The 144,179-nt window shown below is 39.9% G+C and overlaps 1 long non-coding RNA gene across 1 annotated transcript; it reads left to right on the top strand.

The window, feature by feature from the left end:
- Positions 1 to 43,563: 43,563 nt before the first annotated feature.
- On the top strand, positions 43,564 to 129,368 carry LOC134398913 (uncharacterized). The gene is made up of 4 exons (XR_010025464.1): positions 43,564 to 43,820; positions 45,379 to 45,488; positions 107,002 to 107,169; positions 129,047 to 129,368. It is a non-coding gene; the product is annotated as an uncharacterized LOC134398913 (long non-coding RNA).
- Positions 129,369 to 144,179: the final 14,811 nt, after the last annotated feature.

Genomic DNA, 144,179 nt, shown 5'->3' with positions numbered 1-144,179 from the left:
GAAGGGGCGGGGCGGGGCGGTGTGAGGTGGGGTGGAGTGGGAGAGCAAACAAGCAAAAGGAGATTTCACTAGTACAGTGGTGATACCACAAACACACATGAAAAGGACTATTAGCTTGACCCACTAATAAAAAGGAGGTGTGATGGAGCCCTTTGATTGCAAATACAGTTTTTTTACATAGTCGTGAAAGTCCTGGTGAGTCTAGCATGCCTCCACTCGGAGGCTGAGTTTCAGTCCACAACACTATGGAGTTCCTCTTGGAGACATTTGGTTGAACATGTATAAAATGGATCTATGACACATTCTCCTGGCCGGTGAAAGTTAGCTGTGTGAAACTGCATCCTCTACTGGCTAGAGTAACCAATATATCCTTAATGCAGCCTTCCCCAACCTGGTGCCCTCCTTCTGTTTTGGACTGCAATTCCCAGGTTTCCTGATCATTCCCCATGCTGGTTGCGGCTGATGGTAGTTGAAGTCCAAAACATCTGGAGGGCACCAGGCTGAGGGAGGCTGCTTAATTGAAGGCAAGATGCCAGATGACCTCAAGTTGCTGCACACCTGCTCAAATTAATAAATCTGGGAGTGGTTGCTCTGGAGTTTCAGCACACCTGCATCATATCAATGTCTGGATCCTGGCCAGCCTGGCTGTTGCTCTGAGAAGGGCAGGAAAGCTCCATTTTGGACTCTCATTAATGAATTTCACCTCGAGATTTACGGGGGCCCAATTGCATCCTCTCGAGTGGATTAGATTTTGCTGTGGCTTTTGATATCATTGACCAGGAGATATTTGTGACACATTATCTACTGGATATGGTTGATTGGATCTTGAATGGATCTTGAATTATTCTGTTCATTCCTGACAGGGAGGTCTCAGGGAGTTATGAGCAGGAGTGTGGAAGGGGGAAAATGTAATGCCTTTGTTTTTGTTATTCAAAAGAGCATATCTCTTGTTATTCAGTCAGAGAAATCACAATTGTTTCATTATTTATTTGTTAATATATTTGTCTCATTACATTACATTACAGGTTAGCTGTGTTGTTGTTTTTTTCTTTCTATTTAATTTTTGCTATCTATCTATTTATTTATTTTTGCTGTTGCCTGGGGCAATGGCAGCAGGGCTGATTCGGGCAACCATTCCCAGCAGTTGCCATCCCGCACCCACTCAAGAATGATCTAGATGTTGCATCATCCTGAGACTTTGGGGTGGAATGGCACTTGCTGGGAGCAGTTATCAAATCAACTCTACTGCTGGCAGATGCAGGCCAGCCTCCCCACAGCGCAAAGGCACAAATGGGTATCAACAGGAGTACCAAAAACTTACTCCTAATGTTTAACATTAGGGACTTTTGTTGAGAATGGCTAGTCTGCACTGAGTAGGAAACGCTTTCCAGGGTTTCAGACAGTAGTCAACCCTTTCTGAAGATACTGGGAACTGAATTTGGGGCCTTGCGCATGCAGTAGCTCTACTATTGAGCTACAAGCCTCCTCTGAAATAGTACAAACAGATCTTCACTTTTAAAGCTGGTGTCAAGAACCACCAGGAGTAGCTCTGAAGGGATTGGGTAAGTGCAGGAACGCAGGGCAGGGGGTGGGCTTGACCAGCGGAATGGCTGTCGGCGCTGTGGTTTTTCCTGGCGGGATAGGCTATGCTCCCTCCTGCCTTCTAGCTTTAGCGTTTTCACCCACAGCAGCGATGCTACAGGGTTTTGATTGAATCACTTACCAATGCAGCACTGTATAGACACCCCCTAGGCAAGACTGAAGTAATGATGACCAGTAATTATTGTGACTAGAAAGGCTGGGACATAGGTAATGGGTGGCAGGTTCATAGATCTAGGCCTCTTATGGATTCATTACCACAGTTGTCCAGGGGGCTGTCTAAAAGGCATCTTTGTCCCACAGTGGCTCCGAATTGGCACTGCATCAATTATATGACGCAGCCACTGATTTGCTGCCACCATTGGGCAAAGAAATGATGCTGCACAGTGGAAAAGTCAGGGACTTACCCCCACTTTTCCTGCTGGAGCAAGGTCAGCACGGTTCTTCCATTGTCTGTTCTCATTCCGTCACTTCACCAGGGTGTGTTCCCGGCAGAAGATCACTTCCCATTGGTCGCCGGAAACCAGGGGAGGGGCGGGCCTGGCAAGCCCCCTCCCTGCACTGCCTCCCTTCATCTAGATAACTCACCGCCACCCCGCAGTAGTGATACCATGGGGCTTGGTGGCAGAGCAGTGCCAACTTGGCACCATGAAGGCAGGGCCCAGGTTAGAGTCACTCCTATATTCACATTAAGTGACATTTACATTTCAGTAGACATTCCATACATTTAAAGTGTAATGGAGAAAATAAATAAATGTATTCATTTACTGAATTCCTATAAGTTGCACCGATCAACATATGTTCTTACAGAACCAAGAGTGGTTGACAAGGATAGGCATGGGCAGGCATCTGCTGAGGGCCCACACCTCAGCAGGGGCACAATGGCAAGAGCCCCATGAAGTTGCCCCTTGTCTTCACCATTGCAACCTGTTAATTCACCTTCCTCTCATTCTGGCCCAGACAATGGTCATAGTGAGAGGGAGGAGGAGGAGACGCCACTGCCTACTTGCTCACTGGATTTCTGCCTGCCAAGCAAGAAATGGGAGCAATAAGGAGATCGAGGAGGAGGTGGAGGAGCAAGAGCAGCTGGTGACAATGGCGGGGAGAAGGTAGAGGGAGGGCCCCCACTGAGAGTGTCTTGCCCAAGGTGCTTCAAAACCCTGGAGCCAGAACAAAGAATAAAATACAATGCGGAAATGCAGACTACAATCATCAAAATGAACATAGCAATTCTCATGTAGCAAGGGTATCTAAACTCAGGCCATAGCTAGACCTAAGGTTTATCCCTGGATCGTCCAGGGGTCAAACCTGTTCCTCTAGGTGACACACAGGGGATCCAGTGCTCAGGCAGGGGTGGACCCTGGATGATCCCAGGATAAACCTTAGGTCTAGCTGTGGCCTCAGTTGCCATGTGCCAAGGAAGACTAGAGCTGGGGCAGTGGTGTGAACATAGATCAGTGACTCCCATCTTAACCAAGCCAGCCCCAATCTGACAAATGATTTGTTCAGATTCTTCCTGGGTTGACTTAAAAAAAAATCTAGCCATCTCCCTCCCTTCCTTATACTGGGGAAAGCCACACCAGTGGTCGTAATATATTGTTAGTTTCTGCTACTCATTGCTTAAGTTTAGAACCTGCCATTTCAAATCTTTCTTCCCCCCCCACACCATCTAGTTATTACTTTCAATGTTCCATTATTTTCTCTCTCTCTCCCCCCCCCCCCCAACTTTTCAGGAACATTGGCAGAAGAGGCATGATGCAATGCTTCCTTTTAAATGCTGTTCTGGCCTCTTGGTCCTTTTTCTGAAGAAATAATCACACTTGATTTGAAAGCAGCATATGTTTCCCAGGGCTTGCATGTTCCTGGGATAATAGCTAACAACACTGTTCAGTCCATCTTCATTGAAAATGTTTTTGCTAGAGGACATGTGGAGAACATTTTCCAAATGTTCAATATTGCCTCTTGTTTCTACAGTCTAAAATTTGTTGTCTTTCCTGGGGATAGGACAGTTCACAGTTTCTCCAGGAAGTTGGCAGCCAAATATAACAGAGTGGGAGAGCGGACTGGTTCGTGCATGCTTGGTTTCTTTTTAAACTGCTCTTCTGAAAAGTTTACCTTAGAAACCATGCTTGATAGGTTTTTACAAACACAATTGAATGGAAAAAAAACACAGCAGTACTTTTTAACCCCCATTTATTTTCAACAAATCCAAGACCTTAAAAATACATTCTTTGTTCCCACCCTTAATATGTATTGCAACTGATTTTAAAAGACTAGTACATAAAGTGCATTATCTAAGCACAAGTGTTACTTATCTGCTATTGGAAGGCCCTATTCCTGCTAATTCCAGCCCACTTTTTTTGGTTATGTTATATTATTTTTATTATGTTGTACTTTGTATTTTTGTGAATTGTTGTAAACTGCCCAGAGAGCTTAGGCTATGGGGCAGTAAAGAAATGAGATGATGATGATGACGACGAAGACGAAGGAGAAGAAGTGTGAAGGTGGAACAGAATGCCTGCTACTCAACATTATGTTCTATGTCTGGTTTGTTAACCCTGTGCTGGATTAAGAAGAGCTCTGCTGGATCAGACCAAAGACCTCGATAATCTCTAACATCCTTTAGCCCACCAGGTGCTTATGGGGATCCCACAAGCAGGGCTGGCATTCAGAGACATGGGGGGGGGGGATCTACACTATGGCTTTAATGCGCTTTAAAGCACTTTTAAAACGTTTTGAAAACTGTATATGCAGTGTGTCCTGGGCCCCAACAGTTGTCAAAACTGTTATAAAGCGCTTTAAAGCAGTAGTGTAGATCCTGCCCTGGTGCCTTTGTACCTGGAGGAAGTCATCATAATAGTGGCCATTGATAGCTTTATCTCTATGAATTTGTCTAATCCCTTTTAAAGCCATCGAAGTTGGTGGCCATCACCATGTTCTGTGGTAGCAAATTCCATAGTTTAGCATTGCCCAGTGTGAAGAAGTACTTCTATTAGTTCTTGAAACTCCCACCATTCAATTTCATTGTACGACCTGGGTTCTAGTATTATGTGAGAGGGAGAAAAACCCCTCTGTCTACACTTTCCCCACATTCCAAGGCTTATGGGAGAAGTGTCTGTGCTGCTGATTGGTTGGAGTTCACTCAGCCTTGGATTAACCTTTAAGCAATATAAGCACGTGCTTAGGGCACCAAGGGAAGGGGGCACCATAGCTGTAGCCATCTAATTTTAAGGTGTTCCAGGTTAAAAATCGTTTTCAATAAATTTTTGCATTTGCATTTTTCCCTTATAACAGTTTTGTTAAAAATGCATAAAACAGTGATGAAAATTTGTATTTTTTTCTGTCGCCCTAGTTATAAGTAAGTAATTGGCTTATATTGTTTGCTGCTATTTAGGGTTAAATAAATATAATAAAAACAGTTTATATTTAATATAGTTGTGTGTTCTGGTGTGGGGGATGGCCTTGAAGAAAACTGAGTTTTTAGTGTCTTATTTCACCTTCAGCACTTACTGAGTCTTAATGTCTTGCCGGCTAAGCAATGGAAGGGCCAAGGGGGCACCGTTATTGGGCTGTGCTTAGGGCATCAGCTGGCCTTAATCTGGTCCAGAGTTCACTGATGATCCATTGCAGTGGTTTCAATTGGGGGCTGTAGGTGACAACCAGTGGTGTACTTCTCGGTCTGTCATCTTTCCTGGGTTTCCGTATCAAACATTTTGCAGGAGATTTGTGAAGAAGATGTCGAACTAGTCATGTGATTGTGTGTCACTACTCATCCAGCTCATTACCCAGCCCACATTGTCTGTGTCATAGCTTGGCCCACTTTAGCTGCTTTGCAGGGGCATGGTGAACAAGGGTTGAGGAATGAGCCAGTTAGCTGGTCAAACAATCCCATACCAAGCATTGAACTCTGCCGACACCTGTCCAACCCACTTTTCAAAACATCAGCCGGGCAAATGAGCTGTGCTGCAAATCAGTTTGGTGCAATGCTGAGGGGGTAAGTTGTTTTAGATACTGACACTATTGCTGTTGCGTAAACACACACGATGTAGGGGGGATTATGTCATTAATTATGCACTACCACTTCTGAAATCAACAGAAGCTTTTAAAAAATTGACTCCAGTCTGTTACAACAAAGGCCTTATGCTTAGAGATATGTGATTTAGATATTTGGAACACTGCACATAAGGCACCAATACTTAATCTTTTTCTGTAATCCACATGGGAAAGAATTAGGAAGTTCCACTGTTTATATGTATCAAAAAAGGTACTCAATTCATTGTGAAGACACATCCAGACATGCCATTTTTGGCACAATTTGCTACAGGAGAATTACACAAGAATGTACTACAATCTGTGTTTGCATTCTGTGATCTGTCACTTCACATTGTTCCACTTATGAGTTTTTTGTGGGGGGAAAAAGTTTGTAGATATACTTCTTCTGCAATTGGTCTGGTCAGAAGTGTCACACAGCTCCTCTTTCCTGCCATTGTCTTACCTGTCTCCCTTCAATTAAGGGTCAGGGTACACTCTATGCATGTTTAGACAGGGGAAAAAATCCTACAACTCCCAGCATCCCCCAGCCAGCTATGCTAACTGGGTCATCCTGGGAGGTGTAGGTTTTTTTCTGTTTAAGTATGCATAGGATTGAACCATAAAGCTTAAAAAACTTAATAGTGAATCTCTGGGCTCATCTACACCAAGCAGGATATTCCACTATGAAAGTGGTATGAAAGAGGTATATGAAAGGCAGGAGCCGCACTACTGCTTTATAGCGGTATTGAAGTGTACTGACAACTGTTGGGGCCCATTGACACATAGCATATAATGCTTTCATGCCACTTTCATAATGTTATATCCTGCTTGGTGTAGAGGCGGGCCCTAACAGTTGTCAGTGCACTTCATGACCACTATAAAGCAGTAGTATAGATCCTGCAGTGCACTTCAATACTGCTATAAAGCAGTAATGTGGCTCCTGCCTTTTATAAACTGTTTTCATACCATTTTCATAGTGAAATATACTGCTTGGTGTAGATGAGGCCCTGTGCTACTGCATGCACAGACTCAATGAAGAGCAAAACCTGCAGTTTATATAACATGGGAAGAAGAACTCTTGGGTTGCATGATTGTGGTATAAAAACAATTTCCTGATCAGTAAGAAGTTCCAGAGTAGCCCTTTACAGAATTCAAAGAATCAGATATGATGCCTAGTGTAAAAAAGGCAAAGATACAGATATCTTACAAATATACAGGTATAAGCAAATCCACAGGCATAATTCATCCCCAAACATATATCTCTTCGATATTCTAGAAATTGCTTTTGTGAGTCAGAAACTTCTCAGTAACCTATCTCAGCCATCTCAAAACCCAGTTTTGTCTCCTGGTCATATCACACTACATAAACATTCAGCTCCCACCTGGGCAGATGTGTTGCAACCCAAACTCTAGTATTCTGGAATAGCAACTGCCCATCAAAGATCATTAATTGGGTCACAATGCTTCCCATTGCCTGCCAGAAAACTCCAGTGAGAGTATGGAACAATCAGTTTATTCAAGGAACAAACATGCTTACAACAATATCTTTTAAGAATACTTTCACAAAACTTGGAAATGCACCTCGAGGTATCTGGTCTAGGCAGCCCAAGCTGCAACCCTGCATGCTTATTGGGTGCTCCTGTAAATAATTTACCTTCCTTGAAGCACGTCGATTAGTAGATATGATACAAAGAGCTCTTCACCTCATTGCTCCAGGTTACCAGGGGGCTGCCTAGATGCTCTGAAAGTCCTGTGATGTGTGTGTGGTGCTACTGCGTCAGTTATACAATGCAGCAGCCACCTCACAGTCATCGGGAGACTTTCCTGCGAAGCTGTGAGTTAAAAAAGGCTGGGACTTGCCCTGACTTTTTCTCCAGAGCGGTGCATCTGTCATCTAATCTTGCTCCAGTGTCGTGGCAGAGATGTTCCTGGATGGATGGTGTCCCCTGATTGGTTTTGTCCTCCTGGGCAGAGGGTGGACCCAGCAAGCCAAATGGCTTCTGGTAAGCCTGCCCCCTACCTCTGCGTCGGGATTAGCCACCACCACCACACAGCAGAGAAAGCGCGGTGGGTTCCTCCAAGCAGTGGCATCTCAGCACCATCAGGTTGCGAGGAGAGCACATAATCAATTTAGGAATGAACAAAAGGTGTAAAGTTGTGTTTCACATTGTAATTTACAACACTATGCTGTGCTTGACTTAACAAGAGGTATCAGAGTATTAAAGTAATAAACATGACTTCTTCTATTATATGGAGTATTCATTTCAGTTATTCAATGCTGGTGTAAATTGACCTGGTCCCCTGTAATTTGGGCAAAAAGTACAGGTTAAGGTCAAACACTATCACAAGGAAATATGATACTGATATATCTGAGAAATGTTCCCAGTATCCTGTTTTCTACCGTATTCTTTTCACCAAAGCATGCTAATGGAATGCCCCTTTGTTTGGGACCTACCTTTTGGTGCCAAACCCTTAACAAAAATAATAATCCTGTGAACACTTTTACTTCCTGCTGCATTGTTTGAACACACACACTGTTGGAAGGCTGGCTGGCCACCTACGAAACCTTTGCAGCAAGGTGGACTCCAGGTCATTATCCCAAAAGCCCTAAGGACCAAATATACATTATGTGTAAGAGTTGTGATTGGGTCGCCTGATTTTGAAATATAACTGTAGACGAAGGTTGGAGTCAATCCAACCTTCCCGCAAGGTAGGCCCCGGACCAAACGTCCTGTCATCCCCGGGCCCCCCTCGTCCTAGCCCTCTTCCCAACCGGGACGAGCCAGAGATTCCTGGAATAAAAACACACACACTCAGCTAAGGGCCAAAACAAGTTTAATACCATTCAGCTAAAACTAACACGTAAGGTTTTGGCCAGAGGTAGCAGTAAATGGGGAAGAGGGGAAGAAGAGGACGGGAAGGGAGGGGAATCAAAGGAAGGACCACAAAGGATAATGTACTAGAAGCCAAGGCTCCATCTAAAACCTTCAAACACACAACCCACCCCCAGCCATAAACCTGCAGGTGAGAGGCCCAATCTGACCTTGGAGTCTAGGCGTCGAGAGTTCCACACTCCCACCCCCACTTAACATACCATCATAGCTACACAACACATACCAGAACAGATACAGAACAGAAAGAATAATACAATTAAAGAGCCAGTACAGCCCGCAAGCCAGCAAGGCCCCATGTCCTTCACAGTAACCATGTTGTGGGGGTGGCATTATCACTTTGTTAAACACTCCCTTCCCCAGCAACAATTAGCAGCACATTTCATTTTTAAGAACCAACACTGGATGATCTTATATAATGTGCAGTATGGTATGCACCTGTGATTTTGACCTCTGTTTCTTTAGCGTGGCAAGTGCTAGTCTCTTTCACGATCGTAGCCATACCGCGGGACTCTTTTTTCACTTGTTTGCTCTCCCGTTATTGCGCCTACCCTGCCCCAGCCTGCCCCTTCTCCTTCCCCCTCCACTTCATTGGATCTTGTCGGGTGATGGACGTGGGAGCCTCTCCGCCACCCCCCATCCTCTGGCTTTGTCTAGCATTTTACCAATTCAATGTTTAATCGGCTGGGCGCCGTTTCTGCAGGCAAGGAGGATGGGGTTGGAGCAGCAAAAGCCCATTCGACTGGATCAGTTCATTCGACATGGTGTGCTGGAGGAGGGGAACTGCCCCACCCTCTTTCATCAGAAAGCACACATTCAAAGCACACATCCCCAACAAAAGAAAAAACGTGAGGACGGCAATACACGGGGGTGGAAGGGTGCTTTAATTCCTCATGGCAGAAATAAACCAGATTTTGCCTGCTCCAAAATAAGATGGAAAAGGGAGGGGAAGAGATGAGATGAGTGCAGGACAGGGACAACGTCATGTGAATACCACATTGCAAAAGCCCAAACCAGGCATGACGAGAGTGCAATAAAATGCTGGTGCGACGGAGCTCACAGAATCAGAAACTGCAGGTTATCACACTTCCCATCTTAGGTGGAAAATCTGAAGTTAATGTTGCTAGGCTGATGATGTACAGCAGCTCAAAACTGACCTTCTTTGCCATGTGAAAAAAAACAAAAACAAAAACTAATATTCAGGCTCAGGGTGGGGAGGGGACTAGAAATAAAAGAATAAAGCATAACAGCACTTGGATCTTGGGCATTCAGACTATAGGGTAATTGGCGTTTAGATTTTAACGGCATTGTTCTGTTTTCTAGTTGCCCTGGGCAACAGTTTCTCTTCAGCGTTAGCAAGTATTTGTTTCAAATTGTCACACATTTTGAAAAATCAGATGCTCATACTATCTTTTGGCTTGATTTCTAATGGATTGAAGTGCTGCATCATAAAAGTGAAGAGCTCATAGTCTGATGATTGTGAGAGATAGCCAAAATCAACCAGTTTGTTGATTGTTACCTCTCTGTTTTAAAATGTTTTTAACCAAGAAGTTTTGCATTTTCTGGTTGTTGTTTTTAACATTTTAACTGTGCGTGTTTTGTATTTTAAATGTTTATGCTGTAAACTGCTTCAAGATGTCTTTTTAGATATAGTCAAGCGGGTCGATAAAATAAAACCATGGGAGCTGAGAAGGTTAACCTCTGTGAGTATGAGCAGGTAACATGGATCAAGGAGCTGAGGAGGCACCAAAAACATCACATTACATTGTAATCATTTGTAACTAAGCACAGACTCACCCATTCACATTTGCAAAGCACAACCCGAAATGGCGTGGGGGGTGGGGATTTGCATCTGAGAAAAGATACAAGTGACTGGAGGGCTGCTGGCCCAAGACAAGGGCAATGGGATAGCAACCTCTACCACACCCAAAGGCAACAGGCTAGGTTAGTCCTCCAGCTGTGTCCTCCAAGAGAGGGGAATGGCTCAGGGGGTCAGGTGGAACAACCAGGGGGTTGCCACTATTGCCCCCAGCATTTGCTGCCCGAGGCAGTTGCGTTACTCTGCCTCATGATAGAGCTAGCCCTGAAACTCCCTCTCCAATAGGTTTTGACTTTGCCTGTGTTAGTATTAGGTCCAGCCCAAGATGTTTTGCTGCCTGAGGCAAAGGACAACATGCTCCCCCCTCCATGTTCAGAACCTAACCAGGCTGGCAGTTGAATCTTACTTTAAATGTGGTGACAGTGCAGCATCCTCCACCACATGTGGGGGCAGCAGGGTAGCTTGGGGGGGGCATAGGGTAGGGCAAGTGGCACACACAGCTGTGCCCTTCATCACCTTGCTACCACTCTCCATTTCCCAAGATCTGCTGCCTAGGGGGACTGCTTCTCTTTGCCTAATGATAGTGCTGCCCCTGAATTTTCCTCATAAATTCAGCACTGAAGAATGGGTTTCACCCAGGAAGAGACTGGAAGGGGAAGGGTTAAGTTTTCTCTCCTGTCCCTTCTCCAGTGCAAACTGCTCCCTCCCAAGGGCATTTTGTAACGGAAAAGGGGGCAGTCAGGCCTTCATGACATGAAGCTGCAGTATCACCAGCATGGTTTGACCCTTAGTGCACCATCACAGTGTTTTGCTGAGTTTTAATAGATTTTCACTGGCAGTGAATGAACTCAAAAGGGCACTCTTTTGTAAAAATGCAAATTACATAACAAAACAATGTGATTTTAAATGAATTGCAACATTAAATGTAATTTAATTTAGCACTCACATTTAACTAAAAATGTCTAGAATTCAGGGAGAGGCAGCATGGTGCCCAAGGGCACCCATGTGTCCCCTGCATACCTTTATTTTAATTAACACATTTTCTCACCAGCAATTAAGATCACTGTGAAGTAGGTCTTCTGTTGGTGCTGGAAACTGTGGATTCAAAGGAGTGTTTAGTGTGTTTGGGCTCACCCCTCCCCTCTGCCATGTACTCAGTCTTTTGGATTAGTTCTCAGTTGTGAATAGCCATGCCTCCCATGGCAGCCATTTTGTGATGGCGCCCAGGACAGTTTGTCAAATTGCCAAAGGCATCCATGGATCCAAAAAGGTTGTCTAATGCTGAGGTAGAGCCTTGTGGAAACCCATAGCAGCATAGCATAGTATTTTACTTGTCCTTTGCCATGCGTCCCTTGGCAGCCATTTGTGGTGGTGCCCAGGACAGTTTCTCAATAGCAAAATGTGCCCATGGCCCCAAACATTTGCCTATTCCTGGTCTAGATTTCCGAAGAAATCATTGTATACCCACTATGGCAAAGCTACTAGGAATTTTACATTTTCTGCATTCTGTGCCTCCTTCAGTTCTTTCACCCTTGGATGCTTACCTTTGTTTTTCTCCCACCAAAACTCCATTCTCTGCTGAACCTTTAGAGCTTATGAAGTTCTATTATTATTATTATTATTATTATTATTATTATTATTATTATTATTATTATTATTATTTATTATTATTATTATTATTACTATTATTTTAAAAATCATCTTATCTATTAGCTCTTACAGTGTGCACAAATACCCTGTCTTTCATTGTAGAATCATCTCTCTGGCAGCCTGTAGCCTCCTTGGCTTCCCACAATTCAGTGCCTGGGGAAGGCACTTCCTCTCATAGGCAATTCTTCTCATAGGAATTTTCAGATCAGGAAGTGCAGGCAGCTTGGGAGGTTACAGAGCAATGGAGAAATATGTAATAGAAAGAAAGCACACTCAGAGCACCCTGGGCCACCTTCCAGTGATGAAGCTCAACTCCCCCCCACAAATAAATGTAAAACAAGCTATAAAACTTCCAGAAAATGAGGCAGAAAACTGGAAGTCTCTTTAAGAAAGGAAGAAGGAAGCAGGGGAGAAAACATTCAGGAAATTGGAAGACAGATTTTGGCAGAGCACCTCTTCCCTGGAACTGGATACAACACTGCCCCCATCACACCTGCATTGTGGAAGATACAAAATGGGGGCTAGGCTGCCAACACAATTGATGCAGTTGCCACTTCTCCTCCAGAGAAATTTGGTGAAATTGTTCCCCCAGTTTCTCTGCTCATAAAAAGGGTGGAGAATTTTGAGCAGCCATTTAAACACACTTCTGATAATAATTGACTTCCTTTTCATCAGTTGCTTTTATTTATCTATCTATCTATCTATCTATCTATCTATCTATCTATCTATCTATCTATCACATTGTTATACTGCCCATCAGCCGAAGCTCTCTGGGAAGTCCTGTTGATATATCTTTCTTCTGATGCTGTGATTCTAATTCTTGTTGTGGGGGTGGTTTGTCCTCATTTTGATCAGGTGTACTCTACTTTGTCTGAAGTGTATGATCCCCCTTTTTTAAAATTCCAAACTATCGTTCTCTGAAACAATGGTTGTAGCAATAACAGTAGCTGAAGAATGCCTGGCAAAAAGACTAGTTAACTTAACGCATTTTGCAGCAGCATGTTACGTTGCTGTATGCTTCCTTTTCATATTTTCTGTAGCATTTGGCATTGTGTGCACACCTCACCTGAGGTTGCCAGTCTACAGATTTCATCAGATACAAGTGGGCCTGGAGATTCTTGTTTGCACTCTTATTGGCTCTTGTGTCCCACTAAATCCTTCCCGGTTGGCCTTTAGGACTTTGTTTATTAAAGGAACTGGGATTGTGCCCTTGGTTCCCAGTCATCAAGCATCCAAGCCTTCCTTTTTGCCCCACTTCCTGCTAATAGCACAAGTTTTCCTTTCTCCCTGGCTTCTTGTTTCTTCAACCCCACATCACCAACACCCATTGTTTTCTATGGTCCTTGCTTCTCAGACCACTACCTACTTTGTCCCCTTTCCTTTGCCCCATTTCCACCCTGCCTCTTGAACAGCCTTTCCAGCATTCCTATAGCATACCAACTCTCACTGACTTTAAATATTGTGAGGTTACTTCCGAGCTGACTTTCTCATTATTTCTTTCTTGCCTCAGTTCCCTGCTTCCTCTGTCCTTTTCCTCAAGCCTAATTCTTCACTTATCCTTTCTTCAGGTTCCTCTTTCTCATGCTGTTGCTTACTCTGCATTTTTCCTCCAGCTTCTATGCCCACAGGCTCGTTGTAATCCTCATTCTTCCCCTGTGTGAGGTTTTAATATTAGCCAAAATGACAATTTACCCTCCCCCCACAGAAGCTGGACTGCAAACTGTTATGGTCAATGAACAATTGAACATGCCATGTCACCACAGCATTTCATCCAATCACTGTCAAAGGCTTCACCACCTCAAGTACAATATGATATAGATAATCTATGCTTATGATTCATATGTTGAGAATGGATGGCATAGACAGTTTTTGTTATGTGTGATTAATGTGACGCTAATTGAAAAATGTTAGCTTAAACTGAACTCATGTTTATAATCAGCATCCATCTTTAGAGACTGGTTTTGACTTTACATTTATCCTGTTTCTGGTGAATGCTTTGTGATGTGATGTGTGTGTGTGTGTGTGTGTGTGCGCGTGCGCGTGCACATGTGCGTGAGTTCATATGTTCCCACAGTTTTTGTCAGGAAATTCATATCACTTTGTTTTCTCATATGAACCATTTGTGATTACTGCACATGCAGTTATATAAGGAAGATTTGTGCTGCCTCATTCACAGGATTTTACAGGGCATCCAGACTGCATTCAGTTTGTAACCCTCCCAGGTTTTCCCACCACTTCCTTTCTCTTACCAGGAAAACCCTCTTGAGGAAAAGACAGAATAACTGTGTGTGTTTTGATTCACTGCATCTAGGAGCCCTCCATATGGAATCAGCTTTATATTCAAGCTATTGATGTTCTTATTGGTTTATATAAAATATTTTGATATTGTGTCATTTTACCTATTATTCTGTGCTATATTTTCATTGTGGCATTTCATTATTCAGATTTCTTCCTAGGGAGCTATCAGCAATGATTGTAAGTTCCTGTTTTTTCAGGCTAGTTTGTAATTCAGAAGGTAACAGGTGCATTAGAAATTAAATTCACTGGAAAAAAGCCAGTGTCTGCTTGGCTATAATATGATAACTTGCTAGAATTCAGTTAGCCATTCAAATAGTCCAAATGTATGTATTTTAGAAGTGCACTCATTATGACCAAAACAGTTTACAATGCATCTTACCTTTATTGATTTAAAAGAAAGGGAGCAAATCCATTATTACCCCCTCGCATGCTATGGGCCTGGCACTTGCCAAGTTAATTTGATTCTTCCTTCCTCTTAAAAACAAAGAAACAATGCCTTGTATGACACTTCTTTACTTCATTTCATGACATCCAAAGTAGTACCATTCACTAGGACAGCCTTTCCAGCCAGATAGCCCTCCAGTTCTGGTTACCACATCTAAAAAAGGATATTGTAGAGTTGGAAAAAGTGCAGAAAAGGGTAATTAAAATGATCAAGGAGCTGGAACAACTCCCCTGTGAGGAAAGGTTACAACATCTGTTATGCACGGTGTGGAGAAGGTGAATAGGGAGGCATTTTTCTCCCTCATAAAATTAGAACCTGGGGTCATCCCATGAAGCTGATTGGTGGGAACTTCAGGATAGATCAAAGGAAGTACTTCTTCACACAGTACATAGTTAAACTATGGAATTCACTTTCACAAGATATAGTGATGGCCACCCATTTGAATGGCTTTAAAAGGGGATTAAACAAAGGCTATCAATGGCTACTAATCCTGATGATTATATGCTACCTTCAGTATCAGGGGTAGAATGCCTATTTACAACAGTTGCTGGGGACACATGAGCGGGAGGTACTCTTTTGTTCTCATGTCTTGCTTGTGGGTTTCCCATGGGCATCTCTTTGGCCATGGTGTGAACAGAATGCTGGATAAGATGGAACCTTCTTATGTTCAGATGTATTGGAGTGCAACTCACATCCTCCTCCAGTCAGCATGGCCATTGAACATGCTTTCTGGGGATGATGGGAGCTGTTGTCCAACACATCAGGAGTCCTGTCTGGTTGGGGGAGGCTGAACTAGAACTTCCTTCCTTCTTGGGTCTCTCTGTGTTTCACAGAGCTCTCAACGCAGAGCTGATTGTTACCATGGCTGCAGTAAGTCACCAGAACTTTTTACACAGCAGAATTTTCAGGATACAATATAATCATGCAATCATTCCAAGTAAATAAGAATGTTACTTTTCTACCAACTGTCTTGATTTAATGTTTTCTCATTGCAAGGGGATTATGATCTTGACCATAACTTCTGGGAGTTTGTCAATGGAACTCCAGCCCTGTGACATTGCACAATGTCTGCTTCAAGTGCATTAGATATGGAAATGGATAAAGCTTCCACAGCCATTATTGAGCAGGGAGAGAAATAAAAAGACTTGCCATCAGGCCACAGAATATGGCCTGATAGTAGAATATGTTCCCATAATCTTATTGACAGCTAAAGGAATACCTTGGGTGGAGTTTCCAAGGTCCATTTCAGACTGGCACCACTGTGGTAAACATATAGAGTGGTAGTGTGCAGTTCCAAGGACAGATTGCAACATGCAGGGCTGCTGTGATGTGGTCCATGGTAGCTAAATACAGCCATATGAGAATCCCCTGGATCTCTTTATGCTTTCAGAGAATGAAGTTAGGGGGCCCTGCCAAATGAACAGGGAGGAAGGGCCTTTCTCTTCCCTATAAGCAGAATGATGCTTACTGAATAACAAAAACAAAGGAGACTTTGTGAGACAAATAGAGACCGGGGCGGGCGGGATTGTACTGAATGTCTTTACTTGGGATCTCTTTTACTGGCCTTCTTTCTCTGGCTGGTCCTGGCTTAAATGTTGGTGTCTTCTCACGTCTCCCTGATATGGCAGCTAGGCTGCTGGGGAGGTCCTTGAGAAGACATTGCAACCTTCTGCCTCTTCCTAATCTGCTCTGTCTGGAAGAACTTCTCCCAGCAGTGGGAAAATAAGAGCACACTGGTTATTTGAAAGAGAAAGTGTTGCCACTTCTTTATGACAGCCCCAACTTTCCCTGGTCACTTTGGCTTCCATGACTGGCTCTAACCTCCAAGTTATTTAAGGAGGCCCAGGTTCTGGTCTACTCTATCCTGTTTCCCTGTTGTGTCCATTATCTCTGTGCAGAGAAAAAACAGATGTCATCTTGTCTGCAAAAAAATGCTAAGATATAGTGACTGTAACTCTTAGTGACTTTCATAGCTGAGTGGGGATTTGAATCCAGGTCTCCCTAGTCCTAGCCTGGCGCTTTAACCACTGCACCACACTGGATGTTGAATCCTTTAGACCAAATAATTCAACACTCATTCAGCCTGTTTCTAGAATAAAGCCGAGATCCTGTGCTGCTAATAAAGTGTCCAAGAACATATTTGCTGCAGTTAGCAATAGTTCCATGGAAGAATACCATAGGAACAGGGAAGAATGAATTCCTAACCATAGCAAGCACAGCAATACCTTGATTCTGATAGGCGGAATGATGATTATACACTTCTTCAAGCATGCGTGGGTTGGAAACTGTCTTTGTTATACACAAGTGTGGCATTAATGCTTCCACATGCATGTGACTAATTATAAGGAAGGTGTAGAGATCTTATAATGAAGGTGAAATCAAACTTGTAGATAAACTCCTGCAAAAGAAGTGGAAGTAGAAGGGAGGATTTCCCCTCAAAACATATAAAGTGTCTGGAAGGGAGACTAAACAAATGGAAATGCATATCAAATATCATCGTTTTTGTTGACGTGACAGGTATTTCCCAATGCACTAACAAATGGGGTTGGTTAATCTAAAAATGGTCATTCACTGGTTTTAGAGGGGATAGAGCAAACTGATGAAGTAGGAAGACAATGTAAAGATCTCACTGGCTCTGAAGGCTGCTGCTGCTGCTGCTGCTGCTGCTGGGGTTGGTGGTCTATTTGCAAGTGGGACTTCCATGCCAGGGCTAGTGCCAGGTTTGAGGGCCCAGTGGGAAATGGTGGGTGGCTTCAGCATTGGGTGTTTTGCTTCACAGCGTGCCCACTGCACTAATAAAAATGGATACTGTCTTTAGCCTCCATCGGCCTTCTGGGGTCCACCATGTCCCATCATGTCAGATGCTTGTGCTAGCCTCCTCCATACCGATGCTGAGACACTACCACCTGAACCCCAGAAGTGTTGCAATGTAGGACTGGACCATTAGGTTACAATCCTGTATATAGTTAAATATATTAAACCTATGGAAGCAACTGAATTAAACACTGGGTTGAAGCCTCCAAGAAAAGGCAAATGTACGGATGCGTAAGGCAGTTACCTGTGTGCTACCTCCAGTAGCAGAGACCATGAGACGATATACACCAGTTGCTGGGGAACATGGGAGGGAGGGTGCTGTTGCACCTGTCTTGCTTGGTGTCCGGGTCGACCACTGGTTGGCCACTGTGTGAACAGTGTGCTGGACTAGATAGACCCTTGTTATGATCCAGCCTGGCTCTTCTTTGGCCTTAGCTAGACTTAAGGATTATCCCAGGCAAATGGAGGGGTCGACCCTGCCTGCTCCCAGAATCTCCTGTGTGTCATTTGAATGCACAGGGATGATCCTGGGATATAGGCCTGGTCTAGCCATGGCCTTACGTTCTGATGTCCACTGACTGAAGAGAAATCCAGCTACTTGACATACATGCCCCTTTTTGTGTTGCTTGTTATGTTTAATTTATTTTATTTCGAGAGAAAATCCAGTCAAATTTAGAGGACAGTTTGAAGCAGAAGGAGGGATGAGGGTGAGATGAGGCTAAGAGGGAACTGATGGGGAGGAAGATGGAGATATACACAAAAATAACATCATCATTGTTTTGCACTTTGTGTGTGAATTAAAAACCTTAATGAAGTGCTAATAATAACAAGAAACAAAGACTTTATGCTATGAAGATAATTGTTAGAGGATATCCTAACTATATAGGTATAAATAAATAAATAAATAAATAAATAGTTCTTTGAGGCAAATGATGAATTACTTCTACAAAGTACATAATTAAATAAGTACGTGTCTATTTCCAGGAATGCTTTTTGTATAAAAAGAAAACAGCAATACTAAGGAATCAATTACACTCTTCTGGAGTAGTTTACTTGGAGATGGTAATCCTAGTAAGGTATTTTTCCCATCATAAAATTTTATGATATACTACACAAATAAGAACTCACTCCCATTTTTAAAAAGCAAAAGAGCTCCCAATTGCATAGCAATTATTTCGGATTACTTTCTGGGCTCTCATTCAGTGCAATGCATATCTCCCCCCACCCCTTTTCTTCCAAAAGTGTTCAATGTGTACTTGTCTGAATTTTGTTGGAGATGACTCATAAAGGCTATAGAAAAAAAAATACTGATTAGTAAAATCAACTTGTAGTACTCAGCATGGGGCTTGAAGTGGGCTGCTGCTCAATTGCTTTCTTGCTAATCAATTCTCTTCAGTCAACTGAATGTCAGAGAAGTTCTGTAAATAAATGCGAGTTTAAGAGGGTTCTTCATTGAGCTGTTGCCACTGCATTACTTACAACTCTGCCATAAAATCAGCGTGAATCTTAACAAGTATCACTGACACCTTGGACAAATGCCTTTTCATTTCCATTCGATGGCCGTTGCTGAGAAAACAAACAAACAAACAGAAAGAGCAAGTGTAACACAAGAGGCTCTTCTGACAGAACGATTATGACCATGCGTGCATGTGTATGTTTCATGTGATGCTTTATTGAAAACCGGCAGAGGTATGCATATTAGTAGTACTGATGCAGTCTCTTTGTAGTTCCTTAGCCATATCTTGCATTTTGCCTCTTGTAGCTTCATCACCCCAGGGTTAAACTGTGCAATCGCTGCGAATTGTGTGCAAAGGACTCCGAAGTTTTCCAGTTTATAATCTGCTTTGACTGTGAAATACTCCCATGCATCCTGCTTTAATTGTGCTTTAAAGCCAAAAGACCCGACCTATTTTGTTAGCTGTTTAGGAGTGAATCATTTGTTGTTTTCCGAGCGGCCACTGGGGGCTCAGGAGGAGGATTTGATATATTTAAAGTACAAATTAAACAAATGCTTACATCTGTGTAAGTTTTAAAGATAAAGACATCAAAATTGGCACAGTAATAGATATTAAGGAGAGCTTTAAGCATACCAAATTTGAAACGGATTGGGTGATCTGTTGATCTTTTATAATATTTTTACATTTCCCCCCTTAAACCCTTTTCCTGGTATGCATAGGATCTTAGGCGCGCTGCTGCCCGGGGTGTGATTTAGCTAACGACAATAACAACAACGATGACAGCTTTATGCTACAGGGATAATTTGAGGGAAAACAGATACATGGGATGAAACCTTTTGTTATTTATTTGTTGGTCCACGTGAGGTCCGGAGATGTTAATAATACCTGGAAATGTGTATATGGATTGGGACCTTGTTAGAGATCACATACTTGCTGCACACATCATTCATTGAAGCTTCCATTCATCCCAGTTTTAAAAAGGGGCTAAGTAACAATGTTAGGTTAACCAGAAGATTTTGATGCTCTAAAATGATTGGGGGAATAAATTTCACTTTCCAGAACTGAATAGAGAATGCATTGCAAGTAATTTGCATGGATATACTCACCAACATATAAATTCAAGGTGGAAAACAGGATCCAAATGCTGTGTTAGAAATAAAAGTTATTTTTGTGCTGCTGGAGTTTCTTAGGTATAAAATTGGATGCTCTGGGCTTGATCCAGCCCCTTGTAAAAAGTCTGTTGTTCCCCTTACCAGGGGTTACTCTTGGCATTATCACAATGGTGAATCAATCTAATCTGTCAGGCATTAGAAAGAACACAAACAATGTTCAAGGTAATAAAATAGAAAGTCTCACTAAAAATGAAATGGTAAGTCAGAAAGGGGGAAACATGAAAAACAATGGAGCCCTTCAACAGTGTCATTTGCTTCTATGATATATTTGGGGGCTGAAAATGAATGACTTGAAAAACTGCCCTTTTTTGGTAAGAAACCCCTGTAACTGAGACACAACCATTTTTTTTACTTTACTTGTGTAAAGAAACTCACAGTGCAACCCTATCCATCAGTTTTCCCTAACTTCATGCCCTCCAGATGTGTTGGATTGCAACTTCTATCATTTCCATCAAGGAATTCCCTTGCTGGGAATTATGGGAGTTGTACTCTAACACATCTGGAGGGTGTCAGGCTAGGGGAGGCTGATGTAGATGTTCATTTGAAAGTCAAGCTCATGGGGTTCAATGGAACTCCCTCAGTTTGTTCTCTCAAATTCAAGAAAATGCTGAACCCTGCAATTAAAAATTAACCATTGACATGAAACCTTTCCTCTAAAGTGTGTCTATTAGACCAACAAAACCAAAACAAAACACCTAAACCTGCCCATGAATGTGTAAGAAGTATACTATAGCTGGGAAGAAAGTATTGTCTGAAACCTGTTCATTAACCTAAAAAGTTAATGAAACTAGTAATTGTACATTCTGTTAGGACAATGGGCTTGGATTAATTAGCATTCAGATATTTATTGGAAGTGTTTTCTTCATACAACTAATTCAGTGATTTTTTTTTTAAAAAAAGATGTTTACTTTCTCAATGACATAATATGACAGGAAGAGGCTTTGGTAATGTTTTCAGAAGCGTTGTTGTAAAGGAAACTTTTTGCTTTCTAAGAAATCTGTGTTAACATGTTGTAAACAAAGCAAATGTGGACCTACTGTTTTGGGTTGTGTTTGCCTTTGTGGCTGGTAATGCTTGGAACGAGGCATCATTTCCTGGAACAATAAGCTTAATAATGAAGGAATTTCTGGTATTGATTTATTCATCGGCTAAGTTTCGGACTTGGCTGAGTCACTTAATAGAGGACTCCTCAATCTTTTGGGGTCAATGGGCATGTTTGGAAAGGACCCATGAGAGTGTCATGGGTGTTTTCACAAAATGGCTTCCATGGGGAGGGTTGCTAATTCATAAAATGGCTGCCATGAGGGGCATGGCCAATCACAAAATACACACTTCCCAGAAAGCAAATTGGTCAGGCTAAAAGAAAAGTAATTTGTCCAAGTGCATAAGTACAGGAAGAGATGGGGTCTGAGCTCCAAAACACAAAACCACTCTTTTGGTCCCAAACAAAGATGGTTCTGCAGGGTGGCCGTTCACTTCGCAGCATGCCAGCCTTTCAGAATCTCAAGAAATAAAAGTAAAATTGGATGCTGGGCAGGTGCCAAGAGAGATGTCCACAGGCACATTGGTGCCCTCCAACAGGCACTAAGTTACAGAACCAACCTTGATATGCTTGTTTTTGCTTTGATTTGTGCTTATCCAGGCTGAGTCATCCTTAGAGTATGACCAAGATGATGGATAAGTTTAAGAGTTGTGTTTCTGTGGATCTGTTTGTATGTTATATTTTACTTCTGAATTTGTTTTTAACTTGTATTTTATTATTGCTGGCTGCCTGAGTGCCATTTTTGGCAGAAGGTGGAATATAAATTAAACCAACCAACAAATAAAAGCGTAGACTGAAATCAATGGGACCTAGTTTACATGGAAGACGAATACTTCCATATAAACTAAAAGATTAGCAATTTCTGGACACAGCTTTTGCTGTACTCTTGTGAACAAAATGGAACTGTGCCAGAAAGCATTTGTTGGAGTTAAGGAAAATGTATGTCCCTTCTGTACCACTCACTAACATTCACACAGCTTGGCAAAACATAAAATAATAATAATAACAACAACAACAACAACAACAACAACAACAATTCCATCACCTAGAGGGGCAGGCAACATTAGAGGCTATGAATGTGGGGTTGCTATAGCTGAACGAGGTGTGGAGATATACCCAGTACCAGCTCTAGCCTTTTTAGGGTACTTGGGCAAGGCACCCTCAATGGGCCCCCAACCTCAGTGAGTTTACCTTCATGTCACTGTTGTGACTAGTTGCTATAAGCCTCACTCTTTTTGTTATCATTGCTACTGCTTCCTTGCTTGTCAGGCAGAGAGCCAGTGAGCAGGTAGACAGTGGTAACTGCTCCTCCTCCTCCTCCTCAGCACCACTGTGGTCTGGGCCAGAGCAAGAGGCAGGTGAACAAGCAGAGCACACTGATGAAGAGGCAGAGCAAATCAAGAGGGCCCTTCTAGGTGGGTCTCCACTATGATGTGTGCCCTCAGCATTTACCCTACCATGCCTACCTTTGACACCAGCCCTGGGTCAGCATCAAATCGCCCAGTGCTGCATTATCTGCACATGCTGCCACTCTCCCTACAGCTACCAGCTTTGGCTTAAACAAATATCCATGAAACTTATGGGATGACCTAGATCAATCACTGTCTCTCAAGCTAACACACCACACAGGTTGTTGTGAGGGGAGGGAGGAGAAGGCGGTGCTCGAATTACTTTCAGTTTCTTTGCTTTCTTTCAGTTTATTTACAGATTCTAACAAATATATATATATATATATATGCACAGCAGTATGGACAGATGCAATGCACAACACTGAGCCCACTGCACTACTAGAAAACAGTCCCCCTGTCTGGATTGGGCTGCTTAAGACTTAATTACAGAGCTGGTAAACCTGGGAGAGACTGAAGGCGGGTGGAACATAAGCCTCAGAACATCAGGGCCTGCTATGCCTTTGTTGAGAGCATTGTGCTGAGATGTATAATGTGGGTGGGATCCTGTGGGAAGTTGACAGTTTGTGGGAAATACACGTAGGAGGAACTGGGTTAGTAAGACCAGCCTTTTCAAATATAATCTTTTTGAACTCACATCCCAACCCCCAACCCCTTTTCAAAAAGCAGTTAGTTTGACGAACGTATTACAAGATGAGTCATATTTAGTTTAAGAATTGCTAGGTTACAGATTAACTTTGAACAATTATTTTGGACGAACGGCATTTGAAAATAACAACAGATCTGGTGATGTTTTAAAGTGCCCCAACTATTGGAGAGAGAATATGACTCTTATTTCTTGTAATTATTAATAATGTCTTTAATACTTTTCTGAATAGAAATGATATGATAATTACTCTTCTATAAAAAGGAAGGGAAATGGTTAGACAACACAGCTAAGAGGCAGTGACGTGACCAAGGCCATACTGCCATAATGTCCTCTATAAAGATCATCCTCCTGTAATGTCCTGTATAGATATATGATCTAAGCATTCCTATCACTTTAAGAGAAAGAAAGACTAGAAAGTTCAGAAATTCAGAAATCTCTTCAGGATGGAAAGAATTTGAGATTTTTTTTAAAAAAAATCCTAATGTGGGAGAAACCGAAACTGACAAATTCATCCAACCAGGTGTGCTTAGCTCTTAAAAGTCTGAGTTTGAATCCCTGTGTAGAACTGAATTAGGAAGAACATAAGAACATAAGATCTGCTATGCTGGATTAGACCAAGGGTCCATCTAGTCCAGCACTCTGTTCACACAGTGGCCAGCCAGCCATCAGCCAGGGATGAATAAGCAGGGCACGGTGCAGCAGCACCCTCCCACCCATGTTCCCCAGCAACTGGGAAGGTAGTACCTCTTTTTTTCTGACAGGCTCCTCATCTTTATGGCATGTACAACATGTTACTGTCAATGTAGCTACTGAATTTGGGTGGTGTTGATGGCTGAACCTTTCACTTCGGTTCATTTTTTAAATAAGAATTTACCACAATACACAAATGTCTTCATATTCAAGACAGGGGGAAAAACTTATGGTGTGTGGTTGTGTTTTATTTTCCCCCATTAGGTTTTTGGGTTTTTTAAAGAATTTTTGCTCTTCTGCAAATCCCAAGGTTTCCCCTGAGCATGCTGATACCTCTCCCTTGTTTCTCAGTGGCCTGTGTTGGCTCCAATCCTGGAGGTATTCATCATCTGAGTTCACTATTAGAAAGAGAGATACGTCATATAGAGTTATGTTTTTAACAGGCATCAGATGGTTGCATGTACAGTTTGACATTTGAGTGGCATACACAGAATACACTCTGCTGCTGCATAAAATTTTTATTAACGCATATTCAGGAAGACCTGCCTAACAGGCCGTGCATAGCTTTATCTAATAAAATCTTCATATTACACAACCTTGTTTATCCAAGATTGGGGCGGGGGATGCATGCAGAATTATTAGTATGCCACAGTGTGGATAAATAGAAGGGCTATTATACTGTAAGAATTACAATTCTATGAAGTTACATAGGAATGGGTTTAATAATAGTCATTTTAGGGTGCAATCCTATTGAACTCAGAGGCTTACGATCATCCTAGGCAGGATGGGAGGAGCAGTGGAGGCGATCTTCACCTGCTCATCCTCCCGCCTTACATTTTTCACTAAATTGGCTTTTTGTCCATTAGCAAAAGTGTTTCGGAGAGGGAGGGAAGGAAGCTGTGAGAGGCTCAGGATAGCTCATATCCTGGCTTCTCCTGTCTCTTCGCCACCCTGCCCACCAAAACACCCCCTTTTGCCCCTCCCCAAGGTCGGGTTCTTGACCTTGGAGACCAGCTGGTGTGGTTCTTTCCAGCTGTGAGGTGGGTGGGGACTACAACTTCTCCTTCCAAGGTTGGAGCGCTGTCTCTGACCTCAGAGGGGAGATTCCAACAATCCTATGGCCCCTCAGATGCTGTATAGTGGTGATAGGATTCTTCCCTCCATAGCCACGCATCCTCAACATTCTACTGGACGGCTGAACAGAAAGTCGATCTCCAGCTGTTTTGGACTTCAACTCCCAGCATTCCTGACCTTAGGCCATGCTGGCAGGGGCTTCTGAGGTTTGAAATCCAAAACATTTGGGTGTCTACCTTATGCCCACCCTCACAACAATTTTATCCTCACAACAACAACCCTGTGAAGTAGGTTGGGCTGAGAGTCTGTGACCGGCCCAAAGTCACCCAGTGGGTTTCCATGGCCAAGTGGAGACTAGAACCCAGATCTCCCGACTCCCAGTCCAACACTTTAGCTACTACTCCACACTGGCTTTCACCCAGATACAAGAGGGCAGGGCTCCTGTAGCTTTAACTGTTCTGATGAAGAGGGAATTTCATCAGGTGCTGCATGCATACAATGACACCTTGGCCACATCTACACCAAGCAGAATATGACACTGAAAATGGTTTGAAAATTGTATATGGAGTGTGTCCAGGTTCCCAACAGTTGTCGCTACTGGTATAAACTGTTTTAAAGCAGTAGTGTAGATCCTGCCCTGCTGAAATTCCCTTTTCTGTACAACTGTTAAAGATCCAGGAGTCCTAGCTGCCTTTCCATATGGTCACCCTAGTCTTGTGCAAGTGCACACTTACACAAGTCTCCCTGTCTGCTATGTAGAAGCATATTTCAATTGTAAATGTTCTTGTTAGTTTCATCCTCTCCACACTCTATTTCATTTAGCTCAGCAGAGGTAAGGGGTGTGCAAAGTGGGTCTTCTCCATCTCGAAATTCTAGCCAGAGCTCTGTAGAGGAGATTCTCAGCCCCTATTTCCGGAGTGGGTCCTTCTCTCTGCTCTGCTGGATAGTACAATGAAAAACCGCTCTGTTTTGGGGTAACCGATACATTCTCGTGAATGGGAATTAACAGAAATGCTCTCAGCGCCTTCAGTTTTAAAGATAAACACATGAAAATTGGCACTGTGACAGCTTTTAAAGAGGGCCTTAGACATGCCAACTAAGGAGCAGAACCCTGTATGCAGTGATTTATAGGGATTTTTCAAAGTCCAAACTCAAATGTCCTCTCAGGCACCTCTCATGCCTTGATCTGTATGATGAGGGAAGAGCAAACGAAGCAGCAGGAAGTACTTAGCACAACAATAATTAAGTAAATATATATTAATAAAATGCCACAACAGCAGCTCACAGCTCGCCCATTGACAGGAGGCTTGCAGGACAAGGAGGAGGAGGCACCCCTCCCCCACTGTTGGTCGGGCATTGGAGCGAGTCGAGTCAAGGCAACAACAGCTTCCCCATAGGAGGCTACACGTGACTTGGAGGACGAGGACAAGGACAGGGACCCCTCCTCCTGCATTGGCAGCCCAGTCAGCCAATAAAAGTAACAGTTTAACTGAAAAACAGCCTGCCTGACTCAGGTGTAGAAGCTTACTGACTCAGCCCAGTTTCACTTTCAAACTGTGGCTGACTTCTATGAGTCTGAGCAGAAACACGAAACCAGATCTCTCTCCTTCTCTAAAGCTTCATGTCATGTACCTGTTTCCCTCAAATTATCCCCCACAGCGCAAAGCTGTTGTTGTTGTTGTTGTTGCTAGTCAAATCATACCCCGGGTGGCAGCGCTCCTAAGATCCTTTGCATACCAGGAAAAGGGTTTAAGGGGGGAAATGTAAAAAAATAATTAAAAATCAATGGATGACCCAATCTGATTCAAATTTGGTATGCTTAAAGCTCTCCTTAATATCTATTACTGTGCCAATGTTGATGTATTTATCATTAAAACTTATGCAGATGTAAGCATTTGTTTAATTTGAAGCTTAAAAGTACCAAATCCTACTTCTGCGCCCCCAGTGGCCATTTGGAAAACAACAAATGATTTGCTCCAAAAGTAGTAGCAAAATAGTACGGGTCTTTTGGCTTTATAGCACAATTAAAGCAGGATGCATGGGAGTACTTCACAGTCAAAGAAGATTATAAACTGGAAAACTTCAGAGTCTTTTGCACGCAATTCACAGTGATTTCACAGTATAATGCTGGTGTGATAAAGCTATAAATCTCACTTTGCAAACAAATGTCCCCTAATCTCACTAATTGGCATTCCCTCCCCCAAACATTGCAATTGGACGAGAACAGAACGGGGAGGAAGAGCGCTGTGGCAATTCCTAATTGGTTAGTCACAGATGTCAATATTAATTATCAAAACAACCCCACCCCTTCTCCCCATGTTCCTTATTGGGAGGTTTTCAATTACATGCATCACACACACACAAAAAAATGGTAAGATAATTTCGGATATGTTGGGAGCTCTGATTGGGCACATCTCCGCTCTGATATTATTTGATGGATTTAGAAGCAGTCAATCTCTGCTCTGGAAGATCAAATGCTCCATGTATGTTTGCAGTTACCAGATAATTCCAGGGCGGAGAGCACACCCCTAATGTCCTGAATTTATCAAAGAACTTGTCAATTTCATCCTCCACTTTGGTGCTCCACTCCACACTTCGATCAGTATCTGAGGTTAAAAGAAAGTCCTTCCAAAGCAAATGTTTACAGGTTTTCATGCCCGTTATTGGGAAAACTGCAAATGTATGGATACAGTGAAACCCTGACTAGTTTTACGATAACTTATATACTTATTGGAGCACTGAATAACAGCTTACCTTTGTGTATAATATGTGCTTATTGAATCTTATGCAGTATTTTCCAGCATCATCAAATCTTACCTATTCACATGGCTAACTAGCCACAAAAATGTAATAAATATTTGTTTAGCATTATTAAAAGCTGTTTGCTTGGATTGCTACTCATTTAACATAGGCTGCTCAGAAGGTCCTGTAAATTATTTGTGGTTTCTAATTAGTAGTCTTCTGCAAAAAGACAGCCCTTGGGTCTTATAAATAAAATATCAAACATGAATTACTCTAGTGTAAATGTAAGTTTAATTTTTAACTGATCTTCACAATTTTTGGTACTAACTTGTCTTTTTATATACTTAGCAATATCCGTTGATTGTTGTGTTACTGGAGAGCAATAGCTTCCATGATAACATTACTGGTTTGGGGAGATCTTTGCTTCAAGGGGTGCTTATATCTTTCCCGAAACTGCAAATAGAGGGGTGGGCAACTTGTGACCCTCCAGATGTTGTTGGACTGTAACTCCCATCAGCCCCTGCCAGCAGAGCCAGTGGTGAGGTATGATGGGAGCTGCAGTCCAGCACCATCTGGAGGGCCACACATTGCCCTCCCCTGATTTAATACCTCATTTTTAATTTGAGTGGGGTGGTGGTTCATTGCTTAATTGTAAGATGAGAATGTTGTTTTTCTTTAACTTCAACCACTTTTATATTCCTGGGCCAGAATATGCCAAATTTTATCCAGGAGGAAGTAATATTCAGCCATCATGACTAGTAGCTATTGATAGCCTTAAGGTAGGACATGTCATGCAGACTTGTCCAGCTACATACAAATTGTTTAAGCAGAGATGTTTGAGGACAGAATGACAGTGACACTTGTAGTGGCTCATACACTATTTTGTTTGTTTGTTTGCTTGCTTTACAACAGTGTACCATGATAAAGCTTCAGAACCAATTTACCACACACAAAAAATAAATTAGGGCAAAAGGTTAAAAATCACATTGGAAAAGTAGGCATTTTCAAATGTTTAGGGGCTCAATGGTCTCAATTGTCCTGCTGTCCAATCATAAGCAATCACTTCAGCATCGCTAAAGATAAAGCCAGAAGAAAACCTCTCATACTAATGGCTAACAAAGCACAGGATCTGGAAGGCTTTGCTTCAGATGCTTATTTCATTCATTCATTCATTCATTCATTCAATTTCTATATCACCCATGGAGGTATCAACATGCATGATAAGAAAAATCCTAAGGGAGCAAGAAATACAACCCTCCACTACTGGTATTAGCCCAATGAGGACTGAGCATGCTCCAAGGCCACAGAATGCTGAGTGCCTGTTTGGGGGGCACAGAAAACTGGAGACAGGCAGAATGGAATGGAGTATGGTGAAAGAAGACATGGCTGACTGGAACACCAAACAGAAGCACTCCACACTGCAAACATTTTGTTGGAGGTCTCCTTTATACTAATAAAATGTGATGGCAACACCATGTCCCTGGCTTTCCCACACATCTGATGTGGAGGCTGAGAAAGTGCATCAGACCATAGCCTGGACCTAATTAACAGCCAAGAGCAAGAATTTTTTAAATTCCTGGGATTTCAAGATAAAGAAGGAAAGTGCTCCTAGTGGTGCCAGAACACAGTGCCAAATAAATCACGAGAACTTTTATTTTTCCTCATTCATTAAGATGAAGAGAAAGGTCAAAGGTGTCCTTTGGGCTTGGAAATAAGGACGATCCATTTCAGAAGCAGAGTTTTAAATGCTGCAAACAGGTACTGCAACAAATGTGACTCTGTTACTACAGGAGACAATGAATCTGTTCCTTTTCTAAGTAGATAAATGGAGGAGATAGTAGCAGGGTAGTGAAGAACTAGGACAGGAACTGGGTGGCAACAGTGGAGCTAGCACGAGCAGCGTGATCTTCCTGGCTCAATATATGTTGTGATACCAGCCAGATACGCTGGAGTCATCTTCTTCCACTTTACATTATTTTGCACTAGCAGCTTTAGGGCTACTTCACACATGCATCCACCTAAGGTAACAGCTTGTCACTTGATGATATGTCACTCCACAGGATGAGGTGGTAGAATCCTGAGGTACTACTTCAGATTGCATGATGAGGGTGAATTTTTGAATATTCCCCCACATAAAATTCCCAGTAAGTATAATTTTACCACACCAGGGAGAAAGGTTCTATTCAGGCCAGCTATTTGCTGAATTGCTTTTCTACTTACAGGAAGATATTTTTCATCAAAGACCATTTAAAACGTGATTCCCCAACCTGCGGTCATATAAATCCATTCTGCCACCTGAGAACTCAGTCATCCCATTCCCTCTGAATTCTGTGCACATGTAAACCAGTCAGGGCTCAGGGTCAAAAGACACATTAACACTAAATCCCTCTGTGTGTGTATATATATGTGTGTTAATAGCCAATGGAGGGAGGCTGCTTTGGATTGGGACCATGACATGGGGCGGTTTTTAGAAGAATTTTTTAAAATCACACTCAGTATAGGCTGGTGGCTCTGATATCAGTGGGGTGGTAAATCCGTTCTAGGTTTCAGCTAGAACTAGTCAGAACTCTAAAGGAGCTCTCCAAGGTGCTCCTTTAGAGGTTTGACTGAAACCCAGAGCAGATTCACCACACCACTGACTTCAGAGCCACCAGCCTCCACTGCTCACAGTGGTCCCAATGAATATTGTCCCCTGAAGCTACTGCTTGCCTATGGTGGGAAGCTGCAAGCCTCAGCTTGGGTGTGTGTGGGGAGAGTGATTTTCCATAGGTCCATGGTGTATGGAGAGAAAGGATTAAACCTCACTCCTATACCGCAATCCAAACCTAGTTCAGCTTGCTCTGCTGTGATTGCTAGTTAGATGCAAATGGATGCAACACAGAAGTGTCTTCATTGTCACTTTTAAGGCTTATGTATGGCACCCCTACTCCCAACATCCCTTTAGACTCCACCAAATTAAGTGGGAAACTCTGAAGGGAGATCCTTCATGCATCCAGCTGAATGCACTTCAAATCCTCCCCACAATCAGAAACTCTGATTCTATGAATGTTCAGCTGAATGATCAAAGAATCACCCTTCAGACATTCCCACTCCATGCAAGGGTGGAGCTGGTAGGGACTCAGATGTTTGGAGCAAGGACTGCCAAGAGTTGTCCCCTCCCATGTCTGTTGGATGCCTGGGGGAATAATGCCTGCATAGGGCTATAGTCTGACCTCAGTGATTTCTAGTTCAATGCCCCACTATGAATGAATCGTGAAGATATAGGGGAAAATGTATAATAGATATAAAAGTTCTGCCTGCTATATTTAATACATGATAGCCATTTGACATATGCAAGTCATCATCTGATATTGCAGTCACTGAGTCACAAACAGGTATGCATATGTATGAACTTGTCCCTAGTTTTGTAAATGTTGTGTTACATTTAAGGAACGGCCACGCAATTCTCCTTCTCTATTCCTGGCTTCTGTAGGCTCAGACGATGCCATCTCAATAGCGTTGACATCATGAGACCAAATGGAAAATCTGTCAATAAAATCAAGAATGAAATGTTCTGAATGTAGAGGCCAAGCAGCTGACTATTTTTCTTACAAATTAAGGGAAGATGAGAGAGAATGGGGGACATTATGAAAACTCCAGATGGCCTTACTAAATCTGAAATGAAGAGGGTTAAGTGGTGAGTGGGGGTAGGGATAGTTTCTTCTCCATAAGCACATGTGAAGAGCCATGCTGGATCAGACCAAGGGTCCATCTAGTCCAGCATTCTGTTCACAGAGTGGCCAACCAGCTGCCAGTTGGAAGCCCACAAGTAGGACATAAATGCAATAACACCCTCCCACTTGTGTTTTCTAGCAACTGTTATTCAGAAGCATACTACCTCTGATACAGGAGCTAGTGTATATCCATCAGGACTCTAAAGGAGCCACTGATAGCTTTATCCTCCATGAATTTGTCCAATCCCATTTTAAAGCTATCCAAATTGGTGGCCATCACTATATCTTGTGGTAGTGAATTCCCAACTATGCATTGTGTGAAGAAGTGCTTCCTTTGCTCTGTCCTGAATCTCCCACCAATCAGCTTCATGAGATGATGCCAAGTTGTAGTATTATGGGAGAAGGAGAATAAGGTCTCCCTATCTACCATGCATAATTTTATACACCTCTATCATGTTTCCCCTTATTCACCTTTTTTCTATGCTAAATGCTCCCAGATATTTTAACCTTTTGTCCTAGGGAAGTTGCTGTAGCTCCTTGATAATTTTAGTTGTTCTTTTCTGCACCTCCAACTGATTACATTTTTAAAAGAACCTGTACAGCTAATCTTTAAGAATCTGGTATGGATTTGTTTTGGAAAAATAACACACAGTTCATGACAATCAGTCCTGTGAACATGTGAAATGAGGAAGGTATCCAACTGGTTCTTTAAAGTAACAGTCTCCTTTAGACCATCCCTGACTTATACTTGCAGAAAGAGGTGTCCTCCTAAGTTCACCTGGGTCAGCAGAAGTCAAAGTTCCATCAGTAGAATCTACAGGATTGGCAGAAGCCTTACACAATGGGCCAGGAGGCTGGGAGCCACCTCTCATATAGGGATGCCAGAAAAATCTGCAACAGATTGAAATAAGTTTCGATTTCTATGAATTTGAACTTTGAATTCTGCAGTGGCCTGGCTGTTTCTGGGTTACACTGGATCCACTGACTGATTTTTTGAAAAAACTTTTTGGGGGGATTGTACAAATTTGCACTTGCACTATTGAGCATTAGCATGAATGTGCATGTGCGCTAATGTGCATTAGTGCTAGTGCACATTAGCACAAGTGCACACTTGTGCAGGTGGATTCTCATTCATCCCTAAAAACTCTCATTCATCCCTGTAAATATTTGGGAGAACATAATATTTGTGGAAAGCTGAATTCCTCACATATCACATTTCAGTATGTGGATGATGGTCTAGCTCCAAATTGGTCTAGCTCCACATTTCAGCAAGTTGCTTATTATTGAATAAGGCTGTAAACCTCCATATGCTTGCTTGGGAGCAAGCACCATTAAAACCAGTGGTTTTCTCCCCACTCCTTTATGAAGGGATACTTAAGCCTGCAAAAAAATGTTTTTATGAACTCATTAAGAGTTTGTGCTTCTTTTGTGCTGATTCCATCCCCGGCTTGGAAATAACTGTGTCTATTTGAAAAATGAGAAAATAATCTCATTTAATAAATGAGATTAATATGAGAATAAACCACAGACGCTTCTGTTCCTGAGAATAAGCGGGGCATGTCTCCTACTCTCTCAGAACTTTCCCATGAGTTTCCAGAGAGTCAGATGCATGTGTGCTATTGCTTGACACTGCATGTGGATCACAGTAATTAATTGTTGGCCTTCTGCTGCTGGGCATGATTTAAACCACTTGTATGAATCCTCTTTTGTATCTGGCTACCCTATTTGTGGCAGGAACATAGTGATCCAGATTGTGTAGGCTAATCAGGGGAGTGGGGATAAGAGATGGATGCGCCTGTCTTGAGCTAAATTTGGTCCCTTCCAACGGAGGATCCACACATCCTCTTAGATGTAAACCACAATCCCAATCCCATGATGGTGAAACATCGATGGAGCTTGAACCTTAAGTGTGCACTTCATTTCTGTTGATTTCAATTCTATTTAATCACAGCTAGCTTCCATTGGATTGTACCCTGATTGTATGTTTTGTTTGATTCTGTTTGACTTGCAGTGCAATCCTATGCATGTCTACTCAGAAATAAGCCTCATAGGCCAGGTTCACACGACACACCGGAATTATTGTGGGTTGTTTAACCAATGATGAGTTGCAGCATGGCGGGTGAGATTTTGAATATGCAACCCCAAGCAGGGTTGCCATGTCATGCAAACCCAGCCACCAAGGTTTATTTAAGGTTAAACAACCCTCACATAACCCTCAGTTTGTTGTATGGTTATGTGAGGGTTGTTTAACCCTCAAATAACCCTTGGCAACTATGGCCAGATCTACTCCAAGCAAGATATAACACGTTGAAAGCAGTTTGGAAAAAGTATATGGAATGTGTGATGGGCTCCAATAGCTGTCAATACCATTATAAACCATTATGAAGCAGTAGTGTAGATCCTGCCCAGGTTTGCATGACATGGTTGTATATTTATAGTGTTGCCTGGCATGTGCCATGGCTCATCATGGGTTAAATAACCCACAGTGAACCAGCTGTGTTATGAGAACTGGCCCAATGAATTTATTCCCAGGTAAGGGTATATAAGATTGTTGGATTAGTTTCTACATTTTGAAAAGATCAGTCAAGAAAGCTCACTGGACTCCTCATTAAAAATGTAGATTATTTTCTATGCTTTGAATCAGGTTTTATTTTTATCACCAGAACTTAGGTATTTGAAGCAAATTATTCCAAGTTTAAAATTTGGGGGACAGTTCCAATTAATGTGAAAAAGAAGAAACAGAATCTAAATTTAATGAGTGCATAGCATCAACTGACAAAATATTTTTGTGTGACCATAGTTACCAAATTTTATATCCTTTCAAGAATGTTTTCATAAATTGAACAAGGAAGCAGGTGAATACCTCACAGAGCATTACTGGGTTAACTTTTGTGTTTTTTTAGTGCAAATGTTAGCCTGCTCTTAACCAAAATTTCACAGAAGTAAGCTACATGGATTTTAATAAGACACTTTCAGATAAGTATGCTTAGGATTGCATAGCTAGTAAAACCACTCCACCTATTAAGTAAAATTAGTTCCCTGTGTGTGGGTGCTCTGGGAAGCTTAATGTAGCATTGTGAGTGAGATTGCAAATATAAGAGCCATGCTGGATCAGACTAAAGGCTACCTAGTCCAACGTTCTGTTCCCACAGTGGCCAACCAGACGCCTCTGGGAAGCCCACAAGCAGGACATAGGTGAAACAGCACCCTTCTCTTGTCATGTTCCCCAGCAACATGTACTGAGAAGCACACTGCCTCTAATAATATAGGTAATATGTAGTTATCATGATTAATAGCAATTGATAACCTTAACTGGTGGCTATAGAAATAATTGCAAGAACTCTGGGAATAAGAACATAAGAATGTAAGAAGTGCCATGCTGGATTAGACCAAGGGTCCATCTAGTCCAGCACTCTGTTCACACAGTGGCCAACAAGCCGTTGACCAGGGACCAACAAAGCAGGAAACGGTTCAATAGCACCCTCCTACCCAACTGGTGCACACAGGCTTACTGCCTCAGATACTGGGGTAGCACATAACCATCAGGACTAGTAGCCATTGATAGCCTTCTCCTCCAGGAATTTATCCAACTCCCTTTTAAAGCCATTCAAATTGGTGGCCATTACTACATTTTGTGGAAGTGAATTCCATACTTTAACTATGTGCTGTGTGAAGAAGGACTTCTTTTTATTTGTCCTGAATCTCCCACCAATTAGCTCATGGGATGACCCCGGGTTCTAGTATTTTGAGAGAGGGAGAAAAATGTCTCCCTATCTACATTCTCCACACCATGCATATTTTTGTACACCTCTATCATGTCTCCCCTTAGCCTCTGTTTCCAAGCTAAACAATCCCAGCTGTTGTAACCTTCCCTCATAGGGGAGATGCTCCTGCCCCTTGATCATTTAGTTGCCCTTTCCTGCACTTTTTCCATATATATTTGTGGTGATCAGAACTGTACACAGTATTCTAAGTGTAGTTGCACCATAGATTTGTATAAAGGCAGTATGACACTGGCAGTATGATAATGGCTACCATGGAGCTACATGAACTCTTATTATTATTTATGCATTTGACATTGCTGCTAGGAAGCACAGAATCTTGGCTACATTATGCTAAAATAGGAGATGGCCATCTTACCTGGATGATAGTAACAGCTGTCTATTCCGAGCAATGAAAAGGTAGTAGCAAGTACCTTTTAAAATGGTTTCTTGTCCCACTTCCAAATCTTGCTGTGATATACATATTTTTTAAAATTTTTGCACAGGCAATTCTGGAAAAGCATCTATCAAAACTCTCAGGAACTTACTAGTGAGCCAAGCCAGTACTGTTTCCTATACCACCAACAGCCAGAAAAAAGAAAGATTTTTATTGGAGACAACATGGTAGTCTTTATGGAAATCCATGAAGACAGAGGGTAGAAACCCACTAAAGCCCTACTTAAAGTAGACCCATTGAAATGAATGGGACCTAAGTTAACTTAAGTCCCATTCATTTCAATGGGTCTACTGTAAGTAGGGCTTTAGTGGGATTCTATCCAGATACTGGAAATAAGACTCTAAATAGGCCTAGAAGAACAGATCAGTGTTTCAGTAGCTGTCTGATGAATGAGAGAAGCTTCCGAAGCAACATGGGACATTATAATGGTTTAAAAACTTGTGCTGAGCAATGGTGTAAAGTATGAAATTATGACAACAGACATTTCTACTCTTGACCTGTGGTGCTTCCAGACAGATGGCTCCTAGGACTATTAATAAGAAGTTACTGTGCAGCTATTCTGTCTTTCCCTCCTTAACAGACTTTTATGATAAGAAAAAATATGGAATAAATAGTGGGGAAACACAGGAAGGCTACAAATGGACCATGACAATGTCTGGACCCCCTGTAAAATTTCATGAACGAGGCAGAACAATTTCACAAAATAAGCCACATCTGGCAGCACCATCACTGCCAAGTCGTTGTAAGACTCTGAAACAATGCTACCACCAGGAAGAATGATAAGAACATATCCACCACTTTTCTCAGTACCAAATGGCAACACATACCACCTCCAGGCTTAACTAGGGGACTTTAGAAAACCTTAAGAAACTTTTAATGGTTACTTTGGAAATAGGAGAGAGGCTGGTGCTCAAATGGGCAATATATAGTATTATTCTTCACTAATAAATTCATTTATTAAATTTGTTTTAACTGTTTTATTCTGTTTTTATTTTCATTTTACCTTGTACACCGCTTCGAAATTTTTTCAATGAGGAGCGGTATATAAATATTCTAAATAATAATAATAATAATAATAATAATAATAATAATTTGTTAACAATATGGATATTAGTTGCATTTAATGTTGGGTTGTTTGCTTCCTTTATCTCTTATCTTGGGGTTCTACCATCTTCTGACTTTCACTGAGATATGTGAAATCATAAAATTAGACCTAGTTTCATTGTTTTGTGGTTGACACAACAAACTAACATCATATCAATTGGATGATTTTTGTATACTGTTGTTTGTTTCACTAAGTTCACTATGAGCATTACTTATCCATATATTAATGACTGTTTGTCTTTATAGATGATGCTATAATTGAAATGTGTCATAAAGCTATTCAGCAAAGCTTCATCCTGTCTAGTATGATCTATTTTTAAACAGCAAAATGAAACTAATCAGTAAATGGGTGTTTACACAGCTCTCCACTTAAGCTCACAATGGAAAAAATAATGTAAATAAAATGTTTTTGACAGTAAACAGGTGTGCTGGGAACACTTATTTATTTTATAGTGGCTAAGCCTGCAATCTTCCAAATGTTTTCTAGTGGGTTGAAGTAAGTGTGACTACTCTGGAAAAAATGGATTGAAAATGGCTGCTTAACTAGAATGTACAGTATTTGAGTGACAACAATGGAAGTACAAATACCTTGAACATTTCATGGGAATTAATTAATGACCTACAGTAAGAGATTTAAAGGCCCAAAGTAAAACTGAGGGTCATGAACTTCAACTTGTAAATTGAGGAGCATTAAATCCCACTCATCACAGTCCTCAGAAAATACTTTGTGAAGTTTGGAATTTCTAGTTTCAATCTTGGTAGTAATAGAATACTCCACATCACAAACAAATGACAAATTCCCCCCCCCCCCCACTGATTCTTTTGGAAGCAAGATGGTACTCTGAAATGCCATTTCCTACCTGTGTCAACATTTCTGTGACTAGCAAGTGTCTGGAGATCACAGTGTGCTGGTTATAAAAGGAGAACTATATAATTAATCTGAACTCCATCAAAAGGGACAATGTAGATTATGTAGATTATTTTCTATGCTTTAAATCAGTGCCATATGGAACGACACAATTGTGCGTTCTCACCATACTGCAGCAGCACAAACATTTGCTGCAGTTATACACGACTACACTAAGAACATCCCTTATACACTCTCAACTCAGACAATATGAAAAATGGGTTCACATGGATCCATGATACTCTGTTGTGCCAAGTGGAATGGACAAAGCAAGAAGTACAAAAATACAAGAGGGGAGAAGGGGCCTGGACCATAGATGCCAACCATGATGGCTGAATGTGGGGTAACAATGGCTGGATATGGGGCAAAATTCATGGGAACAAAATTCTTTGTTCGCACAGGATTTTGCATTATGTCAAGAAGATTTAGAGGAAATGGTTCAGTGAAAACAAAGCATCCAATAGTGTCTATGAGCTCCATCAAACCTACTCTCCCCCCTGCTTTGAGTCCATGGTTTCCCTCTCCATTTCCTTAGTTTAGAGCTGGGCACTTTCACGTCTGTGCATTGTTGCGCTATTTCAGCTCATGTATCTTTTCACCTAGAGTGCTACTATGCAAGCAAAATCTCCCACGCTGGCTCCTACACTCTCCGTCCCCCTGCAGTTAATTTTTTAATATTTCTTTATATTTTTTATTTCTGCGTGAATACAATAGTATGGCAGCCTGAAAGTGCACAAGTACGGTAGAACAACACACTATGCTTTCCCCTAAGACCATATCAAACAATATAAATGAAGAGAAGGTATTACAATTAGTTTTGGGGAAAGTTTGTGGTCAATGTTGGCATGGCAACGGGAAGGTGACATTCTTATGGTCAGGAAACCTAGACATTCCTACTCAGGAGTAAGAACCATGTAGTTGAATTGGACTGAGTCCCAGGCATGGGTGGCGGGGGCCACGCTTGCCTTCTCTCCCTCCCACTTCATGGTTGAGCAGTTGAGCAGAGAACTGCCCCACCCTCCTGTTTTGTCAGCGAGACTGCCTTTCGACACACACAACAAAAAATAGGATGGTCCGATATAGTGCAAGGACAGCAATACGCAGGTCAGAGGACCAGTGTTATTGTGCCTGGAGGGGAGAAAATGGACTTTCCCGCTCCAAATAAGACGGAAAAGGGAGGGGTAGAGGTGAGATGAGCACAGGACAGGGACAACATAATGTGAGTACCACGCCAAAAACACATACCAGGCATGGCAAGAGTGCCATAAATCGCTGGTGTGATGGAGCTCCATGTTGACTTCCAGATTTAGATACATTTAATGAGTCCCTGTTCCTGTGCTAAAGATGTAGCCTAGATAATCCTTAGAATGAAAATGTCCTTAACTAAGAATTTAATTCTGTGGTAGACAGAACACTTCCAATGTAGGTTCTGATGACACAGTCAGGAGCTACATCCAGTTTCACAAGGGTGGATTTCCCATTCCTGTTCCTTTCCTCCCCTTCTTGTCCCCTCCTGCACCCTGTGTGTCCTAAATCAATTCTAGAGATTCCACCAACTCTCTGGAGCAGATCTGGTACACGTGAAGGGGTTGCAGAGGAGAGGGGAATGTATTTGTCAAGCATTATGCTATGCCTTGGACGTAATTGATGGAGGCAAGAGACATATACCAAGTAATATGTGAACTGCCCAGAGAACTTCAGCTATGGGGCGGTGTACAAATGCAAAAAATAAATAATGATTTCCTTTGGGACATGTTTTCTCCCCATTCCTTCAGATGTAAAAGAATTTGTGGGTAGAGCTGTGTGCAAATGGCATCTCAAAATTCTCCACTCTATTTGTGGGCAGAGAAATGGGGACAACAATTTCATCAAATCTGTCCATGGGGGAGGAGGGATTCTCTGTATATTTCATAGGTAGGACTCACCATTGCTAAGGGTCATAGCGCAGCTTCTTCCTCCCCCACCCCAAATGGGTTTTGGTTTCTTCATGTGCTACTAATACAAGTGGCAACAGCAGCAACTCTGTTGGCAGCCTAGCTCCCATTTTGATCCTCTATACCTACCATAGTTCCAGAGCATTGTTGGGGAGGGAATGTGATTACTACTACTACCACCACCACCACCACCACCAAAATAGTATAGAAAATTCAGAGAAAATATAGCTTCTCTGAGAAAAATGTTTTCTGAGAAATTTTGGCTTAGCTCTAGATGTCATTCTTCAGGGTTTAGCACCTTTGCTAGAGTCTTCCAAATGTTAAATGCTTATAAGACCACTACTTCCCTTCATGCCTATGTGGCAGGGTCTTGCTATTTACTGTTTTACTCTGTACAGCACCATGTACATTGATGGTGCTATAAAAATAAATAAATAAATAATAATAATAATAATAATAAGAAGAAGAAGAAGAAGAAGAAGAAGAAGCAGCCCTGCAGCAGGTGTGAGGGGGCAGTGTTGTTTCCAGCTCCAGGGAAGAGATGGAACTAGTGCTGTGCCAAAATCTGTTATTCAGTTTCCTGAATATTTTCCTCCCACATGAAAGAGGTTACCATTTTTCTGCCTCATTCTCTGGGCATTTTATATTTTATTTTGAATTTATTTTGGTGCTGATTTTGACCTTACCTAATCATTCCATTGCTCGGCAGCCTGCACTTCTTAATCTTAAAAAGCTCTATGGGAGGAATTACCTAATGATGACTTTTGCTTGGCTTTAATTGAAGGGAGGAAGCTGAGGCTTTGGGCTGTTAGAGTGATGATTACAAAATGAAGTACCCTGCACACAACTCATATGAATTCCTTTGGGGGGGGGGAAATCTCCCTTGAGCTTCGGTTCGAAAGTAATTTCTTTTTTATCAAATTGAATGAGAACATCTGAAAAAATGCAGAAGAAATTTTTGGCACAGCACTATTTGGGAGTATCTTTATGAAACTTGGTTATGAATTGCTGACATTCTTAATTTTGACTACCATGATGAAACAAACTGAAATATTACCTCTTCTACGCAACTATTAAAGGTCCAGGAGTCCTGTTGTCTTTTGCATCTAGCCACCCTAATATTCTGTACTATAATTGTACTATAACTTGGGTAGAACTGCAGTGTAACTTGGGTGTCCAAGTGCAAAAGGTGTAGCTTGTCATGCTCTCTTCTGGCCACCCTAATGGTAACTAAAATAACAACTGCTTTACACAGAAGAAAATAACCTGGTACTCCTAGGTTAGGAGTATACACAGTGCTATTTCAGCATTAGAAGTTTTATTTTAAAATAAATCTTTTCTACAAAGCAAAAGATGGTGGAAGATCCAGATGATTATTGAATTACCGAATGGTACTCAGATTAAAAAACAAACCTCTTTACTCTCTAAATAAAAGTAAATCGAAAGAAGTTTATAATTCTACATATTCCAAACCTAAATGGTTAATTGCACATATAAATTGTGTAATTTTGTTGTTAGCCTTTTCATTACTAATGATTATTCTGCCAGTACTTTTGATGCTTATTCATATAAAAGAAACTTAAATGTAACATTATTTAAAACAAATACATATTTACATAATGCCAGTAACTTGTCTATACAAAAATGTTTGAAAGATTTCCATAATGGAGCTACTAGTTTTAAAAATTCACAGATAAATTGTCCCCTTCCCCTGCCATGGGGACATTTCAGTATTGAAATAGAAAGCTATTAGTATTCTTACACAATTGTTGTTAATTATGTTGGTGATGTATCTCACATGTTTCTACAATACTTTGGGGGAAAATACCCTTATCCAGTGGGTTGACAATGAACTGTGGGTTGACAATGAACCTCATGGCTTTCTTGTCACATAAATTGACATGACAAAATTACCTGAAGGATAATCATAATGTTCACAAGAAATTGAATTTCAAAATCAGGTTTGGATTTGCAAATAGGTTGATAGCAAATACAGAATGAAAATGAAGTTGCAGCATGCCATCATACACTGTTTTTTTTTAAAAGAAGTTTTGATTGAATGAAATTTCAACTCAGATAACAAAAAACAATCTATTGGTATTTAGTCACTGCAAAAGAGCAAGGTTATAACCAAAAATAATTTTTTTGATGAAAAATTCACTCTAGTGGATGTGGGTACAGTGCAAAATATTACCATAAAATTTCAGAATTCCAACAATATAGTATTTTATGTAATTAATGAATATAGGTACCATCTCATCTGCTTCTAGGCTGTGAAAAGTTATACACATGGAACTCTTAAACATTACAATCTTTTGTCCACTATGCAAAAACTACTGTATCCAAACTGTGTAATCCCTCTGAATATGTATACAATAGTTTCTAGTCTTTATAATATGGAGTCTAAATGTAACTGAAATTAATAGCCCAAGCTACCAGCTATTTTATTATAGTCTTGATTTTATTGGTTTTATGTTCCTAAAATACAAATAAACACAACTAAATTATATAAACACAACTAAATTATAAAATATATAAACCTGCTGATAAAGTTTTTCAGATCTCCAAATGTTGGAAAGATTAGATTAAGGGACTGCATTAGTCAAGCCAGTTACTTCTGGAGATAACTCTATCTGGGGCTGTAATTCTAAACACATTTGCTAGGGGAAACCACAGCTATAATTCTATGCACTGTAACTTGGATGTAAGTCTCATGAAATCGAACGGATCTTACTTCTAACTAGGTTTTCATAGGATTGTGCAGTGTTCCATTGAGATCACTGGGATTTACTCTGAAATAAATGTGTTTAAATAGAGTGCTAGTCTTGCCTTCACTGTACTTCAAATTGCACTAAGATACCGATTCTAATTCTAAACACAATTCCTTTGATGTAGGTCACCTGGCGCTAGAACTTACTACCATGTAACAGTGCTATCCTATACATAATACCCACATAAGTCCCATTGAGTTCAATGGGCCTTTCTCCCAGGTACGTGTGAATAGGTTTGCAGCCAAAGTGGACTACTGAAGGCACCCTGCTCTTTGGAAGGGATTCGAATTGCACTTTCAAGTAAATAAGTTTTGATTTGGGTTGGGTGAAACAGTTTAAACAATCCCAGTACTTCCGTTCATCACCAATATATACATATAGATGTTTACCTCTGCTGTGCAACAGATTTGAGACCACAGTAAAGGAGGCAGGCAACGTGAGAGTGCACAGCTCAACTTCCTTTACCGCCCCCCACCCCGCCGCATCTCTCTCTCCCTCAGTGGGGGCAGTCGAAGTTTAACTGCCAATGTGTGCAGACGCGTGCGCGCGTTCCCAGTGGCGCGCGCCGTGGAGGGGAAAGGGGCTCAGCGTGCCGCGTGTGTGCGTTTCTGCCGCCGGCTACTCTCTCTGCAAGGCTGTGTGGGTGGGTGGTTAGCTGGCAGGGAGAGCTGAGTGGGTGGCTGGCTGGTTGGGAGGGGGCGCAGACAGGTGGGCTGGCCCGAGTGTTTCAGGCGAGCGTGGTCGGGGAGGAAAGGAAAAGGAAGGGGGCGGTGGGGAAAGGCAGAGTAGTCAGGTGACTGCTCTGTACCGTGTGTGTGTGTTGTGTGCCTCAGTCAGGTTGTGGTGCAGGCGGGCAGGCAGGCGGAGGGGGCGGACTGGCTGCGTGTAGGCAGGAGGCAGGCTGGCGAGAGGGCTACGCGCAGCAAGCGGCGCCAGAGGCGCCTGGAGATTTGGGCATGTGATAAAAAGGGAGAAGGCGGGGAGGGGAGAGGAGGAGGGAACAGGGGAGGGCACCGGCTATAGATGAGCCAGGACTTTGCTGGCTTTTGGGCGCTAGCGAGGGGAGCCGGCGGGAGAAACGTGTCTCGGAAAGAGCGCGCCGCCGGCCAGCCCGGGGAGGGAATAGCGGCGTGTGGAGCGTGAGGGGAAGAACGGCTCGCCCGCCCGCCCGGCCTCCCGCCGTCGCTCCCTGCCTCCCTCCCTAGGAATCCCAAGCGGCGAAGGAGCGGCACCCGCAGTGTGAGGCTCCCCCTGGCTGTTTGGAGCGGGCTGAGCCAGAGGAGGGGGGAAGCCCAAGAAGCTGCAAAGAGCAGCCGCCGCCGCTTCATCCTGCGGCACCAGGAGGCAGAGAGAGCGAGCGGGAGCGCGCCGGAGAAGAAGCCCATGTGCGCAGGTGGGCAACACCCGCTTCCACCGCATTGTCAGCCCCTGGTGGCTGCAGCCATGCATGGGGGGTGGGGTGGGGGAAACGGGACTCCGGCATCCGAGAGCCAATAGTGAGACCCGGGATGGGGTGTGCGTGTGTGTCTCCGATACGAGATGGAGCCGCTAACTTGCTGTCTTTCTCCTGCTGGATGGAATTGGAGAGCTGCGAGTGAGTGATTTAAGGGAAGGGGGGATTCAGTTTTGTTTCTCTCCCCCCACTTCCTGCTTCCACTGTCAGTCTGAAAATGCATATGCATATGACTGTAACCTATGGCTGTGTGTGTGTTGTGTGGCTAATAGCAACGTAGGTGGCACACACTGGTTTGCCTTTAGCTTGGATAGCTTGTGCTCCGTCTTTGCATGGGGATTTGAGCTCAGAAAAGAGTGAAAGGGGCATGTGTGCATCTTGACAAGTGGCTTGGCATCAGTGGGCAGGAAGGCTTGCCATGTGCAGAACACAGTATTTCTGGAGTAGTAATTTCAAGGGAGGAGGAGACTAGTATATTGCTGTAACGACTGTGCAAGGTACAATGAAGCACTGTAGTCTGGTATTAGGTAAAATTGCCACTGTCAACATGTGCTCAGGTTTTCGGTTAAAGGCATCTCTTATAACTTAAGTTTTATTAGTGTAATAGTTTTGATAGCCATGTAGTAGCATAGTGTTGCATGTGTAAAAACTCTTTATGATAGATGGTTTGCCGTGTTTTTCTTGCTAGCAGCATATCAGAATTTCAAGAGTATTATACGTTCAATTATCTTATTTCTCTGGCAAGGGATCACTGATGAGAGTGATTGGTTGAGGTTGGTGTGTTAAACTGACTGCATAAAACAAGCGGATTCTAGCAAAGAAATAATATTTAGAAAACCAGAAATATAATACGTATCTATTACAATAAAAAATAAATGGAGAAAACTTCTTTAATAGGAGGAGGATAGACTTGATCCCAATCCTTTACACAACTCATTGAGTTCAATGGATGTTTCTTCTGAGTAGACCTGAATAGGATTGCACTGTTGGACACAGTTTGTCATATGGAAATCTCTTTGTTCATATTAGAGTACATGGTTTAGGTACTAGCTTCCCAAAATGTATACCTGTAGTCTTTATGGAATAACCATATCATTTGAAATGGATACCTTTGATGGGTTTTCTTAATTTAATACTAATTTGGAATGTTTTGCTTACTTGTGAACATTATGATACTGGCCACTTGGAAGCTGTACATGATTGAACACTCAGGGAGCAAGTACAGCTTCCTTTTCCTAACCTTCACATAATCTGTTGTGTTAAAATGGAATTAAAATGTTAAGGCTGTGATCCTATACCCACTTTTCTGGGAGTAAGCCCTGTTGAACTCAGTGGGACTTACTTACAATTATGCAATGAAAGAAATTACGGACGTCTCTGTGCATAATATTGTTGGTGAGAATGCTTGAGACTCTTCAGTGCAATCTAGACTATAGTTTGGATGTGACAGTCAGCTACTAGATTTAATAGTTGCCTAATTTCTCCTATTTGACTATAGATGGCAGTATGGAAACCAAATACAAACACTGGCAGAAGTTATTTTTGCTCTCTATGAGAAAATGAAGAAAGTGTACACATGACTAGGCTCTGGAACTTGAGAAACCACAGGTATGTAAATTGATTAATCAAACTGCCTATAGTTCTCCCAGTATTTACTGTTTTCTGACAGTTGGCTATTTTTGAACAGTATTTAACTTAAAATATTAGTTGTATTTGAGCTAGTTTCAAAAGCCCAATACTACAGAAAAACATATGTACGTTAACGGTAGTTTAAAAGATTTGAAAAGGGGTGAAGAGTGGGGGATATATTTTGAAAGCTTTACTCTAAATGTTTTAAACAGCATTTTCCTTCGATATCACATTAAATGAGTCTAGGATTGTCTTCTGCTACAAAGTTATATATATATTCCAGTTCTGTTAAACATTTATTTCTGGTACAAATAAACTAATTACAGTTGGCAGCTTCCTCTTCAAGCGGTCTAACACCACAATCTGAAACACATTTACTTATATCCTGAGCCTCAGCCTGTTTAATTCAACAAATAAGTTGAATTAAAATCGATCGGAATTGCATCTATGTACGTTTGTTTAGAATAAGGGTGCTAGCTGGAGTAGTTTTGGTCATTTTATACTGTATTTTGTAATTGTGCTTTTAACATGTTGGTTGTTTTATTATGGTTTTAATTTTTGTGAACCGCCCAGAGAGCTTCGGCTATTGGGCGGTATAGAAATGTAATAAATAAATAAATAAAATTCTGTGGAATAAATTGCATATGTATTTCTTTGTACAGCCAAGGAAAGTCAGATGTTTTAGCAAGAAGATAAGGACAAAAATTATATTTGCTACAGCATCTATAAAGCACTCACTGGTGGTGTGTGCATATTTTAGTCTGGCAAGAGACAGGTGGGTCTCTGACCTCATGCTGGGACTCAGAGGCACCCGGAAAGCCGCAAGACATCTCACACTGGCTTTTACAAGCACTCAGGAGCAATGTTGTCAAGAATGAGCCATCACCCTTCTCCAGCCTCAGGATAAAGGAGGGGAGACTTTCCCTGACCTCATAGTAGGCTTTAGAAATACTTGGAAAGCAGCAAGAGTTGCTGCTGAGTGCTTCTGAAACTCAGCATGATATCGGGGCAAACTCTTGTCCTCTTCTAAGCTCAGGAGAAGAATGAGCACACTGACATTTCCTTGGGATTTGGAGGCACTTAGAAAGCAATATGCTTTCTTGCTGCTTCTAACGCTCAGTGTGACATCAAGGATGAGAGTTTGCCTGGCTCCTGACCCAGGGGGGAGGGGCAGAGTTGGTGTTGCTGCCCACAATTTTGATTTGCTGTCAAGACTGAAAATCTGTGAACTGTTGATCACTGCTTCACTGTAATCACTGTATCGGAATAGGGCAGCTGTAATATTAAATCTCACATTTTATATTCGTATGTCTGCTAATCATAAACAAAATTGCATGTTATTGTGCTAACAATACCAGTTATACACATTATAATCAGTTTTTATAATGAAAAATTATTGAACATTCTTAATAAAAGTGAGGTAATGTACAATAAGTTTAAAAAACTTTATCTAAAAAAGCAAATCCTCCCCCCTCTCCTTTTAAATGTTGGAATATGCTGCATACTAGAATAGTGAAAAATGTAGATATAAAATGAGAGTAATAACAATGCAGTCTCATTTGCTAATGTAGTTTTAATCATATAATATGGAAACGTTGAAGAGCTTTAACAAAACAGAATTCAAAGAAGTTTGCTAACCATCTTTGTGATAGATATGGTGGAAAAACCAGAACTTGACTGTTACTTCTTCTGTATGAGTACCTTTACTGTATATCATGCTAATGTCTTTTTTTAAAAAAAGTATGCTATTTATTGACCATATGCCAAAAGGAGTTTTAACCAATTTCTCCTTGGAGAGAGAAATGAACGAAGTAAAGTAAGAATAAAGATTATAAGTCTTATTCTTTAAATACCTTGAGGTATTCAAGCACATAAATACTTGTACCTCTGTCCTAAACATATTCACTTGTGTACTGAAAATCAATGAAATTTCCTTCCAAGTTAAATGTATCTAGGATTGGGGTGCTTAGTGTGGAACAACTGATATATAAAGTAAAGCCTGACTTTATATATCAGTTTGTAGCATCTGATCATATGACTTTAAAGGCTTAATGGATTAATTGTATTACTGGTAGGTGTACATCCGAATGAAAATATAACTTCATAGCTATACATGTGTAGATGTAGTAATATGTCTTCTTATTACAGTAAGCAGTCATAAAATATTAACAATAATGTCTAATGTAAGAGAACTCGTAGGCAGAGTGCTCTACTGAGGGTTCTTATTACAGAGACTTCACTATGCTACAAGTACCATTACTGTACGTTATGATGAATTGTCATAAATAATTTAAATAAACTGTCATCACATTCAGAGTGCTTGATCTCTGTCTTTTTATGGCTTCACAATGTAATTGGGAGAAAAAAATCCACCATTCAGCATGATTTCCCAGGTCTTTCTATAAGTTGGTAATAGTATACTACGTGAATGTCAAATCGGTGTATTGCATTATCAACAGTCTCAGAGAGAGCTTCCAGTGCAGTCCAGTTTCTTATCCCCGCCCCTGTTTTTGTTTGGGGCTCCACTTTCTGCAGTGCAGCCATCTCAGAAGCTTGCATTCCTCCTGTTTGAATGCTACACAACATGGATCCTTACATTCTTTTTTGTGTGAGTCAAACTACACAGATAGTGATCAAACACTGGATTCCAGCCAAAAGGCAGATGCTGATGGTTTTTTCTAACAGACAAACTCCAAGGATGGAGGAGAGCCTGTGAACACAGATAGCATCCTGAAACACTTACCTGCATTAGAAGATGTCATCGGAACAGTAAATACTTTCAGGCTTTAGCTGGCCTCCTGATTAGTCTTAGCTGACTAAATAAACATGGATCAGGCTTAATCAGTTGGCTTGGTAAAATAGGAAATCTTTGAGTTCAGTGGTAGAGCAAGAGCTTTGCATGCAGAAGGTCCCGGGTTCAATCCTTGGCATCTCCAGGTAGGTCTCAGAAAAACTACTGCCTGAGACCCAGGGAGCCACTACCAGTCAGTGTAGATAAGGAATGCACAATCTTTTCGGCACCAAGGGCTATATCGGGTATCTGTTGGGATGGCAGTGCACACACGCACACACACACTCAAATCCAACATAATGGTTGCATAAAACTTGTACACCACAGACTCACACAAATCCAGCTCCTGGACGCAGAGCATTTCAGAGTCTCCCACCTGCTTTGATCAGATAAAACCAACACTCCTTCCAGAAGCATTTGTTCTCAAGGCATCTAGGAATCCTGGCTCCTAGACCTTTTCCATCCTCTAACCCACTCTCTTGCTGAAGGATCCTGACATCCCTTACCCTTTTATTTGGAATTCTTTTGGGGAATCCAAGGAAAAAGGGGAAAACTCTCTAGGAATGGGTTCTATGATTCCTGCTATAGAAGCCCTTTTCGTAGTGCACCCTAAGAAGTAGGCAGCAGACTTTGAACATGGCTTCCTAGGATGCTTCAGGGATGCTCTAGGAATGAGGCTTTTTTTTGGCAGGAACCATAGAGCATCTTTCCTTTTCCCACCTGTTGTATTCCTGGGCTTGGGAGGGGAGGCACCTGCAGCTTGTGTTCTGCACTTTTTGCACTGCTGGTATAGATAGTACTGAGCTAGTCTGACTTGGTCAGCTCCACATGTTTCCTGAAAGTGCAAAGCACCAGAGTTTGTTCAGTAGTAATGAAAGGAAATCCCTGTTAAAGGAAAAGCTGAGATGAACACTATAATAGGTGTTGAACTCTATGTGGATTTGCTTTGGTGTGGATTGCAGTCCTATATCTTTACACACAGTTGCAAGGAGGTGAGAAATGGTGAAATAGTCATAGCAGAATATTAGTTGAAATATTGACATTGCTTTTAAGATGTGGTTAAGACAGGGAGATCACTGCAGACTTTGAAGACACAATGAAATATAAATTATTTACTGCATTTAATTTACGCTATAATCCCTATGTCTGTGGTCACAGCAGCAATATCTTGCTAGGATGTGAATGGCTATCCTTATCTCCTTGTAGTATATTCAAAATGCTACTGTATAACAACATTCCTACTAAAGGCTTCCTCAGGGACCAGGCAAGGTGGCAAGAGATTTGGAGTTGGAGCCATATTTAGTCTTACTTAAAATAGACTCATTAAAATTAGTGGAACATATTCATTGAAGTCCCACTGATTTCAATAGGTCTGTTCTAAATAAGACTAAGTCTGCCTCCAGCCCTTGGTGTCGTCTTCATTTTGTGTAAGCTATCTGACAAAAAAAAAGAGAGAGAGAGAGAGAGAGAGAGTGAGTTAATCTTTAAAACTGCAGTTTGGTGAATCAAAGGCTTCAAGATGGGGCCATCTATCCCTTGCAGTGCAACCTGCAAGGAAGGAAGTTATGGCAAAGGGAGAAGAGAGGGAAACTGCTTTGGCCGGGGTATAGGGCAAGCCAAGCTGGGAAATGAGTTGGGGATTCAAGATCTCATGTGAAGCAGGAAGAGAGGCCTACATTAGGCATTTCTCTCCTCTCCTCCTGGTGTAGGCAGGCAGTGCAGCAAGAGCTGGAGAAGACAGTGTGCACAACGCCTGCTTAGGCCTGATGAATATGACATCAGCAACACCAGGGAGCTGTTCCCAGGGCTCTGTTTCACTTGGTTGGAATGATGCCCAGATGAGTTTGGCCCAGGGCTAAGGTTCTGGTGGCCTTTGTATTTTTTAATTTCTTTTTAATAGAAATGTATTGCTTTGATAAGGTACTGTGACTTTAAATTGTTGTAAGCCTCCCTGAATAGAATAGGAGCTAGAAGGGTGGGATAGAGATGTCTATATAAATAAATAAAACAAATGGATGGGGCATGGAGGAAAGTCAGTCAGGAGATTGATAAGAGCGTTGATTGGATTATTTATATCTTAGCCAGACATACATAATATAGATGATTTGTATATGGGAAATGGAAGATAATTTCTCAGATTTATCTTTATGCTGCCCTGAGATCTTATTGATATAGGGCGAGATATAAATGTTTAAAATAAATAAATAAAATTTGGACATACATGTTTAACTTGTCAATTTGGAATGGCTAGTAGGGAGAAAAAGGTGTCAAGCAGAGATGACCCCTTCTCATGCTAGGTGTCCAGTGTAAAAGAGCCCCTTAGTTTAGGAAAAGTTGGGGCCAGGTGAATGCGAAGTTTAATTTCTACAAAACCATTATTTTTGTTAAGGAATGGGATTCCCCTTTGTTAAGATCTGGGACTGTTGGGAGCTGGGTTGTGCCAGGAGACAGGGATGGCTGGACAGCCTCCCAGTCTTGCTGTGCATCCAATTTTGGATTATGCAGCCTCTTCTCTCCTTGCTGGTCTTGAGTTAAGCCTTTCCTGTTTGTTTACACATTTCAATAAAATTGTGATCTAGTTAAAACTCTACTAGGTTTTTCTAATTTCTTTCCCTTCCCCATTTCACAGGTGATCCCTGCTTGTCTTGATCCAAAACAATCCCATTTGATTCCTGTATCTTTTCCTTTGGTTTGCTGCATTAAATTAGGCCCATGCAGTTCTATGAATGTTTTACACTTGGCATTTTTGCAGGAATAGCTCTTTTTTGACATTGTTCATTGTGGTTAACTGTGGCATTCAGGCAATGTTCCCACAGCTAGTGGCTAGCTAGTAACAGCTCGTGCTGAAAGTCATGTTTTGTGGAAAAGGAATTTGCCAACAAAATGTGTTCCCTTTAATGCAGTGAAAGGACTTCTAGAAGCCAGAAGGGATACTAGATAAAGGATTGGATCTAGATCTAATCATCCTTAGAATAGACACTTTGAAATCAATAGGACTTCAGTTAGTTGTGAATTGAATTCAGTGGGTCTACTCTAAGGATGAGTTCATCTGGATCCAACCCATGGATGATTGGCTCTCCTGCTTGATATTTCTCTGGTCATTGAGCACCGTTAATGTATAGGGCACTTAAAATATTCTGCCCTAGTAACATGTAAATAAGACATTCTAATGTACAAAATTGTTGGTTTTCAGGCTAAGCTGCTTTAGCAGCTGCACCCAGGTATGTTTGGTAGTGTTTTGGCTGGTAAATTACAAATGGGGGTTGAGTATGTCAAGGAAGATACAACCAGCATTAGTGGCATGCCTGGCTACCATACTTTTTAGTTGTTGATTTACTTGTAACATCACATCACTGGATGCCTCATAATTTGGAGTCATTAATGGAAAAACTGTGAATTATAGTAATCCCAATCATGGTACGTTATAAAGCTAAAGTCTGTCTTTACTTTGTGCCATACTAATGGCTGGTTCACATGACCAAACAGCCAGTGGTTAACAAAAGAAAGCTTCCACTTTCTGAAACAGCCCAGCTATGCCCTATTTCTGGGTTGTTGTTGTGACGTCCGGACGCAGCACTCTGGGTTGTTAAGGATTAAACAACTCAGAGTTTTACACATGGTTTGGTTTTGGATTAAAACTATGGGTTGTTTAACCTTAACAGCCCAAAGTGCCATGTTCCCACTTCTCAACAATAACCCAGGAATGTTCCTGGGTTGTTTCAGAATGTTGATTAAAAGCGGAAGTGATGAGTGGACAGGAAGCAATGTACTTGCTCACTCCCACACGACCATGTAAATTCCTGGGTTGTTTAACCCAGGAATTGGCATTACATGTGAACCGGATCTAAACATTCTACTAATCAGGCATAGTGTAACTATGCATGATAGGTTTTTTTTTACTCTTGTTTAAGTGTGTGCAGCCAAAATTAGATTGGGACCACAGCATGCTAGGAGGTGAGGTTTAAATCTTCCTGTTATACCCATTTCCCCCTGAAATTTCACCCCCTCCTCAGATGAATGATCATACAAAAATACAAATTCTTTAAAGGAGAAAAAGTGCTAGCAGTAGTGTCTACACTGAAAAAAAGAAACAGCTAGTCATTTAGAAAGTAAATAGAATAAACACAATGAAAAGAGGTATAAATAATTATATAGGGTTTTTTAAAGTATAAAAGTGTTTGCTTATCCTTCCCAAAAGCTGGCAACATATAAATAAAAGGAGTGAGAATGGAGGGAGAGTATTCGATTCAAATTCAGATACTGGGCGCTAATAATACTTGCAATGGTTCAATAAAGAGTGACTGAGATAAGGTTCCAAAATCCATATAGTGTAATATTTGTATTAGCCAATTCAAACATCACAAAAATGTGCAAGCATTCCAGATCTCTTCATCAGGCAAGATGTTACAAAAAGCAGGTTGGTGGCAGCAGGAATATGAGGAGGGGGCAAGACTGATTGGATGTTGTGGTCAGGATGTCTGCATAGTCAGAGTCTTACGATGATATGGACAAAGAGGGGTTTCTGACATTCAGATTGGGTTCTGCCAGGTTTTAGTGCTCCTAGGACCAGTGGGAAGAAGAAAGTGCCAAACAATTGTTGATCCTCCATTTTTCAAAATATAAAATCCAGCTGTTAACTCTAGACTTTCTTCATTTTGGGCAAACCAGACCGGTTCTTTAGCTAGCAGAAAACAGAAGCAGAGATTAACTAGGCAGTCCTTATATTAGCAAAGCTTGTGGCAAATTTAAAAGGTGTGCTAGGTTAAAAAAAATAGTCAACAGAAGTCAACTTGAGTATTTTTACCTAGTAATTTGAAGAGATGAACTCTCAAGAATGAATTCATAGCTTAGGTGGTATAAAATCATCTTCATCCAGTGTAGGTTCCCACTGTTGAACAGCTGAAATTGGTATTCTCCAAAGCATTAAAAACAACAAAGGCAGCCGTATTCTCTCAAAATACACATAGTGCAATACTAACCAGTTTGGCCAAGTTAAAAATTGCCCAAAAATAGTTGTGCGTGAGAGAGTGACCTAGTTTACACGATCAAAATAAGCCACTGTGGCTTATTTAAATCATAATCCATTATCACCACCCGGGCATGGCTTGTTGTGTCATACAGATCGAGGCAGCATGGCTTTTTGGAGTTGGAAACAACCCTCCAATAATCCATGGGCTGTTGTACAGTTATTGGAGGGTTGTTCCCCCCTCCAACAAGCCGTGCCGCTTGGGTTTGGATAACACAATAAGCTGCACCCGGGCAGTGATTATAGAAATCGTGCCCCACATGGCCGTGGTTTAAATAAGTGAGTGTGGTTTAAATAAGCCACTGTTGCTTATTTTGATTGTGCGAACTGTCCCAGTGGCTTGCCTAGAAGCATCTAGTGAGTTCATGGCAGAGGTGAGATTTGAATTGGGGGCTTCCTGATTTGAAGCTCAGTATCTTAGCCAATATGGTACACCAGCAAGTGTGGGTGGGCGGGCGGGAGGGGGACAGAAATCTCATGGAAGATTCTAGAATAGATTACAGAAATATTTGAAATTATATTGTCAGAGGGGAATAAACCCCAATATGGGTTCATATAGTATAGTGAAGGAAGTATACAACACGATAACGCATGATGGCTTAATTAACTCATCATAGCTTAATTAATCCATCATGGGTTATTGTGTCTTCTGAACCCAGTCACTGTATAAATATGCCGCCAAAAGAGGCAAAGGAAGTACTTCTCTAAAGCATCAAGTAGTACTATTTTTTTTAAAAAGGCAGGGACATAGAGCAAATGCAGTGATAGGAAACATCAAGTTCAGATACTAGATATTAATTCATCCAAAGCAGTGTGACATACAGTTGTATGAGGAGAAAAAAAACTTTGGGGTTTGGGAAGGTGGGAAGGGAGAGAACTTTTCTCAAATTGAATAAAAAAAAATGAAAGAAACTGAATAGCGGTAACAGCCTAGAAACTTTCTACAATAGACTGAGGATAGTGGAAGGAATTACAGTGCCCTACATCCCGGAAGCAGAATTCTAAAATGGCGGGAGTTTGTTAAAGAAATGAGAATAAAAAAGACTAATCCATCCTGAACAAATGCATATTCATAAGAAATGTAGAAAATACCAATGTGACAGTTCATTGAGATAGCTGGACACGATAAGCTGTGGGCCCTTTCTATACCTGCCTTTTCCCCCGGGATCATCCCTGTGCACAGGACATCCCGGGAGCAGGCAGGGACAATCCCTCCGTTATCCCAGTTTTACCCACAGTTTCGGGATGGTCCCCAGGACCGCGGGTGGCGTGGGCTTCTTCCCTCTTCCCCATGAGTACGGGGGGTCAGCAGAGGGAAGGAGCCAGGCTAGGGGGAGTCCAGGGACATCAAGGGGAGGAAGCGGGGTCAGGGCTTTTTTTAAAAAAACCTTACTTTGCGTAGGAGCACAAGTGCACTCCAGCTCCTGTTTGTTTTTTGTTTTTTTAAAGAATGGCAGGTGCGACGTCTCTCTTCCCTTCCAGGACGTCGTGCTTCTGTTTAGATGCCCAGGGATGATCCCAGAAGCAGGTAAGTCTGGGATCGGCCCTCTCCCTCCCCAAAGGCCCTTAGGTGTAGAAAGGGCCTTTGTGTGTTTAAAAAATGAGAGCCTTTTCGATTGCCAAACACATCATTAATTTTGAGAAGGCAGTTTAATGCACATGTGTCAGTAATGTTCAGCCCAATGTCTCTAGTGTAAGACATGATGACCTGTATAAGGCCATCGAGTCCAACCCCCTGCTCAACGCAGGAATCCACCTTAAAGCATCCCTGACAGATGACTGTCCAGCTGCATCTTGAATGCCTCTAGCGTGGGGGAGCCCACAACCTCCCTAGGTAACTGGTTCCATTGTTGTACTGCTTTAACAGTCAGGAAGTTTTTCCTGATGTCCAGCTGGAATCTGGCTTCCTGTAAGTTGAGCCCATTCGTTTTTGTCTTGCACTTTGGGATAATGGAGAAGAGATCCTGGCCCTCCTCTATGTGACAACCTTTCAAGTACTTGAAGAGTGCTATCATGTCTCATCTCCCCTTTTGTAGCTTTTGGAGTCAATTAAAAAAACCTGGACATAGAATATATTATTTTTAAATACAGGTAATAATGTATCATAAGAGAACAAACCTATATCCTAATGGAAGTCTGTGCAAGCTTATGGGGAATTATTTTTAGAACCGTCACAAGCAATTCAATTTGTAAATGCATTAAAAATAACATTAAAATCCTGACAAACATACCTCGGAGTAAGTCCCATTTAGTTGGATCCTGATTTAGGTGCAATTTCTTGTCCATGTCACTTTTGCATGTGTTCATTCATAAGTCTGTTCCATCCTATTTCTGTATTAATCTGCATTTAAAAAAAATGCATGAAAATTCACATTTAAGCATGTATTTAAATATGTATTTTCTCCCAAAAATGCTTTTCTAAATGCAAAATATGCAAAGTAAAACATTGTGTTGCATTTACTGAGCCAAGAACTGCATCTCAAAAGGTTGGTGCAAAGTACATTGTGAAACCTCCCTTGCCACTTTCTACTTTCCATAGTGGGCTTTTCCATAGGCATCAGGTTGGTTACCATGTTGGCCTTTGGTCTAATCCAGCAGGGTTCTTATGTTCACTTGCTTGCCTGATGTTTGATGATACTTAACCGATCAATTGACCAAGGTGTTTACCCAGTTACATGCCAATCCTAGAACTGTATGCCATAATTGCTGGGAGATACAAAAAGTTGCCAAGCAATAAAGAATATATGCATGTATTTAGCCTGCTGTGAATGAAGGATTGCTTAAACAGTGAAAATGAATGTCATCAGCAGGTTACATTAATTGTATGCAAGATGTTTCATAAAACAAGGGTGGCCAATCAGAAACCTGTGAGTGGGATCTGGCCCCTGGTGCAATTTTATCTGCATATTTTAATATTCAGCTTTTGTGTATGTTAAATACTTTTTTAATTCAGTATTTATGATTGATTGTATACTATGTACTGGAAACTGCCTTGGAGTTTTACCCTGAAAGATACCAAAAAACAACAATCTTTAATCAAATTAATTATTCAAAACTCACCTATAGTTTTAGTCAAAAGCCTCAAGTTATACATATCTATGCCATTCAAAGCGTTGTTGCGCACATGAATTTTGAACCTGAAGTGATTGCTAAGTACAAAAAATGACATATGATACATTAGTGCAAAATTAGGGTGCAATTGAACCACTATTGTATTTGACCTGCAGTAGTAGAGGAAAATCTTGTTACTTTGAAAAGTTGTATTGTTCAACTGGAGGAATGAAACTAATGTGTCATTTTCTTATGTTTTGTTAACCTGATCCTATGATCTCTTTCAGCTTTAGTCTTGTATTTCTTTATCAGTCCAAAGTTTGAAGTGTAATTAAACTGTGGAAGAAGCCCCTAGATAACCAGGGATTCTTTCTCACATTTCCTGCCAGCATTCCAAATGTATATATATATCTTTATTGCTTGTTAGCCAACTAGGCCATTCGCAAACAAATAAAATAGTAGCAAAATAACATATTAACATAATAACATAATAGCATGTCCATATACCATCTCGCCACAATCAGAAGAATAATACAAGCTAATAATATAAAACTGATATTAGGCTCAATTGCATTACCAGTACTGGCCCGCATGTGATCTCAGATTAGTAAAATTTGATCCTATATGGCAAACAAAAGCTTCCGTACCTCCAGCGCCCGCTGTACAAATTTTGCAGTCCTGAACGATATATAATGATCAGAGCCTAACAATAATATCTGAGTTACATTTTTAGGTGACATGTGGTTGAACCCGGGAATCAGGGGCACAAGGTATTGCTTCCTCAGCTCGACATGCACTGGACACTCAACTAGAAAGTGTGTCATGTCCTCAGTTTTGGGGCAGCCGGCTGGGCAGTCCGCTTTAGCGCGTGGATGGGTCCTGTAACACGCTTTCACCTCCATTAACTGGAGTGAATTTAACCTGCACCGGGTAAATAACCATCTCAACTCAGGTGAGGTAACAGAAGTTAAGTATAAAAGGGCTTTTCCCGGGGCAGTAATTATACTTTTGTATATCGTCTCAAGAAGACTGGATGATTGTGAAATACAATCATCATTGGCTGTCATCAAAGCGAGCCATTCAAATACAAATGTATATGCTTACATGGTCCTGGGATTTATGTTGTTTGTAAACAAATAGGGTGTGAGGTGTTTGGGAGCAATTAACAATCTTGGCATCTCTGTTTTGTATAACTCTGCTTTCAGTGGCGTGCTGAGCAACTAGAAGAAGAAAATGTTTGGCAATTCAACGCTCTTGCCTTCTGTTCTAGCGAATACTGTATCAGAATAAATTAATGTCCTATTTAATAGCAGTGAGGCTCACTTTGGCCAATCCTTTTGCATGAGTCTCATTGAAGTGAATGGGATATACTCAATAGCTATGGTAAGTAATGAGGTATCCTTCTACTGCAAGATGAACTGAACAGGAGCAGCGAAACTCCTTGAATTGATTATATGTAGAACTAAATTTGTAATGTTCTGTCTAAAGCTCTAAACACTGATTATGAGCCACCACTCTTGCCGTGAGTTCCTGCTTCAGCGAAGAGAAAGGCTAACAATCAAAGAGATCTACTTAGTGGGAGACTTCAAAAGGCGGCAAGTGGAAGGTCATCCCTGATCAGGGATAGAGACATATCCATACATTTTATAAGTGCCCTAGAAGACAAGAGATTTTCTATACCATCAACTCCTATCAGTCCCAGGCCGCATAGCCAGTGGTCAGGAATGCAGGGAGTTGTAGGTTGGATGGCACCATTGGAGAAAGCTGGTTTATATTCTTATCCTTTATGACCTTGAACAAAAAGTGAGTAGTCTTAAAGGCGGCCTCCCATTTTAACTCTAATTAACTGGAAGAAACTACACTCAAACCATTATTGGAGAGATGCCCATGTCTTCCAAGGCTAATTTCCTTCCCTTCTTTAAGCTGCAGGTCTCTTTCAGCGCCAGCTGAGGCTGGCCACGTAATGGCAGCAAACACTCTTACTCCTTGACCATTTTTGGGAGAAGGTGGAGGGCTATTTGAACTTTCCCACTAGGGATTGACTGACTGAGTTCAGACAACAGGATAGTCAATGGTTAATTACATAGTCCACCGTTGACTATTGTGTCGTTTGTCGAGAAAAAACCACACCACAATTTGCTGACTCTCCTCCTCACTCACCTTGTGCCCCTGTACCTCCTTACCTCCTCGCAGCTGTTACTAGTGACTTGGTTCCAGCAGTTACTGGGCTCTAGTGACAATGACCATGGTAGGGATAGAGGGAGGCATCTCTCTATTTCTTTCTCTTCCTCTGCTCCTGGTTCTTGGAATGGTGCTTGGAATATTTCAAGCACTAGAGTTCCAGTGCATCTTTCTCTTCCTCTCTCTCTCCCTGGGAAGTATAGTGTGGATTTCTAACAATGGCCAGTATGCAATACTGATGCTCTGCTCCCTTTGCTTCTGTTGCACTAGTGCAGGAGTGAGCAACATGTCGACAATGAGCTGCAGGTGACCCCTGCCATCTCCATTGTCCCCTGATTTTGGGGAAAACCATTAAAAAAACTGGAGGGGAAAATGGCTCCCTAGCATTTATGGCTCCATATTTTAGTTATTATTTTGTTTGTTTGTTTTACATGGTGGCCATGAGGAATGCAACAGGAACTGGCACTTACCCCAAAATGAGTGGAAATGCTCATTTCTTGAACAGGATAGATCAGCGGAGCAGAAAAGAGCTCTGCTGACCCGCCGCGTTCTGGAAATGAATGTTTTGGCTAATTTCCAAGTGCTGCAGGATCTACTAGCTCCCATTGCACTAATGTTGGGTCTTGCTAGCATGAGGAGAGCATTGGATACTGCCCAATATTCTCACAGTATTGCTTTGCAGTGAAAACAGAAAAATAGCCCCACGAAAAGCTGAATTCTGTGACTTGTATAAATTTAGCAAAGTTGCATATATTTAGTTACATTGTATAATTTTTACTCATATAATCATGGATAGGAGCAAAGAGTAGCTAGAGCACACGTTTTCATTTTTTTTTTTAAGAGGCTTCAGTGGAAAAGCTCTACTAATTAAAGGTCATTATGGATAATGTCACCATATGTGTTCTGTTGTAATGTCTGGGAAAGGGCCTAATGAAACAATGCCATATATTTGTCAAATTTCCTCACAGCCATCAATGAAAGTTTATGTGAAATATATGATCTTCCTCCAGGCAGCAATCCTTGCTTGGGCATGAATTGCACGCATCCTTGATAACCTATAGGACCCATACCATTCTCTGGATGAAAGCCGCAGGAAAAAACATAGTAGGAATATTATCATATCATATTTGAGGCCACACAGTTTCTCTGGGTTTTGGCAGCAGTCCTGGAAAAGTGGGGTTGAGGAAAGAAATGCAATGTAAACATTGTTCAAATCTTTCTTCATTTTCTACACTAAGGCGGCAATCCTACACAAACTTACCTGGGAGCAACTCCAATTGAACTTGAGGGGACTTACTTCTAAGTAGATTTGTATAAGATTGCATAGTAAAGCTCTTATCTGTCTGTCATACTCTAATAGACTGAATTCTTCCTACTCCCGGCTGTTTTTCTTCTTTGTATAAATAGTGAGCTTTAAGACATCTGCTTTGCTACTTTCCATCAGGTTTAAAAATTGCACACAATATACTTCAGATACAGATTTTTGTGTGTGTGTGATCTGTAAAGGCTCACATTATTAATAACTTGGTACAGCCTTCTTTTGAAATCAGAGTAATGAGAATGGCTTACTCACAACAAACAGTTGAAATATTTATTAGCGCAGTTGCTCATTAGAATTATCGTGTGTTGACCTTCTTTATCATATTCTATCTTCTGGTTCTGACCAACAAGCTTCGGCTAGTTTGCCAGCCTCAGTTGTTAATAGATATAGGCCCTTTCTACACCTAAGGGTTATTCCAGGAAAATGGATCACCCCCTGCCTGCTCCTGGGATCCCCTTTGTGTCATTTACATGCACAAGGATGATCCCGGGACCATCCCGGGGAAAAAAGCAGGTGTAGAAACGGCCATAGACTGGGTTCGGACATCACGATAACCCACGGTGGGTTAAATAAGCCATAATTGTTTATTTACTCCATTGTGGGTTATCATGTCATCTGTTGGGCATTTTTTAACGCAACCCGCTCTAACAATCCATTCTGGGTTATCGTGCCATCTGCAGAGTGGGTTATGTAACCCATCATGGGTTATTGTATCATGTGCCTGTCACAGTGGATTACTTTGGTCTCCTACAGAGTTGCTTGGCAAGAGCAGTCAAAACCACTACTGATGCTGTCAGTAGGCAGCAGACCTCTAGGCAGCAGATCTCTGTTTTCATGATTTGCCTAGCAACTAATTGTGTTCGCAGCCCAACCCCACCCTAACCCTACTCTGGGCAGTGCATTCTGCAGCCTCTTCAAGTGTCAAACACTACCTCTGTCAGAGGTAGCAGCTGCACAGGTTGCCATTTTGCCTCTTGTGCATCCCTATCAGGGGATGCTGTATATGAAGTTTTGTCCTGCTGCTGCAAACTTCCATGGAATTATAGCCACCACTCCCTTTTTGACAAAAAGGTGCTTTCGCTCATGTGGTTTTGTCAGCTCATGGGGTTTTCAATGGGCTTCATGTGCATCCCTGCTAAGGGAAGCTGGGTATAAAGTTTGATCCCAATCCTGCAAACTTCCAAGGGTTTATTTGAGCCACCCCCTTTTTTAGTGCACCCAGGATTTTAGCTCCTTTTGTATATAATTGTGCAGGGTTTTCATGGTGCATCGGTGCCTCCTGACTAGGGGAGGCTGGGAATGGAGTTTGGTCCTGATCCTGCAAACTTCCAAGGGTTCATCTCAAAATATCTACTGCGAGTAGTTAATTAACCCATCATGCTTAAAGAGACGTCTGAACACAGCCTATAGATAGCCTGGATATGGTGACCAATGCTATGGTAACTTCCTGGTTGGATTGCTGTAATGCATATATGTGGGGCTGCCATTGAAGATAATTCAGAAGCTTCAGTTAGTGCAGAATTTGGCAGCTGGAATTCTGGCTGGTTTAAGTAAGTGGAGCAATATTACATCAACTCTGAAAGAATTACTTGGCTGCTTATATATTTGTGAGGCCAATTAAAGATGCTGGTGCTTAACTTTATTATTATTATTATTATTATTATTATTATTATTATTTATTTATTTATTTATTTATATAGCACCATCAATGTACATGGTGCTGTACAGAGTAAAACAGTAAATAGCAAGACCCTGCCGCTTAGGCTTACATTCTAATTAAATCATGGTAAAACAATAAGGAGGGGAAGAGAACTTTAAAGCCCTAAACAGCTTGGGACACAAATACCTGAAGGAGTACCTCTTCTTATACCAACCTGCCCATGCATTAAGATCGCCAGATAAGGCCCTTCTCCAAATACAATTATCAGGAGGAGGGCCTTTTCTGCTGTGGCACCCTGGCTGTGGAATGCACTCCCTAGAGAGGTTTGCCTGGGACCTACATTATATTCTTTCCGACGTCAGGTTAAGATGTTTTGATTTTCCCAGTATTTTAACCTTTTACCATCCTAGTCTTTTAACTTGCTGTTTTAAATAGTATTTTAAACCTCTGTATTGCTTAGTTTTATTCTGGTTGTATTTTTATCTTGTGATTTTATATTATTTATTTATTTATTGCCTTTATATCCCACCTTTTTCCCTCCAAGGAACCCAAGGCGGCGTACATAATCCTCTTCCTCTTCATTTTATCCTCACAACAACAACCCTGTGAAGTAGGTTGGGCTGAGAGTCAGTGACTGGCCCAAAGTCACCCCGTGGTTTTTCTTGGCCAATCTCCTGATTCCCAGTCTGACACTTTAGCCGCTATACCACACTGGCTCTTTTGCGGTTTAAGTTTTATACTTGAGTTGTATTTTATGGTTTTAATTTTTATGAACTGTCCAGAGAGATTCAGCTATTGGGAGTTATAGAAATGTAGTAAATAAATAATAAATGAATAAATGTCCATTATGTATATCCAAAGGAGAATACATTTTCTGTGGTGGTACCCAGCTTTGGATAACCCTCCTTAAAGAAGCTCAACTTGTACAGAACTTTGTTTTGTACAGCACCATGAACATTGGTGGTTCCCAACGTTCCTAATTAGCTAAGTACTGCGGACCCCTTGTTTTTCAAATGCCAAGCCATTGAAAAAATTGTTATCTCTATGGTAGTTACCTGTGCGAAGCAATTTTTTGAAGAAAGTAAGGGGTAGCCCCTAATAAGCAAAAGATTTTAGGTATTCTAAAAAAATACCATAAAATTTGTGACATTACCACACAAAACTGACAATGATTTAGTTACGAATATAAAGACAAATTTAATTTTACTAACATTTAGTTTACAATTGAACAAATTATGACTTGTCTAGCAGCTACTAAACCTAAATGTGATGGGAGAAATCATGCCTCTTTTTGTCCCGAACAATCCCTTACACATCTGGTTCAATATTTCCTACTTTTAATCTCAAATCTGGATCAACATTGAGCCGATTTCTATGCTTGTTCTTCATATAAGAAAATGTTGAAAATGTTTGTTTACAAAGTTCATAGAATCATAGAATAGTAGAGTTGGAAGGGGCGTTAAGGCCATTGAGTCCAACCCCCTGCTCAGTGCAGGAATGTGGAACAAAAGGGAACTAGATGTTTCAAAGCTTTTCCACCTAACTTCTTATAATTAGGAAAAACCTTCACCCAGAATTGGTCCAGTCTATATTCTTTGAAAAATGATTTCAATGAACCATCACAAGTCATGGACCACCAATTGGGAACCACTGCGCTGTATTATTATTATTATTATTATTATTATTATTATTATTATTAATAATAATAATAACTAGCACTGACATAACAATCTTTTCAGTACCAGGTCAAAACATGTTTATTTTCCTAGGAATTTCATTTGAATGCATTTCTTCTGGTGGCTGTGTTGTGTTGTGTTGTTGCCTCTGTGTTTTGGAGCGGGGTGGTCCTCCAAAATAAGCCAGTAATTAGAAACCAACAGCAAACCCTGGCTTTGGATTCTGGCTTCTTAGGGGAGCAGGAAACCAAGAGGCCTATGTTGGTCATAACACAAAGTTTTACTTCCTAGTTCATTTCTGGTTGTTCTAACTGCTGCTGCTGGTGCAAGGAGCCAAGTGGAAACATTCTGACAGGCTGCACCAGTGTACTGCTTATGAATATGGCAGCATTCTCCACAATTCTGGTTTATTGTTACGTGCAGATGTGGCCATTCATTTAAATCAAAATGCTTTTAAAGAAATCAAATTTGGAGTGATAGTTTAATGACTTGGATCCTCACACCATGTTTTCTCCTTTTGGTTCATTTCTGTTTGTTAATTTAATTAGCATCTTGGTAGATTGTGAAAAATGTGTCAGGCAAACTTGTAAAAGGTATAGAGTTGGGAGGGGTGTTAAAATGCTAAGGAAGCTAGAAACTACAACATGATTTTGATGCTTTAAACAAATTCCCTAAAGTCAACAGCAAGAAATTCAATAAACAAAAGCATAAGGTAGTTCATGAGGGGAATAATCAGATACATAAATGTTTGTCAATTGGCAAAACAGTAGTCCTGCAGATGTAAAACTGCAGGCTAAATTGTGTGTGGGGATAAACAGCTAATATTTATTGAGCTGTAATTTATTGTGTTGCATGTTTATTTCTGTATAATAATACCCTTTATTCAAGACTCAAGAGGTCTTATTTGGAATACTGTTTTCTGTTCATACTACAGAGAATACATCAAGGTAATTGGGGACAATGAGGGAGAAAAAAGGGATCATATCACCAAAATTATTCAAAACGTCTTCTTCAAAAAGACTTCTTCCAGAGAAAAATTTTAGTTTCAAGGCAGTATCTTGCCAGACTGTGTGTGAATTAGATGTTAAGGCATTTCCCCTTAGATGTGGCCCAAGGCTTACATAAAATGGTACATTATATACAAGTACAGCAAATAAACATCAGGTAAAAACATGTCCATATATTCCCCCAAAGCCTAAAATGTTGCTCTTGATGGTGCATAACTGACTTTATCTGACTGAAGTGAGCGTATTTGAGAAAGCAAATAGTCATTAATAGATAATGGCGTAATTGCATCTGTTTTCTTATTAGTGCATATTGCAGGGAGTTTTCTTCTCTTTTTAAACATTGTGGAAAAGAAACAGTCTTGAGTATATATTTTTTCATTCCTTTATCAGTTGTTTACACGGGATTATGGGGAATAGGTAACAGAAAACATGTAGCATAGTGAAAAATAACACCTGCAGCCTACTCTGTTGCTGTTATTATTTTTTTTACAAATGCACATACAAAGTGTACCTTGTTCTGGAATGCAGAAAAATGAACTGAAATTGTATGGATCTTGAGATTCCTTTTTCGTGTAGGTCTATAATAGGAGAAATGGAATAATCCACTTTATTATACCCTGGACTAAGCTTAGTTAAGTCTTCCCAGGACAAGCAGAGTTCCTGTAGAGCAGCAGTTCTCAACCTGTGGGTCGGGACCCCTTTGGGGGTCGAATGACCCTTTCACAGGGGTCGCCTAAGACCATTGGAAAACACATATTTCCGATGGTCTTAGGAAACTGTATTGACTGAACTATGTCATGTATCATCTTTTGTATTATTAAAGCTATTGTTATGTATTATTTTCATTAGCAAACCATCCCATGACAATGGATTGTGTAGAGAAGAACGAAAATAATTTTATGGTTGGGGGTCACCACAACATGAGGACCTGTATTAAAGGGTTGCGGCATTAGGAAGGTTGAGAACCACTGCTGTAGAGTTTAGTGGACTGTTGAACTGTACATCAGTTTGCTATGCTTTGTACATCTCAGTAGGAATGGGAGGCAAATAAGTTCTACACCTCAGGACACATATTTCCCTGACTATAAGGGGAGGTAAATAAGTAGTAAAACATACTTTTCTCAGTATTTTCAAGGTGCATCACATTATGTTTCCTTAAACTGGTATAGTCTTTGGCAAAGAATAAATATATTTTACTACTTGTCCCATTTCTAGACTTTAATATTTGTTTCAACAATCTTTTAGCTCCAGAACAGTTTGCACATGTATTTACTAGAAAAATGTTAGGTAACATTGGAACCCAGCTACATCAACACTCTATTTTCCTGTCATTCATATCTTAACATCACATAATTTCATATAATTGTTAAGAGAAACTCCTGAGTGCAGAGGAACAGTAGTGATAGTTAGTGGGACAGTAACAAGTTCAATAAGACATTGCTTGAAAGTTGTCATCATGCAGATTGCAAGGGCAGGGGAAATAGTTTTAAGCTGGGAACATTGTATATTTCTAAGGAAAACAATATGCTAGATCATACATTCATATAAGGATTATGGATCTTTTGAACATTTGGATTTCCTCATACTTTTCAGCCTAGATTGGTTCCTTCCATAGAGCAGCAGACTCTAAAGGGAGAGAGAGGAGCAATGGAAATTTTTTAACACTTTATTTATGGCTTCTATTCAAGCTGCCCAAGTATCTTTTTTGTGTGTTTTAACAAATATGTCACTTGAGTGGACTAGGCTCTTTAGATTATGTGTCCTCAGTTGTAAAGACAGTTTCACACATGAAAATTATGGTAGCTCTTGCTTCAATAATTTTTGCCATACAGATATAAAAGTTGACTAGAATGTTCATTCACACTACAAATGCTTCCCCACTGCTTTCCTATCTACATGAATCATGATCAGAGATTGACCTAAATAGCACAAGAGAAGCTCAAGCACAGTTTAAGCCTCATGTGTGAAAAGGCCCAAACTGTAAATCAGTCGCTCATACTCTTTAAACAGTTCTACCCACCCCCATCAACCTTGGAGTTCCAAGAATTACATTTTAGAAGTTGTATTTTAACTTGTAACTTTCATGTAGTAAGTTAAATTATTCTCCAATAATATATCTGGAGCATTTAAAAACGTGTACTTTACATTTTCCCCAATGGTGAAGCCCCAGTTGCAGAAATAACTTCACTTTAATTAATGGCTATTTTTTTCTCCGCCAAACCAAGTGTTTGGAAGGTCTAGGTTGTTTTGTGGAGCTCCTCTAAAATATGGGCAAGATCTTCTGTTTTATGTGGGGGATTTCTGCATCTTCTTGAAATGACTTTATTGCTTAGAGGAAAATGATAGACTTCTATATATTTTTGGCTTAAAAAATAATGATTACAAGAAGTAACTTACCATGGGGAGTTTATCTAACCAACCACAGGCTACTGCTAATCTTTGCAATCACTTACTGTCTGAAATGAGAATTTCTTTCTTTGATGGGAATGAGAAGGGAATTTCTATCTCTATGTTAGGTATATGTGATCATATTAACGTTTTACATGAAATTCTTTAAATATAGAATTAATGCAAATGATTTCATGAAATATGGAGGAGGGGGATAGGTTTGGCTTTCTGGAATGATTCTGTACTTTCTCATTGCTCAGTTCTAACTAAAACCACATTTTGACTTTTCCCCTTTTAAAAATGAATAATGAAACTAATTTAAATTCAGGGCAACGTCCTGGTTTGTATTAATGAACCTAAGAGCACAAGATGTTTAGATAATCAAACACTTTATTGTTTATATATGGTGAAAAGGATAAGCATATATATATAATACATTTGGATATCTGATTTACCACATCTATAATTTTCTTTTTTAAATTTTAAAATGTTGCTCCCCACAAGCTTGATACATACTCCAAAGCTCTAGCTGCACATAAGGCCTGATATGATAAAATTTCTCAGCCAGCAAGACCCCACATTTCATGGAAAATCATTTTTGAAGCTAGGGCTGTGCAAGCCACGGGCCTTGGATTTGGAAATCCGAATAATAGACAGTTTATAAAGCAGGTGGCTGTAGAGCACCTGCGGAAGTCACGTGGACCCCTCCAGGGTCAATGGAGACTTCCTGATTGAGGCAGCAGCAGCCCTGGGAAGCAGCCAATCGCACGGAGGACCTGGGCGTGGTGGCAGCTATTTCCTGTATTGCCTCTGCTCCTGAACCCTGGTAAGTACAGCCCTCCCAGGCGCTGCATGCTGGGAGTTGTAGGCTGTATGGGGTGGGGGCTAGGGCTGTGCAAGAAAATGGCAGATCTGTCATAAAATGATGGATCCTCATGAAATGGCCTCCGTTATTCAGATTTCCAAATCTGAGGTCCGAGGCTTGCACAGCCCTATTTGAAACTAAGTTATAATCTGATGTTTTTCATAATAAAATTGAATTCCTTCAACTATGAAGATTCCCCAGAAACTATCTTATAGATGTGTAGTGTAATTCTGAACATGCTTACTCAGAAATAAGCCCTAATGGGCTCAATTGAGCTTACTCCCTACTAAATATTTTTAGGATTGCAGTCTTTGGCCTAATCTACACCTACAGCCCTTTCTCAGTGGGGCACATGCCACCAATGTTTCCCGTAATTAAAGGACAGCGATTGCGGGAGCACATGTGCCTCGTTACGGCGGTTCCGAATGTGTATCAGCAGAAGTAAGCGGGACTATCTACTGCACAGAGATAAATAGTTTAAAAAAAACACACTTGGTGCTGAAATACGCCCATGCCCATGCTTCTGACAGCGGCTGGCTGTTCGCTGAGCCAGGAGTTTGTGCCGAACAGCAACAGTTTCATGAAGCGGGAGGGGGACACCAGCCACGGACTTTGGGATTGTAGCAAGAGAGCTGAAAAAAATGTGACAAAAGCAATCAGTGATATTCCTGAATAACTGAGAGATCGACTCGAGATCACAGCGGGATCAGCTGTGCATCATGTGGCCTGGTAGGGATGACTTTGACAGTATCCTGGAATAAACGGCTGGTGTAGACATGGCCTTATATATGTTTTTGTTAGCAAGAAGGTGAAAATTAAATAAGACATGTATAAGAAATAGAACAAAGGACAGATCACTGAGTATGTGTACAGTCAAGTAAACCAGACTTGTAGGGATGGTGTTGGGAAACCTAAAGCTTAGAATGAGGTGAATCTGGCAAGGGATGATAAAAGCAACAAAAAAGGGGCTTTTCCAGGTATGTTTAAAAGAAGAGGAAGAAAATTATGATAGGGTAAGCTGAGAAAGGATTTTAACATGTGACAAAGTGTACGTGGAAGTACACAACTCCTTTTTGCTTCCATCTTTTCCCAAAAGGCGAACTGTGTGCAACCATGCATAAGTAGTGAGACTGGTGAGTGGTCATGATTGCCGTTCAAGATTGATAAGGAGTTGGTCAGGAAATACATAGCTACCTGTAAGTAAGTTCAAGTTTGAAGATTAATTGCATCCTAGCATACTACAGGACTGGAGACATGCAAATATTGCCTCATATATATTTTTTAAAAAAGGGTGATGGTTAAAATCTGGAAAACTACAAGCCAGTCAATCTGCTCAAGAACATACTACAACCAATTATAAAGGAGTCCATTTGTAAGAATCTTGATAACAATGTAGTGATTAGTAGAAGTTAACATGGATTTGTCAACAATACATGCCTGGCTAATATCTGTTTTTTATTATTGGGTTATGGATTGTGAAATGCTCTGGATATAACTTTTGACAACATTATCCATTATGTTTTGGTCAGCAAACTGGTTAAATGCAGGCCAGATTATAGTCCTGTCATGTGGATTCACAGCTGGTTAAAAAACCATACTCAAAAGAGTAGTCATCAATTCCTGATCAAAACAGAGGGAGGTTTCCAGTGAGGTGCTGCAGGGCTCTGTCTCAGCCCAACACTCTTCAACATTGTCATCAGTGACTTCATTGAAGGAATGGAGGGAATCCTTATCACATTTGCAGATGACCCAAAGCTGGGAAGAATAAATAACCTCTCATAAGACAGGTATAAAATTCAAAACAACTATTTATAGAATGGAAAACTGCTGAAATGAACAAAATTGAACAGAGACAAATGCATTCATCATTTAGGCTATTCATCGTCATTATCAAATGCCCAGATACAGGATGGGTGATATATTGCTTGACAGCAGCATATGAGCAAAGGTCTCAGGATTGTGGTTGATTACTGCAGAGTCAGCTCTCCTTTGCTGGAGGTCTTTAGGCATAGGTTGGAGAGCTACCTGAAGGGTATAGTCTAGCTCTGGATATCCTGTATTGAGACTGGGGCTGGACTAGATGGCATGCAAGACCCTTCCAACTCTATGATTCTAAGGATCTTGGTGGATTTTTGTAATGTTACTTACATACACAGGGCCGGCCCAAGATACTTTGTTGCCTGAGGCAAAAGATAAGATGGCGCTCACTCCCATTCAGTATACAAAAGCTGACTGGATTGGCTGTTGAATCATTTTTCAACACTGTCAGTGTGACAGCATCCTTGGCAACAGCTAAAGGCAGCAGGCTAACTTAGGGGGCCTAGGGTAGGTCATGTGGCCCACAGGTCTCTCTTCCAAATACTTGCTGCCATGTTCCAGCATCTGCCGCTTGAGGTGACTGCCTCACTCTGCCTAATGGTAGGGCCGGGGCTACGCTCTTGCTGTTGGTTGTGCACAGGATGAATTGACTTGAATGGTTTGTTCAATCTTTTTCTTTTTGTGACTGTATCCTTACCTAGACCTACCAGATAATCCTGGATGGAGGACGGGTGATCTCGCGTTGCGATTAACGCGAGATCTCGCCATCGTTTACATGTCACGCGCGGCGACCTCCGGAAGAGAGGTGTCACGCCTGCCATTTTTTAATTTTTAGAGAGACAGGAGCGCTTGAGCGACTAACTGTGAGCGTTTTTTTTTTTTAAAAAAATTGATTTCCCCTGCTCCCCCCACTCTACCCCCTGAGGAGTGCTGCGCCCTGTGCGTGGAGCCGGCTCAAGCCGTGGCAACGGGCCACACCTTCCATGGAAAAAGCGGGCCCAAAGTGTAGGGCTGTACCCTGGGGCCAGGGAGGGATGAACCCTCCCTGATCCCAGGATCCCCTGTGCGTCATTTGGACACACAGGGGCAATTCCGGGGTTTGTCCTGGGATAAAGGCTGTTTTAGCTAAGGCCTGTGTCTCATTTCTGTGTGTGGCAAAATTGTAAGAACCTATGGTCATAAACAATAAACATCTGACTGACATAATGTGGAAATATTATAAAGAAGAAACTATTCGAAGAAGTGTTTGAATCATTTTGAAATAACAGAAATTTAGGCATTGTCCATTATTTCTGTTTTAAAATCTTGCTTGTCTATGTAGTTGTTTTATGGAATAGTTTCTCTCCTCCTACAAGAAAAGTCTGGCTTTGACAGGAATCCTAGACTACAGCGGTAAGGTCATGTGCAAAACTATCATCGCACAAAAGCCAATCGTGGCTGCTGCAGAGCAAACTTCTGCAGCTTTGACTACAAAGAACTTTCTAGGAACCCGACTGCTGTTTGCAGAAATCTGTTCTGGATATCTACAGGTCAGACGTAAATTACTGCAACCTCTTAAAAACTAGAATAAAGAAAGATTGTGTGAGTTCCATTAGAGGAAGAAAGGGAATTGCTTTGTACAGGCCTTTTCAGTAAAGACGTGCGTTGTAAACAATTTTTTTAGTGATATTAAAGACTTGTAAAACAAAGTGAAGGGAACATATGTCACCCCTTCATCTGAAATCCCCAAAAGCGGAATGGAAAATCTTATTAATTATGTTCCTGGGCAGGACAAAATGTATGGGAATTAGGTTCCAAAGTGGCAGCTGCAAATCAAGCCCTTCTCCACCTCCCAGGAATTCCTCAGGATATGCAGGTAGAATATTATAAAGTACTCTACATTCTGAAAATGCTAACTGATAGATTATGTCCCCATACAAGGATGAGACTGAGGAACTAAGAATGTGAAATGTAATACTGAAGTGGATGGTCAAAGTCACAAAGGAGCGTTGTTTGTTTGAAAATATGCAAAAAAAACAATGATGGAAAAAACATAGTTGATAAAATAAGTTAACATATGACTATATGAAACTGCCTTGAATTTGAATCAGATTGTTAGTCCATTATGGGTTTCTAAAAAGTAACAATGAAGTACTTAAAATGGTTCTTAAGCAAAATTATTTGGGGATAAAGCTGCACATGCTTCTAATTTAAAGACAGAAAAGTATAACAATTTCATTGATTTGATCTTGTGAACTCTTCTACAACACAATTTTTATCTACTTCTCATTTCAGTAAGTAGAGGGAAGGCTCCCCCCCCACTTCAGTAGAGCAGAGGCTGACAAGTTCAGTTGTAGATAATTCTGAGACACATATAAAAGAAATAACAAAACTTTTAACTTACACTCAGTTTCAGACCCTCACAATTTTGAAAAGTTTCATTTTGTTGTAAATGTTTCACGTGAAGGAAAATGTTAACTCCACATAACCAGCTTTTGAGGAAAATTCCACATTGGTTTGGAGCATTGAGGATGGAGGCTGTGAAAATGTTTTTCTTGCATTGGAATTTTATGAAAGCTATTGCTTAGTAGTTTGAGAAAATGTTCCCTAAACTTGTTTTTGAATTATGTGGTTTCTATAGGAAGGAATTTGCTAAATCTTTCCTTCCATTTTACTTTACTTTCCCTTCCTCTTTGTGTGTCTCATCTTTATCCTTAGATTATAAACCTGGAAGTAGGGCTCATGTTCTTAGTTGTTGTTCGTAAAAATTAGTAATAATTGTTGAATGAATTGTAGAACGCCAGAAAACATTCGCTAAAGTGAAATTCTTACTTTATAACAGTGCTTTAAACTACATACCTTTCAATTAGCATACACAATAACAGTGTATTTGTTCAGTACTGTGTATAATATCTAAGTTACTGTTATATGATTTTATAGGAATCTATTAAAATAGCATGCTTATACACTTCATAAAGGTTGGTTGCAGCTGGATATACATAGATAACAGAATGGGATAGAACAATTCTGAAGTGACAGGATGCATTCTACTAATTCAGATTGGAAGTAGGGGATCTAATTGAGAGCCAATGTGGTGTGGTGGTTAGAGTGTTGGACTGGGAGTCGGGAGATCTGGATTCTAGTCCCCACTCGGCCATTGAAGTTGACTGGGTGATTTGGGCCAGTCACATAGGGCTCATCTAAACCAAGCAGGATATTCCACTATGAAACTGGTATGAAAGCAGTATATAAAAGGCAGTAGCCACACTATTGCTTTATAGCGGTATTGAAATGCACTGCAGGATCTACACTACTGCTTTATAGTGGCACTGAAGTGCACTGGCAACTGTTGGGGCCCATGACACATCTACACCAAGCAGGATACAACACTTTGAAAGTGGTATATGGTATGTGTCAATGGGCCCCAACAGTTGTCAGTGCACTTCAATACAGCTGTAAAGCAGTAGTGTGGCTCCTGCCTTTTATATACTGTTTTCATACCTCTTTCATGGTGGAATATCCTGCTTGGTCTAGATGAGCCCATACTCTCAGCCCAACCAACCACACAGGGTTGTTGTTGTAAGGATAAAATAGGAGGAGGATTATATACACCGCTTTGGATTCCTTAGAGGAAAAAAGGTGGGATATAAATGTAAATAAAATGAATTATTTTAAGAGGTATCCTATGCAAAACAACAACACAAAGCTCCTTGCAAATAGAAAACTTGCACAGTTTGGCTAGGCTTGAACTTACATCTTTGTGACGTTTCCCTACATTTCAGAATATATATCATGGTAGATCTGGCACTTGCCCAAGGACCAAGCCTGCAATCTCCCAATGTTTTCTTTTTAAACTGACCACCAGCAGTAAAAACCTGCAAATTCAGTCAGAACAGGAGGTCATGTTCCATGGGTCATGTGTCTGATCAAATTCGCACCGTCTCACCTGGTTTCTTATATGTGGAAGAAAAAGTATTGAGTCGTTGTATCTTCCCCCTGTGGGGTGAAAGCCTGGAGACTGAAGGGCCCTTAGATCAGTCTTCCCTAACCTAGTGCCATCTATATGTTTGGGCCAATGGTCAGGAATGCTGGGAGTTGTAATCCAAAACATTTGAAAGCACCAGGTTGGGGAGAGCTGCCTTAGATAAAGACAAAGGAACAGGTGGCTTGTATAATGTGGTCAGTTGTTGCAGCTGAGAAAATGGAAATAAAAAGTGTTCGCAGTTTTCAAAGCATGATTGTTGGAAAATGCAAGCTCCCAAATTACAGAACTCTGAGTTCCTCTCTTTTACGGATAGAACAGAGTCCTGTATATGGATATGGAAATGATACAAATGGATGCAAAATAAGTCCAGTAACATCACGTAAATTGCTAATTTATTCTGGGTATAGCTTGCTTATTACATTTATTTGAAAGCATAAAGCTGGGCATGCAGTGTTTATAGATAACAATCATTTTGTTAAAAGAGTTTCTAAGAAATGATTGGATATACTGGCAGTTTAGAACAAGGACAGCTGTGGTTGCTAGGTGCAAAAACCTAGAACAAGCCAGTGGGAAATAATATTAGGGTGGAGAAATATTGCTATGCTTACAATGTGCTTTCGTTTGAAGGAGAGTTTGGTAATGCAACAAGGACCATTGAAACTTGCATTGTGGTGAGTTTTACACAAACCACTGAATACTAAGAGCAGCACTACACATTATAAATGTTGCAGGAAATGTCACACATTTGCTGTGGAAATCACTAGTATAAAATGTGGAAGTGAAATATGCATGTACAGACCTGTGGGGAACCTGAGTGTTAAGAGCATTACTGCAAAATATGTGGAATTGTCTCCGAGGGTAGCAAACTACTTGCATTATTTGCTTTTTAAGCAACACATTGTCACAGATGTAATTTGAATTTAGATATAGAATATCTCCCATCTAGAAATGTGCTCAGTGTGATAAAGCACATGCTTTGCATGCAGGAAGTCCCATGTTCAATCCCTGGCTTCAAGAATCCTGCTTGAAATCCTCAAGAGCAGTCACTGCTGACAAACCTAAATAGACCAAAGGTCTGACTCAGTATAAGGCAGTTTCCTGTGGTTTCTAAAATTGAGATATTGATGCTGTAGATAGAAGCATGCTTTATAACAGGCATTCTGGAAAATACGATATAAAATGGCTTATTAGGCAAATGGTTAGAGAACCATAGGTAACTTGCTCGTTCGTCTGACCCATTTTCTTGGATATTGACTGAAAAACATTTATTAAGGGAAAAACCATGCAACTAATGTACTCAGATGTGGGGAGATAGTTGGATTTTCATATAGGACATCAGCTCAGATCCCACGAGACTACTAGATAGCACGGACAAAGCTTGTCCCGACTGGCAAACTTTGGGTCTACTTTCACAAGGCAGCTGCGAAGATGAATTACATTTTAAAAACACCCTGTAAAGAATTGTATAAAAGAAAAGAAAGATAATTTATGTTAACTAATCAGATTCAAATAAAATGACAAAAGTTAACACATCTATCTAAACTTTTCTTTTAATGGTATAATCTAGTCTAAGAAAAGAACTTGTTTGGCTTGTAGCTTCTGAGCACTCTGCCAGTTGACTTCTGCTGGAAAACAAGTTTCCTATCTTCGTTCTCCATGAAGGTAGTATGGAGAGCTAAATTACCATTTTTTTCTTCACAATCAATGAAAAGCAGTTGATTAACCTTACACAATTAGTAGTCATTTTGTTGCCCCATGGTGTCAATATAGGCAAACGCAGAGCACATTTGAGGCATTAAGGATGCAGGATTCTTACAACTCCCAGGATTCCCTGGCCAGCATGAGGAATACTGGTGTTGTAGTACTTTTTCTGTCTAAGCATGCATAGTATTGCACCCTAAGACCTTCCTAAGTGCTGCCATGTCGAAAGCTTGCCCTTTTCTTGTCTAGGGTTAGACAGACAGTGTTAGCCTGATTGGTGCCATTTCCCCGTATTTTATTTTTGGCATTTGTTGCCAAGTTTCATAAATGGAGCCAACAAATCCATAGCCAAGGGCTGGCTGAGAGCAGGGATTGTGCAAAGATGAAAGATGCCTAATTTTCTCAGAGAGGTTTAGATATATAATTATTATTTTCTCCTTAACTCTCTCATGCTCACTAATTTTGTGAGCGCTTTGGAGCATCTTCCCTCATTCCTGGTTTTGACCAAAATTATTCATAAATTTGCAAAGGGATAAGGAGTTAACTTGTTTTGCTTTTTGGTACTGTCTTTCCAACCTGAAAGAGCATCCAGACCAGCTTTCCCCAAGCTGGTGCCCTCTAGATGTGTTGGACTACAACTTCCTTCATTCCCAGCTAGCATGGTCTTTGGTCATGGTGGCAGGGGATGATGGGGTTGGAAGGCACCATGTTGGTGAGATAGATATAGCCCTTGGTGTCCAGGTTGAATGCCTTGATTTTTGCTTCACTTGTCCTGTTTTGTAATCTGTTCTGTAGCAGGAATTTTACCATGATGGAGAGAAAGTTATGAAGATGACTGTAGAAGTAAACAAATTTATTCCTGTGGTTTATTTGTGTTTGCTCTGGACTCCTTCAGTCCTGATGCTATGGTCTGCTGGCACTGTACAACCAGCTGTACAGTAACTTGAATCTGTTTGATAGGGTTTGGTTCACAAGACAATCTATTATGCATGTTACATAACCTTCTGTCACATTCAGACATTCCAGCATTTCTTGAACCGTATATCGCGTTAGTATAAAACAAAAAGTAGAATTGCGAGAGATTCTGCAATAATAACTGAATCAACACTGGCTGGCAAGAAATGAACAAAAGCTCAAACTACTTGCAGACTACTCTCTTTTCAATGGCATCTAGGACGTATGAACTACGAAAGTGTTGTTCTTTTGCAGGTTAATGCCAGCTTAGATTGCCTAACATAGGCCATAGCTAGACCTAAGGTTTATCCTTGGATCGTCCAGGGGTCAAACCTGTTCATCTATGTGACACACAGGGGATCCAGTGCTCAGGCAGGGGCGAACCCTGGATGATCCCAGGATAAACCTTAGGTCTAGATGTGAAGGATTCATAGCATTCTTTGTATTTAGAACTCTTAAGAATGTTTAGTTCTGCCCAGCTTGGACATCATTCAGATTAGTGCAACTTAATGGGCTTGTTCAGATGACATGCTAAGCCGTGGTCAGACTGCTAACCTTTTTGCAGTAAATGGTTAGTGAGCATGTTTAAACTGTGGTTATGTAGCCATCATGGTTAGGAATGGTTCAACATGACATGCTAAGTCATAATGTTTAGCTCAAAATGCTTAACCACATTGGCTTAGTGTGTCTTCTGAACAGGGTCATTGTTGATCTCTATAACAAGTTGTCGGGACTTGTTAAAGTAGAGTGAATTTCTGATTTATGACGTGAATTGTGGCTTCAGCATATGTACACCTGTTGTGGATTCTATTTTAGGGTCAAATTCCCTCAGAGTGGAGCAAGTGTGTGGGTATAGAGTTGTTTTCTTCTACATATTTGATCCTATACAGGCTTTCTTGATCAGTATCAGGCCTCACAGAGTAATTTTTCTGCTTCCACAGAAGATAATTGCACTTGCCTGGGAATAAGTCCCATTGAACTCAGCACAACTTACTTCTGTGTAGACATGTATAGAATTGCAGTTAGGGCAGTATCCAATTGTCTCATTCCATTAGTGCAAATGATATTGTGCTAGCGAAAACTAGGTTCTGAACTTTGTGTAAGAGATGAAACCAACTAAAGTTGCTTTTGCGCAAGCAGTTGTGCACTATACTTGTGCAACCAAAAGTATATATGAGAGAATATATATGGGAGTGGATGTGTTTTTATGGGTAATGCTATCATATATGATGTCATTATCATTCTTACAAAATACATTCAAACATTTTTTTCTCAGTATTTTCTAGTAATATGCTTAAACTTTGGGCTGATTCTCATTTTTTGCAAAGGGGGAATTTCTTCTTTGTTTACCAAGTTTTTCCATAATGAATGCTATAATGTATGGAGGAGATATGCCTGTCTCAAAATAATGCAAATATGCCAATTAAGCTCCTGGATGCATGTTTTCTGAATGATTTCTGATGTTTCTGCCACTATCTGTTGCAGTTGACAAGAAAGAACTAATGCTGGGCTAAAACTAGTTGCCTTATTTCATGTTTGCATATAAAAAAAGGCATTGCATTTTAAACAATTTTTGTCACTCGGTCCAAACATATTCACATTGTTTGATGCTGTTATTCTCAGAGGCACTTCTTTCGTTCTTTGTCCTCAGCATTATTTGTCCATTGCCATTGGCTGTGGCAACCCATGTGACTTTGTCAATGTCATCATGATATCATCACACCAGATGTAGAATCAAGAATGCTGAAAAAAGCAATTGCATGGGTTCACCACAGCGAATCAGATTAAATGCCAGGGTGGGAAAAGAAGTAAGAAAAGGATCTGAGAAAAAGCATCCGTAGAACAAAACAACACCAAACCAACATTAATGTTTAGCAGTATGAACATATTGAAATTATAGAATATTTTGTGGCGCCCTAATGAGAAATCGTATACCATGCTGCGGGGAAAAATGGTTTTGGGTTCTGGCGAAAATGCATGGAGCAAAACCTGTGCTTGAAGCCACTCTGAGGCTGTTTGTACCTAAACTGTTTGTAGATTCCACTGAATTTCATTTAAATGAAGATTCTGGTTGAATTGAGAGGCTTCTGCTTGGATGAAACAACTAAGGAATGTTGAGGAAGTTTAAACAAACAAACAACCTTCAAAAAGTCCAGTAAATGTTTTCAGGATGCTGTTGCACATCTTCACTCTCTCTTCACTCTTCACTCTTGATAGGCTATCTCTGTCTAACTACCGACTTGTCTCTCTGTTGTCTCTTGTCTCAAAGATCCTGGAACGTGTGGCCTACTCTTGTTGTCTTGACTTTCTCTCTAGTAACTCTGCTCTGGATCCCTTTCAATCTGGATTCCGTCCTTTGCATTCCACTGAAACAGCCCTTACCAAGATCACCAATGATCTTCTTACTGCCAAGTCTAAAGGCCATTATTCCGTTCTTATTCTCCTTGATCTAACTGCAGCCTTTGACACGGTTGATCACGATCTTCTCTTAGATTCCCTCCATGACCTTGGACTCTGTGGCTCTGTCTATAACTGGTTCGCCTCCTATCTAGAGGGTCGCTCTTTCAGCGTGTTGGCTAATGGCAGCTTGTCTTCTTCTTTTCCCCTTTCAGTAGGGGTTCCCCAAGGCTCGGTGCTTGGTCCGTTGTTGTTTTCTTTATACATGCTGCCCTTGGGTAAGCTTATTCAATCTCATGGCCTCCAATATCACCTGTATGCCGATGATACACAATTATATCTCTCATCTCCGGAACTTTCTCCTGATGTTCACGATCGTATCTCGGCATGTCTTTCAGATATCTCAGCCTGGCTGCTTCATCGTCGTTTGAAACTCAATATGGCAAAAACTGAACTGCTTGTTTTTCCTCCTAAACCTTCTCCTCACCTCCCATTCTCTCTTACTGTCAACGATGTCACACTTACTCCGGTCAAGGAAGCTCGTAGTCTTGGCTTTATATTTGATTCCTCGCTCTCCTTTATTCCTCATATCAAGGCAGTAGCTAAATCCTGTCGTTTCTTCCTGTATAATATTGCCAGGATTCGACCATTTTTGTCTGTCTCTTCTGCCAAGACTCTCCTTCACGCACTGGTTATCTCTCGGTTGGACTATTGCAACCTTCTTCTCTCTGGCCTTCCTTCGTCTCACATCAGTCCGCTGGTCTCTGTCCACCACTCTGCTGCTAAGATCATCTTCTTGGCCCGCCGCTCTGACCATGTCACTCCACTTCTGAAATCTCTTCATTGGCTTCCAATTCACTCCAGAATCCAATATAAACTTCTCCTGTTGACCTTCAAAGCTTTTCACGGTCTAGCTCCTGCCTATCTCTCCTCTCTCATCTCACACTATTGCCCCGCTCGTGCTCTCCGCTCCTCTGATGCCATGCTTCTCGCCTGCCCAAGGACCTCTACTTCCCTTACTCGGCTTCGTCCTTTTTCTTCTGCTGCCCCTTACGCCTGGAACGCTCTTCCAGAACACTTGAGAACTACAAACTCAATCATAGCTTTTAAAACTCAGCTGAAAGCTTTTCTGTTCCCTATAGCTTTTAAATATTGAGTTTGTTCTGACTCTATACTGTTTAGCTTCACCCTACCCAGTGCCTGTTTACACTTCCCTGTGCCTGTTTGCATTCTCTTTCCCTCCTTATTGTTTACTACAACTTTATTAGATTGTAAGCCTATGCGGCAGGGTCTTGCTATTTACTGTGTAATCTGTACAGCACCATGTACATTGATGGTGCTATATAAATAAATAATAATAATAATAATAATAATAATAATAATAATAATAATATTGCCTTCTGGTGGCCTTGAAGGGAAAGCAAATGGAAATGGTGTTGGCTGAGCCAGAGAACTTGAAAAATGTAGTGCCAGAATTTGAAGATAGATCGGATATTATAGTGAAAGTTTGATTTAATTTGGTGTGCGATAATCAGATAAGATACTGAGAAGTACTTTCCGGAGTGTGACTACTTTTTCAGGAACGCTGTGGACAGACTTGAACTGAGCCAACATGGCATTCTCAAGGATAAGGTATTGAAATCATATTGTTATAAATCATTTTCATGAAGTTGGGTGTCTTTTATCTAGAGATTGTTGACTTTTCCAGCAACCTATTTGGGTAGAGTTTTTCATTTTATCTGATGCATTGCTCTCCAGTACGTAAGTCCCACTATGTCATGTACCCTTACAAGAGAAAGGATAGGCAAATACTCTGCATTTTCTGAATTGAAGAGAACTACTAATATCTTACTACTCTGTCATCTCTTATGTAAGAACCTGCTTGATTAGAGCTTTTAAACTCTCTTAGATGCATGAAGATTGGTGTACAGTTTGTTTTTCCTTTGCTTGGGGGCAGATACTTGAAACTTGTGATGTTAAAATGAGTTTCAGCTTCCTTTTCAAGTAGTGTTGGCCTTTAAGCTAAGGCATAGGATGGCACTGTGCCATAGAATTTCTCCATGACCAATAGCCAGCAACTAAATTCTTCCATTTTCCTATCTACGAGTGATGTAACCCTACCCTTTCTAACACATTTTGATATTAGAGTTATGTCACAAAAAGTGACGGTGATAGGGATGGCTTATAGAGTTAATCAGGTAAAACATTAGTGGTGTTTTTATATCCCTCTTAGCTATTTTATTTCAGTAACAAAATTTATATGAAAACATTGTACTAGCTGAAGAATCCCCATTTGGACCTTTTGCCATGCCAAGCATGTTTCGTGCCCCGACCCCTTTACTAATTCTTGAGATATTATTCCAAGAATGTCAGCATCATGCAAAGTGATTGATCCAAAATATTTCCTCATCACAGTCTGTATGACTTCATACTAATATTTAAATATTTAGAGGGCCTGGGAAGTAAACTATCCGTTTTATCTATTGCCTTTTAATGCTAGGGTGCTCACTTAATTCATGAATTATTCATTGGGCTGCTTTTGTTATAATGCTGACTTTGTTCAGTCTCAGAGCTGCTTCTGCAATAGCTTTCTTTGCTAAAATGCTCTACACAGAAGTAGCTCCTATTGGTTTTGGAAGTCAATAAAACATGTTAATTTCTAGCAGTTAGTAGAGAATTCCCCCCCCCCCATCTCCCCGCCTTGATTCTACCTTCAACATATATATTAGGAAAATAAAGAGCATAGCTATGATGCACCAAATAAGTTCATTTCTTTACTGTAGTTTTCCTGGATATTTTTTTTAAAAACCAGTTCCTGCTTTAGCTTTCATTAAATATTCATGCCTTAAAATAACTAAATTGCGTGTGTGAGACTATATGGTGTAGAAATATTAGAAATCTCACTCCAAATTCATGTTCGTATCCTGCCTTTGAAAAAGTCACACAGAGTTTGCAGAAAAACCGTATCTGTTGTAAACCTGCAGAAATTAAAAAGTTCCTTTGTGATATGTAATATCAGCTTTTCAGCTTCAAAACCTGTGCGTTCTTGGGGTGGGGTGGGGAATCCAGCATAAATGGTTGAGGTACATTTCTCATGTCTTTTAAAAAACAACAAACAAACAAACAAACAAACAAAAACCAGTGACTAGCTGAGTCCATTAGGGGCAGTCCCTGTGCAGAGTGTGAATTTCAGGTCTGGTATGTGTACCAGTACTTCTGTAAATGGACAACAACATGTGCTTGGTTTTCTCCCCAAGAGCATCACTTTCAAAGCACCATTTGATTTCCTTCTAAACTGGTATGTGTAGAGAGTGCTAAGTTGCCTTCAGGCAACAGATAAGGGAAACAGAGAGGAGGGGGCAAAGCAGAGAGCAGATGGATGAACGATTAGATCATTTGGATTAGGAATGTTGCCTTTTCTTTTTCTTCTTTATGCTGAAGTCTCTCTTCTGATTAGTTTCTGCTTAGGGAGGAAGGGAGAGGGAGGGAGAGAGAGCAGCCGCAACAGAAGTCCCAGTAAACGTTGTAGATTTTGTTTAGATGCAAAAATGGTTTTTTTTAAAAAAAATGTTGAATAGCAAGAAACAAGAGAAAATATATGTGGTTTGGGAGAATCTGAATCACGCAGCATTACTTCCACTTTTGTTTTCTGGGCTTCCTAAGAACAAATCATCAGGGAGATAGAAGTTCTGATTTAGATAATGTCTTGCAGTCTTTGGAACAATGCATTCTGCTTTAGGGGGAGGTGTTTACTTCAAGAACATGCCATCTGAATAGGAAGGCTGTGACTTCTCAACATTAAGCAGATGCATTTACAGTGGGTCCAGCTGTCTTCTTTTTCTGCTGATGTCTTTTTCCTAAACAGGAAAACGTAGGTAAAATGACAAGCGCAGATAGGACTGCTCCCCCCGCCCATCCCAGCTTAGCTCAGACCACTCTCTGAGCTCTTGGTAGTGGTACAAAGTGTGTGGTCTTTCGGCTCTGACTAATGCATTTTGTACTGTGTGACTGAAAATGCCTCATAGCTTGCCAGGGCTGACTGAGAGTTGTGGAATGTGGTGCCTTTTCTCTGATTTCCTGGGGGTGGCGGGGGATTGGGGGTGGCGGGGAGAGGGTTGAGGTTGAGAAACCTGAAGATGCAGGGGAAAGGCTTGTATGTTGTGGAATTTGGCTTCCCTTGGGAGACCCCAGCCAAACAAGCAGTGAACTAATGAAAAGCTGAAGAATGGATAGGGGAAAGAAGGTGGGGGGCAGAGTATGGGAAAGGGAGAGGAAGAAGGAAGGGGGTGGGAGCAGAGGGGCCCGTTTCCCTCCCCCCCCCATTCCTGAAGCAATGACAGCTGCTTCTGCCCTGGCTCACATGACAAAGTACTATGGAGTATTTAAGCTTAAGACAGCTTGAAAAGATGGTCAGCTGACTTCCCTCCCTCAAACTTCAGGTTATCAACTGTTATCATTCAGTTAATGAAAAAAGTATACTTAAGATCACAGGTAAGAGTGAAATTATCTTCCATTATGATAATGTGTTGCATGAAAGACTTCATCAAATGATTTTAAAAAATAAATAAAAAATACCTCTCTGCTGTTGTTGCCATGTGACAATTATGTGAAGCATCTCTTTCAAAGGTTTCTGTGTGTTCTGCTTGTAAATTGTTATGGTAGACTAGAAAACACCTGGGATTTTTTTAAAAAAACAATCTGTTAGTCATCTTTGCAAATTATTTATTGGAAAAGTTCTGCGTCTATAGGTCTGAGTTTTTCATGGGCTGTATTGAATGCTTATTCATTTGTCATAAAACAAGTGTATGAAAACCCCATGGTTTGAGGGGAATTCCCAACAACTGAAGTATGAGTCAAAGAATCAGGACATCATCCACTAAAAATAAAGACTGAAAATTTCCCAAGCCAAAATTCTGACCCATTTTAGAAAGATGGTTTGTCTGTTTTGAGGGTCGATTGCCAGGGTTGAAGATGAAAATATCCAAGACTGGCTAATCATAGAGTTGAAATGGACCTCAAAGGTCATCTAGCCCACCCACCCCCTGTCAGTACAAGAAATCTGCTGTTACAGCATCCCTGATAGGTGGCCCTGATAGATGGCCTCTGTTTAAACACTTGTAATGAAGGAAAAAAACACTACTATTGAAAGTGTTCTGTTTCATTAGTGAACAGCTTGTACTGTCAGGAGGCACTTTCTAACACTCAGTTGAAATCACCTTTCTTGTTATTTGAACCTGCTGAACTGGGTTCTTCACTAATGTAAAGCTTTTGACAATACTACTTGGTGCTTTCTTTAAATGCATGTGTAACCGTGGGGATGACCATGCTAGTGGGTGGGAGAAGAGAGGATTATTCCATCAGTTATTGTTATATTTATTTTAAGTTAGAGATGAATAAATATATAAGACTGGTTCTTAGATGAGTGTTCTTCACTGGAAGGCCCAAGGGCGGTTTCCTCAAATGTGACTCACTTTCACTCTCTTTTTGCAGTAGCTTCTGACTCTCAACAGGGGCTGTCTAGCTTTTTCTTGTTTGCTTTAGTGGTGGGCCAGCTGCTGTGATTTGGGCTATCAGAGGCTTTTGGATGGGGACTCAGGAAATCTGCCACTCATCATAAAGGATTTTATTTGCCATCACATTTTATTTCACCTGCATTCACTATGCTGCATACAGTAGTCACAAGATGTCTTGTACCTTTTAAAATTGATCCATTATGGTTGAGAGGTGATGCCAGACTGTGTGTGCCTGGTGTTTTCTCAAAATCTTCTTCCATCCAGTCACTTGTTCCATATAGGCATTTGTGATCTATGGTATGAAAGAAAAGTGGGAGGTGTTTCAAGGAGGGTTGTCTTTCTCATCAAGGATGGGTTGTAACTGTATAATGATGTGGCAGTGATTCCCAAGTGGTACGTCAACATCCACTCATGAGTCAATCACCAGACTTCCAGCAGAGGATGGAGGAGTTAACTAATACCATCTGAGTCAGAGGGTTGGACTGAGAGAGAGAGGAATGGTCTTTAACAAAGACTATATTCTGTTTGTGGATTTCCACAGTAAAAAGTCTTGCAGCAAATGTGTTGTAGTCCAATGCAGCATAGTAAATGACAACAGGCCTTTGCAATTGGAAATTGGCTCATATATGTACAAGTTCATCTGGGGCCTCTTCTGTTCTAAGGTGTGTGTCCATTATTCATGTTTTAATAACTACTTTTAAAAGTGTGCTGGATTGTAAAGTATAGATATTCTAGTCTGAGAAGTAGATGTAAACTAATAAGATACTCAAGCATTTAGTATGGAATTTATAGATAGGTTTATGTTGTTTTAAGTGGTTGCTTAAATTAGAATGGTAGCTGTGATGTCCTGTAAATTGTCTACAGTATATGGGTCCATTGATTATGTTAAGTGTTACACCTAAGGAATACTTTAGCACAGAAATGGAACCCCTTAGCTTGTTTCTGAAGACAGGGTTGTTTTCTCCTTCTGTAGTGTCAGTGAAGGGAAAGGAAATCTGCTCTTGTGAATTAGAGAGGGCATTTGGGACTGGAAGAATGGCTACAGGCATGTTTGACATTTATGCAGTACAGAAAACATGTTGCTACCTAAGGGAATATATATCTCATACTACCTTTTAGTATGTAATCCACACTTCTTACATGTCAATTATGTGGGGCTACCTCAGAGCACCACATTTAAAAATGCTAGTGTGGAGCAAAACATTACAAAATTGAGGTCAGAATACATGCTAGGAGCATTAAAGTTGAGATAGTCAACTTTATGTAAGAAAGCAAAATTGATGTTTTGTCAAACAAGGGAAGTTTCCCTCTCCGTTCTTTCATGCTCCTCTATAGGGGAATTCCTGGCAGGCTTGTCTCATGGATATTTGCTGGATTCATTCAGTTTATAACACAAGTATAAACAAGATAGTTCATGTTTATGTACCTGAGCTTTGGTAGTAATGGAGAAGGAGGAACAGAAATATAATAATAAAAAAAAAACCAGGGAATTTTGAAGCTTGGCTAACAAAGATGACAATGATAAATTGTTTTAAATCATATTTTTCTTGGTGTTTCGTTGTGTTCAAAACCCACACAAATGTGCAAACACACTTTTAATCTCTTGAAATTATGTGTCCACTTATTTTTATTTATTTTATTTATTTATTTCATTTCTATACCGCCCAATAGCCGGAGCTCTCTGGGAGGTTTCAAAAATTAAAAACATTCAAAGTATAAAACAACAGTGTAAAACCATACTATAAAATACAATATAAAAGCTCAACCAGATGTCTGATAAAATATATAAAGGGGCTTGAGGAGGAGCTTGTTTAGATATAATAAAACATGACATCAGTTATATTGCTGGCTTTTTAATTAGATTGCTTGTTGTTTGTTCATTGTGAATTTGTACTTCATTCTTACTTTTAATTTGTGTTATGATGATTTTTAAAAAGTGTGTAGAGGGCTGTGTAGTCCTGAAAGCTGATGTATAAATAAATACACAGTTTCCTACAATAGTTTTAAATTCGTAGTTCACTAATTACTAAAATTAAAAAACATGCTCTTTAGGATAAAATGCTCTACCATTCCTGGTGTCTGATAGGGAGTGTTTTGGTGGTATTCATGATGTATATTCGAGCATGGGAGTGAAAGTTAGTCAAATGTCGTTTAAAGGAAGATCATAGTAGTTACAGATGGGCAGGTGTTAATAAATGGCATAGACATTTATTTAATGTCTATGCCATTTATATTAAGCCCTCTTTCCTACGTGTGGTGTATCTTCAAACAGGTGTCAAAGCAGAAGAATAACTAATACTCTATGTGAAACATCTAATTGTGTAAACTCAACATTGTTTAAACTTCTGTGAATTCAACATAGAAAATGTATATAGATCTTATCAGTGTAATTCTGACCTTTTCACGCCACTGCTCAATGTTTTATTTAAATAGATGTTGAAAGAATGCCTTTCTATAAAACAAATTAGATTTATACATTTAGTGATAATTTGACTGCTGTATTATACAGAGTGCCATCTAGTGGAGTGCTTTATGTATTGTCCTGTTTATTTGATATGCTTTCCCGACACGTAAAATATTTTTTTTATCCTAAAGCATAGTATAATATAATGTGTACATGCTAATTGAAAATGTGAACCAATTTATTTCTAAAGCACCAGAAGTGTGCCTGATACCAGTGGTGCTGGTTTGGGACAAATCAGCATATGAAGCAGGAGGGGCTGGCTTTTATATTTTAAATATTAAAGTAAGTGAAGTAATACACATTGTGATCTACAGAGGGGGTTCCATTAAGTTCACAGTCTAAAATTACCTAACTGCACCAGTGCTGAGCATTGTAAAAACAAACAAAAAAACACTAACAACAACCTGAAATTAAAACAGGTATTTTAAAAAAAATCAGTTAGAAAAGCGAGAGGGTAAATGACAGATAAAGGAAAAATAATATGGGGATGAGAATGAGGTGAATAAATATTTTAAATTCCAGTAATAATACTTGTAGGGTTAAATAGTTTGGGGTAGGGTGTGGGGAAAGTATTGGAAAGCAAAATAGAAAATATCAAGAGGTAAAATACATAAACTGAAGAGGTAAATGCTTTATTTAATCACAAGAGTGCCACAGAGTTTTGTGCAGTATCCTAAGATACAGGTGTTTTAAGTCTGAGATTCTTATGCTGTCCTAGCATCATGGGATAGATAACTCACTCAACAGCACAATAAAACTTTGTATGTTGCTTTGGGGTTTGCACATCTTCTGTCAGAAATACAGTTTAATTTTTACATGTATACCTCAGAATACCTCTCCTGATCTGGCAGCCTTCAAATGTTTTGAATTTCACTCTCAGCCTCAACCAGTATGACCAATGGTCAGGGATGATAGGGGTTGTAGTTCAAAACATCTGGAAGATACAAGGTTGGGAAACGCTGTTCTAAAGTATACATGTAGAAGTTAATGTGTATCTCTTACAGAAGATGTGCATACTCCAAAGCAACATACAAAGCTTGGGGAAAACTGCCTTAGGGCTTTTTTTTGTGTCCCTGTGCATTCAGAACTTAATGGGAAGTGCTCATGCATTCTGTGGTAGTAAATCATGAAGAAGTTTTTTGTCTTTTTGTTGTTGTTGCTGAAAACCTATTCCTCCTATTTTATAAGCTCTCAAGGAATATGCAATAACAGCACATATGTATAGCATCCTAAATAGTTGCAAGTCCTCAGCTTTTCTGAATATTTCAGAGCTCCATTTCACACATCTTTTTAGCATTTGTAGAAAGGAAATATGGGGCAGTATTCAATGGTTACAGTGGTATATTAAAAATGTCTTAGAAATTGCCGTGTAACAGCATTCCTTAAAGTGTAAGGCAGCCCAGTCATTCAAACGTATCAAAAAATGCATTAATGTGAAGAGTTGTTGGCTGGTGACTGTTAGCCAGTGCATATTGGCCAAATAAGCAAACATAATTTTTGGGCTTAGGTAGGGTTTTAAGGAAAGTTCCAAAGCAAGTTAAATACGCCAATGGTGCATATAAACACATTAGTCCCATTGATTTCAGGTGAGACAAGGTTTTCGTCTATGATAACTAATGCATTTCTGCTGAAGTCTTCATGTGCATAAAAGAAATGACTGATAAGAGTGTGCTTAGGATATACAATGAGTTAGGATAAAAGCTGGAGTAATTCCTACAGGTTTAAGATTTTAATATTAGCCAAAATATAAGCAATGAAGTTCTGATCTACTCAGGCAACAAAAAGAGGTGGTAGAATCTTGAACTGGTAGACTGTACCATTTCAGATTTGCAGGTAGATGCCTTTTATTTAATATTCCCAATGGTAAACATTACCTGTCACCCTCCAACCCCTCCAACATAGAAAGTTTGTAGCCCAGCCTTCTCCTTGCTGTTCTAACTTTCTACCTCAAGGAATACAGTGGCTTCTGCCATTTAGGACTCTGCCACCTTGTTCTCCTTACCAGCCCAAAGGGAATTCTGATAGCCTCCAGGGGCAAATAGCATGTTGGGATGCGGGCAGTTTAAGTTCAGATTTCCGCTGGGCTACAGTGGCCTTGGGGAAGTTACTAGCCCTCAGTTTCAGCTCTTAATCTACAAAAGAGACATCATAATGCTTCACCTCACTAAGTTAACTGGTGGTGCAGGCATTTTGTTTAGTACTTCGTAATCAGAAATGTTATTATCAACATATATTCCTCTTTACCTTTTGTTGGTTCTGTCTCTCAAATAAACGTACTGTTTCCCTGTCTGTAAAATCACTTCAATACACTAGAAAGTACTAAATCATTGATTGTTACATAGTGATGGAAATGTTGGGTGGAATATAAATATGTAGGAGGCAAAACCTTAGAGCTAAGGTTTTTATAATTAAATTTTGTTTTATATTTAAAGTATAATAAACATATTGATCTATTCATCAGGTTGTGTCTTTTACAAATTACACTGTATCAAGATGGCACAGAAATGCATCAGAAAACTAGTCTAACTTTTTCTGTTGCTGTCATTGCCCAAAGCTGTTTTAGTCACTGTAATTGTAATTCAGTAAACATTGTTAATTATTTTAATGAACCTAAATGGGTATTTTGTATACATTGTAAAATAGGCAAGCTATAAAAGAGTGAATGAAATATGTTCTACCTATAAAGTGTTGATGTTTACTGGTCCTTCCTCACAGTCTGAACACTTTTTATCTTCCAAATGGGAAAACTTGAAGGCAAAAATCTGTAACTCGAGATGTTTGAAAAATAGCTAGCTCCTTACCATGTGAACTAGTATTTGATAAACTATTTCAGTTAGCTCCTGAAATGGGGTTTTCACTCGTCTTTCATTTTTCATATTATGTTAGCAACTTCCTAATAATCATGTTATATCAACAAACACCATTGGTACCAGTCTAAAACAGTTGTGTGGGGGAAATACCACTGAATTTTTGGTTATGTAAAAATGTTTCCTAATTATTATTATTTTTAAAACAAAATCCTCCAAGTGAGTTAACATATATTTTAAATTACACAATAACAAGGAGACTGAAAAGGAGGTGGGGGAAGGGGAATTGAAAGGGAGGGTGAGGTATAACATGATTATTAGGATGTCTCACAGGGGGCTAACAGTCGCTTAACAGTCACTAGGCATATTTACCTAACAATTATTAATGGTAAGAGTATTGTTAATTTGAGTAAATCCCAAGTAGAATAATTATTTACTATTCTGAGTAAAGGGTGTTTCCATTCTACACTTCAGAATTGAGAAGGTGAAAAGACTAAAGACATGGAATGCACAGTTTTTAAGCAGTGAGCTAAACAGCTAAATAAAGGCGTTGGGAGCAGGGAGGGTGGTATTGAAAGACCTGATGTTTGGAAGGGAAGGGGAGCAGGAAACAGTGTTGGTGTTAGAGAAGAATGGAATGTTTAAAAGACCAGGACTTGTAATTTCCAGGATAAGGGCAGCTGCGGCAGTCTGCAAGAGCTGTGGGAAGCGCTGACTTGATTAGACAGCCCACTCACAGGATATAAGAGGGGAAGTATGATCAAGTGGCTAGAGGTCACAAAAATGCCATTTGTTTGCCTTTTTAGAGTTGACTTAGGGGGCTACTGTGGTTGCATATCCTGAATTTCCATCACCTAATGTACAGGGTTTATAAAGAAGGGTGGATTTCAGGATGCTGGGTGTGTGGAGTATGTAGGCAGCGGTTCTTAAATGACAGTGGGTGGAGAAGGTAGCATTTCATGTGCATTCCCTCCAACACCTTTTAAAGAAACAGACTACAATGTGCTCGTGCTAGTTTAGTTTCCCCCCCTTTTTTTTATTAAGCCGTGGTGGCCTAGGGGAGAAGCCGTTGACCCCAGTTTTAGATGCCAGCTAGAAATGGCCTGCCATAGTGACATTTATTATGACAGATTGTAAATTGGTTTCCAGAGTGCTAAAGTGATCTTAATAAGAAAGTTAAACCTATACTTTACCAGGGCATTACAATAACTTGCATACACAGTAAAATATTTTGCATTTTAATTTTTTTCACAAATATATAGACAGTCATCCTTTTTGTTTTGGACTGTTCATATTTGCATGTGAATAGCTGTAAACAAAGATTTCAAATGGACCTTTCCTTTGGATTGTTTAATTTATCACTTAGTTTTCAATAAAAACTTCAAAATGCATTTTGTTATTTATAACTCTCAGCTCGTTGCAGGTATGAACGTAATCAATACCATATCCAAATGTTTTGCTCAGAAATAGCGAACAGCTTGTTGGCACTAGTGTTTTCCTCCTTCCTTCCAAGCACATCACATTTCTCATTTTAAAGGAATAATAAGAATTTCAAGAATTTGCCTCTCTCTTGTGTGATTAGTCTTCAAAATCTTTCCACACTTCTCTGTCTTCTGCAAGTCATTTCAAGCCTATGTGTCTCCAACCTTTTTTCTCTTTTTAATTTGTTTTATGTTATTGTATAGAGGTCTTCCTCATGTTCTTATTTCTATGTTCCTTTCGATTATAACTTGAATCACATCCTCCAACTCTTAGAATGTGCATTATCATTATAGATTACCCTCTTATAGTTTGTATCCTTCCTTGGCCCTCTTCATTCCCATATAGTATTTCTTCATTGGATTGCCAATCCCAAGTATTCGAGTATTAGTTTTCCTTAATTTGTAGCCTAAAGGAAATTATTGTGCTATTTATATGGTTACCAAATAATTTGAAACAGATCTGCTAATACATGTGTGTGTTTTGATCGAAATTATATGGCAGCTTCTATTGAAAATTCAAGCAGTTTAGTATTTTTGGTTTTGGTGTAGGCATAGTCCCTTGAGAATAAGTCCCATTGAATTCAATAGGCTATAGGGCAGATTGAGCCATTCTCACATTTTCAGTTGTTGTTGACAGACATGTCATATATCATGAACTAACTTAAATCTAAATAAACAGTTCTGAAAAGATGTTCATGTAATGAAAATTGAAATTTTAATAGTATGATGAATGATTTTGGATTATGAAATATTTCTTTTAGAATGGTGAATGATCAAGGTGTTCAAAGTGGCTTCTAGAAAGAGGACCTTTTCTGCTGTGGCACCCCAGTTGTGGAGTGAGCTTCCTAGACAGGTCCGCCTGCACCTGTGTTGTGCTCATTTTGGCACCACGTGAAGTTATTCTCCCATGCATTTTAGATTTTCAGTTTTCTTTTAGCTGGTACTGTATTTTAATTCTTTTGCTGCTACGTTTTGTTTGATTATTTTACTTTTATATTGTAGTTTTAAGCTTTTAAACTTTTATATTGTACTTTATCATCTGTATTCTATTGTTTCATATTTTTATGGGTTTAATGGTTGTGAACTGCCCAGAGAGTTTTGGCTATTGAACTGTATAACAAATGTAATAAATAAATAAATAAATAAATAAATAAAATATTTATACCAGCCTATATTCCACCAAAATGATTTCAACATAATAGGAAGACTAACATAAAATTTCCAGAAATGTTAAACCCATGGGGTGGAATGGGCTGGGGTGGAGTGTTTTTTTAATCCTCAATGTAATATTCCCAGCACACTTACTTCTTATAATCCTTATTAAAATTATTTATCTAATGTACTGATAGACATTTAAAGATACACCAAGTTGTGCTCAGTTTCCCAATATATGACTAGAGTGTCCTGTGTTTCTGGGCTTGTTCTAGTTATTTATTTATTTCGTTGTAATATTTATATACTGCTAAATATAATAAAATCCCTAAGCGGTTTAGTTGCTGTAGCAGTCAGTGAATATATTTCTAAAACCCACATGTGAGGGAGGTTATCACGCCACTAGTACTATGTGTGATGGAACAATATGTGGGTTAACCTATCTGCGCTTCTTTTTTTAAAAACACACACATAGGGTGACCATATGAAAAGGAGGACAGGGCTCCTGTATCTTTAACAGTTGCATAGAATAGGGAATTTCAGCAGGTATCATTTGTATATATGGAGAACCTGGTGAAATTCCCTCTTCATCACAACAGTTAAAGCTGCAGGAGCTATACTAGAGTGACCAAATTTAAAAGAGGGCAGGGCACCTGCAGCTTTAACTGTTGTGATGAAGAGGAAACTTCACCAGGTTCTCCATATATACAAATGACACCTGCAGAAATTCCCTTTGCAATACAACTGTTAAAGATATAGGAGCCCTGTCCTCCTTTTCATATGGTCACCCTACACACACACACAAACCTTTGAGGCTTTGGTATATGGAACTCAGTGCCACAGTTTTTACTAAAGTTCCCAGTTAGGGAATACTGCCTCAGATATAAAACCTTTAGCCGTTGCCACCAAAAGAAAACCTCTAGACCTAAAAGAAACTCAGCAGCCTGGTTCCTGTGGCATAGGCATGGGATGACACTACTATTAGAGACAACCTTTCAAAAGAACAAAAATTAATATATTTATTAAGGGGAAATATTTACAAAAGAGAATAAAGTATCATTCCTCAAATAATACATTGAAATTGCTTAAAGTTTATTAAATTAAGTACGCTTGGTTACCATCCCAAATAGGTAAGAATTTTTTTTCCAGCTAAATTAGCTCTCTATAGCTTTTCCTTCAGACCAGATTTTTCCTAAAGTCCACCCCAACAAATTCCGTGTAAACTGGAATAGATGCTGGACACTAGTTTTTCTTTGCCTTCAGCTATTCCTGCTCCTTCTGGCTTCTAGAATTATTCAGATGTTTCAGGGACTACTTTCTGATGTTTCTTCTGGTCAGACATAAAATAGTAACCCAAAATGTATTTGTTTGCTCATAAAATTATCATATTTGGTATATTAAATTTAAAAGTATAGTTTAGTCAGACAATAATTACAAATTTACTGAGTTTACTTTTAAATGTTTTAATTTTAATGATAATTTTGGAACAAATCAAATTATATGGAATACGTTTTACATTCCTTAAGTAACCAAATACCTTTAGATCTTTAAAGAGAACTAAAAAATCTGGCTGCTCAGCTGTTCAAAATAAATATTGCATATTTTCTGTTTCCCCCCCAAATTTCTGTGTCATCCCCCCCCCCGAAAACCTCCCTGGGGGTAGGGGTAGAGGATGGGTTTTCCCCCATGATTTCAGAATTTTCAGATATTTTCATCTATAATTGTATGAACAAAATTTTTATTTCCCTCACATTTATAAAATATTTATTTAGAATAAATGTTTTGTTCCTAAATGCTTTGAATATACTAGTATGGTATAAGACTGCAATGCACAAAATACTTAAATTACTGTAACTTGTGTCTCAGCCAACTTAGCCGTATTAACCTCAGTGGGACTAAAACCATCTAAATGGTTGCAATCCTAAACATGTTTACTACTGAGTCAGGTCCATTAAATTAAAGGTTCCAAAATTAATACCCCAAAGACCCAAGTACTTGGTTGGTTGAGCATTGATGAAAAAGAAAAAAACATATGATGCTGTCCCCCCCCTCCCCCAACTTCTGGTTCAAAATATTTGCTTTAGTATAAGAAGGGCTTTATAATTTCCAAATGTCAGTAAGACAGCATTAAACCTGTATTCAGTTAAAATAATTGTATTAAATTTCTCCCTTCTAGGTTCTGAACTGATATGTTTGCTCCTTCAGCAATGGGAATTGGTACCCCATAATGAGTTTCCCATTCATCTTAAGTTGTAACATGATGCACAATACATTGTATGAGTTGGCAACAGTAGGGCTGATCCAGTAGGGCTTTTCTCGTGGGTTGCATCTAGTGTTAGTCCTACTTAGAGTAAACCCATTGAAATGAATGAGACTTAATTTAGACTGTCATTGGATACCACCCTGTGTTGTTACAATTGGATGTACACCACTCTGATCAGTGTGGTGTAGTAGCTAAGGTGTTGGACTGGAAGTCAAGAGATCAAGGTTCTAGTCATCACTCGCCCATGGAAACCCACTGGGTGACTTTGGGCCAGTCACATACTCTCAGCCAAACCTTACCTCTCAGGGTTTTTGTTGTGAGGATAACACGGAGAGGAGGAAGACTATGTATGCCGCCTTGGGTCCCTTGGAGGAAAAAAGACGGGATATAAATGTAATAAATAAATAATAATAAATCTTATTCTATAATATCCAACAGTGTTTCTTATCTCCAGCTGTGTCATATATATATTTTTAGAAAGAACAAAATTGAAATGGATCTAGATTATCAACATTTTTCTTCTTCTCCACCTTTAGTAGCTTTATGAGAAGCATGAATTATCAGGGGCCAATCTACACTAGGCACCCCCCTCCCTCACCCTCATACCACAAATCTGGGCTACTAACGATGTACATGATGCACTCACCAGTCAGTATTTTCTGACTCTTTTTTATTCTAGTGTTTTGCAGACCCCTTTTATGATGCCCCCCCCCACATATGGTGTTGTGCCCACTCTAGTTATTTCTGTGTGAAGCTGTGCACCATTATGACTGGCATCAGTGGGAATGGCTTCAGCCTGCAAAAATGGCTTTCCTCACCTTTCAGCTTAGGTGGGGGAAGTGGTTCTGTGAAAAGGAAAGAAGGGTCGGTCCATTTGCTGACCATCATTGACTGAAGGTGATGAAGTTTTAATAGTTGTAAGCTCACACTATTTTTTTTATCAAAGATTTTTAAAAAAGGGATATCTGATGAAATTATAATGTAAGACACATCAAGCTTTTTACAGGTTTGGGTTTGATATCCTTGCTAAGAACTTTGTGATGATTATCACTCTGCATAAACAAAATACAAACATTATCTTTTTTTCTTTTTTCTTTTTAACTTGCATTTGTACTGAATACTTGTGGTCTAAATTTTGCCAGATACCTCCATGTATAGCCACAGATTCAGTCTGGGTGGCATAAACAAAAATAAGGGTTTTCTGTTTCTGTGTTGACTTGTTTTATAAACTAAAGACATTCCTTTTAAGTAGTACTATGTTTGTGAGGTGTTTGCCTGTGTATAAATAAAAGTCCTCTTTGGCCACTCAAGGATTTAAAGTACACTACAGTGCAGAAAAAGTCATATTGACCTATTGAACTTGCCTACAATCCTAGATCAGGTATGAAAGCTAGAGAAAAGTATGATTCCTTTACTCACAATCACTAATTTTATTCTCTCAGTATTTTAACAGTCTATAAATTAATTTTAACTTTGCTGTTTTAAATTTGTATTTTAAATTTGTATTTCTGCACTGCTGCTGATTTTATCCTGGTTGTGCTTTTATGTTGTATTTTATATCATGTTTTTATACTGTTGTTTTATACTTTGAATGGTTTTCATTTTTGTGAACTGCCCGGACAGCTTCAGCTATTGGGTGGTATAAAAATGCAATAAATAAATAATTAAATAATAAATAAATAATGTGGCTTAGCATCACCTAAAAGCAATTATTTGAAGGGCGAAAACATGCACTCTTCACTACTCCTAGACTTGTAAAAGGCCAACAACATGTAAGGTAAGTATTGGTTATTCTCTCACTCTGTTCCTCTCCCTATTCCCACTAGAAAGACCCAGTACATTTTACCTTGTTGGGTTAGAACAAGGTCACTGGCTGTTTTCAGTCCTTCCCTTTCCAGGTGTGTGTGTGTGTGTGTGTGTGTGTGTGTGTGTGTGTGTAGCAGTGGTAGAGTGACTATATAGAAAGGAGGACAGGGCTCCTGTATCTTTAACAGTTGAATAGAAAAGGGAATTTCAGCAGGTATCATTTGTATGCAAGCTGCACCTGGTGAAATTTCCTATTCATCGCAACTGTTAAAGCTGCAGGAGCCCTGCCCTCTTTTGTATCTGGTCAAGACAGCAGGGCTTCTGCAGCTTTAACTGTTGTGATGAAGAGGGAATTTCATCAGGTGTGGCATGCATACAAATGACGCCTGCTGAAATTTCCTTTTCTCTACAACTGTTAAAGATGCAGGAGCCCTCTCCTCCTTTCCATATGGTCACCTTTGGCAGTGGGTGAGAAATTGAGTTCAACAAATCCTATTGCATTTACTCACCTAGATGAACACAACAAGGGTTGCTGGCTCTTTGGTCTCTTTCTCTCTATCAAAAAGAGATAGATATCGGGGTGCGGGGAAAAGAATTGCAGACACCATGGTACAGCTATGTCCAATATCTGTCTGCCAGGTAGAATTCTGTTATGAAATGTATAACTGCCAGTATTAGGTGGGTACCTAATAGTTTGCTGCATAGTAAGAAAAATGTTCTTAGTACACAATGTAGATAACTAGTGCCATGTGATTTCAATGTAGTTTCTAGTGCCATGTGATCCCCCATACTACTGTTCTATATTTGGTAATGGTGGCTGACTGGCATAGTCAGTTTGGTTGTGATGCTAGGCACAGTTCCATTGGACATAACACTATTGTTGTTTTTTAAATTTCATTTATTATGTTTTTATCTTGCCTTTACTCCAAGGGAAGCATGGCGTACATGATTCCTCCCTCTCATTTTATCCTCACAACAGTCCTATTATGTACATTAAGCTGAGAGATAGTAATTAGTCCAAGATCACCCAGTGACCTTCAAATCTAGGTGGGGGACCTGAACCTGGGCTTCCCTCAACATTACAGACATTACTTCTCATATTAGTTGAATAGTTGCCAGTGTAGTGGCCCACAGGAACAAGTTGTTTTGTGTCGGTGCATCTCAGCCAGTGTTCAGTACTTTTAAGCGCCTTAGACTTTAGTAGGAGATATGCTTAACCCTCAAGTCGCATGTCAAAGTGCTGAATTTTGGCTGGGTTGTGTCTAATTTATTTCTATTTCCTTTCCCCCCCTTTTTTGGGGTGCGTGTGATTTCCTCTCTTGCTATGTTCAAAACATAGTCTCTCCTCTATACGGCGGGTTCATCTTGAGTTATTTGTTCTGCTTACACCACCGTGAATTCTGGAGGTTTATTTATTTATTTATTTAAGGATTTTTATGCCGCCATTCAGCCAAAAAAGGCTCTCATGGCGGCTTACAAAAGTATTTCTTGACAGTCCCTGCCCACAGGCTTACAATCTAAAAGACATGACACAAAAGGAAAGGGGATTGGGAGGGAGGAGGAGGAGGGGGGAAAGGAAAGCAAATTCAGGCACTACAATCTTAGTTGGAAAGTTCAGCAGTTACAGGTGACAGCAGGAGGGAGGGGTGCTCTCAGCTGGAGCTGGACCCAGGCACGGTGGAGAGGTGCCTGGCTGCTGCTTCCTCCCTCACTGGTGGCCTCTGCAGAGACAGTTGGTAGCAGGAGGGAGGGGGCTCTCAGCTGGAGCTGGACCCAGGCACAGTGGAGTGGTGCCTGGCTGCTGCTTCCTCCCTCACTGGTGGCCTCTCCAGAGACAGTTGGTAGCAGGAGGGAGGGGGCTCTCAGCTGGAGCTGGACCCAGGCACGGTGGAGAGGTGCCTGGCTGCTGCTTCCTCCCTCACCGGTGGCCTCTCCAGAGACAGTTGACAGCAGGAGGGAGGGGGCTCTCAGCTGGAGCTGGACCCAGGCACGGTGGAGAGGTGCCTAGCTGCTGCTTCCTCCCTCACTGGTGGCCTCTGCAGAGACAGTTGTTAGCAGGAGGGAGGGGGCTCTCAGCTGGAGCTGGACCCAGGCATGGTGGAGAGGTGCCTGGCTGCTGCTTCCTCCCTCACTGGTGGCCTCTGCAGAGACAGTTGGTAGCAGGAGGGAGGGGGCTCTCAGCTGGAGCTGGACCCAGGCACGGTGGAGTGGTGCCTGGCTGCTGCTTCCTCCCTCACTGGTGGCCTCTCCAGAGACAGGAACAGATACAGGGTGACACTACATTGCAGATGGTATTTTAGGCCCTTTCTACACCTAAGTATTATCCCTTGAAAATGGAGGGATCGTCCCTGCCTGCTCCCTGGATCCCCTGTGTGTCATTTGGATGCACAGGGATGATCCCGGGACGATCCCTGGAAAAAAGGCAGGTGTAGAAACGGCCTTAGTTTCTGCTAGTTCTATGTGAATGAGTTCTTATCAGATCTGCTAGATAGCAACACTTTCTCTCTCCCCAGTATATTTTTTTTGTTGAAGCATACAATTTTTAAAGTTACAAATGAAAAACAAATAATGATCCATTAGACCCACTGAAACCTAGTTAATAATGAACTTTAAAAATCTTTGGAGACTTTTTTCCAAATATAATCAACCACAGAAGAGAAAGACACAAGTCAAAGTAATGTTGAACATTTCTACATTTCTGTGTGTGCGTGTGTGTGCATGTGCACACACACACACACACACACACACACACACTTCATTAAAAAGATTATCATTGCTGATCTAAGTTGACTTGCCATACATAAAACTTGCATTTCCCATAGTATGACTTTAAAACCCAATTCAGAGCTGGACAAATTTCAAACTGTTAAGAGGCAAATGAAATACAGTCCTATAATTTTCTCCTCATTAGTAGAAATACTCCTGAAACCAGGCAGAATGGCATCCCAACAAAATATCCTGTTCTGGAAACTAACATGCAGCAGCAATAACATTCAAAAAGAGGAGGAGAATTATAGGGAAACTCAGAGCCTGAGAACTAGAATTAGGTAATCTTTCTGTTGGTAAATTCTGATTTCTTATGGCAGAACCTTTGAGACAAAATACAGAAATTGTAATTAAGCTGCCCATGCCACATATTTATCATCGTTCTGATTCATTGTATTATATTCTCCCTCCCTCCCACAGCAAAAAAAACCCCTTAATTTGATTCATACCCTTAAAAAGGAAAAACACCCCCCCCCCAAAAAAAAACTGATTTACTCACATGGATATGATTAAGTTCTTGGCATAGAACCCTGTTCTCTTCTGCCTCCTCTTCTCACACTCTGATACCTTCCCTTTTCACCCAGTGCACATATATACAATTTCAGGCTGAAACTCTTTTTCAAGTAGCATTTTTAGACTGATGATTAAATGAAACCAATGTTTCCAGAGAATTATGATGGTTAAGTCCACATGTGATTAAAAGCGTTATTTTTAATAAGTAGTATAGAAATAGCAGGAGTAACAAGTAGCTATATTCTGCTAAAAGTAATATGAAAAGTCATTGTGCAATATATTCTAGAGATTTTAGTTGGTTTTACAGTTTGAGTACAGTTGAAGCACATGAAAAGCAATTCATGCGTCTTTTTTTAATGTCATGATTATTTTTAAAGCAACTTTTAAAAAGAAGAGAGAAGGAAGAAGGAATTTTATCGAAAATCTAAAAGAAGGCAAATAAATGTGTGTGTGTAAAATAGATTATTATAGTACAATTTTCATCCTTTTTTAGGGGTATCCTAAATCAAAATGGGAGTTGTTGACCTTGAATCTGTACTCAATTCTCGTTGAGGCCTTTCTTTATCAAGAGTGTGTGTGCCTAAACTATTCCAGGGCCAGATCTCTACCTTGTGTCAAATCATTACGAATGTGGAATAAAAAGCAGGAAATAACAAAATGAAATGTGTAATGTCCCCCAACAGTTATCAGTGCACTTCATTACCACTATAAAGCAGTAGTGTAGATGATGGTGCTATATAAATAAATAAATAAATAATAATAATAATAATAATACCTCAGGTGGTTTTGCTTTGATTGCAGAACTTTCAGGAGTTCTGGAACCCTTCAGTGAATAATCTTCCAATGGCTCCTTCATAATGCTGAAAATCCCTTCTCTGTGTGTATTTATACATGAATGTATTTATTAACAACATTTATGAAAAAAGACAGGATTTCTGTCCCATAATGGGAACCCCAAAGTAATATTTATAAATAGCATTAAAACAAGCACCTATCTAATACAGTAAATGAATCATGCAGATGAAAAATAATTCAAGTTTAGTTGTAGACTAGAAGGGAGGTAGAGGATACAAGTTGATTTCTTACTGCTTCACTTAAGTTTATATTACTCAAGGTATAGCAGCGGTTGATTACTGAAAAATTGTTATGTCTGAAATGTTGACCAAAGTGTCTTCATGGAGAAACAATTCTAACACAGTGGGTCCAATTTTCAGATCTTTGCAACTAAGAAGCAAATTTCCATACTCTTCCTTAGTTTGTGTTATTTACTCTGGTTCTTCTAGACCTGAGCTGGTCAGGTCATTGAACCTACCTGTTTATAACTGGAAATCCTGTTGAGTCAGCCCTCGGTTTGGATTTTCCCCCTAGGTATCACAAAACTCTCTCTCTTTAAATGTACCTTTACAACCGTAAGGGGAAGAAACTTGTTTGGTTTTAGAACAAATGCTGAGATACTTGATAATTGTGTTCTTTACCCAGTGCCAGGTGTGACAGTACAGATAATTCATGACCTCAGCTATACTCTCCCTACAAGTGAACGTTGGCGCTAAATGAAAGATATGTCCGCCTATATTTTTGGTTTCTGACCTTTTAAATTGGGATTCAGTTTGGTTCATGTATGTCATATCTATTGATTTACTGAATGTAGGTGTCCAGAATTTGGATTACCATTTTTCATTATCATAGTAAAGCCACAATATTAAACAAACGAATAAAAAAGAAGCTCCTAGAGATTCCCTTAAGTCACATCAGCTAAAACTTACTAGTGGCCCAATTCAGATTATAGAGGGATTCACTCACTTCCCTCAGCAGTTACTTAGTAGAGACATGTAGGAAGAAGTAGAGACAGTGGGAAGGAAGAGAGCACTTGGCTTTCCTCTTTGTTCCTGCAAATGTGTGCAGGGCTCTCTAACGATCTTAGGTTGTTTTATGCTTCATAATTGGGTTGCACTAAGAAATCATAGTTATTGCAAGGGATAGGAATGTGAAACATATTAAAAAAAATTCTTATGATTTTGTGAGGAAAAGAGAAGGAGCCAAACACCTGCAAGAAGGGAGAGAAACAGAGCCCTTAAGGAGGGGAAGGCATGCTTCAGGCTTGCAGGATCTACTTGGTGTGTGTCCGTCTCCTGCCCCCCACCCCCCGAATTACAAATTCCACCAACTAGAGTCAGGTGCAAAAGATATACACTTATAATTAAACACTTCAGAGCCCAGGAATTTGTATTGAGTACTAGAACTAAATGGTGCTCACCGTCCTTTCACACAAAAATCCATTCCTGTGTGTTCTGCAGAGATGCTGTGGTTAGTTTCTTTGTTTCAGCAGTATAATTAAGTGATTGGGGAAGTAATTTTGTTGTTGCTATGGTTAAAGCACTGGGAGTCAGAAATCTTTGCTGATCATCTTCAAAGCACCCAGAGATCTATCAGCAGAATACCTTCTGCCTGCCCATCTTAGACCAACATACATAAACTTTTTATATAAAATCCACAGTGGCCAATAACTTTGTTAGGACCAAGACAAATGTGCAAGCTTTTGTGTTCTCCAGAAATTTTCATCAGGCTTAGAGGTACAAAAAGCAGGGGATGTGGGAAGAAACAACAAAGTCCATAGTCTTAGGGTATATGTATTTGTGTAAGGATGTGTTTATGCTAATATATCTTGCCATCATAATATATTCTAGGTTTGTTGGATGCTGGGCTCTACTTGTAGAGCCCAACCACAGAATGTTCTTGAAAATGCTATTTATCTAGGGGGGGAACTCATTTTTGAATGCTGATAATAGGTTTCCTGATTACTCTAATTAAATCTCTTGTTTGTAATAACAAAATCTGGTGGCACTTTAAAGACTAAGGCTACAGACCCATTAAACTTAATAGGACTTATTTCTAAGTAGTTTATTATTGTGGCATATGATTTCACCCCACAAAATCTTGTGTTGCAGTAAATGTGTTAGTCTTTTAGGCCAAAAGTGGCAAAACATCAAAATTATATTCAAAAATTGAAATCCTTTTTGGTGTGATGCCTTCTCAAGGGCTCATAAAAAAGAAACTATATTTTAGGATACTCAATATATATTCATTAAATCAAATTGTATGTAGCATATTTACATAAACCAAATATTTACATGTTATACACTAAAAACACCTCATATTATGTTTTGTATTAGTTACAGGTAACTAACTGGTTCCTGAAAAAGGGATTGCTCAGAAAAAGTATTACAATTTTAGCATCATTTTGTGGCTTTGCCTCCTTTGTTTTTGTTTTGTGTGTGTGTGTGTGTGCTGCCTCCTTATTTTGCTCTTAAGGTTATTAATCTAATTTAAATCCCATTCATTCCTATGAGTCCACTATAAGTAGGACTAACATTGGATACAACTGTACACACACACTTACTTGGAAGCAAGTTCCATTGGACTCATTGTGGCTTACTTCTGAGTAGACGTGTATAGGTTTGCACTATTAATTTTTAAGGTACCACCAGAATTTTTTGCTATAGTAAACTAATGTGGTTACCTCTATGGATTTTTTATTTTATTTTTTGTTAATGGAAGGGGTGACATCTATGCTTTAAAATGTTTATTCCACTAAACCCACTGGATGTCTAGACCCATTCCCAGGAGAGAAATAAGTTCTTGTTAATGGACTCGGACAGGTAATCTTCCTACCAATTTGTCCTTCTCCCTTGTTGCCAACTAGGTTAGTAATTTAGCATCTACTGTTAGATTATTGTTTAAACGATACTTCTCTGTTTATAGGCAAGCATGTCAAACCTGCTCTGTCAAATGTACATCAATATATGTAAGGAAAGAGGATGAAAAAATTGGTTGAGGGTAAGAAGGGACAAGTATAGAATTGGGCTGTCAGGATCTTTTATTTCCAGTGTTTTAGAAAAGTAGTTTGACCTTCCTAAATGTCTATTCAGAAGTAAGTCACAATTTGTCCAGTAGTGCTTATGTCCAAGGTCAGATCTACATCTTGTGTCAAATCATTATAATCCCATATTTATGTCCCTCTTGCATATTTATATCTTATGGAACACACAATCACATTTGTTGTGGTATTTTGGACAATGTGGAATAAAAAGCAGGAAATAACTCTATGAAAGCAGTATGTGGAATATGTAATGTCCCTCAACAGTTGTTAGTGCACTTCAGTACTGCTATAAAGCAGTAGTGTAGATCTAGCCCAGGTGAGTGGGCATAGGATTGTAGCCAGAACTGCCTGTACATTTTGAGGAAAGGTTAAGTCTTGATTCTGTGTTGTGGGAACTTTGTCATTTTGCTTCCTTGAGCTTATGTTAAAGAGAGAAGGATCTCTCTTGAAGCAATGTGCACGTGTATTCAATACCCTCCAGAATTTTGACTTTATAAATTTGTGTGTCAAATTAAGAACGTATTTGAATCTGAAATGCCAAGAAGTTGAGTCAGATTTCATTGGCCTTACCAAAAAAAAGTTTCACTAAGACCAAATCTTCATTCATAACAACATGTTGTTATGTCATGCAGCAGTTCTCTCATCCTCTAGCCTTAGAGCCAATTCCCTTGATTGCTATCCCTGTGTCCTAGAATCACAGCTGTTGGTTGAACAGCATTGGGACTTGTGGTGGCATGCAATTGCTTGCAACCCCTCCCAGATATTCAGTTGTATTTGGTTTATGATAATCTTATATTTCTTCATTTGGACTGCTAGACTATCACAGATGAGGTTCAAGAGAGCTTCGGCTATTGGGTGGTATAAAAATGTAATAAATAAATAAATAAACAGACAGACATATATATGTCTGGTGTCTGATTTATGGAATCCCAAGTTAAAACTGTGATATAATTTGCATCATTCTTTTATAGTAAGAGCAGATTTAGGTTACTAATATCTTGTTTAACTGGGGGTTCTGCACTCTTTGAAGTAAAGAATGTTAAAAAGAAACATATGCATGTTCTAAAAGTAGTACTGCATTCAGAAAGTTGTGTCCCTTTTGGTGTGTTTAATATACTCTTCTTTCACATGCCTCTTGGTGTAAAAACATGTATTACATTTTACTGTATTCATTTTAGAAATAAGACCAAAATTGCACTGTAATCCCCAAATTTCTTTTGTGCCCTTGGGCAACTGCTAAACTATTATGTTTCCTACTGTTTACAATTTGCTGAATGATGTTGAAGAAAGTGCTCTCTCTTGTGGTGGAGATTATGTGGATGGAAGATGAGGATTATTTACTTAATTACCTATTTATTTGATGTATTGCCGCCCTAAAATCTAGCTAGATTCATTGAACATCACAAAGCAGGTTTGTTTGTACTTATTGCTGTTTTATTTATTGTTTTGTTTTGTTTAATGAATTTTATCTTTTTATGTTGCTGGGTTAAGAAAATTCCTGAAGTGGTATGCTTACTGAAAATGGGTATATCTTGTGTTGAGGCTAAATTTAAATAATTTGATTTGAATGTAATATAAAATCCGTTTTTAAGTAGATACATGTTTTATAGGAAAGTAGGGTAAAGGAAGTGTGTGAAACAAGGGAGGTGCTTTTATGGCTGTTTTAATGGATACACAATCTGTAAAACCTGTAAGCACATTATATTGGAAATAAGGATGGATTCATAGCAATATTCAGACTTAGCTTGAATCTCTTGTTAAGTCTAATGCATAGGATTTAACATTATCCTTTCAAATAGCAGTACTTCACCTGTTTGGGGTATTTATGTAGCTTCAGGTTGATTAAAAGATGTAGCTGGATAGTATATTATGAATATACTGTAGTGCTGGTAATATATGGAAACACAAAGAAACATCTTGGCTTAAATCAGTCTCCTATAATCATTTCTAAAGTATTTGTTTTTTCATCTGAAATGTATTAATAAAATTAATTATTGGCATTTCTTTGAGATTTCTTATATTTTAAATTTTAAATGTATTCAGTTCAGTTACAGTTTCCAATAGCAAACCAAAACTATGGGAATATTCAAAATAAATAGAAAAGAGTGGGCTATACAATGGCAGTGTATTAATATAATTGTAGTAAGAACACACACACACACACACACACACACACATGGCCACCTAGGTTTATTTATTTATTGTCTTTGAAGTATACTTTAGAAATCCTGTGGTACAGTGAATGGCTAAGTAGCTTGAAGAGGTGTATCTCACTTTATTGGAACCATGTGATACAGTGACATGTCTATGAAATTACAGGTTATGTATTTGCGATATGACACTCTAGAGTTTCTTGAATAGAAATCCTGAAATATCAATAAGATTTTCCCCGGGACATTAGAAATGTGGTTTGTGTAACCGGAGTTTTAACAGGATCTACAACTAGGATTTTTAGATGGATGCATGTATATGCATTTATTTCTAAGGTTCTTAAATCTGTGTTGGTTCCTAGTTTTGTCCGCATAGATACTGGTATGACTGTCCAGAGTGGTCTAATGAGGTGGTGTGCTGTATGCTTGTTCAAACAAATATTTATCTGTGGCATGTTGAGAGTTCATTCCAGAGTGTAAAATAATGATGTAAAAATAAGTTACACCATGACAGGCTGTCCTGATTTAGTCTGGTATAGCAAATTCCTCTGATGGTATCCCGGGATATGCAAGCATTCCAGAGTAATTTTAATATATTTTCTGAATATAGCATAAGCCTCTGAGTCATACCTATAAGGAGCTCTTCTCTCCCCTGCAAAAGAGGCCTGTTGTTCTGTAGGGTGAGGCAACTTGAGTCATCTTGTATGGTTTGTCCTGGCATACACTTCATGCCCATAAATTGGGATTGGCCAACTGTAGCAGCAGCAGGAAATCTTGCAGTTCTTCGGTTTTCAGCAGTGACTGCAGCCATATGATGCTTGAAACTGTATGAAAATCTTAGGATTCAAAAGTAAATTTCACTTTTATCTTGACTCTACAATAAATGTATTGAATTGGCCATTTTACAATATAACTGTTCTTTTATTTAATATTAATAAAAGTAATATTAATAAATATAGAAGAAAATAATAAAATGGACGGAATGAACATATAGAATGCATGAATACCTGGACACCGTTTTGCAAGAATATTTAGGATATACTTCACTGTCATTGATCTGTACATAAAATAATTCTTCAACTTGATATTCAGATTTAGATGTAGTCTTTATGATGAGATGCCTAATTACCTTGACAAGCTGTAAAAACTATAAGGGTTAGTTTAAGACTTGTAATTTTGTTAATCCTGTTTAATTGCTTTTTTCCTTAGAATGGATCAGAACGTTTCTAATTCTGAGTGTTATCTAATTAAGTGAAAGCAGGAGAGTTTGGGGTATAGAAGGCACCATAAATAGGTGTAAATGTATTTATTAAACATGTTTTCTGTAGTATAACTGATTTTTACGTGTGCTAGACGTTGTTCTTGTGTCTGTGTGAAGCGAGGGAGTTTCCTGCTTTAAAGCACTAGTACTCAGGCTGGGCGTTTTCATTTTGTACTCCCTGCTTCCCCCTCCCAATGCTTGTCCTTTCTGTAACCCCAACTAATTCAGAAATCTTTCTGCTGTAGTGGGGACTGCCCTGTCATGTGTCAGAGGCAACTAGTTGCAGCCTGTGATTGGGCAAGAGCTAATTGGCGGCTCCGTATAAGAAGAACTCCCTGCCTGGGAGTTAGTAGAAGCTTTACTCACTCACATTGCTTAGTTACATGTAGATTGCAATGCTGTGACTAGGTGGTGATTCAGCAACATGTGATAAAGTTTAACACTGGTGTGGGCTTGATTTAGCCAAATAGTAGACAATAAAGCCATCTGCAGCCAATTTGGATTAATGAGTGTCTCCTAGGAGTTTGGTAACTGTCACTTTAAGATTGTTTACCCATTTCAGAAGACTACAGAACAGAATCTTTGACAGGAACTTGTCTGAGCTTATTTTCTGTTCTCATTGCCTTGTTTTTATCACAGGAATGAAGTGCACTTTACTTTCAAAAATGACTGTGGGGGGAAATCTTTCATCCTGCCTTCTGACAAAAGTGCTTTGTAATCCGGCTTGTCTAGCTGCAATGGTGAAGGATTTTTAGTTAACGGAAGCTGTAAAATCTCTCACCAGGAAGTATTATTTACTTGGAACGGGTAAGTATGAAACAATATTACTTACTGCTACAGACTATTGCGTGTTAGAAATTATGCTCAGATTTGCTGGTTTCTAACTATATAACTAATACCTGAATTGAAAGGGGGAATAATCTCTTTAGGCTTAACGTATTTGAAATAAACTGAGTGTGTGTGTTTTAAAGAATGTTCAGAGCATGAAAGTGTGAGAGAAGATCAACTATTCAGGACAATGTTTTTAAGGGAAACATGTTTTTCCCGTTTCTTTGTCCTTTTTATTTATTTTAAGATTAAAATTCATGATAATTTCTTATTGCATATTTTAGTTGTAACAAACTTTCTTTGGAAAAGAATGAGATCTCTTTTAAATTAATAATTTCTCTTTCTGCTGACTATTTGCAGTGTATTTACTGGCAGGACCACATTTTGAAAACCTTAATTATCAGTCTACCTTGTTCTAGCTAAATTAAATAAAATTTAAAAATAGCATGATTTTTCTCTATCAGTTAGTTACTGACTCCACCCCATAATAATTATTTTTGACATCATTGGGTTTTTTTAATGGGACTTGCTGAATATATTAAATATATTACAGTATTAGGATCTAGAATAATAGGCACATTATATAAAATTTAGTGAAGGAAACCTGGGCAAAGTATTTAAACTTTTTGAATGAATTTCCTAGTATAATAAAAGTGTCATGAACTAACAGAAAAATATGTTTCTGTATTAGTCAACTTCCTTTCAATTAGCTCATTTTCAGATTTTCCGTATGAACATGCTGTGTTGAAACAAATAGAGGAAATAATTAGTTTATGACCAATAAAGCTAAGTGTGCCTATAATCCAATGACCTTCTGTGCAGTAATGACTTGTTTTTATTTTCAACTGTGCATTTGAAGGAAATAACTTTATTTTTACGGCTTAGGTAGATACTATAAGATGTTTTGTCCCTAATCGTAATCAGCGTTCTTTCCCCACCCCTCATGGGCATTTATGTTTGTATAGCCAGTTGGTTGTTTTAGTGATGCTTGAGACTCATGGTTGAAGGCAGAAGGTTCTGTCATTTTGCTAACAACCTTCAAACTATTGTCTCTTTTTTCCTAGTGTGCTGTTTAAAATAATGCTTTCGTTAAAAATAACGATTGTAAAAATAAGAAGGGAATGTTTAACAAAAGGAGCATTAAAAAAGAATAGGCTTAAAAAATACCAGCTTTAACAGGTCTGTTCCCTAGTAAATTGGGAAGAATATGAACTGTACCTTGGCAGTCTTCCTTGTTCTAGATAAGGTGTGCTCAGTGAACACAAGGGAAAAGGCTACCTGCTATGCAAACTGTTTGGGAGGCTTTATAATATCTTCAGCAGTCATAAAAAATAGTAGAGGAGGTTTTCACTTATGATATTAACCCAAAAATATAGGTAAACTTTTCTGTGTCTAGTGTTACTTACAGATATACTTGAGCTTAAGGAAAGAAAAATGTATTGTAGCTTAAAAGAAACCCTGTTACTTTTTCTGGATCACAGAGTTTTGAAAACATTTCTTAGCTTTGTGTATCTGTTTTGAAATATTTGTGAAAGTGAAGTCAGAACTAAATGCTCTGATCCCATTTTTTTAAAAGATTGTATTTCTATAGTGACTTTCTGTATCTTACTTTATTCTCTTTATAGTTGAACATGATAAACACTTTAAAGGTGACTTTATTAAAGATAATGTGTATGCATTCTGCTAGCTAGGAGAGCTTCTGAAAATTCTGGGTGTGGAACAGACAGAGTGAAAAAGAACTAATTTCTTAGAAAAGTGTGGGGGTGTTTAATTTTTCTGTATTAGAAAAGTGAAGTACCAATAGATACTAAGGAGAAATAGCTGTAAATTAAGACAAATTACTTTAAACTATTTTAAAGCATTTAGTGGATGTCTTCATCAATAACTCAAATCTATTATCATTAGAATAAGTGAGAATGCTGAATGTGAGTTTGTGGTCATAGTCAATTTCATAGTAAACAGCTAACTGAGTGAAAGCTTCCTTCTCGTGTACTTGGATGCATATAGAGCATAGTTCTGCTTGTGCTTAATTCAATATTCATTCAATCAAACTTTGGGCATAACAGCTCAGATTTATGAGGTGGAGAAAACACTACAATCTCAGGAATCTTCTCAAAATATATCTAGAGGTTATATTTTCATTATATATAATAACTGAGTGGCTGTTTCTATTTCACTATTGTATATCCACAGCGTATAGATCTGGCAATAACAGATATGGCCACTGATTGCCAGAAAAGGTGCCACCAACATCTGAATAATTGTTGACAACCATATTTGTAATTCTTTACTTGGCTTCTTTGTTTATTTTGGTCTGTACTCTGGGAACAGTCAAAACTATATTGTGTTAATCAGACCAGATAAATCTAATTTAGCACTTCTGGGGAAGTTCTGTACCCAAATGTGTTTTTTTGAATCTCTTTTCATCCTCCTCAAGAACAGTTCACACACCTCCTTGATACCTTAAAGAAGTGTATATGATTTTTTCCCCAAGCAGTATAGATTCTACTCTTGCACCAGTACAAGGTGTAACTTAAGAGGATCCCATTGGAAGGTGAAAATTGAATTCTGATAGCCATTTTCTGTCAAGGTCCTTGTCATGAGAACCTTCATGTTGATTTGCTATCACTATGTCTCCTTGGAAACCCAGGACATTATCTTATCCCATACATTTACATGGATATGGATGAAATAGCAAGATGATCATTTTTCACAAGATTTGAAGAACAATGTTTTAACATATCACTTTACATCTTTTTAATATATTTTACGATAAACAAACACACAGACTGTAAATGTGAGTAGTTTTGAATTGCCAGGTGTGTTTTGAATTGCCAGGTGTGTGGTATTGTGACGTCATATAAAGCAGGTGGTGCAAACCATTAAAACTGTCTGCAGAGTTGCTGACTCTCTAAGAAAGTAGCCTATTCAGTTTGAAGACATTTCCCATTAAAAATTTAACAACTTCATTGTTATACCATGCACATCTACATAGGAAAATACTAATAGGCTTGCTGTTCTGAGCTTTGACATTTTTAGATTTCAAAGTTAGCTGAACACTTATTTATTAGTTTATTTTTTTAATTGCTAAGTAGATAGTATCCATCTTTCTGAAGCTTTCTGAAAAGCTGAGATTGTCCTTTGAAATGGAGTACATATGTGCAAATATTTATAGCAATAGTAGTTTAGTATTCATCATTTCTGCTTAAATTCTAAAAGCTAAAGTTAAGCATTTCTAATATGACAGCAATTGGGCCATTTTAAAGCATGAGTATTGCTTTCAAGTATGTAAATGGTCCAAGCTGATTCAGACTTTTTAGACTGTTGATTGGACTGCAACATTGAAGGCTACCATACTAGGCTGCAGTACTAGACACCCTTACCTGGGAATGTCCCATTATACAGAGTGGGATTTACTTCTAAGTAAACATTGGGCCTGTTCAAACATATGCTAAGCCACGGTTAGGCCACTAACCCTTTTGCAGCAAATGGTTAGTGAGTGCATTTAAATTGTGGTTATGTAGACACCATGGTTAGGAATGGTGCACATGATACACTAAGCCATAGTTCAAAATGCTTAACCACTGTGGCTTAGCTTGTCATCTAAACAGAGTCAATATAGTTTGGCACCGTTAATAACTGAATATCAGTTGATATTTTATATGGGGAACTGTTTCATCTTGAGAACAAGTTGTGTGTTGAACTCACATCTACCTAGCCTAAGACTGCAATTCTAAGTATGCGTACTTGGAAGTTTTATCCTAGGTCTCATGTTTATTTAAAAGTGCAGGACTATTAAATGCTGTATCCAAAGTATTCACTAAGGTGTAGGAAAATAGAGCTATACTGCCTAGGTTTAGAACCAAAAACAACATGTGCTTAAACATCATGTGAAAGACTTTGATTAAATTTGGCCACTTTGACTACATAAATGTGTCTGTTAACTTTTTTCTGAATTGAACCCAAATTATTTTCTAATTTGAAGTGAGCAATAATCAATTATGACGTCATATTTGCCCATGACAAATGGAACACCGTATGCATTATCTTACCTGTCAAGTAAAGATGAACATTTTATGTAGTACATTTTAAAAGCATACCAGGATAAAGGGTTGGGGGGAAACATTCTTCAGAATGAAGAGGTAGAACCTGAACAAAAAATAATGTAGTTGAATGAAAGATCAGACTTGCTTCCCCCCACCCCCAACTTCAAGTTATAGGTCAGGGATTGGTAATCTGGCACTTTACATATGTTTTGGAGTACAGCTCCCATCATCCCCAGCCAGCATGGCCAATGGTCAGGGATTATGGAAATTGTAGTTCAAAACATCTGGAGGGTGCCAGGTTTCCTACTGATCTTTATAGGTTCCCCTTTGATTTCACTTAATTTCTACATGTTGTAAGTTGGTTCTGTATTCCTTTTCACTTTATTTGTGGTAACAGCACTTCTAGTACTGCTACTTTTACTCATCACATATTTATAATACTATTAAACTATTGTAATACACGAAACAATATGAAACTATTGTGAGACACTAAAATCCGACCATTAAATTTGTAGTTCATCCTCTAGATTATATGCCCTAAGGGCATTGGCCATTTAGGAAGCTGTTTCCATTAGCAAGTGTGGTAGACTAGGCTGGACGAGAAAGCTGTTGAATGGTTGGAGATGGCTACGTTGAGTGCATAATAAGAGTAATATGAATTGTGCATAATAAGGATAATATGGTATAAGTTATGTTTGTTCTGGGAAGATATAGAGATTTGTTTCAGTACTACCTGAAACTTTAGAAATTACTAAAGAAGAACTTGGAGATAATTCTACTATTTAAGCTAAAAAGGGAAAAATCCTTGCAGAATGAGGTCTAATTTCCAATTTAATTCTCCCACAAAATATTCTGTTTGACGTGTCCACAAAATCTTGTTTGGTGTTCTTTTTTATGACTAACACAGATAAAGCTCTCCTTTTAAAATTTTGTTTGGGAGCATATATACTCAATGACTTTGAAAGGAGGTTTCTTTGACAATACAGTAATTTTAGTTATTTAGGGCTGCTTCACACATCACAGATTTATTTCCTGATCCATACATCTGTGGTGCTATTCAGATATAGATTATCTCTGCACTTGTGTCCTTGCCTCTTCGTAGACCCAGCAAACGATGTTGTAAAATGCATTAGTTATGCTTCTGTTGCTGGAAGGAGTGGTTTCAGTAGTTCCCCAGCTAGCAACTGCAGGTCATAACACCCTATTTTACCTAACTAGGAAGCTCTACTTCTGTGATGGTAGTCTTTGCCTCCCAGGTATATAGCAGTATGGAAACACATCATTATGTATTTGCAAAGTCTGTACTGTGTAATGGACCTTGATTTTAGGTAGGAAGGTATTAAATAACAAGTCTGTAAAGGCTTTATTGGGAGTAATGGACTCAACAAATAGACTACACAATAAATATCATTTATTAAAACATCGCTGAGCAAAACCCTCCATAGCTTGCATTGCTTCTCCTTGAAAGGAACTCTAATATGCCTTAGAGCACAGTCCCTACATATATCTACTCAGAAGCAATTCCCATTGCTTAGGTGGGGCTTACTCTTAGGTGAGTGGTTATAGGATTGCAGCTTTAAGTGTCAACCTTAGACACTTACTAGGAAGTAAGCACCACTAAACTCAGTGAGTTACTTCAGAGTAAAACACCTGGGATTGGGGCTTTAAATAACTGTATTGTTGGTGTTTTGCTGCAAGTGAAATGAAATTCCAAGCTGATGTTCCTTTTAGGATGTATGTTAATTGGCTGACTTAAGTGTTATGTTCTCCTCCCTGATAGGAAGCATCACAATAATTCAGTGTGTTTTTGTGATCTCTTTTGTTGGCAGATTAGGTTTTGTACACTGACAGTTATTGTGTATTCCTAATAACCACTTGAATAGCCCTGGGCAAGTGCTAGTCACATACTAAGTTTGACAAGTTGTGTTGCTTTTAATTCGGGTTTTCATGTCACTTTTACTGAAATCAATTTCAGGAATACTTTGAAGATACCTATTGAAGAGAGGGGAAATAACATTTATAAACATTAAAAAGTATGTTTTAAAATAGAAAAATAGTTTAAATTCAGTTTAATTCCTTAGTTTAAGTCTTATTGGCAACCTTTTCTCAGGGGTGTTTGTGCTGCCTTGAACACCCAAATGAACGTTTTAATTCTCAAGGGAGTTAACCAGGATGCATCACATACATTGTGGGGTCATTCTAATGAAAATGTCCAAATATTGGTTTACACATCACTTAATAGGCAGCTTGACGAACAGTACCCATAGTGTTACCCAGGAATTATTCATTATAGCTAATTGAAATCAAAACAACCATAGATAGATGCTTATTATGAATTACATACTGCCATCAATGTACTTGATGTTTTAAAGAGTGATGTAAAAAGATTCCCTGTCTAAAGGAGCTTACAGTTGAAATTGTGGCATTGAGGGGACATGAAAGAGGGGAGGCAAAGGTAATGGACAGGGGGAGAGAAAGGACAAGAGAAGAAGGGTAACAAATGAAGACTGTGAGGAAACACACACTCACTTGATCTACATTTCACTTGGGACGGCAGTCGAAGGCTTCGTAGAAGAAAAGAGTTTTAAGGAGGGATTTGAAAGAGCTGGCATAGTATAGGTTTTGGGGAGGTGATTCGGACATTATGTGCAGCAAGGGAGAACAGTTGGATTCGTTTGATTTCTATAACTTTGATTCAACTATGTACGCCACCTTGGGTTCCTTGGAGAAAAAAAAGGCGGGATATAAATGCAATAATAAATAAATAAATAAATAAATAAATTTTATTTTTAATTTATCCTCTTTGTTTTGAAAACTGCTGCTTTTATTTAGAATCAAAGCTGCTTTCCTCCTGGAATGATCAGCATATGAGTGTGTTCAGTAGTTTGGGGCTTTTTCATTTGCTAAATCCTTTGAAAATCCATGCACCCAATATTTCTTCAGGGTTTCTCCCATTTTCTTATCAGGTCTCTCCCTCTACTTGAGCATAAGCATTGGCTTTCTTGTTGTTGTTCAGCAGAATACAATTCTGCATTGATCTCTTGTGTATCAGCTCTTCTTAAACAGAAATATATAGACCACAGGTAGCTCTGCAGATCCTGGCTCTGACTATACTTGTACTCTTTAGGATGCTCAAAGCAGCTTGCCTGGGGCATCTCAGTGGTGTCCCATCCAGGCAAACTTTAGCTCCATGAGTGCTACAAAATTTTGTGGTTCCCAGACTGTGGTCCAAACCACCATGAAATAGAAGCAGATCACAGCACAGCACAGGAGTGCCATTGAAAGCTGCCTACAGAACTAATTGTTAATGTAGACAAGAGAAAGAATTTATAATCAGATTTTTCTCACTTTTCTGGGTGGATAAGAAATTTCTTCCTGAGCCTTGATAAAGTGCTCTGTCACACGTGATATATTATTAACCAAACTGGCACATTTACACTAAAACCTTACACTTGGAAAAGTTTTTCTTGCCCAGGCTGTAACAGAAAGCAAGCTATGCTCTTTTTTCTCAGAATTTTTCTCTCCTAGGATTGATTCAAACATGCTGCCTTCTAACATGGTGCATGTGGGGAATGGTTGTATGAATGGGGTGTGTGTGTGTGTGTGTGTGTGTGTAAAGCTAGCATATTGAAGAGGACTGTGCCACATTCATGTGGCAGTGGCATGATCCTCTTCACCTTTGAATTGATTCTTATCCCCTCCAGTTTTTTGTGTTTACGTTTACATCTGCTTTTAATTTCTACAACCTGTACCTCCAAATGATGATGTGTTTCCTTCAGTGTCCTTTTGAGTTTCTTCTTTATGAGGTTATGTAGCACTTGGGATTAGTATCAGTGTGAGTTGCCGATTAGAAAGTATCTGTGCAGTTAATAGTGGAATAATAAATCTGTAGGTTCTTCGGTGCTTCATTGGATGATAATGCATTTAGACCTTGCACCACTTAAAGCCATTTTTCCTTACATTTAGGTTTCAGTGGCACTGTGGAGTATGTGTATGCCAGTTTAGTGGTGTGTGGGTCTCCTTTGAGTCCTCACTATTCCTGTCTGTATCGTTGGCAAACTCTCTAAAGTGATTACACGTTGAACACTGTAAAATGAGTCAGTTCCTGTTCTTTTGGCTCGGGCGTCGTTGGGAGTTCTCAAAAATGGTATTTCAGAATGTGGATGTGGTCAGCCTAGTCACTTTCAAAGCATCTTAAAAGGAAACCAACACCAACTGTGAAAAGTGAACTTTGTAGCAGTACTGGTATAGTCCAGAACTCCTCAGTCACAAGGTGCATTGCATGTCTGCCTTGGGTTGAGTCTTCTATGGTGCATTTCTCCCTCTTGTTGTATAGCAGTTGTAGTGTTTTTTTAGTCTATGAGGTAGAATATTATTTAAAGCATATGGCAAATAGCTAACATGGCTTTTCTCTTTATAATAGCAAAGTATCTAATATCTAACTGTGAACCGCCCAGAGGGCTTTGACTATTGGGCAGTACAGAAATGTTGTTGTTGTTATCATTATCATCATCATTTACAGAAAACCTTCAGAAATTGGGCCTACCAATATACATCCACATCAACATCCAGAAAGCAGTCATACTTAAAACAGGTTCAATAATCAGGAAATTCCTGAATCAGTAAGAGACAGCATGACTTGGCAAAGCCCGTCATGTCCTAACAACAACAACAACAACAACAACGATGTAACAACAACAACCCTCCTTGAACATTTAGATACTGCTAGGGGTCTCTCCCTCCCTCCCCCCTTTTAATAGCAGTAGTTACATCCTTGGGATGCACGAGCTGTAATTTCTTTTTTGCCTGCACAGTACTTTTAAGAATGTAATCCCATTTCAGTTTTTTCTGCTTTGCTGATTTCTACGCCTGTCCTGTAACCTTTTGTTCAGGCAAAAGAGGTGGGAATAAAGAGGGGGAAATATTCTTTATAAACCGAACTGCAGAATCTGTAGAGTGCCCTCTGCTGCTGCTCTTCCACAATGGTCAGTGCCTGGTCTGAGCCAACCCTCCCACTTCCAAGCCCATTGCTCAGTTTGCAACAGCACACAGCCTCTCATTCCACATTTTGTGAGGTTGATGGACTGTGCTCCTGCCTCCATTTCTATTATTTCAGATAATAATTTCTAGCTATATGCCCTAAACTATAAAACTTTAGAGGAAGGGCCATAGCTCAGTGGTAAAGAATGTGATTTGCAAGCAGTAGGTCCCAGGTGCAATCCTTGGGGAGGGAAGAACTCTGGAGAGTCTTTGCCAGCTGGTGCAGACAATACCAAGCTAGATGGGCCAATGATCTGTCTTGCTATAAGGCAACTTCCTATGTTGGTAATGCTAATTCATAGCCAAGATATCATCAGTGACCCATCTAAATCTGGATGTCATCTCTAGTCCAGTGGTGTAATTTTGCTGCTGAGCTGCATGCTTGTGGAGAGTAACAATTTCTATAATAAACTGTCTCTTGTTATAAGTAGCACTCTGTCTCTTCCTTTCCCTTGAGAGCTTATATGTTTTCCCAGCTATGTTTCTTCTGGAGATGCTGTGCTATACTCTCAGGATAGCTTTCTTCTGGTTCCATCAGGGTGAAAGAGCAACACAGTTTTATTGTGCTTGTGTTCAGTTCCTTCTATGATCTAAAAGGATACTGTGATAATGTAGAGGAAGAAGTGTGACGTGTTGTGCAAGCAGTGAGAGGGAAGTGGTTTTGTCATGCTGTTATAGACACACTCTTCCTTCCACTGCCCCATTCTTCCTTCTCTTCTAGACCTTTGAGGGATATATTGCTTAAATGATTAAGGTTCTTTGGTGGAGAATATAGGTTGCCTTCTCAAACCTTCTGCCCATCTATGTTCTACAAGGCCTTTTCAGAGCTAGGTTTTGACTTCATGGTATTTACACTTTTTAGAAGGTGCCGCTCAAGCCCTTGGCTAGAAGTATTTTCTGGCCCTTTGAAAAGAGATGAGAGGGCCTGCGTACTCTACACTTAGGTAAAAGCAAATGATTTAATTGGATATCAAGGCATACTGCAACTGTACAAATATATTGTTACAAGAATGTAAACAAATGCTGGTTACTCATGCTAAAGTAAAACTTCATAAGCAGATGGCAGGAAGTAGTTTTGATGGCAAAGTACTTTCTTTGGAAAGTGAAATTTCAGACCTGCCAGTGGAAACTATTGCACTGGTTTATTGGAGAAGGCTTGTTCAAATATCAGTAGAGATGTCAACACCGGTGACCAAGATTTGATCCCTCAAAACAAGTTCTCATTTGCCCTTTCTGGGCAAGCTGTAGTATCCAGAATTCCAAAAGGGGGCTTTTAATTGCTCTGTGTGTGTGTGTGTGTGTGTGTGTGTGTGTGTGTGTGTGTGTGAGAGAGAGAGAGAGAGAGAGAGAGAGAGATGGGGTGTGTGCAATGGTTGATATTCTTGAGCATCCCTCCCTCCTTGTTTAGCTTCAGAAAGGTTTTCTGTGGAGCCCAGTGGTTCTCAAAGATACCTGGACAAAGAGCAACCGTTTCCATAAAGGGAGATTTCCATCAGCACTCCTTTGCCTCTTCTTTTTTTACTGGCTATCTTTAGGGGGAAGTCTGAGGCCCTTTCTACACCTAAGGGTTATCCCAGGAAAATTGAAGGATTATCCCTGCCTGCTCCCGGGATCCCCTGTGTGTCATTTGCATGCACAGGGATGATCCCAGGACGATCCCGGGGGGAAAAGGCCGGTGTAGAAACAGCCTAAGATGCATACTGTTTTCACCTAACACCATGGCTAGAGTAGTGCTCCCAGTTCACAGGTTCTTACACACAATGCTGTGGGCTGCATATATCCAACAGGGTGCCTGGATTCTGTGTACTCGCCTACCAAAGTGACGGCAGCTGATGGATTGGAAAGCAGAGTGAGTTTAGAAGGAGGTCCAAGTTCAAAAACCTCTGAGTATGCTGATAGCCCTAAGGACAAAGCATGTTCAAGTCTTTACTAAAGATTTATACTGGCAGAGTCTCAGTTGCATTGATTCTTAATATCAACTGTGCTGGTTTTTATAGTCTGTTCTGCAGACTGCTATTACTGTGTGAAATGCTCAGTGTTCCTGTTGATCAGCATGTGGTTCTTAGGGCAGGGTCTAAAGAAAAGGCTAAAACTATCCACTACAAATGTCTGTGTTACCAAGCCTCTTTGATTGATTTGTTTATTATATTTTTGACCATCCAGTAACTGAAGTTCGTATTTTAAAAACATAAAAAGAAATCAGGAGGGGCAAGACTTGAGTGTACACTTGGGCCATTTAACTCGACCAAGCAACTTGTCCATATCTTCACGTCTCAACAACTGAAATTCATCAAATGTAATTGGACCAGATGATGTTCTGGACCAGATGATGTTCTGGACATCTTCTCTACTGGAATTGCATTACGTGGTATCCAGGAGACTTTATTTTTAAAATATTACTTATTTTTTATTTTATTTATTTATTTCATTTATATCCTGCCTTTTTCCTCCAAGGAACCAAACATAATCCTCCTCTCCATTTTATCCTCACATCAACAACCCTGTGAGTCTGTGACTGGCCCAAAGTCACCCAGTGGGCTTCCATGGCTGAATGGAACCTGGATTTCCTGAGTCCCCGTCCAACACTCCAACCATTACAACCAACTATCTTTCTGGGCCAGATTGTAACAGGCCCCTCACTACCTGGAATAGCTTCCCTTGAAATTACTGTGAAGATGCGATAGAGAGGGGTAGGTGGGGAGATCCTCCTTTGCTGCCACAAAATGGGCTCTAACCTGTGTTTTATTGAGTGTGGCATGATTTCCCTAGTAGGATCCCTAACTAGTTCTCAAGACAAGATAGAAACACTCAAAACTTATAACCAAATGAAGAAGAAACCTGACGAGGGAGATGGAACCTCTGTAGACGCTATAGATCATATAGCGACTGCCCCAGACAGGCCCTCAAGAGTACATTGGTACTGAGTATCCAGAATGGCACAGTTGAGAGAGATTAACTCCTTCCTGTTCCCCCATGTAGGTGTTGGTTATGCAGATCAGATCAGTTCCCTCATCCACTATTAAGTCCTAGAAGATTTATTTTGTACCCAGCTGGCATTTCGCATCGGTACCAAAATATCAGAGAGCAAGCTGATAAGGGAACCCTTCATTTGGGAGAAGAACCAGCATGCATAAGATACCTTCTTGTTCTTCTCTTCAGCTGGCCATTGTCGTATCTCACCCTACCTATGATCACCATAATAGGTTGCTCCCATGTCTCTCCAGGCAAATTAACAAATCTATCAGGCATAACAGACCATCAGCAAACCAAGCACACCACAGTTAAAACATTAGCCAAACATGTCAACAGCCCAAGTGCATTGCTTTAATATCTTTATTTTTATAATGCCTGTCAAGAAGGACTCAAGACTGGAAATTAACAATTCAGCAGTCTCCCTCCCTTCCGCCAGATAAAATGGGGTGGTTCTGGGGGAGCCACAAACTGCATTGGCTCAGCCGAAATACAACCCCTGCCCCTGAAGTCAGCTAAAGCCAGATGTCAGCAAGCACCCAGGCACAAGCTCTCCCACTGAGCAGGATGCTGCTGCAGGCTCGTTTCTCCCTCTGCACCAGTAACATGGCAATCAGTTCCGACACTTTATGCTTCCCCCCATCTTTATCTCTTTGCTGTCTTTTATCCTTTGGTCCTTCTCCTAGCTTACTGTGATTAATCTTCTTCCTTCTGCAATTTCATTCAGTGAAATTGCTGTCCTTCCAGTACTTCCTCTTTAACTTGCCACATTCCTCACCACTTTTAATCACTGTTTTTCCAGTCCTGAGAAAACTGCCTTTCTAGCTATCATTTTCCCTTCATCCCCAAAACTCTCTGGGCTTATTGAACTTCTATTCTGTCTTCCAGATACTCTCTCAGCTCTCTAAAATATTGTTTCTGCCATCTTTGAAATGGTTCTTAACAGTGTCACATGAGATTTTTTTATTGCTGGTCCCAAAGGCCTCTACTCTCTGCTAAATTTGGCCCACTTATCGACTTTGCCTCTTTGATGCTCTGAACTAGGTCATCTATCCAACCTCTGTCTGTATCTGATCTGTGCAGACATTTTCTCTCTGTACCTTTTCCTATGTTTGTGATACCAGTCTGCGTGTCTTTATATTTGACCTTTCTGTTCTTCATGTGTTCCTATCATCTCGTTTCTGCATTGACTCAAACTCATTTTTGTTTGCTAGAGATTATGAAGAACAAGCAAATAGTTTTATAATGCTTATTTGAAATGTTCTCCTCCCAACATTATTGCATGAATTTATTTCCCCCCTTGCATCAAGAACTCCCTAGTCATCGAAAAAATGGGATGTTCAAGGATTCTAACGTTGTCCTTTATAGCCTTCTGCCTGACATGAAAAATCTCCACTTGCAGGCCAGTGTTTTGTATATTTTAATAAAATTTCCTTTCTGCACTGTTATTGGGGGTGGGATGTGTTGATCAGATTTCAGATTTCTAACAGGCTGCCCTATTTTGCTAGGGGTGTGTGGATGTCAACTGCCAAGTCTGCATTTGGTGCATGGCTTTTTTTTCATAGTCCTAAATGGTGGCTAATCTGGGGGCTTGCCGTTAGTATAGCCTTGCCATTTGTGCAGCACCTCTTGATATCTCTGTGGAGACTTGCTTGATAGTTGCATGACAGCAATAACCGAAATTACTGTTCCCCCAAGTGTAGTTTTTAGATGGAGTTGCTGGGGTATCTAGGCTATGTTATGAAATGAAATTAACTCTTTTCAGGTGACAAACTGAGGTTATGAACGCATATACGTAGAAGGGAGTGGGGTCAGAGGTTCTGTCCCTGACCTATGTCTGAATACATCCACATGATCGGGAACCCTGAATAACACTTGTAAGTGCTCAGGTTCTATTCCAAACTTGAAGAATACCATGCTCTTGCTCCCAAGTTGTCACACCCACCCCAGTTATCTGAAAATGGCTGCTGTATCACGGAATAGCCTTTATTGACCTGTCAAAACAGTCAACCAAACAGTTAAGAAACTCCCAAGTCTACAACTCATCTCTGTGCTTGTTTAGCTGTGATCTCTCTTCTGCGATAGTTTCATTATTGCATTTATATACCGCCCCATAGCTGAAGCTCTCTGGGCGGTTTACAGAAGTTAAAAACAGTTAACATTAAAAACAAATATAAAAAATTTAAAAACATAAGCATAAAAACAACAGTATCCTTGTAAAAAAACAGCTATTCTGTTTTTTCTATTAAATGAAAAAGATCTCTGGTCATATGCAAAGAGGGTCTTCTAGACAAGGTTGAAGATAAACCTATCAGAAATATTCCTCTTCATTTTTCCCACAGTAGCCACAACTTTTTTAGAGATTTCCTTTTAGCAATTAAAGGTACTTGGATATTGATATTGCTGACAATCTAATCAGGTCTAAAAGTGCCTATGGCAAATAAGGATTACCTTGTCAATAAATTTCTGTTACTGTTGGGGTATTGATGGGGTGAGAACGTAAACTTTTTCCAGGTAACCTTAACAAGATTAATATTCTAATCGTCAGCATTCTAGAATACTGATTGTTCTTATTTACAGAAAAAGCTTTCAAAAGCTGTTGTTTATTGCCATTATAAAACTATATTTTTCATAAGGTTCTCTGCTAAAATGCTGCTCTAAACAATAGGGTTTTAAGCATCATATTTATGGATCCTGGAAGTGGGTGGCAAAAGGAGCCAAGAAGGCAGAAGGGCAAGGGATGAGGGAAGTGGAGCTTTAGATTATATCATGTCTATTAAATTCTGCAGGAAAAGAAACTGTAAGCTAAAGAACATCACAATAGAGACTGCTCATAAAAGGCTATGGGAATTCTCTAAGCACTCACTGTGGTGATAATGATTGTCTTCGCAAATATTCTTAGATTGGGTGTATCCTTAAATGTTCTCAACAATAAATTATTTTAGGACAATTGTTATTTGTTATTGCACCTTTTCAAGTTGGCAAGTATTCCCTAATATTGCTCGGAATGTTAGTATCCTTCTCATAAGGAATTTAATGTTCTTGTTTTGTGCGCTCTTCACACCTATGAAATAAACTTTGTCTCTGATCAATAAGTTCAGCAGAGAAGTTAAAGATTTCCCTGTGGCCCAAAAAGTCATTGGTGTTTGTGGTTTGGAGTTACTACAGCTCAAACAGGTTCTCACAGTAGATCACACTTCTATGTCATCACTTGTGTTTTGTTTACTATATTTGTTTACCACAGTCATATTTTCTGGAACCAGCACCCCTTTCCCATTTAGAAAGAAGTTTCCATCAGCTTCAAAAGCATTTTTTTTTGTTTTGTTTTTTTGTTTTGGCAGAGTAATAAAGTTCTTTTGTTACATTCCTGAGTGTTCATATCACTGAGTTATATCATCTGAACCATTGTTTTGTAGGATCAAACACACAATGTTCTTACTTGGGTTAGCTTCACACATGAACAATGTACCAGGGTGGGAGTAGTAGTAGTGAAACACGAGTGACTCCCTCTTCTCTTTTTATGCTTCTATAATACCATACCAAGTGGGGAGTTGCAGATCTAAGCCTGGGGCAAAGATACTTATGCTCCAGGTACAGAGACTACTCTTAATAAATCTCAATTCTCACATTATACTGGAAGTGCAAGAAGTATATGTTGCTCACATTTTTTCCTTCATAAGCTGTCTCTGCATGTTGTGACGTGTATGTAAACCCATTTTTAGCTAGACAGAAATCTCATAGTAGTACCCCACAATACTGAAAAGTTTTACCAGTCTGGGCTCATAAATGTAGAACTGTATTTATGAAAGTGAATAGTCCTGTCTTTCAGAAGTGTTCAGTGCCTGGAGCTCTTATAGAGTAAAGTGCATTTTCCGAAACAGGCTGGTAGTTCCTTTTGGCACAAGCTTCATACATTTTCAGGCACTCACAGCCAATGAGCTTCAAGGATGAGGGGGATAAATAGGTTTGGGCTTTCTCAATCTTCCTCAGAACTCTCAGGCAACACACCTTCCCTTAGAATGCCTCGTAAATGTAGTACTGATATTTAGCTAAGCCTGCAACCCTGTACATACTTACCTGAGTAAGCACACAGAGGATTGTGCTATAAATGTCCCTTGTCGGAGGACCATAGATTTTTCAGGATATTGGAAATGTTACATGTATATAAGTGTACATCAGTGCATTTACAGTGGACAATTACTGTTGTAGGTCATGGGCTAAGGCTGCTGCTTATATATAACACGACTGCAGGCAGACAAATGAATTTTCATCAGTGGAAAAACACAGCACACTATACCGTCTTGAAGTATGTGATTTATAATAGGGCTGGAAAAATCCCAGACACCTAGGCACCCAGATGCCCAGGAATTTGAAATCATGTTGAGCCCTTTGTAGAATTAATTCCTAAAAATCTGATGGTGCTACCCAGGGAATTTGAAATATTTCTCCAAGCTTGCTTGTACGTATCATTTGCAAACCTTCAGGGAACTTTTTATTGATAACCAAGGATAAAGGTAGCTACTTAATTACATTTATCAGCAATTAAAACTAGTTTGAGTCTGTCTTTATGGGCATGCCAGTGGTTTTGCCTTTGGGAACTTGTTCTAGAGTGTTGTGCCAGCCACCCACCTCTTCAGGCCTGCTCATACTAGTATCATCTGGCAGAGTGATTAAAAATGCTGTGGACAGGAATTTCCCTGACTACATTTAGTTCAATCCAAAACTTAATTTATGGAGCAGTTTATTAATTAGTGCGAGTCAAGTGACCATCAGCTGTTAAGAGTTTTGTATGACCAATACAGTCACAGGATCTCAACTATTCAAGAGTTGGAATCATTACAAAAATATATCCTTTTCTTGAGGTCTGTTGGCTCATATTTCAGTATGCAACTCAGGAGCCATTCAAGTTCACAAGAATGTGCTTTAATTAGGCACCTGTGTTTCAACTGGTAGTTCCCTTCTGTGATAACACTAAGTTGTACAATACTGTTGTCTTATTTTGGAAGAAGAAGAAGAATAGCTAGACTTATCCTTCGTGCAGTCAACCCCCCCTCCCCAATGTATTAGTTTAGATACAGTAAATGTTATGGAAGGCATTTTCTGCACAATCATAAGTTCAGCTGAATTAACTACAAGACAAAATTAACTAAACCCTAGATTAACAATTGTACACTAGAGTGTAGTTTTAACACTAGAAGAAATATTGCCTAAATGCAAATGCTTCAATAAACGTACATTTTTGGTTTAAGCATTCATTTCTCTGGGGAATTCAGCAAGGAGGAGCTACAGTTTATATTTGAAATGTTCCTCTCTGTAATAAGAGGTAAATCTGGTACAGAACTTGGGATTTGAAAGGAATCCCCCTTTTATTCTTGAGGCAATATATTCCCAACTTTTGTCACCAAATGAATTAACACTTCAGGTTGCTTCTTCATCTAAGTAACATAATTGGGCATGATCCTTCCTCTCCCAAGCACACGTGCAGAAGCATGATGCAGAGGTTCCACATGTATTTTTGACATTGGAAATATGGTTGGAGAAGATGCATGTTCTTGCCCCAGTTGCAGGTCTAGCACTGAGTAACCAGCAGCCATACGTGGCATGGGAAGGCGAGAACTCCTTGCTCCCAATTAGCAGAATGGCATTAGGCTATACAGGCTGCTAGAGCCAATGCAGCTTGGCTTCTCTGTTTACCCTGTAGCCTTCCAGTTGCATGGAAGTCTGTGTGTGCGCGTGTATTTTAATGTCTCTTAAAGCATTTTCCTACTTCAGAATAAAACAGTTTAGGAAAAAATGTAGCCTCACTTCCCTCCCTCCCACCATAAAAGCATAACAGCAGTCAAGCTGAAAAGTGGAGAGAAAAGAGAGGTGAAACAAATTGCACACAAGGTTTGATACATTTTGTACCATAGTACATCTCTGGAATATCATTAATACATCTCTTGTAGAAAGGAGTAAACAGCCACTGTTTATTTGAAAATATACATTTAAATGTTTGCAAACCTAATATTTACCTTTGCTTCATACTGTGGCTGAACTGCAAATATAATCTGGATGGTAACTTGTTTGCAACCAGGCAGGACACAACATCGTCACATGCTTACTCATTCGGCATAGATGTGAAAGCAATACGATATAGTTGACCAAGGGCACAGCTAGACCAGACTTTGGAAGTTCAGTAGTTGTTAGCAGGGCTATCCCTGGGAGAAAGGAGGCTAACATTCCCCCCCATGCTGATTTCCCAATGAACATTTCTCTTCCTACCCCCTTCCCCAAGCTGCTACTTGGCCTATGTGGCAAAATCTACAGGTACCTGTATGTTTTCTGCCTTGTGGCGGGGGTTATTTTCATGTTGTGAAGGGAAAAGGTTAATCTCTCCTACTCTCTGCTCTGCAATCCCAATTAGATATCCCAATTAGATATCCCTCTGGCTGCTCTTCAACTTGAAAAAGAAAAGAAAAGCAGATCTGATGACAAATTCCCCCAATGTCACATCTTGCTAGGCCCTAAAAGTGAGAGCACAGAGGTTCTTACTTATCTCAGCTTCAGTTTGTTTTATCTCTGCCACTAATTCACTAGTGGCAAGCTGCTACCAGTGCCTGAACACCCCCCCTCCTCACCTGCAGTATGAGGATAATAACAGTGATCTAGTTGTAAGGGTTGCTGAGGTAATGTATACGAATTGCCTTATACACTCTCAAGTTCTACAGATTTGCTGAGTTGTCTGTTATTCTAGCAATTCCAAGCTATCTTGACGCTCCAAACTATAGGCACAGCTCTTCTGTAACTAGTAGCTCGTCCACTTTGGTGCTGGGGATAGCTCTGCATGTGTGCATGGGGTTGCACGCACACAGCTGGCAGCAACATTGGATACGAGTATGGTGGGTTCGCGGGTGCTGCTTGTGTAAGACCTTTGTTTGTACAAGAAGCCACTAGGCTATGTCTAATGACTGTAAAGTACTTTTGGAGCCTTCACAATTGATATTAATGGTAGCAGATTGACCTTCCAGTTGAACCAATTTAATTCCCAAAGCTAAATGTGCCTGTCTTTTTTCTGTATTTATGAAAACAGTTCAAGCAGGAAATGGCGCTCCCTTGTTTGTGTGTATGTGTGTGTGCGCGCGTGCGTGTGCATAATATATACATTTTAATTGTTTCCACCAACCGCAGCTTCAAAAAAGAGCTGATGTATGCACCAATCTTATGTAGTTTTGATTGATTGGTTTTAAGAGCATTAAATCATACGAGTCAAACTTGTGCTTTGATTCAGGCTAGAACAGGCCTGAGTATGTTGGGATGTGAGTCACACAAGCCCTTGAGTCAGCTGCCTTCGTATTGTTGCACAATAATGATGTCGTATTTTCCTTAATATTTATTTGACCTTCTCTTGGGTGCATTCTCCTTCTTCTGTTTGTTAATGAGACATCTCATTAGTATAAAGGGAGTATATAAAGGGTTGTCCTAAATTGGATTTTCCCCATTTGAACTACACACAATTTCCTTTTCTGATTCTGAGTGGGATGATGATGATGATGATGATGATGATTATTATTATTATTATTATTATTATTATTATTTTGTTAGAACAGCAATAGGGAACATTTTCATGAATCTCAAACACTGTCTAGCCAGGTCTGAGAGTTTTCATACTCTGCAGTACCAGATTTTAACAATTTGTTATATTTAGGCACAGTCCAGCACACAGTTGACAGAATTTTAGTCCCATTGATTATAGTTAGAATTTTAATACGGTAATTGAGCACTAGTATAAAAAAGATGACCTTTGTTGATTCAGCAACCCATGTTTCACTCTGTTTGATATCCTCATTGGTTCAGCAATATTAAGTATTCAGCTTCATTAACTAACAACTTAGTTGGAATCTTCCTAGCAGAAACTATATTGCAAACAAAAAAGATTGTAAAGTTTGGACATAATGGCTTTCAGAACAAATAAACTATCACCACTATCCATGGAACTCTAAAGACTTTAAAATCTCTTCCATTGAAACCAATGGGTCTTTAAGCATGTGCTTAAGTCTCCCATTGAAATCCAGTTCATTTAATGCTGCAATCTTGAATACAGTTACTATATAGTAAGCTTTATTGAGCACAGTTGGACTCACTTCTGAATAAATATGCATAAAATAAAACTGCATAGTACTTGATTTATGTTGTGCCCTAGGTTTTCCCTTTTATAAATTCTTGCTACAAAATAAAGCCTTGCATACATAAAACACACATCTAAACATATAACATACATGTAATCTAGGGGGGAAATTTGTTGTCTGTACCTAGTTCACCTATAATGTAAAGATAAAACAACAGCAAAAATTAATTATATACAGAGACTGTTGTTTAGAAATGTGTAAAGGAGTGCCCTGTTGTGTATGTGGGAGAATATACCAGTAAATAACAAGATATACCACTGTATTTGATCATTTCTAGCCAGCCTCCAATATTCCATTCTTGACCAAAGTGTTGAAGCATGTGGTGGAATCTCAGCTCCAGGTGTTCCTGAATGAAATAGAACTAGATAATCTACTTCAATCTGGCTGCAGGCCTGGTTATGGGACAGACCGCTGGAGGGAGCAACCCTGTGGCTACTAGACACTGACTAGATGGCCATAGGATTTTTGTTTGTTTGTTGTACCTCTTGCCTCTCCCGGCGTGGTTCTCCCTGCGCCGACTCCTACTCTGCACTTGGGAACGAAGCATGGAGAAGGGTGTAAAGGGGGGCATGCGGAGGGGAGGGGAGCTCCTTTACGAAGTTTGCTGTGCAGCTTCTCCCCCCCCCCCCAAAGCTGCCTGGGTAAATGCCTGAAATCAAGCGCCTGCCCTGCATTGGATAATCTTTAGCCTCTGAGTTCGGAGACTTACAACTATCCTGATAGAATTGTGCCCTTAGTCACTTTGGTAGACTATCTCTGCTGGGAAAGGAGGGCAGCGTGTACCTCTTGGTTCTGCTGGACCTGGGTGTGCTGAGGCTTAGCGGCACTGTTTCACAATGGCTCCAGTCCTTGGACAGGTAATTTCAAAATGTTGTGCTGGGGGACTCCTCTTTGATGCCATGACCATTGGTTTGCAGTATCCCCCAGGATTCCATTTTATCCCCTTTCCTGTTCAACATATGCATGAAACTGCTAGGAGAGGCTGTCTGCACATTTTTGTCTGGATTAACAATGCTGATCATCAAGTCTTGTGTAAAAAGGTATCTGTTGCTCCAAAATAAGACACAGTGTTCCTCTTTTTCCCCCCACTGCCATGTTACCCTAGTATTTTGATCTTATATGGCGTCATTTTGATATTACTCTTGGAACAGTCTTTGGGGCCAAGAAAGTATCAAGATTTGCATCTTGCAAGCAGGGAGAGGTAACAACTACGAGTGGCTAGTGGTTTTCTCCTTCCTCAATAAGTGCTAACTATTTGGTATAAGTACTCTTTTCTTATTATGAGATATTCTGTTTCTGGGTTACCTTATATGGGGATTATATTATATGGAGACACCCAAATGGAGAAGCTTAGTCAACCTGTATACCATGATTTTAAAGTCATTGTCCTGATGTATTTTCATTCGAGATGTTTCTAGAATGTTAAAGCCTCCTTTCTTTAATGTTTTCCTTTTTTTAAAAAAAATGTGTTTCATAAAACTTATTAGTCAAAGATATCTGTCTTGGCTAGTCTTATTGCAATGCCTGTGTATGAGTGAATAATGCATAATTCTTTAAAATAGTGTGGGGTGATGACTTTGGTTTTTTGTAAAGATAAAATTCTGGATTATAATTTTTGTTCTGTTTCCACAGGTTGCATTTGACATCATGGTGAAAGTGTCTCTTGGTCAAGAATTTTTAGCTGATCATCGGTCGCTCAGTAGTCAGTGTAGATTCTGTTTTCTCAATCAGCAGCTACATCTGGCTACTGGGTCTCTGAGGGCATCTTGTAGCATCTTGTTCACTATACTTCATTGATGGCTGTTTGGATACCTTGAACTGCTGTTATTTTTCCAAGATGAAAAGAAAAATCAGTAATTCAGGGGGGAGAAAAAGGAAAGAGGTGAGGAGAAGGAGATGTTCTCCCTTCTCCATATGAAAGCCATAAACTCACTACTCTAAAAGGTGGATCATTCAACATGTGCTTCAAAGAACGCAGCTAGCTGTGACATTGTGAATTGTGGGAATACCTATTTATTTATTTGAAGTATTTTGAGGCTGTCTTTCAAGGCAAGTGCCCTCCCAAGGCAGAGTAAACAATAAAATTCATATCATAAAAAAGATGTGGCAGTAAAAACAGCAAACATTCCAAGATACAACAAACACCAGCATGAGACAGCACCTACAATACAACTGCAGCTACAATCCAGTCTGATAAAACCTAACCAGGGGATAGCCAGGGCAAACAAGTAAATCTTCAGGGCCTTCCTAAAAGCAATGATAGTGTCTGGCAGACCTCTGATGGCAACATATTCCAGAGATTTGGGCCACTGCAGAAAAGTCTGTCTTGTGCATACTCGCTGACCTAAATGCCCTCAGAGGTGGACAAGTGCAAAGGTGGACAAGTGCATTACTCATCTTAGAGTGCAGGCAGGTGGTCCTTCAAGTAATTTGGTTTGAAACTGTTTAAGGCTTTAAAGGTCAAAGCCAACGTTTTAAATTGGGCTTGGAAATGCTCCAGTGCAGCTGGTGCAGTGTAGGTATTATATGGTCAGATTGCCTCACTCTCACCAACACTCAGGCATATGCATTCTGCACCAGCTGAAGATTCTGGACTGTCTTGAAATGCACCCCACATACAGTACATTACAATAGTCCAGATTGGACATTACTAGTGAATAGGTAACTGAGGCAAGGTCTGTCTTCTCCACAGCTGGTTTACCAGCCTAAACTAATAAAACACACTCCTAGACAATGCAGCCACCTGGACTTCCCCAGTTAGCTCAGAGTCCAGGAGGATTCACAGACTGCAGACTTGGTCTTTTAGGGGGAGAGTAACCTCATCTAAGACCAGTTGTAAATCTTCATCCAGAGTAGTTGGTTTCCCAAACCATAATGCCTCAGTCTTGCCTGCATTAAGTCTCCGCATGTTCCCCCTCACCCACCCCAAAACAGCCTCCAGACACTTGTTCAAGTGTTCTATAGTCTCCCTGGGATGTGAAGATAGAAGCAAGTAGCGGAGCATGGTATTATCTGCATACTGATGACACTTCAGGCTAAACCTCCTGATGACTTCTCCCAGTGGTTTCATGTAGATGGTAAAAAGTATGGGGGACAAGATGGAATCTTCTGGTTCCATCTAATGGCCATGGGGTGTATTAGGGGTCTCCCAGCACCACCTGTGCCTCCTAAGCCAAGCCACATAAATGACCCAGAAGGATACCGTGGTCAATGGTATTGAAAGCTGCTGAGATTCAGAAGAACCAAAAGGGTTGTACTCTCTCTATCCATTCCCTGGAAGGAGTCATCGGCCAGGATGACCAAGGCTTTTTCCATCTCATAACCAGGTCTGAAACCTGATTGGAATGGATCTAAATAATGTCACACTTCTTTGAGTTGTGAAGCCACCACCCACTTCAGCACTTTGCCCAAGAATGGCAAATTTGATACAAGGTGGTAATTAACAGAAACCATAAAATCTAAATTTGGCTTCTACAGCAAGGACCTCCCCACTGCTTCTTTCACCATCCCTTAAGGAGGTATTGTCCACCTTGGAGGTTGAGGTACGAAGACCACGACCACTTCTGACAGATTTCACAAGGATTTAAAAAGCAAGTAGTAGGCCTCAGTCTTCCAAACAGTTTGTCTATGTCCTCAGGTTGCACAAGCTGAAAATTATCTGTATGTATAAATGGTTTACAAGAGCATGATTCCAGAGAGACATTAAGTACTTCTGATTTAATTTAACAGAACTTACTAGAGCACCCATTGTTTCGTTATAGTGATTATCACAGGTTTACAATTTTCAGTTGCAAATTCTAGACAAAAACACAGCAGCCAGCTTCTACCTCTGTCAATGAACATGCCCTGTTGTCAACATCTTATACAGTAGAAAATCAGTACAATGAAATAATGCTTCCCTCAAGAGCTCTTTAAAGACCTGGCAACTGTATTTTCTGTTCAGTTCAGAAACAAAAATGCACAATTGCTTAAGAAACATGGGGTAATATTCTAAACTGGCTCACACCTTGATAAAACATAGCATTTGTATCCTTGGAATTTGATCCAATCCACTTTGGGTGCAGTAGCAACACCTTGCAGAAGGTTCCAGGCGGGTTCAATTGAGCTCACCTTTGCCTGCACACATATAGGCTTCATGAGGGGACATTAAAAGGCAATGGGAACCCAAGGGCATTGTTCCTGCCATGGACTGACTTGTGTCTGCAGGGTTCTTTGTTATTTATTGTAGTAGTATACTGGTCCCTGTATGTACTATTGGATGGGCACCGTCAGTTTTAGTGGATGTAGCTACTTGAAGACAGTCCTGCCTTGATGCCTGAACCTGGCATACAATGTAGAATTCTGTGTTTGTTAAGCAACAGCTACATTGTCTGCTGGGTTTCAGGCTGCCTGGAAAAGCAAAGCAAATTTGTACCTGACACCTTCATTACCTGCTTTTCAGTGTAAAGAAAACAAGCTAAGTTGTATGTGAAAAATCTCATGTTTCAAGCTGCAATGCATTAAAAAGAATAATTCTGAGTTAGCACTGTTGCATTTTATTGACAAAATGAGAGCTCACTAAAGGACTATTAAGTCTTTTTGGGTACAATGAGACTGGAGTTTTATATCAGTAACATCCTCTATATGCTTTTAGACACCAGGTGAAGACCTTTTTATTCTCCCAACATTTTAACAATCTATAAATTTTAAATAACATGGTTTTAAATTTGTAATTTTGCATTGCTGCTGTTTTTATCTGGTTGAGCTTTTACATTGTATTTTATATTATGGTTTTATACTGTTGTTTTATATTTTGAATGGTTTTAATTTTTGTGAACCGCCCAGAGAGCTCCGGCTATTGGGCGGTATAGAAATGTAATAAATAAATAAATAATAAATAATATGGCCCTACTCTATACCTGTAGGAGGAGGATATGGCACAGCCCCCCTGGAACTCTTTATTACTTGAGTGCAGGTGGGGGAAACTGATTTAATGCGTCTTCATATAGGAAAACCAAAGCTTCAGAAATAAGGCAAGGATAGAACACAGTGAACACTTCTTGAGGTAGGAAGTTGTTGACAAGGGGCAGCATTCCATTTTCTCCACCTACATTCTGGAAGTGGCACAGCCAGGTGGGACTGTACCACATGTTTTGTCTGTATATAAATCTGCCTTTGAAATCAAAATCCTCTCGTGTTCCACTGCGTTTTCAAGAGCAAGCAAAACGATGAGCATTTACTGGCTCCACCTGAACATTTTCTGACAGCACAGTAACAAATATATTGGCTTGGCTTGGCTTTGAATGACCATGTTAAGCTAGGGTAGCTTTTAATATTGATGCAGAATTTCATATTCTAATAGCATTGGATGTTTGTTTTGATGTTTTGCTTCTTGCCCTTGAGAGAGGATAGGTTAGGCATCCAAAATATGACTTTTGTAATGGCTTAGTTCTATACGCCCCAATCCAGTGGAAAATTAATGTTCTGAAAGGGAGTACAGACATTTGGCTGGACTTCTGAAGTCTGGATGTCTCATGATCACAGCACCATGGATTAATGCTGCTAGGCTGCTGATGGACACTTGCTAGATAGGGTTATGCAGTAGTGTCATATAGAGCCATTTGCTCACACAGATGGGGATGGTGGTACTTGGGACATCACATGGAATTTCCTAAATGGCACCTACCACAGTGCCAGCTACTATGGCATGAATTCACGTGCCTTGTATTTATAGCGTCTTTTAAATAAAAGAGAATGCAATGAGCAAGCCAAGCACAAAATGCTGCTCTAGTTATCTGAGTGCAAACCTCTCATGTGCCGCATCAGCAAGCCATGTGTATAGGCTCAGGACGCAAACATATTTAGGTAACTTAGGTTGTCATCATCCATATGCATGGCTATTCATGCTATTTTGATTTTATGGTGTTTTATTATGGTGTTGATGGTAATGTTGTGTGGGTTGGTTATTTTCTATTGAGGGGGTTATACTTGGCTACCTTGGACATTTTTAAGGGAAAGGTGGGGTATAAATTAACAAATAAGTACATTTCATTTACAGACTAATATGAGCAAAAAGACAAAACCCTGCCCCAAAGAGCTTCCAGTGTAAAGTTCAATATGGGGTTGTGGGTGTGGAGGGAGGAAATATCGGGGAGGGAGGGAAGAGAAGTAAATAGGATAAGTTAGTCCACTAACCTTGAGATTATTTCCATCAGCCATCCAGTTTGGTACAACTTGAGACTGTTTAGAAGGGCCTCGAATGGCTCAGGGGTTTTGGTATCTTGGAAGCTATACGTTGTTGGTGGCAGTGTGGATGTTTACATTTCAGGAGCTTTATCTGTCTCCTTTCCCCTATATAATTCTTTTTGTTAATGTGCGCCCCCCCCCCCCAGTGTCTTGAAGACATAAATTGATTTAAGTGAATTTGAGGGTCAAAAACACATAGAGATACATCTTTAACACATTGAAAATCTTGTAATGTTCTAAGTTGGAATAAGTTTATGAATAATAAAAATGTACATGCATTCAATATGGTGTTGCAGAAACCCTGTAATATTTAAGCTACAAATAAAACTGGTAATTGACAGCATGTTTTTATTTCAGTTTTTTATTTGCTAAGTCAGAGCGGTGTGTGAGCTTCATAATTGATCAGGGATTTGAACTCTGTTTACTATTTCCAGACCAGAGTGGCACAATAGTCACTAAACCACACTGCTCTGGGCTCAACTAAATAATAGCGAATTAATAATACATTTAATGGTAAGACACCTACTTTTAAGACATGTATATTGTAGAGGAAGGGAAGAGAAGTAATCAATTAGGATGTAATCCTATGGTCCCCCAAGGGCCTTAGGAGTGCCTTGGGGGGGGGGGGGGTTGGAATCTCTGAGGTCTTAGACAAAACTCCAACCTTGGAGGGTTTTTCTAATTTTAGAGCCGTCATACTGGATCTGCCCAGCCACCATAGAGGTTTCTGTATTGGCTTCCTTTATGAAATTGGAAGTCCGACTTCGTAGAGTGGGGGACGTATGTATGTTAGGGGGAATGTTGATGTGCAGGGAGGGAATAGCTGAGGATGTGAGAGATTCAAAGCCTGCTCAGCCCCCAACCATGCCCCTCACAGCCCCTTTACAGAAAAGCAGCTGGGGAGTTTCATGGGGAAAGTGGCTGGTAGGAGAAGGAGTTAAATACTCCTGCCCCTTTCGTACCACAAAATGACTTCTCCAGAGGTGGGTGGGCTGTAGCATAGTAGAGACCTTCAGGTTAACATTACACAGGGCTGCAGTGTGTAGTCTGAGGTAGTGAGAGGCTTGCTGATCCTGGGGCCAGTTTGCCCCCCAGAAGGATTCCTTTGCCCATTCCTAACAATGGGCACCATCTAACAATGCATGTCAGCACTACTGTGGGTAGTGAGTCACCTCCCTCACCAGTTTCGTTTCCTCACTGTGCTTCGTTACACTTGTGGTGTTGAAGTAACCAGTATGGACATGTGATTCAGGTTCCTGAATTGTTCTTAAATCATGCTACTTGTTAAAGCGTGTTAAAGATCTACTAATAATTTTGTTAGCCTATGGCAAGGAGGGACTCATGGGCAAAGGGAAGCCAGTTCTTCATTTCCTGCTAGTACATTGGCAAAGTCTCCACTCCTTTCTCTCTTCCTCTGCTGGTAGACTTTCTGGTGGCATCTGACTTGCCAGCAGTGGAGACTGCATGCTGAAATAGATGGGCTGTGTAAGCAGATCCTTTTCTTCTCTCATGACATGGAGAAGTTATCCTGAGATGGTTTTCCACTTGGCAGATAATTCTGAAGTAATACATACATTTGGCCTCTTTCCTCTCTGCAGTTCTTTAGTCCACACACTGTGCCTTGATTCTGATGTCTCCACTTCATTCTTCAGCCCACTGGGAGGTGCAAGGAGGTTCATTTCTATTCTTTCTGCCTCAAATATGGAGTCTCACTGAACACCTATATTGCACATTCAGATCACAAACTATATATTTTAATGTACCTGCTCTAGTAATGTCAGACCAATTTATTTTTGTTCAGTTTATTTTTATTTTTTACATTTTTATCTTAAGTTGCCTTGTGAGAGCTTGTGCTAAAAGGCAGCTGAGACTTAAATAATAAGTTTCATGAGGTAAGCATAAGTAAATTTTCTTAAATAATTGGTAAGATGGTGCTTGGGTAAACAATGCTGCTAACTCTTGCACATTTGTTGTGGGTCCTGTGATATTTATTTTCCTTTAAGTACAAACCTCTGCAGTCATATTGCAAGGTGAGAAAACATTCCTAGCTAGCTGTTTGGGGCTGCAGCCAGCAGGGTGGAAATGAGGAAAGAGTGTTGTTTGCAACTCTTCTTCTGTTGCTCTTTAAACATTTCCATCCTGTTGCAAGCAATGGAAGGGAAATCATGCAGATCAGCTCCAAGGCTGGTGTAATGTTTCCCCGTGTCGGGCTGGGGGGTCTTTGGATCGAGAACAGGGAGGTGGGAGGGCTCCGTCCATAGATCTGGAGGGTGCTAGGATGGAGAAGGCTGGAGTGGGGAATTTAAAAAAATTCTAAAAACTCAAGGCATGAATAGATGTAATTCAAACTTGGGGCAGAGAATCGCCTCAACAGAGCACTTTGCACACCCCTATTAAAAACCCTAAAAATATCCGTCCAGTATTCTTGATTGTGTTACAAGAAGTTTGAGACGGTCTTGGTATTTTAACCAGGGTGAGGTACCACATATAAATAATCTTACAGAAATGTTGTGACATCTGACACAAATGTAACAGAGTTATCACAAACATATTTCCATTGGTAATGAAATCCCTTCCTGATTAATTAATTGATTTCTGCTGGTACCAATGTCTATTAAAATTCCATTTTTTAAAGATAATAACCCTTTCTGTGTCCTAGAAAGTAATAATTTTTCAAATGGAGTGCTAACTTTCTTGTTGCATTTTGGATATAACTCCTTATCTGCAAATATTGTGTGTGTGTGTGTGTGTGGTGGGGGAAACAGAAGATAAAGATTAGGAGTTTTGTTGTTATTGAATATGAGGATATACTTTATTCTTAAGGTTGGTTAGCAATGCTTCCAAATGTTAGACTACTCTCAGCCAAGGCAAAAAGGAGTTGAATTGTGAACTGCAGTAATCATTGCAAAATACCCTTCCAAACTTAGTGTCTCTCAAGGTAGTGCTGCTGAATTTCAGATAAATCATTTTCGTTACAGTGAATGCTTATTACCAGATAGAACTGCATGAACAATAACTTTTTTATGATTATAATCAAACTACCGTCTCTTACGAAAATGTGGGTGTTGCCACTCTGAAAGATGACGGAAAATGCAGAGTGGTATCAATATAGGGTACCCTGATGATGAAGGGATATTTATGTAATAATTCTAGCATTATTACACATTTAATTATATTTTCATAATTGTTGGACTGAGTTATTAGATCATTGGCAGTTCAATGTGGGGATTGCTGCAGCCTAAAGCGCAAAGTTCCTTTAAATAGGAAAGCTCTCCATATGCACATTTTCCTCCTGAGTTTCCATAGTCCAGCCTTCTCAGCTGTAACTGTTACCAATGCAGCATCAGCAGCTGTAAAGGGTATCCGTCCGTGCTGAGACCAGGAAATATGAGCTGCTGTTCCCTTAAGTGCACCTTCTCTATTGGCTGAAATTCTCTTTAAGCAAACTGCGCCTGAGTCCAAAAATGTTCTTTCTTCCTTTTTTTCCTTTTGCCTTCTACTTGGACCATATACAGCATGATCCGTAATCACAATATAGTGCACATAGTTTATATCTGATTTTAGTCCCATTAGCTTAAATGCAAGCCCACCAGCTCAACTGTCTAGTGGATCACAGCCTTTGCTGTGATTTTGCCAAGCCTGCTCTGAATTATGACTTGTTTACATAGACATAGTGGCTCTATTTGGTAATAGTTGTCTGATGCTAGGAAGGCAGTTTCATTTCGCAAGGGCATGTACTGAGTGCAACATGGTCAATATAGGACTAAGAGTTGACAGCTTCCAAATTACAATGTGAAAGATGTAGTTTAATAGTAGGGCTGTTGTATGGTACAATATATGGTACATTATGCTGTGTTTCTTTTTGTGTTTGATTCAAGTAACTTTCCATTTATTTGTTTCCAATTGTCCAGCTCACCTCTGCCTTCACTTCCTTTTCCTTCCTCTCTTGTTTCCCCTGCGTTGAAGTTTATTATGTAAACTATATAAACCCACCCTAGAACTATTTAAACAGCCCAAAGCATCAGTGATTTTACTAATGTTACCAATCTGTGTGAACTCAGAGATTAGTTAACACATTTGCTAAGCATTTCTTAACTGCAACTATACTGAAGTGTAAAATCCATTAAACCCTCACTTTATCATCACCTAAGATAACCTACAGCTGGAGATCAAACAGTGAAGTAGTTTATGCATCTGGTTGACTGTCACAAGAAACAAAAGCACTTTGAGTCTGCAATCCTGTAGACGCTTAACTGGGAATAAGTTGCATTAAACTCAACAGGGCTTATTTCTGAGTAGATGTGCGTAGAATTACATACTAGTAATTTTCTCACTAGTAAAGAAGTTTGTTAATGCGCAGAGGTAGCAATTACACTTCCGAATTAAGTAATTGCAAACTTTCCTTGACTTGAACAGTTTTTTAAAGCCATGGATTTAGTTTATACTCCATTTTTAAAGCCCATCACCTTTATTTTGATATTGCTGCTCTACTTTTTGGCACATTCCACATTGTCATTTTTGAAATAATTACCGTCTTGTGCATTTCACAAGTTCAGTTTCATATGAAAGCCATTAGCTTGGACTCACCCCTATTACTATTGCATGTGTTTGACACCTGATTCTTTGAGCCCTGGCCTAAGCCCAGCACAAAGGAAGCCCTGCTCAGAACTCTGTATTAACATTTCCTGAAGGCTTTCTTCCCAATTTCTCTGATCATCATATAACCACCACTGTGTGGATTACTCATGCCTTCAAGACATTTAAGCTAGCCCTGGGCCCATGTGACGGACATCTGACAGCTCAACCCAAGAAGCTATTCAGCTATGGGGAAACTTGCCTCATCCAAAGAGCTCTCTAAATAGCACCAGTCTATCCGGAGTCCTTTCTCTGCCCCCTCCCAAGGTGAGAACTGGGAAGGAGGAATCAAAATTGCCCTCCCCTCTCTCCTATACCTCTTCCCCTCCTCACTTATGGATACCAACCACCAATTGCTTCTTTGCAATGATTTATTTTATTCTACAATGGAAGGCGCTCCTATGCATTTCAAGGACCTTGTATAGACATTCTTTGTTCCACCTCTTTCCCACCAAATATTTATCTTCCTCTTTTAGGGGTCTAGTGCAAACACTGCTATCCTTTCTATCCTTTCTCTTTTTATTTGGATGGTATCCAACAGTGACATTTCACAAACTCAAATTGCACTAGTGGAGCTCTGCTGAAACTTTCTTTAGTGCAAGTGGTTGTCCATTATGCTTGTGCAACCAGTTGCGAGAGCAGTTGTGCAACCAGTTGCACACCAGCAATGCACAATGGGTGCAGAATGCATTGCACAAGAGTTATGCAAAACCACTTGTGCGGCCACACTTGTGCAAAAGTAACTTTAGCTGGATTCTTTTCCTGAGCATAATTCAAAACCTAGTTTCCAGTAGCACAATGTCATTTGTGCTAACAGAATAACAGTAATGGATACTACCCTTTGTATCCCTTTTTATCTTCATCTAAATGGTCTCTGCAGATTCATTTTTAATGTATCCCTTAAAGCATATGTATGTGCTCTAAATATACAGGCATTAGCTTTATCAAGAGAGATGATGTTAAAACTTGAGGATTTTTATTCAGCCCAGAAATGTAAGTGGGATGCATCCTTTCTGCTGCTTGAGCTTATCATCTAGTATCCTGATTTGTGCAGATGATTCTATAGATAACTATATGAATCTACACATACCTAGACTGGGATGTGAAAACTAAGAGTTGAGGGAAGCCTCATGGAACAAGCTTTACTTACAGGAGCTGAAATAATGTTTGGGTGTACTTGTTAAGTACACAGTGTTCTCATCTGGGTACACTGTAAACAAGAACAGGTGGATGGTTTTCACCAGCTTCTGCATTCTTTCTGTTAGAAGCAAGTCATTTGGAGGGGGAGGAGAGGCATTTTGTGTATACTAGTGAAAGCTATAATTTCCCAAGATGATTTTGGAGGAGGATGTTGAAATCAAGAATTCCATTCTATTAAATGGAATAAAAGACTATGTGCCTACAACAGTCTTCCCTGACCTGCTGCTCTCCGGATGTGTTGGACCACAACTCCCATCATCCCAGGCTATCATGGTCTGAAGCTGGAAAGAGGGGGCTTTGGTGGTTTTCCTCATTTCAAAGCAAGATTTAGGCTTTTGCTAAGGCTGGGAGAAAAGTGCTTCATGCGCTAGAATATGGAAAGGGAAGGTGAAGAATTCAGCCCCCTTCATCTGTGCATACATTTGTTGTGAAATAGACCCCCTTGTACACACACACGTACACACACACACACACACAATTTTAGATGTGAACAAGTCATATATGTGAAGAAAAGACATGGCTCGCCTGTCACACTCAGATTGGCACTATTCCAGTGTCCGGGACAAGACCTCTATAACCGTAACATAAATGTAGATTATAGTGTTTTTCAAAGAAGAAACAAAGTGTCTATCTTTAACTCTTTTATATTGGTAGCACAGAGGGGACATAAGGTTATACTTATAAAACATAATGTGTTGAGTCGCCCCTTCACTTATGACACAGTAAACTTATCAGGGGAGTCACCATGGTTTCACAGGGCATATTTCTTGTGATTGTGTCCACATACGGTGTCAGTGTGTATTTATCTACCACATCAGAGAGACAGTAAGTTCTCTAATCTTTCTGCCCTGGCAGGGGGAACACCATCTGTCATCACTTGGGGCATGCTCAAGACAGTAACATGCAAGTCAGACTTAAGGGTGAATTCAGTTCACATGGTGGTGATCATCTCAGTCGGGTGATAAGCTGAAGAAAACGGGCCCGGCTCAACCATGCTGTTTCTGAAGAGCCATGTTAGCATCTTTCTTTGAAGGTAATGACTCGCAGAACATCCATGTAAGCCTTACATTTTATTCCATTTGTACAACAAATGGCATTATGATCTCTGAAAAGCACAGCATGTAGCACTGGCAAATCTGAGGGAGAAACATATTCAGAGTGCTTTTAAAAGATGGCGGAGAGGAGAGGAGAGGTGAAGAACAGAAGAGCTGAATCTCAGTGCAAATATGGGTTGTATACTTTTATCAAGCTAAGAAGTTAAAAATTTAAAACTCACAAGAAAAACAACTGCCACCATGCTCAATTGCTAAATGCATTTTAACTTTGTGTTGGATTGTAACCAAGAGAGGCAGCTAAAAATGTAAGCAGCTATTTTAACATATAAGCCCAATTCTGCTTATTAGATAAGATGATCTGGCAACTCCATAGAGCAGGCTTTTCTCTGTAGTCCTGGCACCGCTTGATTTACAGCCTGTCTCATCCTGTATATCTGCTCTCTTCCATCTGTTAATGTTCTGTAGCTCTCTCTTTATGATAAATACTTGCCTATTAACTTCCTTTCCCTCCTCCCAGCTTCCTTCAATTATTTTCTGCATGTCCTTTACCGTACCTGAATCCCCCACCCCTTCTACTGCTATCAAGCTGCTTTTCTGGAGAAAGCTGTCTACATGGAGAGAAGGCCATGGGGAGAACCAAAGCTGGCACAATTGAGCATGACTCGGCTGTAGCCAGGGTCAAGCTGCTTCATTAACCTGACCACATCAATGGCAATTTCATCCCCAATACCAGCTGTACAAGTGTTCAGTCTACCCGACACATCCCAGATCTTGTACATAGCATCTTTTTATGTCTTGCTCCTCACTGCTTTTGACAGTGTACTTGCTATGCCTGGTCAAAATTCATAGAAATAGACAGGCGTTGCCTGTGCTGGAGCCTATATTGCGCAGAGAGAGAGAGAGAGACTGTCATAATAAAACCAGTTATTTAACAAGTAGTAGTGGTAAGCACAACACCAATTGGGTGGAGCAGTTAACAGCTGCCTTGCCTGTAAGGACTGAGGCTGGAACTATTAGTAATCATTTGGTCTAAAGATCAATTGTGTTGTAAATGCTAATGCTACCTAAATAAAGCAAAAGAAAGTAGCAACATGTTGAGTCATACTGTGTTCATAGCTTGTTTGGGCAAGCCACATGTATAAACAATTTCAAGAGCCTCTGAAAGAGAAATCCTTTGGGACGAGCATTCCACGGTTTGTTTTCTATATTTGAGTTTCAGGCTCAGATATCATCCACAAAATTCAGAATAGTCTTGGACAAATCACAGCCTCTCCTCCCAACCAACCTTTCCAGGTATGTTTTAAGGATAAAATGAGGAAAAGATATATTACAATCCCCCTAGAACCCAGAGGATAGAATGGGAAGGAAATTGGCAATGCAATCCTATTTGCATTGACTCAGAGGTAATCCGCATTGGGACTTATTCCCAAAGAAGTATGAAGAGGTTTGCAGCGTACAAATGCATTTTCGCCATTGTTGTTTGATTGGACCGGCCATTGCAATGTCAGAGCTTCCCCTGTATGACAGGAAGAGGCACTGGAGTGGGACAGGAGCACAACCAAACAACACCAGACCAAAACTGGCTTTTATGTATCTGTGAACAATTTGATTGGAAACTCTACACAAACTGTTTGTGATGCATTGTTACTGTTGTGTTATTTTGTAGCAGTGATTAAAGGCATTACAACATTTGCAACAGCAATTGTGCTGATCTGTTGTTGTTATTGCTGCTGCTGCTGCTGTTGTTTTAATATTTTCACCTCCTGGAACATTTGTAATAAAACTATGAAAAATAAGTGACACCCGTTACCTTTGGAAGACGGCCTATTAGGATATCTGTGCTACTAAAAATCAACTTTGATTTCTGATAGTTCATAAGAATGCTGAGAAATAATTTTAGTATCATTCTTACTCTTCAACATATCCAGTGTATGGCAGCAAGTTAACATTTCTAATTTTATTTGTGTGTATGAAAGAAATAGGACAAAATATACTCTTGTAAAAACACATTTTTTAAAAAAAATCAATAAAGGAAATGAAATCTCATTTACACAATAGTGTATTATTATTATTATTATTATTATTTATTTATTTATATAGCACCATCAATGTACATGGTGCTGTACAGAGTAAAACAGTAAATAGCAAGACTCTGCCGCATAGGCTTACAATCTAATAAAATCATAGTAAAACAATAAGGAGGGGAAGAGAATGCCAACAGGTACAGGGAAGGGTAAGCAGGCACAGGGTAGGGAAAAACTAACAGTAGAAAGTAACAGTAGAAGTCTGCACAACATCAAGTTTTAAAAGCTTTAGGAAAAAGAAAAGTTTTTAGTTGAGCTTTAAAAGCTGTGGTTGAACTTGTAGTTCTCAAATGTTCTGGAAGAGCGTTCCAGGCGTAAGGGGCAGCAGACGAAAATGGACGAAGCCGAGCAAGGGAAGTAGAGGCCCTTGGGCAGGCGAGAAACATGGCATCAGAGGAGCGAAGAGCACGAGCGGGGCAATAGTGTGAGATGAGAGAGGAGAGATAGGAAGGAGCTAGACCGTGAAAAGCTTTGAAGGTTAACAGGAGAAGTTTATATTGGATTCTGAAGTGAATTGGAAGCCAATGAAGAGAGTAGTGTAGTCCTAACAGTGATTAGGGTGGGGAGGGGTTTTATAATGTAGGTTTTTTTGCCCTGTAAAATCAATAGGAGTATATTATTCTCTGGTCAGGGTAAATAAAAATTTTGTCCAGAGCTTAAAATAGAGACAAACAACCCTACGGAGTTAGCTCAATCTAGGAGAAACTAGAAACTGTGGACCTGATCCTTTAAAAGGATTCCAACCCCATTCAAAACAGGCTGAATACCATGTTTCCAAACAGACAGACTATTCCATCCACAGAACTCTCATCTTGTCAGGATTATGTGTCAGTTCATTGGCCCTCATCTTTCCCCCTTGATGATGATACATGTGCCACCAACATCTCCCAGCTGATCTGTGATCTGCTCAGTCTGAAGGAAATCACTTCTGTATGCATAAGGTTTTCTTCCATGGGCAGGGGCCAGGGTTCCATTCACCATGGGGGAAAACTTATGCACATTGAAGTGGCTCCCTTTGGACTGAGCTGGTCATGCTCTTGTTGGAGGAGGGGTAGCCCTGGACATCCTCACTGGCCCCTTCACTCATCCATTAATAAATGCCTGAACAGGGCTACTGCTTAATTTAGAAAATTTGATTCATGGGAAATTATTCTCCAGTTACATAGCCTACTAAAGCATCTGTGAATGCGATACAGAGAGCCAGTATGGTGTAGTGATTAGTGTTGGACTAGGACTGTGAAGACCCAAGGCCAAGACACCCCTCTTTGGGTGACTTTGGGATAATTGCTGACTCTCAACCTAACCTACCTCACAAGGTTGTTGTGAGGTTAAAATGTATGCAGCCATGGACTCCTTGGAGGAAAGGCAGGATAGAAATGTAACAAATAAATAATAAATATAAACTTGAAGTGTGTGTGTGTTTACAGTTATTTATAAGCACTAAATCATGTGAGGTGCAAACATGTTTCTGATTTGGCCTTATGCCGAACAAGGTCGTAGACATATATTGAGTGTCAACATCCCTGAGGCTGGAATCTGAGCTCACTTGACTAATGTTGATCAGTA

The sequence above is a fragment of the Elgaria multicarinata genome, chromosome 5 (genome assembly GCF_023053635.1).
Source record: "Elgaria multicarinata webbii isolate HBS135686 ecotype San Diego chromosome 5, rElgMul1.1.pri, whole genome shotgun sequence".
Lineage (NCBI taxonomy): Eukaryota > Metazoa > Chordata > Lepidosauria > Squamata > Anguidae > Elgaria > Elgaria multicarinata.
This window is presented reverse-complemented; position numbering and strand designations above follow the sequence as displayed.